The sequence below is a fragment of the Babylonia areolata genome, chromosome 3 (genome assembly GCF_041734735.1).
Source record: "Babylonia areolata isolate BAREFJ2019XMU chromosome 3, ASM4173473v1, whole genome shotgun sequence".
In the NCBI taxonomy this organism is placed as follows: domain Eukaryota; kingdom Metazoa; phylum Mollusca; class Gastropoda; order Neogastropoda; family Buccinidae; genus Babylonia; species Babylonia areolata.
In genome coordinates this window covers 47652087-47796265 of record NC_134878.1, presented here as the reverse complement: position 1 = coordinate 47796265, position 144179 = coordinate 47652087, and the positions used below count along the sequence as shown (strand labels likewise).

At 41.5% G+C, this 144179-nt stretch overlaps 5 protein-coding genes and 1 long non-coding RNA gene across 6 annotated transcripts in view; 4 read left to right on the top strand and 2 right to left on the bottom strand.

Moving 5' to 3' along the window:
- LOC143280595 (receptor-type tyrosine-protein phosphatase epsilon-like) overlaps positions 1 to 39128 on the top strand; it is a 56808-nt gene extending 17680 nt beyond the window's left edge. Inside the window, exons 6-26 of the mRNA XM_076585306.1 lie at positions 181 to 324; positions 2945 to 3082; positions 5102 to 5239; positions 6313 to 6424; positions 8008 to 8126; positions 10684 to 10859; positions 14700 to 14787; positions 17395 to 17471; positions 17895 to 17931; positions 20577 to 20674; positions 22713 to 22832; positions 24257 to 24405; positions 26065 to 26200; positions 27253 to 27399; positions 28393 to 28492; positions 29115 to 29188; positions 31069 to 31203; positions 32793 to 32927; positions 33858 to 34009; positions 35602 to 35737; positions 38552 to 39128. Coding sequence (XP_076441421.1) covers positions 181 to 324; positions 2945 to 3082; positions 5102 to 5239; positions 6313 to 6424; positions 8008 to 8126; positions 10684 to 10859; positions 14700 to 14787; positions 17395 to 17471; positions 17895 to 17931; positions 20577 to 20674; positions 22713 to 22832; positions 24257 to 24405; positions 26065 to 26200; positions 27253 to 27399; positions 28393 to 28492; positions 29115 to 29188; positions 31069 to 31203; positions 32793 to 32927; positions 33858 to 34009; positions 35602 to 35737; positions 38552 to 38608 — 2468 coding nt within the window. The 3' untranslated portion in view covers positions 38609 to 39128. The remainder of the gene's footprint in view (positions 1 to 180; positions 325 to 2944; positions 3083 to 5101; positions 5240 to 6312; positions 6425 to 8007; positions 8127 to 10683; positions 10860 to 14699; positions 14788 to 17394; positions 17472 to 17894; positions 17932 to 20576; positions 20675 to 22712; positions 22833 to 24256; positions 24406 to 26064; positions 26201 to 27252; positions 27400 to 28392; positions 28493 to 29114; positions 29189 to 31068; positions 31204 to 32792; positions 32928 to 33857; positions 34010 to 35601; positions 35738 to 38551) is intronic.
- Positions 39129 to 53726: 14598 nt separating this feature from the next.
- Positions 53727 to 72505, bottom strand: LOC143280594 (DEP domain-containing protein 1A-like). Its single transcript, XM_076585305.1, has 13 exons — positions 72378 to 72505; positions 69248 to 69405; positions 67467 to 67583; positions 66693 to 66971; positions 65734 to 65864; positions 64981 to 65028; positions 64249 to 64389; positions 63640 to 63769; positions 62381 to 63237; positions 61866 to 62035; positions 60756 to 60932; positions 60285 to 60458; positions 53727 to 58858 (listed from the first exon to the last, which is right to left on the bottom strand). Exons 1-13 carry the CDS (start codon positions 72465 to 72467, stop codon positions 58718 to 58720), a joined length of 2613 nt encoding a protein of 870 aa, XP_076441420.1. The 5' UTR covers positions 72468 to 72505; the 3' UTR covers positions 53727 to 58717.
- An 8442-nt stretch (positions 72506 to 80947) lies between these two features.
- On the bottom strand, positions 80948 to 86798 carry LOC143280593 (uncharacterized). Its single transcript, XM_076585304.1, has 4 exons — positions 86736 to 86798; positions 86001 to 86224; positions 84711 to 84774; positions 80948 to 81163 (listed from the first exon to the last, which is right to left on the bottom strand). The coding sequence occupies exons 2-4, from the start codon at positions 86167 to 86169 to the stop codon at positions 81025 to 81027; spliced, it is 372 nt and encodes a 123-aa protein (XP_076441419.1). The 5' UTR covers positions 86170 to 86224; positions 86736 to 86798; the 3' UTR covers positions 80948 to 81024.
- A 2452-nt stretch (positions 86799 to 89250) lies between these two features.
- On the top strand, positions 89251 to 110042 carry LOC143280031 (deubiquitinase MYSM1-like). Its single transcript, XM_076584494.1, is given in 17 exon segments — positions 89251 to 89306; positions 93465 to 93558; positions 94162 to 94232; positions 95231 to 95384; positions 96236 to 96334; positions 97663 to 98007; positions 98009 to 98507; positions 99000 to 99183; positions 100079 to 100209; positions 100811 to 100920; positions 101961 to 102038; positions 103239 to 103349; positions 104288 to 104474; positions 105407 to 105534; positions 106015 to 106147; positions 106452 to 106612; positions 106925 to 110042. Coding segments are annotated over 17 exon segments (2751 nt in total). The 5' UTR covers positions 89251 to 89256; the 3' UTR covers positions 107141 to 110042.
- A 22489-nt stretch (positions 110043 to 132531) lies between these two features.
- Positions 132532 to 144179, top strand: part of LOC143280350 (uncharacterized) — a 25557-nt gene continuing 13909 nt past the window's right edge. The window contains exons 1-4 of the mRNA XM_076584984.1: positions 132532 to 132671; positions 134597 to 135817; positions 141359 to 141366; positions 143850 to 144000. Of these exons, the coding sequence (XP_076441099.1) occupies positions 134652 to 135817; positions 141359 to 141366; positions 143850 to 144000 (1325 nt within the window). The 5' untranslated portion in view covers positions 132532 to 132671; positions 134597 to 134651. The remainder of the gene's footprint in view (positions 132672 to 134596; positions 135818 to 141358; positions 141367 to 143849; positions 144001 to 144179) is intronic.
- Positions 138268 to 139849, top strand: LOC143280030 (uncharacterized). The gene is made up of 2 exons (XR_013054985.1): positions 138268 to 138718; positions 139666 to 139849. It is a non-coding gene; the product is annotated as an uncharacterized LOC143280030 (long non-coding RNA).

Genomic DNA, 144179 nt, shown 5'->3' with positions numbered 1-144179 from the left:
AGTGAGTGGTCTTGGAAAACATATATGAAATTTCTGAAAACCATTTAGTTTTGTTGTTTTCGGGTTTGATGGTTTCCGAGAGAACAGTAGAAGAATTGTTGAGCTCCAAGCTTTGCCAGACTTTCCATCACACAGCTTGCTGCATGCAGGGTGGGTCTCACTGTGGTGATGGGTTTTCAGAGTGCAAGCCTCGGAGGTTCGGTCGGAACTGTGCCTTTTTCTGTGGGAAGTGTAAGTTCGGCGACACTTGCGACCCCGTCTCTGGCAAGTGTCTGCGTGGCTGTGCTGCAGGCTACGACTCCTCCGATCCCACCTGTAAAACAAGTGAGTCGCGATGTGTGTGGGGTGCGGATGGGTGATCGGGGAGTGCGGGGGGGTGGGGGGGGAGTTGGGGTGGGGGCTGGTGTGTGTGTGTGTGGGGGGGGAGGAGTGTCATGTGTATGTGTGTGTATGTTTAATTGTGTGGGGGTGGGGGGAGGAGGGGTGCAAGTGTGTGTGTTTGTGTGTGGGCGGGAGGTTGCAAGTGTGTTTGTGTGTGTGTGTGTGCGTGTGTGTGTTTGTATGTGGGGAGGGGCGTGTGTGGGTACTTTTGTTTGTGTGTGTGTTTGTCTGTCTGTGTGTCCGCACATGTGTGTGTTTGAATAAGTGTGTGTGTGTGTGTTACTGTGTACATGTGTGTTACTGTGTATGCATCGTGCATGTGTGTATATTACTGTGTTTGATGTGTGTTATTGTGCATGTGTGTGTTTTCGTGTGTGTGTTTGCGTGTGTTTGAATGTGTGTGTGTGTGTGTGTGCATTGTCTAATGAACTATTACAATGGGTTATCATTGTTGTCTAACAAGCCATTACAGTAGGGAATCACTGTATAATGAGACGCTATAGTAGGGAATGGTTGACCATTGAACCATTACAATATAGGGAATCATTGTTGTCCAGTGAACCATTACAGTAGACAATCATTGTTGTCTAATAACCATTATGGTTGGGAATCATTATCATCTGATAAACCATTTCAATAGGGAATCCTTGTTGTCTAACAAGCCATTACTACAGTGGGGAATCATTGTTGTCCAATGAGCCATTACAATGGGAAACAGTTGTTGCCTAGTGAACTGTTACATTGGGGAATCATTGTTGTCTAATGGAGCAATCACCATGTTGTCTAATGGAGCAATCACCATATTTAATGGAGCAATCACCATGGGGAATCATTGTCTAATGGAGCAATCACCTTGGGGAATCATTGTTGTCTAATGGAGCAGTCACCATGGGGAATCATTGTTGTCTAATGAGCAGTCAGCATGGGGAATCGTTCTCTAATGGATTGATCACCATGGGGAATCATTGTCTAATGGAGCAATCACCTTGGGGAACCATTGTTCTCTAATCAAGTGATCACCATGGGAAATCATTGTTCTCTAATCGAGTGATCACCATGGGGAATCATTGTGTGTATGTATGTATGTTGCAGAGTGCGACATAATAAAGTTTTGAACAGTTGTCTAATGAACATTACATTGGGGAATCATTGTCTGATGGAGCGATCACCATGGGGAATCATTGTTGTCTAATGGAGCAATCACCATGGGGAATCATTGTTGTCTAATGGAGCAATCACCATGTTGTCTGATGGAGCGATCACCATGGGGAATCATTGTTGTCTAATGGAGCAATCACCATGGGGAATCATTGTTGTCTAATGAGTGATCACCATGGGGAATCATTTTTATCTAATGGAGCAATCACCATGTTGTCTAATGGAGCAATCACCCATGGGGAATCATTGTCTGATGGAGCAAACACCATGGGGAATCATTGTCTGATGGAGCAATCACCATGGGGAATCATTGTTATCTAATGGAGCAATCACCATGTTGTCTAATGGAGCAATCACCATGGGGAATCATAGTTGTCTAATGGAGCAATCACCATGGGGAATCATTGTTGTCTAATGGAGCAATCACCATGGGGAATCGTTGTCTAATGGAGCAATCACCATGGGGAATCATTGTTGTCTAATGGAGCAATCACCATGGGGAATCATTGTTCTCTAATCAAGTGATTACCATGGGGAATCATTGTTGTATGTGTGTGTGTTGCAGAGTGCGACAGAATGAGGTTTTGAACAGTTGTCTAATCAACATTACATTGGGGAATCATTGTCTGATGGAGCGATCACCATGGGGAATCATTGTCTGATGGAGCAATCACCATGGGGAATCATTGTGTGATGGAGCGATCACCATGGGGAATCATTGTGTGATGGAGCGATCACCATGGGGAATGGGGAATCATTGTCTGATGGAGCGATCACCATGGGGAATCATTGTTGTATGTGTGTTGTAGAGTGAGACAGAATGAAGTTTTGAACAGTTGTCAAATGAACATTACATTGGGGAATCATTGTCTGATGGAGCAATCACCATGGGGAATCATTGTCTGATGGAGCGATCACCATGGGGAATCATTGTCTGATGGAGTTATCACCATGGGGAATCATTGTGTGATGGAGTGATCACCATGGGGAATCATTGTCTGATGGAGTGATCACCCATGGGGAATCATTGTCTGATGGAGTGATCACCATGGGGAATCATTGTCTGATAGAGCAATCACCATGGGGAATCATTGTCTGATGGAGTGATCACCATGGGGAATCATTGTCTGATAGAGCAATCACCATGGGGAATCATTGTCTGATGGAGTGATCACCATGGGGAATCATTGTCTGATGGAGCGATCACCATGGGGAATCATTGTGTGATGGAGCGATCACCATGGGGAATCATTGTGTGATAGAGCAGTCACCATGGGGAGTCATTTTCTGATGGAGTGATCACCATGGGGAATCATTTTCTGATGGAGTGATCACCATGGGGAATCATTTTCTGATGGAGTGATGACCATGGGGAATCATTGCTGTGTGTGTGTGTGTGTTGCAGAGTGCGACAGAATGAGGTTTGGACTGCACTGTTCTGGGCGCTGCGGTTACTGTAAGGATGGGGAAAGTTGTCATCATGAGACCGGCGTCTGTGACAGCGGCTGTAAAGCTGGTTACTATGGCGATGGTTGTGATAAATGTAAGTCAGCTGATTGGAAGGGATCGTTTTTTGTTTTGTTTTTGTTTTTTTTCTCAAGTATCTGTTAAGAAAGTGTTCAATAGTTTTGACATGAAATGAATACAGTTGATTTTTTTTTTCTTTGAAAATGTTGATTTTTAAATATTGCAATTAGAAACAAGAGAGGCAAGGCCTTCAAGACTCACTTGTGATAAATTACGTCCCCTAGCATTAATTACAGAGTAATTTCCCTTTTTTACTATCTGCACCAAAACGCTTGCAAAATTTTAAAAAATTCCATGCTTAGCAAAAGAAGTTCCTGTTTGAACAAAAGATGATAATAATGACTCCTCTTGTTGTTGTGTCAGAATAAGAGGTCAAAGTGCCAAGTGTAGAGAATACAAAAAATATAAATATAACAGTAAATGCAGTTTGCATATAATTAGGCTTCTTTTTTATTTTTTTGTGCCCATTCCAAAGGTGCAATATTGTTTTAAATAAGATGACTGGAAAGAACTGAATTTTTCCTATTTTTATGCCAAATTTAGTGTCAACTGACAAAGTATTTGCAGAGAAAATGTCAATGTTAAAGTTTACCACACACACACACACACACACACAGACATCCGAACACCGGGTTAAAACATAGACTCTGTTTACAAAAAGGAAAGAAAGAAGACAAGTATCTTGTGCTTAACAGTGTGTACTTAAAGCGTGTTTGAAAATGTTATAATCTGGTGTTCATGATGCTTACTTGAAAGACAAAAAAAATATTCTTATTTTGAAATAGAACATGAACCAGAAATAGAATACAAGATGGTATTCATTATATTAAAAAATAAAATTGAAAGAGGCAAAGCATTCATCGTTTGTATATGATTCCTGCTGATTAAAAAAACAAAAACAAAAAAGTAAAACTGAAATGCAGGAAGGAGAGGGGGGTCATATATAACCAGACAGGTATCATAAAATAAATCTGCTATCTACTGTACTGTTACACCACTGCTGCAGCATTTTCAGCTGTGAGCTGTATGGTTGTTTTTTTTGGTTTTTTTTGTTTTGTTTTCTGCTGCCCTGTCATCTTGCTTCATTTCAATGGCATTACCCCCACAACGCTCAATCTAAAATCGGAGTCCCCCATACTTAGCTACACCTGGCGTCGTCTGTCAAAATCCCAGCAGGGAACCATGTTAGCAGTCCACAGGGAACCATGTTAGATTGCCTGGAGGCCACACACCAGAGGAAACCCTGCACTGCTGCTGAGTCACTTCGGTGGCATTCAGTTGGGCCTCTTCTGATTTAAACATACGTGGGACACCACATACTAAGCCCCCCTACTGAGGACAATAATCACTTTGTCATTAAGCTAGTCTTAGTGAGGCCCCCCCACCCCCACCCCCCGTCACCCTTTCCCCCCTCCCACACAACCCCACCTTCCAGAGTGGAGACTTCTTCTTCTTCTGCGTTCGTGGGCTGCAACTCCCACGTTCACTCGTATGCATACGAGTGGGCTTTTACATGTATGACCGTTTTTACCCCGCCATGTAGGCAGCCATACTCCGTTTTCGGGAGTGTGCATCCTGGGTATGTTCTTGTTTCCATAACCCACCGAACGCTGACATGGATTACAGGATCTTTAACGTGCGTATTTGATCTTCTGCTTGCGTATACACACGAAGGGGGTTCAGGCACTAGCAGGTCTGCACATATGTTGACCTGGGAGATCGTAAAAATCTCCACCCTTCACCCACCAGGCGCCGTCACTGTGATTCGAACCCGGGACCCACAGATTGACAGTCCAACGCTTTAACCACTCGGCTATTGCGCCCGAGTGGAGACCACCACTCCATCCCTCCAGTGACAGTCCCCCATGAATGTGCTGACAGTGAAGACTGACCGCACTCACACCCCAGGGACTGAGGTGGAAGTGGATTGAAACTGAGGTCACCATGAGAGCAGGGCATGAAAGAAAGGACCTCAGAGCCTGTCACAGGGTTCTTGTTTTTTGTGAGCATCAGCATTTGATGGGGACTTTTGCAGCGTGTCCTGATCAGTTCTACGGGAAGGGGTGTACCCAGAAGTGTGGGGCCTGCAGAGACAACACCACCTGTGACAAGGCGTACGGCTACTGTCTGTACGGCTGTGCTGATGGCTACACCGGACACACCTGTCGCACAGGTCAGTCTCCACCCCCTTGCTTTCCTTCCTGTTGCTGGCTGATAATGAATCATGATAATGAGAAGAAGAAGAATCTTTATTGATTATTTACAATGATAGTGATAATGCATTTATATGATGTTTTCAAGCCTCTCAAAGCGCCTTACAATAACATGTCAGAGAGACACAAAGCACACAAGAATGCATGCACATGCTCACACACGCCTATATAAGAATACACATGTGCACACACACACGCAAATGCACACATTTTTTTGTATGATAGTCAGTCGTGTCAGTCTCTGATATAATCCACTGCATACAGGCTGGATATTCAGGCTAGATATCTCCATCAAAACTGCTATGAATAAAATGTTCATTGTTACAATTTTGCAAGCAAACAGCAGTCTCTTTCGCTTATTTATGAACTGAACAAAACAGACTTCACAAGTGAACTTTTCTGTATTTATGAATTGAATAAAAAATTCTTTACACAACAATCTCTGCAATCACTCACTTGAGACAGAAACAGTTGATTAAACATGTGGAACTCTTTCTTCTGTTCCACTCAAACACCCACTTACTCCCAGGTGTTCTGCCGTCAAACTCAGCAGCTGCTGATTACTGTTTGAAGGCTATTCTAGGCCCTAAAGCAATTTCCTCATGAAATTAACATATGTGCACAGGCATGTATGCTCAGAAAACTTCTCACACATACACACTAAATATCTATCTATCTATCTATATGTGGAGTGATGGCCTAGAGGTAACGCATCCACCTAGGAAGCGAGAGAATCAGAGCGCGCTGGTTCAAATCACGGCTCAGCCGCTGATATTTTCTCCCCCTCCACTAGACCTTGAGTGGTGGTCTGGACGCTTGTCATTCGGATGAGACGATAAACCGAGGTCCCTTGTGCAGCATGCACTTAGCACACGTAAAAGAACCCACGGCAACAAAAGAGGTTGTCCCTGGCAAAATTCTGTAGAAAAAATCCACTTCAATAGGAAAAACAAATAAAACTGCACACAGGAAAAATTACACAAAAAAAATGGGTGGCGCTGTATTATAGCGACACGCTCTCCCTGTGTTGCAGCAATGATCAGGACTACTGAGGCATCAACAACCTGGACTGTTGGCATTGCAGCAGCCATTGGAGCGTTTTTGGTCATCTTGATCATCGTTGTCATCATCATTGTTGTCCAGAGGTACTCAAAAGGGACTGTCATCAGTTCAGCTTTTTTCTTTTTTCATTTTTTGGTAATGGAAATCCAAGTAGTCAGTGCTGCGGTGCACAGTGAACATGTTTTTTTTCCCTGTCACTGTTGTCAGATGAAAGAGTTAACTGGTACATAAGCGAATTAACAAACCTCCCACAGAGGGCCAAGATATTGTTGTTGATTTTTTGTAAAAAAAAATTCAAAAAGTGATGAATTGTACTGCCCGCCTTGTCTGCAAGGCACACACATCTCTCCCTTCCTTGCAGAACTGTACTGGCTTCCTGTTTCTTTCAGAATTCAATACAAGATTGTCACTGTTTGTTATAATGTCATCTCAGGCTCTGCTCCTCCTTATCTTCAGGAACTCCTCCAGATCTATATTGTCTTGGTCTCTGTGTTCCTCCTGTGACACTCGCATTTTTGGCATACCAAGCAGGCGAAAGAAACTCCATGGGGAACGTGCTTTCTCTTTCATTGGACCTGTCATCTAGAACAAACTCCCTTATTCTGTCCTTTGCCCTCAGTCTTTGTCCTCATTGAAATCAGCTCTCAAAACTCACCTTTTCCACAGTTGTTATGATTAGTTTTCCCGCCCTGTGTGTCTGTCTGCGATTGTTGGTGGGTGGAGAGAGGAATGGGGCTGTATCAGTATGAATGCCTGGTGTGTGTGTGTGTGTGTGTGTGTGTGTGACCTGTTTATTTTGTGATGCATAAAGGCAAATGAATGTTGTGAAGTGTATCTGCATCAATGCATGTATGTGTAATTGTATTTGTAAACACTCTGGGCTCTCCAGAGATAGGGCGTCTAAATATTCATTATTATTATTAAAAAGAAATATGATAATCAAAAGAAATAGATTTTAAAAAGGACAGTGCAGAGAGTTAAGCATATATCTTTTTAAGATAAACTTTCAGGGCAGAAAAGATGATAACAATGAAAATAACTTTTGCTACGTCTGTGGCTTTGCACCATATTGTCTTAATCACAGCATCATTTCTGCTTGTTGGAAGCATTCTTTTGAACTGCTTACTAAGGTATACAGGCTTTTCCTTCATTCAGTAAAGCATTATTTCTGCTTACCTTCAAACACACAGTTCAAAACAGCAAAATGACAAAGCCCTCAGATTTAAAGGCTCGATCAAAGAATTGCGTGGATGTGGAAAGTTGTATCTCACAAACAACCCCAGATTTCATTCGTCAGTCGATTTTTATATATTTTTTACCTTAATTTTTTTTTCTTCCGGTGTTTGTCTTTTGTTCTGCTTCGACTATGATTACCTCCCCCTTCCCTCCTTCACCCTCATCCCCTCCCGCACCCCTTTACCCCTCTTAAAGGTTTTTTTCATTCAAAGGTTTACACATACAAATATAATTTGTACTTTGGAAAGTTACAGTATTATATTGCTCTGAATATGAATCATTCCTCATCAAAATGATTCAGGCAGAACAATAAATATTGATCACGGATTGATTCCTTGTAATATTATAATGCTTATTCTACATCAAATTAATATATAGGCAGAACTTTTTTTTGTTTAAAAAAATATTTTTGTTGTCCATTTTGATTCAGACGGCGGTGTAGCAGCAAGAAGATGAACAACAGCAAGAGTTTTCTGGACGAGACCAAAGAGGACGGGTGCAGCAGTGTGGAAAACGAGCGCTGCATGCTGCTGGGAGACTCCAGATTCGGTCGGTAGCTTTTGTCATCTGTACTGTTTCATGTCTGTCCTGAGTGTGTATGTGTCCGTGCCTGAAACCTGATTGAATGACACAGGAAACGAATGATGAGCACCCAATGGCAGCCATTAGTCGGCTCTACCCAGGTAGGCAGCCTGCTGTACAAATGACCCCTGAGTTTGTAAAGCACTTAGCTTGGTCTCTGAATGAGGACTGGCATCATATATCCATGTCATCATTGTCATAATCACTGTTTTGGACACTCTGGAAAACTGCCTTTTGGTTCTTTTCTTCATAGATGATGATATTATATGAGATGTTGTGGCAGATACAGGTTAGGCGTTGGACCTGTGACCCAGTGTACACCAGTGGTCAGGGTTCAAGGCCCCCTTTGTGCATAGTGTCGTGTGTTTGGGGAAAGGTACTTTACTCTGATTTTCCTCACTCCACCCAGGTGTGATGGGTACCTGACTGGGGAAGGTTGAAAGCAGTGGAAGGAGAGGAATGTGGTCCCGCTTTCCTATGCTGAGCCCCATTCACAGTGGGTATGAAATCACTGCCCTGGTGACTGAAAAAGGCTATGGGATCTTGAGCCTTAACTCTCTCCGGACGACAGAATGCGTGAGCATTCCTACATAAAATGTATTCAGATTCAGATGAAGGAATGGAATAGCATTTTCCAAAAATAAAAATCCATCACGCGCTGTTCACGTGATTTTCTGATTAGCCGAGCAGGGTGCGTTATTCTGGGTCACTCCACAACTGAATGGTATAATTGTCCAGCCTGTAATGTTTGGCCTGTCTCGCACACACGCTGACAAAGTCACCGTGTGCAAGCCGGCAAAGTGGCGTCTGAAACGGGCTCTTCTCAAAATGTTGCAGAGTGAACAAGGCAGTGACGACAATGTTTTAGTGTTGCCGAAGTACTTGAAATGCTACAAACTGAAGGGTCAGACATTGAAGAGGTGGATGATGATGAAGAAGAAAGTGAATTAAGTGCAGAAAGCGAGCGTGGGTATGGTGATTCGGGGTGAAAAACTGGCATTATTTTCTACGTAATGGCAAAACTGTAAAAATAAGATGAGAGTAGTTACATTCAGTTGTGTGACTTTCATTTGTGACTGAGTGCATTGCAGTTGAAAACATATACATATGTAAAATGGACTAAGAACGTATCATTTTCTTTTTCTTTGTGCTTTGTTTTTGTGCTTCAGAAAATGAAAGAAATTACAATACATCTTTATTCATCCATTTGGTAATTACATTGTGCATCCACAGGCTCGTCACTCACCCTTCACAATATCTCAGCCAACAGCCAAGTCCTAACACACTCGCAGCATGACAAATGTTGGACAGAAGATACGAAAAAAAGCAATGCATAAAGCTGAATACACACAAACAAGTAACACAACATAGCGGGTACATTTCCCACACACATCCCAAATCCCCTTACCCTCCACACACACACACACACACACACACACACACTTTTTAAAATAAAATGAATATTAAGAAGCACAATATCAGAACAAGAAATGCTTCTATAAAATCATTATGAATTGTTAGATGGCAGGTTCAACCTTTGACTGGCAGATGGCAGGTTCAACCTATTATACATGCATTTGTTTTATCATTTGTCACTCTATTGATTTTTTTTTTTTTATATAATGGTGGTGGTGTTTTTTTGTGTTGTTTTTTGTTTTGTTTGGTTTTGTTTTGGGGAGGGGGGGGGGGGGGGCAGGGGACAGTAATTTCATTGTAATTTGACTTATATATGAGTGTACTGTAAGGTTTTACATGAATTTTGTTTTTAGTTAGTGGATGCACTCTGTATGCAGGAGTGCCTTACAGACTAAAAATTTTGGTAATGTCTTTTTTTGGGGGGGCAATATTATCATCAGAGAAGTACATCATGATTGTTTAATTCTCTCTTTCCCTGTTTTCTGTCTGTTGCTTCTTTCATTTCATCGATAACCACCTCGACAAACAGCTGTTTATGTACATTTGTTATTTTTTTGTATCATTATTAGTATTATTATTATTATTGATACTTATATAGTGCCTGTCTTCAGTCAGAACTAAGCTCTATTTGCACAACATTCTGTCGACCTGGGTAGAACTGACTGACAGCAGCTTTTAGGCACCACAGGCTGTCGACCTGGGTAGAACTGACTGACAGCAGCTTTTAGGCACCACAGGCTGTCGACCTGGGTAGAACTGACTGACAGCAGCTTTTAGGCACCACAGGCTGTCGACCTGGGTAGAACTGACTGACAGCAGCTTTTAGGCACCACAGGCTGTCGACCTGGGTAGAACTGACTGACAGCAGCTTTTAGGCACCACAGGCTGTCGACCTGGGTAGAACTGACAGACAGCTGCTTTTAGGCACAACAGGCTGTCGACCTGGGTAGAACTGACTGACAGCAGCTTTTAGGCACAACAGGCTGTCGACCTGGGTAGAACTGACAGACAGCTGCTTTTAGGCACCCGTCATTCACATCCTGTGTCTGTCTGTCAGGCCTGGATTCCGCATACACACATTCACAACATAATGATCCTGTCCTGACAGAGCAAACAGAGCTGAGGGAGATTGAGGAGAACAGCAGGAATGAGGAACTGTCGGAGCCCATCTACGTCAACGTCAACGGCCGGAAGCGCACCGCCGCTGTGAAACTGGAAGATCTCCACGCCTACATCCTGAAAAACAAAGACAACAACTGTGACGGATTTCGCAAAGAGTTTGAGGTCAGTCTGGTGGTGTTCGCTGCAGTTACCCCACCACCACCCCACTTTTTTTTCTTTCCTTTTTTTTTTTTTTGCATTTTTCTTTTCTCTTCTTTCTTTCTGTCTTTTTCATTTGCCAGTCTTTGAGGTGAGTCTGGTGTTAGTCACAGCAATTTCCCCCCCCCCTTTTTTTTTTCTTCTTGTCTTTTTACATTTCTTTTCTTTTCTTTCTTTCATTCTTTTCACTTGCCAGTCTCTCTGATTAAGCATGATGGATTATGCTGCTGGTCAGGCATCTGCCTAGCAGATGTGGTATAGCGTATATGGATTTGTCCGAACGCAGTGATGCCTCCTTGAGAAACTGAAACTGAAAGATAAAACTTTATGTACATGTAAGTAGAAAGCTACAGAAACTCTAAACTGGGAAGAGGGTGGGGATGGCGGGTGTCTGTTTTGGAAAGAGGTGTGTTTCAAAGGCCAGACTTTAAAGAGGTGAGTGCAGAGGTTTGATGAAGTGAAAGAGGGAAGTCATTGCAGGTGTTCAACTCCATAAACAGAGGAAGGGTGGCAGCTGACTGCAGATTAGTGTTAGAATCTGAGAATGCAGAAACCAAGTGGATCCAAAGCTGATCAAAGAGAGTGAGATTTGGTGTAGAGGTGAAGGCAGTCACAGATATAGGAAGGGGCAGATTTGTTTATACATTTAACACATAGAGTACTTTATTCTGTGTGAGAGAGGGACCTGAAGAAATTGTGGTTTCATTCTGAATTCAGCCAGCAGTGTGGTAAGGAAAGACCATCCAGCAATCAAAGTGTGGAAATCTGTTCTGAAGTTTCAGTTTCAAGAAGGTGTCAAAGTACATGGACGGATCCATATGATGATGATGATGGAGTCTCCCGTCGGACCGACGGATGAGTAGGCAGGCAGGCTTATCTGTTGGCGTGTGTCCTCATATGGGAGAAGAGGCCAATTCTGGATGCGCAGCACTTCCCACAGGTGTTGCAAGGGAAAATGTCTCCAGAAGTTGAGCCCTGCTTCCTTTGCTCACGCTTCTCCTTAATGGCCAGCGTTCTCTTGTTTTCAAACATCTTTATGCCGTCTTTATGTAAACACACGTTTTGAATAGAAAGAGATGAGGGAAGCTCCCAGATGTCAAAGGAGAAGAGGTCCTCTAGGACCAGACAACAGTACCTGAAAGGGAGTTTGTAGATTCATACTTCCTGTGCGTTGGCAGATATTAAGTAGCCTCTAAACATGGGATGTCTGAGAAACACAAGAGAGGTTTAGGTGTTTCTCCTTTCAGTCTATATCACTGCATGTATGTTTAAAATTATAACTCAGTGTTTAAAACTTCTGACGGCCATGCTCAAGTGACTGCCAGTTGGGAAAGATAACAGAGAACAAGAGAGGCAAGGCCTTCAAGACTCACTTGTGATAAATTAAGTCCCCTAGCATTAATTACAGAGTAATTTCCCTTTTTTACTATCTGCACCAAAACGTTTGCAAAATAAATAAAATTTCCATGCTTAGCAAAAGAAGTTCCTGTTTGAACAAAAAATGATAATAATGACTCCTCTTGTTGTTGTGTCAGAATAAGAGGTCAAAGTGCCAAGTTTAGAGAATACAAAAAATGTAAATATAACAGTAAATGCAGTTTGCATATAATTAGGCTTCTTTTTTTATTTTTTCATGCCCATCCCAGAGGTGCAATATTATTTTAAACAAGATGACTGGAAAGAACTGAATTTTTCCTATTTTTATGCCAAATTTGGTGTCAACTGACAAAGTATTTGCAGAGAAAATGTCAATGTTAAAGTTTACCACGGACACACAGACACACGGACACACACACACACACACAGACAACCGAACGCCGGGTTAAAACATAGACTCACTTTGTTTACACAAGTGAGTCAAAAATGTTTTCTTCAAGCGATGACATCTCTTTATTTCAACATGCTGAAGTGAGGCAGATTGTCAGCTTTACCTCAACACCAGAAGCCATCATTCCATGTGTGGTACCTGTGCCAGCAACTGGAAAATGTCACTTGAACCTGTGACGACTCGGCTTGTCAACCTGTTCTGCTGTCTGTGACAACCATACCTTGTAATAATGATAATGAAGTATTGATATAGCACTGCTTCTTGTGCAGAGACAAATCAGACTGCTTACACACCTTGCACAGCTTTGATTCAGAAGGGTGAAAGAGGATACGGGGAAGGTGGCTAAAGACGCTCACATGCCAACACAGAGTCTGTGAGGGTCTGGGTTCCAATCCTGCTCTCACCCTCTCTCCCAAGTGTGGCTGGAAAATCAAACTGAGCGTCTAGTCGTTAGGATGAGACAATAAATGGAGATCCCATATGCAGCACGCCCCTCATGCACTGAAAAAGAACCCATGGCAACAAGAGTACTGTGCTCCGGCAAAATTCCGTTAAAAAAATCCACTTTGCTAGGTACACAAATATACATGCATGCACTCCAGGCCTGATTAAGCACGATGGATTATGCTGCTGGTCAGGCATCTGCCTAGCAGATGTGGTATAGCGTATATGGATTTGTCTGAACGCAGTGATGCCTCCTTGAGAAACTGAAACTGAAAGATAAAACTTTATGTACATGTAAGTAGAAAGCTACAGAAACTCTAAACTGGGAAGAGGGTGGGGAGGGTGGGTGTCTGTTTTGGAAAGAGGTGTGTTTCAAAGGCCAGACTTGAAAGAGGTGAGTGCAGAGGTTTGATGAAGCGAAAAAGGGAAGTCATTGCAGGTGTTGGGCCAGAAACAGAGAAAGGGTGGCAGCTGACTGCAGATTAGTGTTAGAATCTGAGAATGCAGAAACCAAGTGGATCCAAAGCTGATCAAAGAGAGCGAGATTTGGTGTAGAGGTGAAGGCAGTCACAGACATAGGAAGGGGCAGATTTGTTTATACATATAACACTAGAGTACTTTATTCTGTGTGAGAGAGGGACCTGATGAAGAAATTGTGGTTTCATTCTGAATTCAGCCAGCAGTGTGGTAAGGAAAGACCATCCAGCAATCAAAGTGTGGAAATCTGTTCTGAAGTTTCAGTTTCAAGAAGGTGTCAAAGCACATGGACGGATCCATATGATGATGATAATGGAGTCTCCCGTCGGACCGACAGATGAGTAGGCAGGCAGGCTTATCTGTTGGTGTGTGTCCTCATACGGGAGAAGCGGCCAATTCTGGATGTGCAGCACTTCCCACAGGTGTTGCAAGGGAAAATGTCTCCAGAAGTTGAGCCCTGCTTCCTTTGCTCACGCTTCTCCTTAATGGCCAGCGTTCTCTTGTTTTCAAACATCTTTATGTCGTCTTTATGTAAACAGCACTGTTTTGAATAGACAAGAGTTTGAGGGAAGCTCCCCATAGATGTTCAAATGGAGACAGAGGTCCTCCAGGACCAGACAGCAGTCCTGAAAAGGAGATGCTTGTAGGATTCATACTTCCTTGTGCGTTGCAGATATTAATGTAGGCTCCAAACATGGGTCGTCTGAGAAACACAAGAAGAGGTTTAAGTGTTTCTCTCTCAAGAATACCGTATATCATACTGATATGAAAATATTTTAAAAATATTTATTATACTTGCATTGTGTTTAAAATAAGTAAACATTATGTATAATGTTAACTCACATGAGTAATTTGAATTGCTTGGAACAGGTACTTTAAAATCATACAATGGTTGAGACTGTTTTGGGACATAAACCTGCAGTTTTAACACATGCATGTCTGTGTGTATGTGTGTGTGTGAGTGTGTGTGTGTGTGTGTTTGAATAAATAAATAGATAAATGAAGAGATAAACATGTATATATACACATGATTATGTATTATTTTGATGTTGCAGGAGCTACCTATGGGACTGCTTGCCCTGTGTGAGGTTGCTCGCAGACCAGAGAACAAGGCCAAGAACAGATACGGCAACATTGTTGCTTGTGAGTGGTGTGAGGGAGGGAGGGGAGAATGCAGGTGTGCGTGGCTGTGACTTTTTCAGCCCTTTTGCTCAGAATTTAACTCACTCAGTACGGCCAGTCCTCTCTTCTCCTCTATACAGACCCCTCGGATGTCCAGTGGGTGTCTGAATGACCCAACCTTTAGCTTCCGTCATCAGAATTGTGGTATTCTTTGTCAACATTCACCTCTTCTGTATTATAAGAGCCTTCCACTTGCAATATTTTGACGATGGTAATTGGGGTGAAACGCTGTTAACGTCGTCTCTTTCGCCGTTCGTATGGAGAGAGTTAAAGTTGCAGTTTTCCAGCTCCTTGAGAATAACAGTGTGTTGTTCCTGATCTTTTACCAGTACCTCTTATCCCCAACAACTTTTTAGGTTTGGTGAGTTGTTAGTGTTGTTATTTTGTGGTGGTGCTTTTTTTTCCCTTTTTTTTTTAATACTTTCTACACTTTTATTTAACATGTATGTCACTCTGTGTGTGTGTGGTTTGTTTTTTTTGGGTTTTTTTTTGCATGTGTATGTGCATGTCTTGGTTTTCGTTCCTTGTAGTCTGAAGTATTTACATGGAGTTTAGTGGTTCTTTTTCAGTCTTTAAGATGATGCGCTTGCATGATGTGCCTGCCTGCAAACATGCTAAAGTCTGACTAGGCATATTAGAGAACTTGTAGTCCGTGTCAGCGTTCATTTGGTTTTTCTTTCTTCTTCATCTGTGACTGTGTGAAGTCATAGGGGTGCTGCACAGAAGTGCTGTTCACCAGCTTTCTCAGCGTCTGTCAGACGTGTGTCAAAGCCGGGGTCTCTGCACATGGTTCTCCTGTCAGTTCTGCAAAATGATGTTGGTCCGGCGGGCGCATTAGCCGAGTGGTTAAAGCATTGGACTGTCAATCGGAGGGTCCCGGGTTCGAATCATGGTGATGGCGCCTGGTGGGTAAAGGGTGGAGGTTTTTACGATCTCCCAGGTCAACATATGTGCAGACCTGCTAGTGCCTGAACCCCCTTCGTGTGTATATGCAAGCAGATCAAATACGCACGTTAAAGATCCTGTAATCCATGTCAGCGTTCGGTGGGTTATGGAAACAAGAACATACCCAGCATGCACACCCCCGAAAATGGAGTATGGCTGCCTACATGGCGGGGTAAAAACGGTCATACATGTAAAAGCCCACTCGCGTGCATACGAGTGAACGTGGGGGTTGTAGCCCACGAACGCAGAAGAAGAAGACGACGATGGTCCATAGTTTTTTTCCCATCTTCCCCTCTGTCTTCCTCTCTCAACAGTTCATTGGAGGATTGTTTTAGCAAGGCCACTGGATCTTGTTTTGTGGCCGTACCAACATCGTTTCCTTTTCTTAACTTGTGTCAGCAGATCTTCAACACGGTGCAATGTGCAACTTCACAGCTTGGTGCACTTGTTCATCAGTGATGTGATGAGTGTGTCTTGTTTAGTCTCTTGCGATAACACCACATGTCCATGGCTTGAACTCTTCTTTCCACATCTGCTGTGAGAGTCCATGTCTGGCATGCAGTCACTGGGTTATGGGATTCCAAACGTAAACTACCCCAGGCTGCTTTAATGGTGGGCTAAAAATAGTCCTACAAGTAGTGGCTATGGGTGAATATGGGCACTGCAGTCCACAAACTGAGGAAGAAAAGAACAGTGTGTGCTTTCTTCTTTGTGATAGATTATATTCATCACACATATCAGGGTTTGTTTTTCTTTAATATGTGAACGAATATTGGTGTTTTATTATGGGGAAAGATGGAATGTTATAAATGGGTGACAAGTGTGACAGAACAATTGACAGGAATAGAACCTTGACCAGTGTGGATTTTGTCTGTTGTTTCAGATGACCATTCCCATTTTTGACTCACTTGTGTAAACAAAGTGAGTCTGTGTTTTAACCCGGTGTTCGGTTGTCTGTGTGTGTGTCTGTGTGTCCATGGTAAACTTTAACATTGACATTTTCTCTGCAAATACTTTGTCAGTTGACACCAAATTAGGCATAAAAATAGGAAAACTTCAGTTCTTTCCAGTCATCTTGTTTAAAACAATATTGCACCTCTGGGATGGGCACAAAAAAATAAAGCCTAATTATATGCAAACTGCATTTACTGTTATATTTATATCTTTTGTATTCTCTAAACTTGGCACTTTGATCTGATATTCTGACCCAACAACAAGAGCAGTCATTATTATCATTTCCTGTTCAAACAGGAACTTCTTTGGCTAAGCATGGAAGTTTTATTTATTTTGCAAACGTTTTTGGTGCAGATAATAAAAAAGGGAAATTACTCTGTAATTAATGCTAGGGGACTTAATTTGCTTTAAACTGATCTTTCTCATCTTAAACATTACATTTTGAAATTATACTCAATACATAAAAAGCTTGGATTTTTTTTTTAAGTGTATCACAAGTGAGTCTTGAAGGCCTTGCCTCTCTTGTTGTCTGTTGTTTCAGATGACCATTCCCGTTTCTGTCTGTTGTTTCAGATGACCATTCCTGTTTTTGTCTGTTGTTTCAGATGACCATTCCCGTTTCTGTCTGTTGTTTCAGATGACCATTCCCGTTTCTGTCTGTTGTTTCAGATGACCATTCCCGTGTTGTTCTGGAGCCCTTAACCAATGAGCCCCATTCAGACTATGTCAACGCCAGCTTCATGGATGTGAGTACTGATCAGTTTGATTGACATACACATTGTTTTAACTGATGTATGCATACATGCGCTGATAAAAAAAAAAAAATGCAGCAGCAATTGCAGGTACATAAATACACTGGTATTCATCTACATTCTTTTGTGCACACACGTGCACACGCGTATGCGCATGCACACGCACGCTTACGCGCGTGCGCGCACACACACACACACACACACACATTCTCTCTCTGTGGCTCCCTCACTCTCACATAATCGCACACACAGTTGCTTGCCCACCCATTCACACACACTTTTTTATGCACACATGTACTGTGCGCACTCACTCACACGCACGCACGCACATGCACACACTCAAACACTCAAACACTTAGTTACAGTATTTCAAGATATCACAGACATTTTATTTGGATGTTTTATTTCTTATTTCAGGGTTACAATCGACCAAAGGCCTTCATAGCTTCACAAGGTAAGTTAATGATCATTTCAACATTTACATCCTGTAAGTCAATAATTTTTATGAATTACATAAACAGACTCACAAGTTTTTCAGAAATCGGGCAGGCACGAACTTGATAAAAACTATTGTTCTTTGTGTGGTGAAGAAGAAAATGGATCTTTCTATGGCAGCCTTGGTTACTGGCAATTGCTTCAACATTGTATCTGTGTGATTTGACAGGTCCAGTTCTCAGTATCCAGTATAAGAACAGAGCATAAACTTGAGCACAAAATATGGCAGTGTTAAAAGCTGCTTTGTATGATTCTGAGCAGTCTGTGTTATGAATTGGTGAAGCTATCCTGTAACCGGTAACTTTTTATAGTTTCTCTCACATTGGCAATATGACCACACAAAAAAAAGAGAGGCAAGGCCTTCAAGACTCACTTGTGATACACTTTAAAAAAATCCAAGCTTTTTATGTATTGAGTATAATTTCAAAATGTAATGTTTAAGATGAGAAAGATCAGTTTAAAGCAAATTAAGTCCCCTAGCATTAATTACAGAGTAATTTCCCTTTTTTACTATCTGCACCAAAATGTTTGCAAAATAAATAAAACTTCCATGCTTAGCAAAAGAAGTTCCTGTTCGAACAAAAAATGATAATAATGACTGCTCTTGTTGTTGGGTCAGAATATCAGATCAAAGTGCCAAGTTTAGAGAATACAAAAAATATAAATATGAAATTAAATGCAGTTTGCATATAATTAGGCTTCATTTTTTTTTTTTATGCCCATCCTAGAGGTGCAGTATTGTTTTAAACAAGATGACTGAAAAGAACTGAATTTTTCCTATTTTTATGCCTAATTTGGTGTCAACTGACAAAGTATTTGTAGAGAAAATGTCAATGTTAAAGTTTACCACGGACACACAGACACACACACACACACACACACACACACACACAGAGACAACCGAACACCAGGTTAAAACATAGACTCACTGTGTTTACACAAGTGAGTCAAAAAAGACTCCTCCACCCAGCACCCCACCACTCGACCATCAGCTTTCTTTTTGTTTGTTTTTTCCCCCCCCTCAGTACTTTCCCCCTTGCTGGTCCAGCCCCTTACCCAGTCTCCACACCCATGGCATGAGTGTGAGTGTGAGTGTGTGTGCTGAAATGAATGAATTGGTACTGTCTTTGTGTGGACCATGGAGAATGGAGCGCTTTGACTGCCTCATGTATTTGTATTTGCATTTCTTTTTATCACAACAGATTTCTCTGTGTGAAATTCGGGCTGCTCTCCCCAGGGAGAGCGCGTCGCCATACTACAGCGCCACCCATTTTTTTGTATTTTTTCCTGTGTGCAGTTTTATTTGTTTTTCCTATTGAAGTGGATTTTTCTACAGAATTTTGCCAGGAACAACCCTTTTGTTGCCGTGGGTTCTTTTACGTGCGCTAAGTGCATGCTGCACACGGGACCTCGGCTTATCATCTCATCCGAATGACTAGCGTCCAGACCACCACTCAAGGTCTAGTGGAGGGGGAAAAAATTTCGGGGGCTGTGCCGTGATTCGAACCAGCGCAGACAGATTCTCTCGCTTCCTAGGCAGGACGCGTTACCTCTAGGCCATCACTCCACCAGCAACATGGGAGCATTTACTCATTCTGCTCCAGGTGTGAGTTAACTCATACCATGATTACTTCCCTTGTGGACCAGATACAAGTATTCTTGTACCAGCACACTGTTCTAGTTTGTTTCATTCCTGCTTGGTACAGTTGGCATTCAGAACTGATCCATTTACGGATTCTGGAAGCATGAAAACATTGCTTCGTTTGAAGGATTAAATCAGCAACTGTTTTAGTGAACCACCCGGTTTATACTGCAGTGGTCTCGTGTCGTGCTGGTCCAGGGGAGCTGTAGCAGGCACGTAGCTGTGGAGTAGAATGGGTTAAAGTCTTAACTCTCTCAGGACGAAGGAATGCGTGAGCATTCCTACATAAAATGTATTCGGTTTCAGACGACGGAATGGAATAGCATTTTCAAGAAATAAAAATCCATCACGCGCTGTACATGTGATTTTGTGATTAGCCAAGCAGAGTGCGCTATTCTGGGTCACTCCACAATCGAACAGTATGATTGGTCAGCCTGGGATGTGTGGCCCGTCTCGCACACACGCTGACAAAGTCACTGACCGGTCGTCTGCTTGCGTGCCAGCCTGTTAGCAAAGCGGGCTCTTCTCAAAATGTTGTGGAGCGAACAAGGCAGCGATGGCAACGTTTTAGTGTTGCTGAAGTACTTGAAATGCTACAAACTGAAGGGTCGGACATTGAAGAGGTGGATGATGACGAAGAAGAAAGCGAATTTAATGCAGAAAGTGAGCATGGGTATGGTGATTCGGGGTGAAAAATTGGCAGTATTTTCTACATATGGCAAAACTGTAAAAATAAGATGAGAAATTTGTTGGGTTTTTTTTTATATGTAATAGCCCAACACGTAATAAACCAGTTCTGAAAGTTTCATTTTCTTACACAGTATTTTGTATTTTTTGTAATTTTTTTCCAAACCCTTACAAATGGGCCGTCTGTGGGGAAAAGCAAGGGAGAAAACTTGTCGTCCCGAGTGAGTTAAGTCTGTGTTTCAGTGATGAGTGTGTGCCCATGTTGCCCGTGGCAGGTCCCAACAAGACAATGATTCGGGACTTCTGGCGCATGGTGTGGCAGCACCGAGTCAGCAAGATCGTCATGCTGACCAACCTGGTGGAGGCCTGTAAAGTGAGTTGTCTCCCCTTGTTGTTGCTCTTTTTTTTTACCACTTGTCTTCTTGTTGCCATCCTTAGTGACATCTTGTCTTCTTGTTGCCATCCTTTGTGACTTCTTGTTGCCATCCTTTGTGACTTCTTGTTGCCATCCTTAGTGACATCTTGTCTTCTTGTTGCCATCCTTTGTGACTTCTTGTTGCCATCCTTTGTAACCTCTTGTCTTCTTGTTGCCATCCTTTGTGACTTCTTGTTGCCATCCTTTGTGACTTCTTGTTGCCATCCTTTGTGACATCTTGTCTTCTTGTTGCCATCCTTTGTGACTTCTTGTTGCCATCCTTTGTGACATCTTGTCTTCTTGTTGCCATCCTTTGTGACTTCTTGTTGCCATCCTTTGTGACATCTTGTCTTCTTGTTGCCATCCTTTGTGACTTCTTGTTGCCATTCTTTGTGACATCTTGTCTTCTTGTTGCCATCCTTTGTGACTTCTTGTTGCCATCCTTTGTAACCTCTTGTCTTCTTGTTGCCATCCTTTGTGACTTCTTGTTGCCATCCTTTGTGACATCTTGTCTTCTTGTTGCCATCCTTTGTAACCTCTTGTTGCCATCCTTTGTAACTTCGTGTTGCCATCCTTTGTGACTTCTTGTTGCCATCCTTTGTGACCTCTTGTCTTCTTGTTGCCATCCTTTGTGACCTCTTGTCTTCTTGTTGCCATCCTTTGCGACCTCTTGTCTTCTTGTTGCCATCCTTTGTGACCTCTTGTCTTCTTGTTGCCATCCTTTGTAACCTCTTGTTGCCATCCTTTGTGACTTCTTGTTGCCATCCTTTGTGACCTCTTGTCTTCTTGTTGCCATCCTTTGTGACCTCTTGTCTTCTTGTTGCCGTTCTTTGTGACCTCTTGTCTTCTTGTTGCCATCCTTTGTGACCTCTTGTCTTCTTGTTACCATTCTTTGTATTGCTGTTCTTTGTGACCTCTTGTCTTCTTGTTGCCATTCTTTGTGACCTCTTGTCTTCTTGTTGCCATCCTTTGTGACCTCTTGTCTTCTTGTTGCCATCCTTTGTGACCTCTTGTCTTCTTGTTGCCATTCTTTGTGACCTCTTGTCTTCTTGTTGCTGTTCTTTTTTACCTCTTGTCTTCTTGTTGCCATTCTTTGTGACCTCTTGTCTTCTTGTTGCCATCCTTTGTGACCTCTTGTCTTCTTGTTGCTGTTCTTTGTGACCTCTTGTCTTCTTGTTGCCATTCTTTGTGACCTCTTGTCTTCTTGTTGCCATCCTTTGTGACCTCTTGTCTTCTTGTTGCCGCTCTTTGTGACCTCTTGTCTTCTTGTTGCCTTCCTTTGTGACATCTTGTCTTCTTGTTGCCATTCTTTGTGACCTCTTGTCTTCTTGTTGCCGTTGTTTGTGACCTCTTGTCTTCTTGTTGCCATCCTTTGTGACCTCTTGTCTTCTTGTTGCCGTTCTTTGTGACCTCTTGTCTTCTTGTTGCCATCCTTTGTGACCTCTTGTCTTCTTGTTGCCGTTCTTTGTGACCTCTTGTCTTCTTGTTGCCATCCTTTGTGACGTCTTCTTGTTGCCGTTCTTTGTGACCTCTTGTCTTCTTGTTGCCATCCTTTGTGACATCTGTTTGTGGATGTGTGTGCTGCTTGTTTTCAGTGTGGAATAAAATGACCAACATGTGATTGTGCAAGAAAGGGATGCAGTTAGTGTGAACATACAAGTCCTAGAAATTTTGCAAAAGACCATAACAAATGAATGACAACATAATATCCAGCCTATATAGAGTCTGTCTGCCTGTCTGTCATCTTGTCTGTCAGTTTGTTTATCTATGTTCTTAAGAATGTGTTGTTTTTGGTTGTTGTTTTTTTCTTTCCTGTTTCCTTTTCTTACACATTTAGGAATCAAACTCAGATATAACGAGGAGCGATTTTGGATGTTTTCTAATCTTTTCAAGTTCATTGCTCAGTAACGTCGACCTGTTAAAACTGATCAAAAATGTTTAGAGAAAGGAAAAAAAAAAAAAAAAGATTGATGCGATGCTGTGCTGTGCCTGACAGAAAAAGTGTGAGCAGTACTGGCCGGATGAGGGCACGATGAAATACGGCGATGTTAGCGTGCGGATTGTGGACACTGCAAAGTACACCGACTTCATCATCAGGACCTTTGAGATCTCCAAAGTAAGTTTCACTTTCAGTTTTAACTTCTGAAGGTGGCGTCACTGCATTTAGACAAATCCATACACGCTTCACGACACCACATTTGCTAAGCAGATGCCTGACCAACAGCATAATCCAAAATGCTTAGTCAGGCCTTGAGTGCACACATATATATTTGTGAGTGGATTTCTTTTTCAGAATTTTGCCAGAGTACAACACTTTATGTTGCCAAGTTGTTGTTCTTCTAGTGCGCAAATGTGTGCTGCGTAAGGGACCTTGTTTATCATCTCATCCAAATGACTAATCGCTCAGTTTGATTTTCTGGTCAGACTTGGAAGAAATGCTGAGACCAGGATTTGAACCCAGACCCTCGCCTTGCAGATCCATTCAGCTTTGTTATTTGTTTGTTTTTAGTGCGCCTTGAATATTCTTTTTCTTTTTTTTTCTGGACTTGATAGTTGGCCACTCTTACTTTGTTGTACCTTTTTCCTGTTGGCAATTTTTGGGGTTTTTTTGCATGCCAAGAAAACCTGGAATTTATGCCTTGAACACACACATGTACGTGTTCGTGCGCATGCACTCTGAACATGCACATGCGTGCATACACACACAGTTAACACCAACCCACAAGCACAGATACCGCACAAAGACTACAATGGGAAGGGGGGAGGGGGGAGGAAAAAAAAGGAAACACAAGAGGGTTGCAGAAGGTGATGATGATATGGATATTTATATTGTGCCTATCTGCAGTCGGAGACCAAGCTCTAAACGCTTTACAAACTCAGGGTCATTTGCACAGCAGGCTGTCTACCTGGGTAGAGCTGACTGATGGCTGCCATTGGGCACTCATCATTCGTTTCCAGTGTCATTCGATCAGATTTCAGACACACACACATACACACTCAGACAGACGTGTAGCATTTATGTGTATGACCATTTTGTTTATTTACCCCGCCATGTTGGCAGCCATACTCCCAATTTCAGGGGTGTGCATGCTGGGTATGTTTTTATTTCCATTACCCACTAAACACTGACATGGTTTTCAGGATCTTTAACGTGCACATTTGATCTTCTGCATGTGTATGTACATGAAGGAGGTTCAGGCACTAGCAGGTCTACACATATGTTGACCTGGGAGATCAGAAAAATCTCCACCCTTTACCCACCAGACACCATTATTGATATTCAAAGTCGGGACCTTCAGGTTGAAAGTCCAACGCTTTAACCACTTGGCTGTTGCACCTGTCACAGACTAACAATTACGCCCACGGAAGGAGACAGACTGACAACTATGTTTCGTCACATCTGCTTCTTGTTGTTCGATTGTGAGATGGAAAGCCCAGTCTCCGTGATGAAGGTAGCTGTAGGCTGCAGGTCCTGCACACAGCCACAGAGCCTCCTGGTGTTTACGTCACATCTGAACGCCTGTCCTTGTTGCTGTGCAGGACGAGAACAGCCGCATCGTCAAGCAGTTCCACTTCTGCACGTGGTCAGACCACGGGGCCCCAACCTACCCCACCACCCTGCTGGCCTTCCGCCGCAAAGTGCAGAGCTTCAGCCCTGACAACACCGCGCCCATCCTGTGCCACTGCAGGTACGGGGGTCAAACCCTGCTGTCCATGCCAGCCAGTTCCTATCCCACCACCTCCTGGGTCTGTTGTTACCCCCGGGGACACAGCTGTCTGGTAGAGATTAACACCAAGGTCTATGTGTCTATGTATGATAGTCAGTCGTGTTCGACTAAGACCATCAGAACAACAGAGGAGGTAACTGCTGTCAAGTTACATTGCCTACTCTCTCAGCCAAGAGGGTTTTAGGACAGTCCGCTTTGGGAATGGTTCCCAAAGGCCAACTAGCCCCCAAGGATGCAGCACTAAGAGCCAGTGCAATTTTGCCTCCTATGTAGACCAACCTGGAATGACCACCCTGGGGTGAGCTTACAGTGTGTCAGAACTGATCCCCCCCCCCCCTCCTCCCATTCCCCCCAGACCTCCCACGCTCAGAGCAATAGGCATCATTCTAGGCTACGTTGAAATAACCTGACCACTTGGGGTAAATTTAGCCAAGTCAGAATCGGTATAGACTATTAAAGTTGAATTCTCTTTGTTTGCTTCCATCAAGTTGTAATGGAAAGAGAAGTTGGGGAGGAGTTTGTAAAGGCCAGTTCAAAATGACCCCCTTTTTTATGATGACAATGCAGGAATAGGAGGGACAGGGTTATCGCTATATAAATAATGTAATGATTCTGTATAATACAAGTAACGTAATGTGTTGTTATGACGATGATGATGACAGTGCAGGAATAGGAGGGAGAGGGTTATTGCTGTATAGAAACTGTAATGAATCTGTATGATACAAGTAATGTATAATGTATTATTATTATTATAATGATGACAGTGCAGGAATGGGAAGGACAAGGTTATCGTTACTGTTGTGATGATTACAGTGCTGGAATAGGACAAAGTTACTAGTGTATAAATAGTGTAATGATTCTGTTATGATACAAGTAATATAATGTGTTGTTATGATGATGATGAATACAGTGCAGGGATTGGGGCAGACTGGGTTGTCGTTACATAAATAATGTATTGGTTATACATAACAGGGATAGCATGGAGAAGGTTATCACTATACAAATATTGTAATGATTCTATATAATGCAATTAATATAATGTGTTATCATGATGATGATGATTACAGTACAGGGACAGGGTTATCACTATATAAATAGTGTAATGATTCTGTATGATACAAGTAATATATTATTATCATACTGATTACAGTTCAGGGATAGGAGGCACAAGGTTATCACTATATAAATGATGTAATAAGTCTGTATGATACAAGTAATATATTATTATCATAATGATTACAGTTCAGGGATAGGAGGGGCAGGGTTATCGCTATATATATATATAGTGTAATGATTCTGTATAATACAAGTAATATATTAATATCATAATGATTAGTCAGGGATAGGAGGGACAAGAGGGACTATACAAATAGTGTAATGATTCTGTGTGATACAGGTAATATAATGTGTTACTATGACAATGATTATAGTGCAGGGATAGGGCAGACAGGGTTATTGCTGTATGAATAATGAAATGATTCTGTATAATACAAGTAATATATTGTGTTATTGTTGTGATGATTACAGTGCACGGATAGTAGGGACAAGGTTATCGCTATATATTGTAATTATTATATATAATATAAGTAAAACAATGTGTTACGACGACGATGATTACAGTGCAGGGATCGGGCGGACGGGGACCTACATCGGCCTTCACTACCTGCTGGACCAGGCCAACAACGAGGGCCAGGTGGACGTGCTTCAGGCGGCTCACAACATGCGCGGCAATCGCGTCAACATGATCCAGACCTGCGTGAGTGTCCCCTCCCTCTCTTCTCCCTTCACCGCACTGCAGGGATGATGGAATGTGGTTCTGTTGTGTCGTAATGATTGCAGTACAGGGATAGGAGGAACAGGGTTATCGCTATAGAAACAGTGTAATGATTCTGTGTGATACAGGTAATATAATGTGTTACTGTGACGATGATTATAGTGCAGGGATAGGGCAGACAGGGTTAGTGCTATACGAATAATGAGTCTCTGAAACTGAAATCTGTCTGAGTTTCCAAAGTGAAAAGACGTTAAACTAAAGAACGAACAATGTCGTTGGAAGCCTTTTTCGACTCCTGGAAAGATTTGTAATTGTTTGTCTCCCAAAAAGTCACCAATCTCACCCAAAAAACCAAAAACAAAAAAAATCACAAAAATTCAAATAATGTTCAACAGTATGAAAGAGTACATGTTTTAATGAAGGAAAATGAATGGAGAGTATGATTGTTATATTGTCATTGTAGACAGGATAGCTTACAATCATGGGAAGATAACCAAGATTTTCTGAAAAAAAAAATACACAAAATATTTTGAAGAAAAATAGAAGAAAATTTATGTCTGTGGAAATGGTACTGAAATATTTGCAAATGTATTGGACATTACTACCGAGTGCATTGATGTTCTTTCACACACACACACACACACACACACACACACACACATTACTACCAAGTGCATTTTTGTTCTTTCACACAACACATTCACACACACACACACACACACACACACACACACACACTATCACCCGATGTTGCAAAACATGCATTCACTATGTACAATAAGCAAAGTGAAAAAGCAGACAAAAACACTTCGAGAAATCACTTTAGAGTGCGACGAGTCAAAGTTAGCAAATGATACTGTATCCAGACTATATTGTGGGCCATTACTATACAGTCTATTTTAGAGTGCCTCTCAGTCAAAAAAGTTAGTTTATTATACAGTACCCAGACCATATTGTGGACCATTTCCTGCACATCCTTTTTGCATATATTTTGGCGTGTATTTACACAGTGTGGTTTTTTTGTCTGTCCACAGGAGCAGTACATGTTTGTGTATGACGCCCTGCTGGAAGCAGTAATTGCCGGAGACACCACCATCCCCAAGTCATCCTTCAGGGCCACCTTTGAGGAGATGAGTCAGAATGAGAACGGCTCGGAAAATCCTTTGGAAAAACAGTATGATGTGAGTGGGGGTTTTTTTGGGGTGGGGGGTGTGGAACTGTCTTGATTGAAAGTCTACGGTCAGAATACAGGCAGTGTAAATTTCATGTTGGAACAAGCAGAAAAACAAGAACAAAACACACACAGACACACACACACACACACACACACACACACACACACGACAGAAATAGAAACATTCAATTTTTTTTTATATACTATAGACCTTTTTCAAGGATGAGGTGAATGTCAGAATGTGAGAAAGACTTACGAAGTATGACATGTTTTTATGTGATGTACACCTATCTTCTCTCTCTCTGTCTGTCTCTCTCTCTCTCTCTGTCTCTCTCTCTCTGTCTCTCTGTCTCTGTTTCTATCTGTCTCTCTGTCTCTGTCTGTCTCTCTGTCTCTGTCTCTCTCTCTCAGTGCTTTTGGCCACATGTTTGCATGTGTGTATATATATATATATATCTTGCACACCCACAGTGCAAGCTCCACACACTCAGCTAAGTGCAGAAATGAGACATCAAGGCACCATCCCATGTTTAAATCAAATACATTCCATGATATAAAGATTAATGAACTTTCAGTGATAGTGTGTTGCAGACACTTTCAGAGTGTAGTGTGTTGCAGACTGTGCAGTTAGTCTTTTTGTAAAGATTGTACCTATTAACGAATGCTCTGTGTGTGTGTATCTCACTGTAGTGTGTGTGTAGATTTCATGTCAAGGTAATGCTTCTATTTGTGTTGCAGACTGTGCAGTTACTCTTTTTGTAAAGATTGTACCTATTAACGAATGCTATCTGTGTGTGTATCTCACTGTAGTGTGTGTGTAGATTTCATGTCAAGGTAATGCTTCTATTTGTGTATGTGGTGTGTTGCAGACTGTGCAGTTACTCTTTTTGTAAAGATTGTACCTATTAACGAATGCTATCTGTGTGTGTATCTCACTGTAGTGTGCGTGTAGATTTCATGTCAAGGTAATGCTTCTATTTGTGTATGTGTTGTGTTGCAGACTGTGCAGTTACTGTCACCCACCATTGATCGCTCAGAGTGCACGGCAGCCTTGTCCGAAGACAACATGGCCAAGAACAGGTTCAAGAACGTGCTGCCTGGTAAGCTTGACTGATGTTTTGTATTGTATGGTACATTGTCTTGTATACTGTACTGTATTGCTCTTTTGTCACAACAGATTTCTCTGTGTGAAATACTGGCTGCTCTCACCATGGAGAGCACTTCATTACAGCAAGAGCGCCACCCTTTTCTTTTCTTTTCTTTTTTTTCTCTCTGCCCACAAGTGGGTTTTTTTTTCCCTATCAGAGTGGGTTTATCTACAGAATATTGCCAATTTTGTTGCTGTGGGTTCTTTTACGTGTGCATGCTGCACACTGGACCTGGTAAATACACAAAAAGTAGCGACTGCCTTTCAAACTCATTTCACCAAGATTCAGCAGTCAAGGAATTAATGTGCCAGGTTTGTATTGACTGTGGGATTTGAAAATGGATATGTTTGGAGCACTGTTCATGAAAATCATTTATTGAGTCTCTGAAACTGAAATCTGTCTGAGTTTCCAACATGAAAGTAGCCATAACATTTGTCTGGAATGGATAAGCATGATGTTCATTTTGTCATGATAATTCAAAAGTTTGATTATAAAGCTTTAATCATGATGGCCAGTTTATGAAGATAGTTATAAACATTAGGATCTAATCTCTCTGTCACTGTCTTGCTTCCAGCCAATCGAAGTCGGCCGTTTCTGTACACTCCTATTGACGGCTGCAATGACTACATCAATGCAATATTCCTGTCGGTGAGTCAGACACTTGGTGTTTAGTCAGTTTGCTCGTGTGAAAGTTGTTTTTTTTCTGAGAGGTAGGAAAAGTTTAGAGTTTGTGTGAAAAGAGTTCTGAAGAACTTCAGGGTTTAAGTGTTTGAGATAACCCACGGAATAACAGAAAGGGATATTATTATAATCATTCTTATCATTTGCTCTCCTATCGTTTTGTACATTAATCCTGTGTTAAGCACTTTTTTTTGTACTGTGCAGTTATTGTTTTTGTATGTGATGAATATGAAATAATAGTAAATTAGTTTGGCTTTATGGATAGTAATAAATAAATTTGGCTTTTTTGTCGCTTGCAACAGATTTTATGTAATAGTAATTCTGTGGAGCTGTGATTCTAATCAAAATGTCTTGTTGGATAAAGATTTGGCAAAGACAGGAAGATAAGCATCGACTGATACAGAATATCAAACTTTGTGCAGAAAATGTCAGGACAAGGATCTAACCTTTATGTCAGTTTAATGCCATACCAGTTTTAAAGTCTGACCAGCAGAAAAGATGAAATTTTTGTGGTTTTTGTTCTTGTTTTTGATTGTGTGTAACATTAGAGGCTTCAGTCAGATCGTTGCAATACAACGTCAGCGAAAAAAAGGCCAACGATTGTTTAATTTTTCTTGTTGGAAGAGGCTTTCTGTGTAATTTATTTCATGCAGCCAAGACAGTTTGGTTAAACTTAAGTACTGTTGCAAAGATGAGCAACGTGGTCTGATCTATCCTGAGGTTTGATACCAGAAAAATACTATCATCATGTATGTTGTGTTTCATATGGTTTGTATTCTGTTTCTGATTATGTTAATTTAATTTTTTATGTTTAATTTTGGTATAAAATACTGTTGCTGTTACATAATATCCTCCATGCCCCAGAAGGGGCGGTATAAAATACTGTTGCTGTTACATAATATCCTCTATGCCCCAAAAGGGGTGAAAAGATTAAATATCCTTGATTCTTGATTCTTGCTTGCTCTCAGTGATAAAACCGTGAAGCGGTAATGCATCAAGGCAGTTAGGGTGGTGTTCTGAATGACTGCCTGGGTGTAGAGAAAGCTGTGCTGGTGGTAAGGGAAGAACCTGGGGTGATCCCTCCACAGAGGGGGCATGCAGACTGTTCTTGTCACTGTTAGATTTGTCTCCGGTGGTCTTACCACCTTTGTTGTTGAACGTCAAGATTTAACTTCTTGATTACTGTTTACGAGTATACTTGTTAGTGAGGGGCTGCCAGCTCACTGGGAGAAGACTAAGCTTTACAGGTCAAGGTGTCAGTCACCATTCTGTATCTGGTCTATTTCCTCATAGGATTATGTTGCCTTTGTTAATCAAAATCAGTTACTTCATCAAATAACTACACAAAAAAGTAACTGCACTTCAAACTGGCACTATACTAATGCCATATCACCTAGGTTCTGCAGTAAGGGATTAAAGCAGTGTGAACCCCGCGTGGAATTGGTGGACGTAGCAAAAGTGAACAAAGCTCCAGATCCACATTTGTATTTTGTGTGAGTATCTTGTCATAAAAATCATTTGAGCAAACTGAATAGGGTATTGTATTTGTATGTTAACTGATTGTGTTTTGTCAGTGACAAACTGAACAGGGTGTTGTATTTTTTACATTAACCAATTGTTTGGTCAGTGACAAACTGAACGGGGTGCTCTATTTGTACAGTAACCGATTGTGTTCTGTTAGTAACTGAAGATCCTCGGTAAATCATCAGTGAGCTAGAATTTACTTCACAGAAAGTCCGTGTGGAAGTGTTGATCAGAAACCATCTGTCACAACCATTTCTGTGATTGTACCCAGTGGTGTGTTTGGAGAGTCCCTGTTGGAGGCTTACAGAATGCTTCTGTTTCAGGGCTACACGCAGAAGGATCGCTTCCTTGTGACGCAGATGCCACTCCCAAACACTGTGGCCGATTTCTGGCGCATGCTGTATGATTACAACTCTGACGCCATTGTCATGCTTAACGAATTTGACAGAAATGATAAGGTAATGCATCATGTCCATGTGTGTGTGTGTACAGGTCTGTTGATCGTTGTCTGCTCTTCAATTACCAAATTGTTGATTGTCTATTTTAGGTGGAAATTTGTAATTTTCAGAGAGATAGATCCTGCAAAATTATGAAAGAGAAAAAGATGTGTTGACATAATGACCAGTAGCCTATGTGTAGAAATGTGCTGCATGGTTGGGGGAACAAAACCCAGTGTTGTTTAGCTATGAGTATGATACCAATTCTTTGATCAGACTGACAGTTTATATTTTAAGACCTTTTTTGTAAGAACCAGTTCTGCTGACCTTGGGAGCAGTCTTGAAATAAGTCTTACTTTATGGTATGATAGTCAGTCATGTCCGACTATGACCATCAGAACAGCAGAGGAGGCAACTGCTGTTCTGACTATCTGGGCTAGAATTTGATTATAGTGGAGAGTGCCCAAGTTAATCCCCACTCTCTCGGCCAAGAGGGCTTTAGGACAGTCAGCACTGGGATAGTTCCCAAAGGCCAGCTAGCTCCCAAGGCTTCATCTCCAAGAGCCAGTGCAATCTTGCCTCCTAGTTTGAGAGTCACACTCCTTCACAAAAGACTAAGCTGTGAATGAATTCCCATTTCAGTGGAGAAACCATTGATCATACAGCTCTCGATTTGCTGTTGGTCAACTGTAAGCTAATGTCAGTTTCTAAAATATGCAGAGCGTTGAGCCTTGCTTTATGGTGGAAGGCCAGTAACAACAGCGACAGTGTATAGGAAATTGGCACTGCTCTTCGGAAGTCGTGGCACTGTGTTGTGAAACTCAAGGAAGGAGATTTCTTTCATATGGAAGCATGTGTCAAAGGACTCTGTATGGACTGTCTGACTGTCTGTTATGAGTAGTCAATACATTTCTGTTATTCTTCACTTTTCAAAAAGCACAAGACAGTATTATTTTGTGTCATGAATTTGACACGACTTTTTAATGAAAATTAACCAAAATCAGAATGGTATGTCTTTATTATGAAGTGTACCAACGTTGCAAGGAATCTATTGAAAGTCATAATGTTATCCTCTTTTTTTATGAAATAAGTATTTATTTACACCTACTTAACCATGACCCACTGGTGCAGACTCCGGTAAGTGTCTGATAGTACTGTCCTGTGCAAAACTACTACTCCCCACTTATGCAGAGAAATAATAATAATGATGATAGTATTTATTTAGCGCTGAATCTTCTGCAGTACCAATAAAAGTGCTTTCACACCATTTATTTTTACGCATGCATGACTCTAAAACTGAAGACAAAGAAGAGATCAAGGGAGGGAGGCTGTCTTGGGAAGAGGTGGGTTTTAAGGCCAGACGTGAAAGAGCTGAGTGCGGAGACCTGATGATTTGAAAGAGGAAGTTCATTCCAAATGCAAGGTCCAGAGACAGAGAAAGAACGGTGGAGTGTTTGAATCTGGATATGCCTAAACAGAGTGGATCCGAAGTTGATCATAGAGAGCGAGATGGAGTGTAGAGGTGAATCAAAAGGAGATGTGGCTAGTGACCTCCCTTATAAAGCGTGTCCGATTTGTGGATCAGTGACTGTTGGTGTGCCATGTTGCAGTCGTGTGCGCTGTACTGGCCCGAGGAGTATGGGTACACGGAGGAGCACGGCCCCCTCAGTGTGGAGCTGCTGTCATCCTCAGACGTGGACCCCGACGTCACCCTGCGTATCTTCAAGCTCAGTCACCACGGCAGGGTGAGCGCACTGTTTGCTGTCATCTGTCTGAAAACAGCTCCTCTGGAATTCACTGCCTGTTGGGCACCAACCAGCAGCACTCCCTCTGTTCAAATCCCAGCCAAAAACCCATCTGCTCTGCTCCCTCTGTTCCCAGCCAAAAACCCATCTGCTCTGCTCCCTCTGTTCCCAGCCAAAAACCCATCTGTTTTGCTCCCTCTGTTCAAATCCCAGCCAAAAACCCATCTGTTCCGTCTGTTCAAATCCTAGCCCCAAAACCCATCTGCTCTGCTCCCTCTGTTCAAATCCCAGCCCCAAAACCCATCTGCTCTGCTCCCTCTGTTCAAATCCCAGCCAAAAACCCATCTGTTCTGCTCCCTCTGTTCAAATCCCAGCCAAAAACCCATCTGCTCTGTTCCCAGCCAAAAACCCATCTGCTCTGCTCCCTCTGTTCCCAGCCAAAAACCCATCTGTTCTGCTCCCTCTGTTCAAATCCCAGCCAAAAACCCATCTGCTCTGCTCCCTCTGTTCCCAGCCAAAAACCCATCTGTTTTGCTCCCTCTGTTCACAGCCAAAAACCCATCTGCTCTGTAAGGCGTTTTTGTGTTGTTTTTTCTCCATTGTTGATTTGAGCTGTTTTCTGCTCATAGGTGTGTGTGTGTGTGTTGTGTATGGTTGAGTATTGTTGGTCATTTTCAGGCGTTGCTGCGTGTGAATGGATGATTGCCAGCGCATTAAGTCTGAATTTACTGAGAGAAATGCGCTGTACGAATGCTGTTTATCATCATCATCATCATCATCTGTAACAGCAAGGCGTCTGTCTCTCTTCATCAACTCCAGAGTAAACCAGTTGCAGAACTCTTTAGCTTTTGTAGTTCGTTCTTTCTTTCTTTCTTTCTTTCTTTCGCTCTTTCTGAAAAACCCAGCACACCGTGTTGCCTGTGTGTGCAGGGGGAGGAGCGGGCGGTGAAGCAGTTCATGTTCAAGCCCTGGCCCGACTACCAGTCTCTGCCCAACGCGGTCACCTCCCTGCTGCGACTGCACCGCATGGTCAACGACTGGTACAAGCAGAACGGCAAGGGGCCCGTCACCATCCACTGCATGTCAGTGCTGATTGTTGTGTGGTTTCATGACGGGTGCCATAGCCGAATGGTTAAAGCGTTGGACTTTCGATCTGAGGGTCCCGGGTTCGAATCACGGTGACGGCGCCTGGTGGGTAAAGGGTGGAGATTTTTATGATCTCCCTCCCAGGTCAACATATGTGCAGACCTGCCAGTGCCTGAACCCCCTTCGTGTGTATACGCAAGCATAAGATCAAATACGCACGTTAAAGATCCTGTAATCCATGTCATCGTTCGGTGGATTATGGAAACAAGAACATACCCAGCATGCACACCCCTGAAAGCGGAGTATGGCTGCCTACATGGCGGGGTAAAAACGGTCATACACGTAAAAAGCCCACTCGCATATACGAGTGAACGTGGGAGTTGAAGCCCACGAACGCAGAAGAAGAAGAAGAAGAAGGTCGTTTCATGTCCTCTTTTCATACAGACCTACAGACATGCATACGTGCATGCATATATACATGCATACATATGGACATACATATATAATTGCATGCATATATACATATGAACATATATAGGTACATACTAACAGACAGACAGACAGACATACATACATGCATGCATACATGCATGTGTACATACATACGAAGATATATACATTCAAACATACATACATGTGTACATAAATACATAAAATAAACTATACTTAAATATACATACATTTATAGAGATGGACATGCAACCTGCATACTAGAATGCTGTGTTATTTTGTTTGGGTCGTTTTTCTTGAGTACCAAACCTGCCATTTAACAATTTGCAATGATTTTACAGAAGTGTTTCTCATTCTGAAATTGTGTTTCTTAAAATACATGTTATTTTATATTTTTCTTTTTTAGTGTTTGTGTGTATGTTTGGGGGAGAACATGAAGTGGAGAGGGGTTCGAGGGGGTGTGGCAAATCAAGCCACTGTGTTGTAATTCTTGTTTGTTTTTTATATGTGTTGGGTTTTTTGATTGTTTGGTCCAACCTTTGGTCATGTTTTGTGTGCTTTGAATTCCGCTGTGGGCTGAGATGGTGCTGATAGTGTGTGGTGTGAGCGACAAGCCCGTGGATGCACAATTTTTGTTAATTTCCAGTTGAACGAGTGAAGATGATGTATTGTTCAGAGATGCAAACTATTACGATTTTTGCTGTATTTTGCTCAGTCGCACTTTGTTCCAATGTTAGCCAACATCAAAACTGTTCCAACAAGTTCATTTTCGACTGTATAGCATGATCACATGCTTTCCTGTCATGACATTACCCATATACTCTGGACCCATCGATCATGAGGCCAGGGCAGTCACTTGGTGTCTCATGATAATGCTTAGCTAATTGTGTGCGTGTTTACATTGAAACAGCATTGAGTGGACCAATCAGCTTAACCGTAGCAGTTCAGAGTTACACCATGTTGCAGGTAGCCCCAAGTGTTTGTATGCATTGTAGATAAATTGTACGTTTACTGATGTGGTGCAGAGTCTGAGTGTTCCTACCATACTCAAAATGTTTCTACCAAATTTCCTGATTGTTCCTACAAACATTTGACAGGGCTTGGTATCTCTGATTGTGTTGTGTTGGTACTGTATCAGGAACGGTGCCAGTAAAAGCGGTATCCTGGTGGCCGTGTCTCTGATCTTGGAGCGACTGGAGCTGGATCTGGAGGTGGACGTCTACCAGACCCTGAAACAGATCCGCGTCCACCGACCTCAGTTCATCGAAAGCTTTGTCAGTGTCGCTCATGTCTTTGTATATTTTCTTTCTTCAGTTTGACATCTTTTCACTGTTGAAATTAATATTTGAAAGTGAAAGTAATATTAGACGGTGGGGGTGGGGGGGGGGGGGGGGGGGGGGGGGAGGAAAAAAAATGTTTGTGCACTTGGGAGATGGGGAGGGGGATGAACAGTAAGAGGTGGGTGGGGGGTGACGTCTTTGTATCTGTATGTCATTTTGTGTGACCTCAGTTCATCGAAAGCTTTGTTAGTGTCTCTCACGTCTTTGTGTCAGTGTTTGTGTGTCATTCTGTATAACCTCAGTTCATCGAAAGCTTTGTTAGTGTCTCTCACGTCTTTGTGTCAGTGTTTGTGTGTCATTCTGTATAACCTCAGTTCATCAAAAGCTTTGTTAGTTTCGCTCACGTCTCTGTGTCAGTGTTTGTGTGTCATTCTGTATAACCTCAGTTCATCAAGAGCTTTGATAGTTTCGCTCACGTCTTTGTGTCAGTGTTTGTGTGTCATTCTTTTAGACCACAGTTCATCGAAAGCTTTGTTAGTGTCACTCACATCTCTGTGTCAGTGTTTGTGCATCATTCTGTATAACCTTAGTTCATCAAAAGCTTTGTTAGTTTCGCTCACATCTCTGTGTCACTGTTTATGTGTCATTGTGACCTCAGTTCATCGAGAGCTTTGTTAGTGTCACTCACGTCTTTGTGTCAGTGTTTGTGTGTCATTGTTTGTGACCTCAGTTCATCGAAAGCTTTGCTAGTGTTGCTCACGTCTCTGTGTCAGTGTTTGTGTGTCATTGTTTGTGACCTCAGTTCATCGAAAGCTTTGCTAGTGTTGCTCACGTCTTTGTGTCAATATTTGTGTGTCATTGTTTGTGACCTCAGTTCATCGAAAGCTTTGCTAGTGTTGCTCACGTCTTTGTGTCAGTGTTTGTGTGTCATTGTTTGTGACCTCAGTTCATCGAAAGCTTTGCTAGTGTTGCTCACGTCTTTGTGTCAGTGTTTGTGTGTCATTGTTTGTGACCTCAGTTTATTGAAAGCTTTGTTTTGCTAACATTTTGTTTTAGTGTCATCATTCAGTCAGGAACTTCGGTGTTGTCCTTGACAATACACTGTCCATGCAAAAATTTATCAGTCAGACATGTCAGTCCTGCTACTGTCAACTGCGACGCATCAGTGCCGTCCGGAAATATCTATCCACTGACGCAACATCTAGACTTGTCGTTTCTCTCATTCTCTCTCGCCTTGACTACTGTAACTCTTTATTGTCTGGTCTGCCTGCTTCATCCATTCAGCCCCTTCAGCGCATACAAAACTCTGCTGCCCGACTCGTCCTCAGAAAGAAAAGATCTGAGCACATCACTCCTCTTTTGCAACATCTCCACTGGCTCCCTGTCTCACACTGAATAAAGTACAAGATCAGCACTCTATGTTATAGATGCATTCACAAAACTGCCCCTTCCTATCTCTGCGGCTGCCTTCACCTCTACACTCCATCTCGCTCACTACGATCGGCCTCGGATCCACTCTGTTTACGCATACCCAGATTCAAACACTCGACTATTGGCCGCTGTTCTTTCTCTGTTTCTGGACCTTGCGATTGGAATGAACTTCCTTTTTCGCTTCGTCAAGTCTCCACACTCAGCTCTTTCAAGTCTGGCCTTAAAACCCACCTCTTCCCAAAATAGCCTCCCTTGCCTGCCCTTCCTTGTCTTTAGTTTCTGCAGTATTAGAGTTATGCGTGCGTGTGAATGACTGGTGCGAAAGCGCTTTGATTTGTCTCTGCACAAGATCCAGCGCTATATAAATACCATTATTATTATTATTATTATTATTATTATGAATTTTTGTTGCTTTTTTTGTCTTTTGTGCCACTTTTTCTTTTTGTTTGTTTTTCACCTTGCACTTTTTGGGGGGAGGGTGTGTGTGAGGGGGGTGTTGATGTGAAGGAATGATACTACAGGGTTCACAAAAAATTAAGGACCACGTAAGGAGAACTTGCATAGTTTCCTTCTAGGGGGCATGGTGAAATGATGCTTAATTTTCAACAAACCATGGCGTATGCAGTCTTGGATGTACTACAGTGATAGCAGGAATGATTCCATTTCTGTTCTCCATGTATTTGTGTGTATGTGTGTGGATTTAGTATAGCGATAACAGCAATTATTCCATTTCTGTTCTCCATGTATTTGTGTGTATGTTTGTGGATATTTGGGCATGATGGGATTACAGTGATGACAGGAATAATTTCATTAAGTCATACTGTTGAAAAAATGTGTTTTGGGGTTTTGTGGAAGCCAAAATAAGATTGCTTTAGGAAGATACAGTATGTACGAAAAAGAAAAAGGATTGAAATTACATTAAATCAAACTTTGTGTTTAAAATCGGTTGTTGTTTTTATCAGTTTCAAGGAGGTGTCTGTCTGATCCATATACACTACACCACATCTGCTTTGAAAAAAAAAATAAATAAATAAACACACAAATGAACAAACAAAAAACCCTCTTTGTTAACCACATACAAAATAATTATTATAATGTGAACAGTTAGCACACTATCCTGAAGCTCATCCAAAAATTCATGGACAGAAATCATGATTTTGGTGAGTTGAAGGGCAGCTAAGAATAGACGAGAACGTGACACTCCCGCGGCTTATAGACCGAACTTTACGGTAGCTATAATTGAGTGACATGAAATGGATGTACAGACTTTTTTGATGGATTATTTTTTTTCAGGCAATGGTTAATTTTGTTTCAAAAACAAAAAATGGATATAAAGAAAGAAAAACAGCTGACTGGTGCATGCTGACATTTGAACAGGAGCAGTACCAGTTCTTGTACCAGGCGGTTCTGGAGTACCTGGACAGCCTGGAGTGACGCAGGCAGGGTGACGTGAAGATGCACGTCCAGAGGCATCGGCACCGTCGTCCACTGACAAGAACAATGTCTTCAGGTGGTGTCATCTACTGCTAGGAACAGTGTCTTCAGGTGACGTCACTCAGACATGAACATCATTATTTTGGAGAGATGAACTTTGTCATCAAGTAACATCGTTCAGAGAGATGAAGATATATCATTCACATTCATCAACATCATCCAGTGACAGCATTCACATATGTGAACATCATCCAGTGCTGGCATTCAGAAATGTGAACATCATCGTTCAGAGATATGAACATCATCTGGTGACTGCGTTCAGAAATATGAACATCGACATTCAGAGATATGAACACCACCCATTGACTGCATTCAGAGACAAGGACAGTATCATTTAGATACATAAATATCTTCCAGTGATGACATTCAGAGATACAAACATCATCCAGTGATGACATTCAGAGATACAAACATCATCCAGTGATGACATTCAGAGATACAAACATCATCCATTGACAACATTCAGAGATACAAACATCATCCACTGATGACATTCAGAGATACAAACATCATCCACTGATGACATTCAGAGATACAAACATCATCCACTGATGACATTCAGAGATACAAACATCATCCACTGATGACATTCAGAGATACAAACATCATCCACTGATGACATTGAGAGATACAAACATCATCCAGTGATGACATTCAGAGATACAAACATCATCCAGTGATGACATTCAGATTCATGATCAGTCATCCAGTGAAGGAGAGTGGGGGGACGTGACATAAGCGTGTTAGTTGTGTCGGCTGGATCAGACACACACACATCAGTGGGTGTCTTAAAACACGGCACTGAAGGCCCCCTTTAGCAGTCAGTGTAATGAGCTGTGGTCAGTGGGCCTGTCAACAGCAGCTCACATCTTCAGGAACATTGATTGGATGCATCGTCAGCTTGCTACAGGCCTGATGTTGAGTCAGCTGAATGTGCAGGGTATTTTTGTGAGTGTTGATGTGTAGATCCAAAAACAAATTTGGATTCAGTAAGTTAAAGGCTGTTATTAATGTGTTATTATCTCTGGGTTACAGTTTGAAAGTACGGAAGTTGTGTGGATCAGATTGAAGGGTTTCCCATGTAGCTTTTGATTTGTTTAGAATGTATGAAATGATTCAGCATTGGTCACAGTTGGGGAGAGTGGTGGTGTGTTGACAGAACCAGTGATGATCAGAATTATTTGAGAGAATTTGTTACTGGGTGTTGATGTCAGATTGGATTTTGATCAAGCTCAAAATGTTGAAAAGAACAAAAGATGAATTGGAGGTGGGGAGGGGGGGGGAGCAGGATTATGTTGCCAGATTGTGTCAGACACTGATGTGCAGAATGTCCTCCAGTCAGTCTCGCCAGCTGTCCTCTGCACACCAGGAATTATAATTCTGGGACAGATACTGCAGGAGATGAGGTCATTTTTCTTTTCTTTTTTTTCTTTTTTTAATGAACACTTTGTTTCGTTTTCAAGTTTACATTCCATTCTGATTCCAGAGTGACTGGAGATGAAATATATTTCCAGCTCAATGTTCTTTAGACGTGAGAGCAGGATCTTGTGTTCAAGTTGTGTGGGAAACACTAGTGACAGGTCACACAGTGCAGTCTTTGTTCAGGTGACCTGAACTTAACATCAGCTTTACTTGATTGCTCTTTTTTCTGTTTTTTAGCTTGAGTCTGCGGCAAGAGGTTTTGTCTTTCATTATGCTGATTTGATTTGTTTGCATGTGACGTGCATGGTGGTTGATGTTCTGGTCAGAGTGTCAGACTTCCATGCTGGTGACAGAATGCACAGCATCAGAACCCTGGTTAGGTATCTGTCAGTAAGAGGTAGACTAAAATAATCGTGGTTAAAGTCGACTCACATGAGATAAAAGAGGCAACATGTCGAGCCACAGGCTCTTCTTCAATCAAATGAGTGAGTGACAGACAGAAGATACAGAGAGAGAGAGAGAGAGAGTACAGGTAAGGAAAGGAGTGAGAAGAAGGTATCCGTCAGTCTTGGGGAAACTGTGGAATCGTGCTGTGGGTGGGTGGTGATTGCTGCAGCGTTTGGACGTGGCTGGGACAGGCGCAATAGCCGAGTGGTTAAAGCGTTGGACTGTCAATCTGAGGGTCCCGGGTTCGAATCACGGTGACGGCGCCTGGTGGGTAAAGGGTGGAGATTTTTACGATCTCCCAGGTCAACATATGTGCAGACCTGCTAGTGCCTGAACCCCCTTCGTGTGTATATGCAAGCAGAAGATCAAATACGCACGTTAAAGATCCTGTAATCCATGTCCGCATTCGGTGGGTTATGGAAACAAGAACATACCCAGCATGCACACCCTCGAAAACGGAGTATGGCTGCCTACATGGCGGGGTAAAGAACGGTCATACACGTAAAAGCCCACTCGTGTACATACGAGTGAACACAGAAGAAGAAAAGGACGTGGCTGGACCGGCCAGTACAGGAGAGACAGTCCTCCCCACACTGCACACAGGTCAAGTCTGTCACTGGTCTGTCTGTCTGTCTGGCTTTGGGCCTTTCTCCTCAGTCTCTCTGCTGTGGAACGTCAGCACCAGAGCTCAGAATATCAGCAATTAAGTCAGTTTACTTCTTTTTTGTTCTTGTTGTTTTTCAACTTTTACAAATGTCCGGACACCTGTAGATGTTGTTGTTTTTGAAATTTCATTCTTGCAGTGAAATGTCTGACAATTCAGCTGTGTAGTTGAATCATTGGGAGAAGAGTGTATTTTTTCCTCGTTTCCCCCACCATGTCATAGCGGGCATACTTGTTGATCTTGTGCAACTGTTGTAAAGAAGTAGTTTTTGTTAGTGAAGTTGACCTCTGCGGTTGTTGATGAAAGGAGTGGTCAGTTTGTTGTGTTGTGGGTTCTTGCTGTGTTGTGTTGCACGCCATGCAGCATTAAGGATGTGGGATGACGGCCAGCTTGCTGGCCAACTGCTGCCATGACCAGCGTGTCGACAGACATCCCTGTGCTAGTTGGTTCCTTTGTCTGTGTGTCTGTCTGTGTGGGTGTGTGTTTATGTATCTGGGAACGTGTGTGTTGTTGGTGGGACTGTGTGCACGTTTCTGTTGATGGGAATGTGTGTTATATGTTGATGGGAATGTGTGTTATATGTTGGTGGGAATGTGTGTTATATGTTGATGGGAATGTGTGTTATGTGTTATATGTTGGTGGGAGTGTGTGTTATATGTTGGTGGGAATGTGTGTTATGTGTTATATGTTGGTGGGAATGTGTGTTATATGTTGGTGGGAATGCGCACATTTCAGGTATGTTCTGTTGTTGAGAAGAATGTGGAATTATGTTTCCCCAACTCTGCCAGATAGAAATAAGAGAATGTGTTCAGACTTTTTTGCTGAATCTCACAGGTTGTTAACTCCATCTTGGTGTTTTTCTTATCCACAGTTCTTTGAGTCCTGTCCTAGCAATGACTCTCATAACTTGTCATCAGAAAACCCATGGTTTTGGCCTTGATTGTACACACATGCGCACACACACACACACACACACACACACACACACAGAGTTGCCAGTTGCCAACTCCACAATTAATTTTCGAACACCAATGGTTCACTTTCTTGACTAAAAGTGAACAGTAATGAAGGAGCATGAGGAACCCTCATTATTCTGATATCATCCTTTATGAAGGGTCTTGAAAGATGCTGTCTGTCCTAACTGAAGATCATTTGGCTTCAGCTTTTCATTTAAACAAACAAAAGTTCATAAAACATGTTTTTAGCTCAGCTCCACCAATAATTTAGAACTCGCTTCCATCCAGTTTGCATAATTCTCCAACTGAGTGAATTTGAAATCAATCTCAAGATGCTTTTATTTTACCAAGCATTTCCTTCGCTTTGTATAGGTTGTGTGTGTGGATGGCTGTTTTTGAGTGTGGGTGGTAGAAATGCATTGTGTCCTACCACTCCTGGAGGAATGCTGTAGACTCTTCCACCCCACCACCGTATATAGGATCACTACCTTATATGGGATCGTGGATAAATTCCAGCCTTATCACCAGAAATTTTCCTGACACCAGCAAATCAAGTAAGACCAGCAGAAGATCCAAATGAACAATATACAGGGATTATGAATCTGAGAAAGCAGAAAGAACAGTCAAGAACAGCAAAGGCTTTGTGATTCCCTTCAGCAAACAGAACTTTTTGTAAAAAACAGTAAGAGAATGGAACCAGCTCAAAGAAGTCATCAGTGCCAGAACCACTGCAGCATTTAGGGTGGCCGTCATCAGTTCCCTGGCTGTGTGTTGTTTCCCACCACTAGCAAAAAAAAAAAAGAAAAAAAGTTTTCAAGGGATGCTGAGACTGTCCCCATTTGCAAAACTTACAAGTGTCCTCTGATTTCTCCTTAAAAGGAAAAAAAATCCATTTACATGCAGTCTCCCAAGTTCATTGCTACCATTGCCACAGCAGTGTATTTAATCCCAATCCTGATCCACCTCTATGTGTGTGTGTGTGTGTGTGTGTGTGTGTGTACTGTGCATTGACGTGTGTTACATAAGAACATGCACTGTATAGAAATGATTCATTGTTGTTATTATTATTTATCATGTTCATTCCGCGGCCTGAACTGGCTTCAGAAACGACCAGCTGACTGCGAGACCTGGCACAACAGACTGCACAGGAGAATTGATTTGATGTTCTCCTGTTTTTTTGCTGCGTGATTGTTGATTTTGCTGGCTTGTTTCTTTGTTCTTTGTGCTTTCATGTGGGTTCTTTTGTGTGCTTTCATGAAATGCTTTTATACAAATCTACTCGCTTATACGCTTGTAGAATAGACATGTGATAATCGCTGTATAGTGTACTGACTACTTAGAAATATAATTATTTTGAATTGTTTTATTTTTGTACAGTCTCTTTGTTTTCTCTGCGTCTTTGACCTAACCTGTACATCTTTTTATAAGCGTGTCATGGGGGTTCAGCTTTGAATGTGGTGAAAGTTTTATTCTTGTAGAAGCACTGTGGGAGAGTGGGTTGGTGCTGGACTTGAGATCCAGGGTTCACCAGTGATCCAGGGTTCACCAGTGATCCAGGGTTCAGGGTTCACCAGTGATCCAGGGTTCAGGGTTCACCAGTGATCCAGGGTTCACCAGTGATCCAGGGTTCACCAGTGATCAGTGATCCAGTGTTCACCTGTGATCCAGTGTTCACCAGTGATCAGGGTTCACCTGTGACCCAGTGTTCATCCGTGATCAGGGTTCACCAGTGGATCCAGGGCTCACCAGTGATCCAGGGCTCACCTGTAATTCAGGGTTCACCTGTGATCCAGGGTTCACCTGTGACCCAGTGTTCACCAGTGACCCAGTGTTTACCTGTGATCAGGGTTCACCAGTGATCCAGGGTTCACCAGTTATCCAGGGTTCACCAGTGATCCAGGGTTCACCAGTGATCCAGGGTTTAAGGCTGAAATACAAGGCCTCATTTCAGCGTGGTGTTGTGTCCTTGGGAAAGGCGCTTCACTCTGATTTCCCACACTCCACTGACCCAGGTGTGAATGGATACCTGACTTTGGTTGGGGGGAGGTTAAAATGGCGTGAGGAGACAATCTGGGCCCCATCTTCCTATGCCGATCCCTAGACACAGTGGGTGTGAATTCACTGCCTTGATGGCCATGAACGGTTATGGGACTTGTTTTTTGTTTTGTATACGAATAAGTAAAAACCAATGCAGTCACAGGCAGGGGTGTTCTAGTAATCACTGCCTCTGGGACTGGAAAGTTGACTCTACACTTTGTGAACAAGGATGAACAAGTAATCTGTATCTCCTTCATCTGCATTTTCTCATTCATCAGATGTTTTTGACAACAACTCATTCACCTTTCATTTTCTTGTTCCAGTCTGATGTCTGTAATTGCTGCTCTGCATGATGAGTTTTCCAGTTATCAGTGATTGTCAGTGTGTCTGTCAGAAGCTATTTATTCGTCTGTACGTTTTTCTGTATCTTCTATCAGTACTGTCATTATTCTTCATTCCTTCTTTATGTCTATTTCTCCATTCCTCTTCTGTCTCCCTGTATATCATCTGTGCAAAGTCTTTCTTCTTTCTCGTCTTTGAAAATCATCACTCCTCCTCATTATCTGTGTAACATCTCATATTCTTGACTCTCTTCGATCTCTTTATGTTGTTGTCCGTGTACAGTCTCATATTCCTAACACCTCTTTTGTCTCTGTATCATCATATTTGCAAAGTTCATATCATAAACTCTTTCAGTTTCTGCATATTGTATTCTGTGCAAAGTCTTGATTCCTTCTCGTATTTGTTTATCATCATCAGTACAAAGTCTTAATCTCAAATTCCTCTTATGTCTGTGTCATCATCTGTGCAAAGTCTGTCATCTCAAACTCCTCTTCTGTCTATCTCATCATCTGTGTAAAGTCTCACATCTCAAACTCCTCTTCTGTCTATGTCATCATCTGTGTAAAGTCTCACATCTCAGACTCCTCTTCTGTCTATCTCATCATCTGTGTAAAGTCTCACATCTCAGACTCCTCTTCTGTCTATCTCATCATCTGTGTAAAGTCTCACATCTCAAACTTCTCTTCTGTCAATATCATCATCTGTGTAAAGTCTCACATCTCAGACTCCTCTTCTGTCTATATTATCATCTGTGTAAAGTCTCACATCTCAGACTCCTCTTCTGTCAATATCATCATCTGTGTAAAGTCTCACATCTCAGACTCCTCTTCTGTCTATATTATCATCTGTGTAAAGTCTCACATCTCAGACTCCTCTTCTGTCTATATCATCTGTGCAAAGTCTCACATCTCAGACTCCTCTTCTGTCTATATTATCATCTGTGTAAAGTCTCACATCTCAGACTCCTCTTCTGTCAATATCATCATCTGTGTAAAGTCTCACATCTCAGACTCCTCTTCTGTATATATTATCATCTGTGTAAAGTCTCACATCTCAGACTCCTCTTCTGTCAATATCATCATCTGTGTAAAGTCTCACATCTCAGACTCCTCTTCTGTCAATATCATCATCTGTGTAAAGTCTCACATCTCAGACTCCTCTTCTGTCTATATTATCATCTGTGTAAAGTCTCACATCTCAAACTTCTCTTCTCATCTGTGTAAAGTCTTGTATCCCTGACTGCTCTTCAATGTCTCTATATAGTTACCTTGCTTCACTGCTTGCCATATGTCATACTGTGGGTGTGATGCTGAATACATGTTTTCTCTGTGTGGACATGCCGGCATACTCTTGGTAGAATGGGTGTGATCGAGTGATTGAAAGGAATTTGGTTGGGGGTAGGGGATGGTGGATATCTGCTCATTGTGTTTTATCATTTTTTTTCATGACCAAGATGATCTGTATGCCTCATACCCATCTCCACCCCTTAAAGAAAAGGACATACGTTGTCAAGGTCTGACGGGCGCAATAGCTGAGTGGTTAAAGCGTTGGACTTTCACTCGGTAATGGCGCCTGGTGGGTAAAGGGTGGAGATTTTTACGATCTCCCAGGTCAACATATGTGCAGACCTGCTAGTGCCTGAACCCCCTTCGTGTGTATACACAAGCAGAAGATCAAATACGCACTTTAAAAATCCTGTAATCCATGTCAGCATTTGTTGGGTTATGGAAACAAGAACATACCCAGCATGCACACTCCCGAAAACGGAGTATGGCTGCCTACATGGCGGAGTAAAAACGGTCATACACGTAAAAGCCTACTTGTGTACATACGAGTGAACGTGGGAGTTGCAGCCCATGAACACAGAAGAAGAAGAAGAAGTTGTCAAGGTCTACAAAGTAAGGTACACCCTAAATAGGAGTAGAGATCAGCAGAGCAATGTCATGTAAATTTTTGATGAGGGGGGGGGGGGGGGGGGGGAAGAAACAGAAAATTATCCTCTCATTTCTATTTCTTTCTGTACATTCTGGTTTAGAACAAAGTGAGTTTTTTGTACAAATAGAAACCATGATGATGGCAAACAAACCTTTTTCATGGCCAGTTATTGTTATTATGAGTATTATTATCAATATTAATGTGATAGCTGGCCAGCAGCAGAAAGGTCTACAACAGTGTCACACCTGTTCAAAAATAAAAGATAAAAAATTGCCCTCATATTGTAACGAAATGTAAACGTTACATGAGAGAGAAATTCAAGACAGCCAGAAGAGTGATTCTGTCATTCTTGCAGACTGTTCAAAATCCTCCTTATTCTTTGTTTTGGGTAGCTGTATGTAAATTAAGTGCCAAGTGGCATTTAGATTAGGATGGACATATGTAAAAGGTTACTTTCTGTCGTATCAGAAAGGTCGTATACCTTATGGACCACCAGTTTTAAGTAATTGTTGTTACAGCTGCATTTGCTTTTGAGCAAAATATCCACATGATTAAGGTCAGATACTTAAACAGTTTCCTTTTTACATCAAATTTCAAGGTTTCTAAAGAAATGTATGTGACTCGGTTGTGAAATCATGACAGATTCAGTTTTTTGCTTTTCAGGCATATTTTTTCTCATTATAGAGACTGGCATAGATGATGATGCATTTTCAAGATATTTAAAAATAATATTCAGGTCGAGTGTGACTACACACACACACACATATATAGCGAGAAAGAGAGAGATGTAATATACATATAATGTGTGTGTGTGTGTGTGTGTGTGTGTGCTATAGCATACACATATAATATATCCCACCAGGAGACACAGATGGCTGTAGAAAAGAACCATACAATAAGTGGACTGGTATAAAGAGAAGAATGAACATTGAGGTTCACCATCTTGATGTTGTCTGAGATGCCAGGCCTGTGAACAGCAGTGTTTTGCATGGTCAGTGAGAAACTGTTCCCTGTCAGACACCCTGTGTCGCTGAACAAAGTGTGCTGATAGATTCACATGCTGTTGACACAACTGGAAACTGCCCGTTCATCATCTCTTCTGGGATTTTCTCATCCTTTTGAAAATGTACAGTTTTATGAAGCTCTAGTATTACTGGTGACCTTTTTTGTGGAAAATACAGTGTAGATATTTTGGCGACCTTTTTTTTTTTAAATCCATTTCTTGTGTTCCTTTTTTTTTCTTTTTTTTTTGTGTATATTAATTTGTACTTACTACTTACTTCATCCATCCACTCACACCATCTAGGGTGTCATGGGTTATATCTGTGGCTTATAAACCACTGCATCTTGTGTGTGAATAAATTTATCATTTTTCAAACATAAATTAAGTGACACGGCTGATGCACTTGACTAACAAAACTGAATATTGCAGTGAACATTTTGTAATTGTTTGAAACATGCTGATCTTTAGGCGTGGTGTGTTTTCTGACCTTGACCTACTTGCCATGTCATGTTAGGCATGGTATATATTCTGACCTTGACCTACTTGCCATGTCATGTTGCAGCTGTATAAACTGCTGGTCTGTTGGTAGTTGTACATGTGCAGAGTGGTGAGTGTGTGGAGTGTTCGTTGACGGGTAAGGTGTGCATCTGTCTTTGTGACCGGGAGCGTTTGAAGGACTAACACTGCAGTCCCTACGAACAAAAAAAATCACATTTAAAAATTTTCTTTCAGTTGGGAATAATGTTTTGATACAATTTACCATTTCTTTACACTTGTAATATATTGTAGTTATTATGAATGTTTCATGATGTGTTTATAGGGCATTGATTGTTCAAAGTTTGATTATATTTGCGTAAGGTTGTTGACAGCTGTTTTGAATGTTTAGTGTTATTTATTGTCGTGCTTTGCTATCTCTGAGTCTTGCTCTTATCTTGAAGTTTATCCATTGTGTTTTTTGGCAACATTCACTCCACATAGATCATCATTAATTGGCATGTAACAAGCAGTATTACTCCACTGAGTGCAGTGCACAATACGTTCTCTAGTTGTTTTTACCCTGCAAAAATGATCAACCATTGCAATGTAAGCTTCACTCTTTTTGTGGTTGTGATAGAAAAACAAGTTTATAATTGTCTGCAGGTCTTTATAATTCTTGATGAAATCTCTTTTTCTTCTATTTCTTGCTTGTCCACAAATAACATGCAGTCTTTTTTCCTTTTCTTTTTTTTTTCTTTCAGAGATAAGCATCTAAATGTCAACCTTTTTTCTGCTGCAGAACATTTGTGCCTTCCTTTTCATCTAGTCTTACCTCATGTATCAGGTAATAACACAATGTTTTCAAGTGGTCAGTATCTGTTAACATTTGAATCGTTCTGAAGATATTTTTCTTTTGCCATTGTTGTTACCCAATTGCTGTTTATTTGGGAAATCCATTTGATAATTTGGAATTAACAAGCACCATTGTCAGTTATTAATGATACTGGCTTATTTGAAATATATGCAAAGCATGGGGTAGCATGACTAGGAGGCAGAACGACAACATCTCATGAACCACACCTCTCCAGCTGTGAAGGTTTTGATCTGAGCATCAGTTGGTAGATTAATTCAAGAGTGGGTAAATTATGTCAGCTCAAGATTGATCATGACTTTGTATACCTGGCATCTGTTGTTGGTAAAGACCTTTGCAATGTTGGTCATAGCTTGGTTTACACAGCATCTGTCATTGGTAAAGACCTCTCCACTGTTGGTCACAGCTTGGTTTACCCAGCATGTTGTTGGTAAGGACCTTGGCTGGTGGTCATAGCTAGGTTTACCTGGCATCTGTCATTGGTAAAGACCTCTCCACTGTTGGTCATGGCTTGGTTTACCCAGCATGTTGTTGGTAAGAACCTTGGCTGGTGGTCATAGCTAGGTTTACCTGGCATCTGTCATTGGTAAAGACCTCTCCACTGTTGGTCACAGTTTGGTTTTACCTAGCATCTGATTTTAGTAAAAATATCTCCACTGTTGGTTATAGAGCTCTTCACTGTTGGTCATAGTATGGTTTACCGAGCTTCTGTTGTTAATAAAGACCTATCCACTGTTGGTCATAGGTTGGTTTACCTGTCATCTGTCACTGGTAAAGACATCTCCACTGTTGGTCATGGGCTGGCGTTCCTGGCATCTGCCATCAAACGTGTTCAGAGATATGAATGCACAAGGACTATTTAGTCTCAAAAGTGTCTGGACAAGGGAAGTTTTGCAGGAAGCGTGGGAAGTTTTGTTTCTTTTGTTTTTTCCCCAACAAACCTCTTCGGAAGTTTGAGGTGTTATAAAGATCAAACACACACACACACACACACAAACATGGGCCTGTACTCTTAACTGGACTGTGTGTTGTCGACAGACATAAAATGTGAAGCAGCATATTCCTGCTGTCTTTCTGGGTTGATAGATACCAGACTGACTGGATTTCTGTGTCACTGTTGTATTTGTAGGTGTCATTATAGATCCCCACACAGCCTTTTTTGTTATTATGTCAAAAGTTAGATTCGGCCATACACGTTTTCATTTGATGAAAAGGATGGAAGGAATTTTGAAAATGTTTCGGGGGAGCTGGAGGGAAGTTTTGAGCTGCAGTGTGATTCAAGAATGCAAGTGCAATCATTTGTGTACAGGTCTGAACAGGGTTGACTTGTTCCTGTTTTGTATTTTTGGCACTGTCATTTTCAGCTGGATTTGTTTGAATCTCAAGTTTCATTTTTTGCTTTTGAAAATCATTCCATTTGCCATATAAATTATATTCTGAGAACACTTCAGATCATTCCATTCCATTGGTAATAAATGATTTAAGGGGACCACAAAATTTTAAGCAATACGTTTCCATGCAAAATAATTATATGCTTTAGATTATTTATTCACTCACTCTGAATAGTGTGAACAGAAAATCTTCAACGCAGTAGTTAAGTTTGTCACATATGCAGTGTTCAGATGAGTTATGGTCCGGGGAAAACTGATAGGATTTTGTCATCTTACCGTGAATTGATTTATCTAAACTACAGTACAATGCTTACTGGAGTCTTGTTTTAGATTTTGTTCTGCTCAGAAGAATACAGCATATAAGAATATCAATAATTTGAACAACAAAGATTTTTCACCAATAAAAGTGTTTGGGTTTTTTTTTCCTCTCATGTAGGTTTTGGCTTTTGTACTATGCACAAATTTGAATTCCTCTGTTTTCTTCATTGAAATCAAACCTTGTCCGTAAAGGATTCTCAGATGTGCCAACTAATACTTTGTTCTGCACTGTATCCTTGTCTCCACCCCACCCACATTTTTAACATATATTTTTTATATACATTTCATTGGTGTCAGCTGTCTTTGAAGTATTTGCTAACAGTGTACATTTTTTTGTGCTTAAATATATATTTGATTTTTGTACAAGAGCTTTGGCTGTTCAGCCTTTCTGTTCATTGGTCAGTATCGTCTCAGAATTTGGTTTTGTTGTTGGTTCAGACTGTGGTGGCTGTGATATAAATGCTTAGAAAATTGCATGTGCATTTGCATGAATTGTAATGATAGAATTAGCACTGGGATCTTTATCTCATCAAGTATTGTATATACTACAGATAAGATGTTTTGATTGTGAAGTGAATGCTTCTGACTGAATTTGTGATTTTTTTTTTTTTTTTTTGATTTATTATTTTTTTTGCTGAAGTTTCAAGTTCATCCAGCTATTTACAGTTAACCTGATATGATACCTGACTTCATAAGTTTGGGTACATCACCTTGTTTGGGTTTACCATGTTTTCATTTGCATTAATGCAGACAATATTTGATTTTGAACTTTGACAAAAAGAGCAACACTGCGGTGAAGCATCAAAGGTCCTTAGTGAGCACCAGACTGATATGGAAAAGAAATGTACAGGTCAAGAAAAAGGCGATTTTGCACACAAAATTGTATAGACAAGATTAGCACACCAGCCTTAGTTTTCATTCTTGCTGGTTCATCCCAGTCTATTCTAGTGTGTGTATATGGTATCGTTATAATCACAAAATACATGCCATACATATTACGGTTTTGCCACACACATCATTTTATTATTTTGAATTTTTGTATGATGCATCAAGTTTAGATTTTCATTGTCACAAAGAACAGACTGATTGGGAGGTTGATCAAAGATTGTTATTACCATATATATCCATAATTGAGAAATATATACTTTGTGTCAGCATATTGTCTTGAAAAAAATTACCTTTCTTCTGATGTTAAAAAAATGTAGACATACTTTCAGTTTCTACGCATCCATTGAAAAGGAGGATTCATTTTTGGATTATGAACTTTGTATTGCCTTAATTCTTATGTTTTATTTATGAAGTGATCAGTTGATGAATCGCTTAGTAATACTAACTTAATCTTGATTCTTATGTTATTTATGAAGTGATCAGTTGATGAATTGCTTAGTAATATTAACTTAAACCTTGATTCTTATGTTATTTATCAAGCGATAAGTTGATGAATGTGAAGCAAGTCCACTGGCTCTGTCAGGTATAAGTCTTGGGTATTTAACATGGTGCTGGCTGGACTGAGGTGCTCAACTTCTATAGAAAAAAATAAGAGTTCACAGTGCAGTCTAACTTAAGGTGCTTTTTCTTTTTTTTTTTTTTTTATATTATATATAGCAGCGGTTGCCATAAATGAATCCATATCCATTTTGCTTTGTCTTTTTTTTCCAAGCATGATGCATTCCAGGATTGCTAAAATTGCAAGATAAGTTGAAACAGTTGTCTGCTGGGTGTCAGATTCACTGCTCATTCTCTTGTGTTTTGGGTTGATTCATGTACCGATAGTCTGTTCAAGTTGATTTCAGACTCCGAATAAATAAATGAAATAATCATGGTTTTCTTCCTAATGAAACCACTCCCTTTCACATTGCCTTTTCAGTTGTTTTTTTTTTTTTTATTCTTTAACTTCAGCTGGTTGGTATGACAGAGATGTGGCGGTGATAATCAAAAAGGATTATTGTAATATACTCTAAAAGGTCGTCTTTTTATTTTATTTTTATCGATCATTTTCTTCTAGGCTGGTTTATCAAATTAGAATTCTAGTTTTAGGTAGAATAGATTATTAGTTTGGGCACATAGTGCAACTGTAAGTATCCGTTTTTCTCAACAACCTAATTGTTAAAGAATGTACTTTGATTCAGTTACTATAACAATGTCTTTTGATTGTTCAGGAACTGGACTTGTCATTTCTATATTTTGGCAACTTACATGATACCTGCAGATTTTTTGGTGGTATATGTGATCATTTTGTTGCTATCATCTCTTCTTGACACAAGTTTTATGAAAGCACTCATTGGTTGAATGGTGTAACTGACTGACTTGTGTACATGAACCATTGAAACAGAACTGCACATGCGCTTGCTCTTTTGTGTTCAAATAATTAATTTCTGTGACAAAGCCATTGTTTTTACTTCACTTTTTTTGAAAAATAAACCATTTTGCTTGTTGAATGTGGGTGTGTGTGTGTGTCTTGATAGCATGTTTATGAGCATCTTTTCTTAGTTTCCATTAGAGAGAAACAAAAACAAAACCACTTCAATCTTGCTTGTGAAAAAAAAAGTTCAGTTCCGACTGCTTACAACCGAGACCACTGCAAAGAGTTGTAGCAAGACTGGTGACGTGACCACAAACCAACCACCCAAATAAAACCACATAAAAATAAAATGATAAATAACTAGAAGGAAAAATGGAAGAGAAAATTGGGTACAAAGTCCTCTTACAGCAGCTAAATCCACAGTATACCTCTGGTGTAGGTTATCTGTCGCACATTTCTTACCAGAGAATTACAAAAGCAAACCTGAACAGAATTAAAGAATTATTATTTAAGCAGCAAAAAAAAAAAAAAAAAAAAAAAAAAAAAAATCTCTATATATTTAAAAAAAAAAAATATTGTAATTGGCAAAATAAAGCAAATGCACAACACACCTTATGAAATATCAAAAAAAGTATCTACTCAAGTGTGGAGAGACAAAAGAAAGGACTAACAGAATAAAATAAAAACCATTAATTTAGACAGATGCGTCAGAAAAGTGAAAAGATGGAAACAAAGAGAACAGTGGAAAAGAGGAAATTTCCAGCACCAAAAATCCAGAAGATGGGGATAATATTCATAAAGAAGGAGCCCCCAACAGCCCCTTGGACAGTCATGTGTTGAAAACATCCAACTAAACCAGCACAAGACTTTAGTAAAAGCAGTTCAGCTGCGATTTGTATGTGAATCGAACAAGACATTTGTTCCCATAATTGATGTCATTCCAGTTTCCAGACCTTCCCTTTATAAAGAATGATCTTTTCCCCACAACGAACATGTACACAGTTTTTGCAAGTAAAAAGAATTCCAAAGCACTGGACATGTTTATTTCAGATGCAGAGACTAGATGTAATGATTTCTACATGAAGCCAAGGAGTGGACACAAATTCAAGTAACAGTTACATACTTGGTACTGTCATACAGCAAGTCACTTGTGAAATATGTATGATTGAAAAGTATCATATACACACCCATATATGTCAACATGGTCATCAGTGGGTGTCAGCACCCATTCAATTTACACTGATGGTACTCAGACTTGAGTGTTTCTCTCTCCCCGTATACACAGAATTACTTTCACATACATGGAAAGAGAGGTTGCCCAAAGAGCAACAATTCCATTTACATTAAAAGTAAATAGACTATGCACATGCTCAGTCACCTTCTGTCTATCAGGAATGGTTTGGAAGCTGTGCAAAGCTTGAAATCAGCAGTGCTGATGGCACTAATGACTGCCTGCAACAGGTGGAACATGATACCATCAGGTTTTCAACACAAAATCCAAACTATTCATAAGAATCCATGCAATAAAATTGTAGAAATGTTCCAACATAAAACACATAAAATTTGGCAAACCTAAATGATGTTAATCACAATGTAAAATCTTGTGACGGATGAATTATTAAAATCTTGACTTGGTGTGAATCACAATGCCAAATCTTGTCATCGATAAATTGTTAAAATCTCAACTTGGGTATTTCAAGCTGAGCTTAATGATTTTAGGGGACTGTACAGAACATACATTAACAGGAAGTTATATAATCACATGATTATACACATACAGCAGACACAAAAAATGAATGCACATAACATCCAAAAGCCATCATTCTTTTTGAGCTAACAACTGAATAACTGCAAATTATTTTTATACCCAACAGTCAAGACAGATTTCATACAGGGACGGAAACTGTACATGTTTTTCTCGTGAAACACAGGAACAGAAGTATACAGGAATGTATAAAGAAGGGGGAAGGAAAGGTAGCTAAAAGGAATGCAAGTATAAAGTATGAAGCACATACCTTGAAGCAATAAGCAGATTTGAGTATTATGGTTCAACACAATGCTATGCTCACACTGAATGTCATTGATGGGTTTGAGGTAAAATAATAATTAAATTAAAAAAAGAATTCCATATCAACTTCACACCGCAAATTCCCTTGTAGGGCTGTGAATCCCTAAATGTTAAATATTTTCTGCCTGCATTCAGCCATGTATACCAGTCAAGCACACACCTGCAACATGAAAGGCTGTTAATTTTTACCAATGAAACATGAATTCCTTGGCTCACAGGTTTTCTTATTCCCTAACATTTTTTTCCTGTGGTTTCATGGAATATTGCTGTCCATAATGATCTCGTTTTCCCCTTCTTTGATGGGAAATCATGCATTCAAGAGGGTTTGTATGTATTTCTATTACTGGCAATTATCACACTGCTGTCAATACAGTATACTATACATACTGTGCAGAGCAGTGACCTAATGTGCCTGACCAGCAAGCAAGTGTGCATGGGATTTTTACTCATCCTTCCACTAGACCTTGAATGGTGTCTGGGTGATAGTCATTTGGATAAGACAATAAACCAAGGTCGTGAATGAAGCATGCACTCAGTGCACATAAAACAACCCATGGCAACATAAGGGTTGTCAGTAGCTAATTCTGTAGCAAAACTCTGATAGTAAAATGAATACACTTGCAGACAGAAAAAAAGGGGTGCTGCACAGTGTTGCTGTTTGATCCCCAGGGAGCGCAGCCTGAATTTCACACAGAAACTTATTGTGACAAAATGTAATATATAATACATTACATTACAAAATAAAACAAGATCGACATTTTTCCTCTGATCAGAAATCTTTTATCTCCCTTCCACTTGATTCTGACATACATAACATCTTAAATTTATATAAAATCATGTAAAACAAAAACAAGAACATATGCCAAATTCATATTCATTCAATGACCAATAAAAAAAAAAAAAGTAAATAAAAGAGTACATATGCAAACAGATATTCATCCAACAACAATGAATTGACAAAAAAACAACAACTGAAATTGACATATTCGCTTGATCACCACCACCATCATCCAATGCACAAGCACACCACACACAAACACAAGACATGCCCAGGCTCCTATCTGTGCCTCAGCAGCATGTATCACTGATTTTGAGCAGCAAAGTGGATAACTATTGTCAAAACACTAGCACCTGGCATTTCTAAAACTGATCAAGTGTTCCACTCAAACCTTCTTTCAAAACTTTCTGTGGTAGTTCTGGTTCACAGATTGTGCATTTCTGGCTGCCCAAAGAGAATCTTTGCTTTCAGTCATCAGTCAATACGATAAGACAGAGGAAACAGTGGCATCAAACAACTTGCTGAATCCGTTTCCTTCAATAAACAGAAAAAGAATAGCCCAAAGCATGCATCCTCTGCTATTTCATACTGAAACTTTTGACATTATCATACTGAAACTTTTGACATTACAATGAAATATGTATCACTATCAGTGCTTCAACACACTTTCCATAACAGAATAAACTGATGTGAAACAGTTGTTGAAGTGGACAAATCACTGTGAAACAGATTTACCTCTTTCCATACGAACGGCGAAAGAGACGACGTTAACAGCGTTTCACCCCAATTTACCACCATCAAAATATTGCAAGTGGAAGGCTCTTATACTGAAGAGGTGAATGTTGACAAAGAATACCACAATTTTGACGACGGAAGCTAAAGGTTGGGTCATTGAGACACCCACTGGACATCCGAGGTGTAGAGGAGAAGAGAGGACTGGCCGTACTGAGTGAGTTAAAACTCTTCTTCCCTGATAAAGCTGTCTGCAGACATGCCTATCCCAATTTTCTATTTTTGGAAATCCCTGTCATTAAAATCAGGAACACACCACCATTCAGGAACACAGAAGATAGATATTGCAACAACAACACACACACACACACAAAAAAAAGCATTTATGACAAAGGTTACTGGAGAACAAATGTGATTAGCATTATATTAGATAAAACTGAGCAATTCAAATTTCAGTACTACATGCTTTTTTCCTTTTTCTTATGCATACACAATTCCAACCAGCAGTTCTGGAACTCACTGTCTGTTTCACTGATTTTCAGGAGCATGTACTGATCTTCAGAAAAAGCAGACATGCCTGCACCTGTGGGACTTGACATTTCATGCATATGACCAGAATTTTGAACTGCTGCATAGCTGATGTAAGACAGCACAAGACAGGCAGTATTGGAGATCTCTGGTGGCAGTTCAACAGGGCACGCAAAGCTATAAGTCAGTCACAATAAGAATAACTAATATACTTTTTAAAAAGTGAATGCTGTCTATAAAAGTGTACCATGCAAGCGTGTCCCAAGCCTAAACTTCATAAGAACTGGACAGGACACCATCTTCCAGTTCAACAACACATTGCATTCTCATTTTCAACACAGTACAAGATAGCAGACAAACAATACACTCTCATTCCAACAGGTCACTATCTAAGACGGAATAAGCAAGGGGTGCCGACTTGGTGGGCCCCAAGCCTGCAGTGAACGGAGGGAAGAAATGGCACAGATCAGAGCTACACAATCATCAAACACTTGTCGCAGCTGTCCAAACAGCAACACACATACTTACATGCTGTCCTTCATACGGCTAAGCCAGCAGCATAAACAGGACAACCATGATAATAAATGGCTTTTGAAATATATTAATTCTCTCTCTCTCTCTCCCTCTCACTTACATATGTTGCACATTAATTACACCGCCAATGAAATGCAGTACACCAAGTTACACTTCCACCTTCAGCTGGACAGTATAAATGTGTAACCATGCCCAACATTTCACTGGAAGTGAAGTCAGCAGCTGAAATTAACCATTGTAAACCTCAATAAAATTGTTTGACACATGATTAAAACCAACTTTCTTTTATTAAATCTTCTGTTCTAGATTAAGAACATCTAACAAACTCACCTAAAAGGCAGAATATTGAATAAGGGACTTAAAACAGTACAGGTGAACACATAAAAGAACCTCTCAGTTTTGAAAGGTTAACACAGGACTGAGGGCTTTTCAATAAATACCTCCTCTCAACCTCTTAAATGAGTTTTGAAGAATACATCTCACCTCTTCAAGTACAAGCACTGACTAACATATGTGTCCGGCTAGTGACTTGTGTGAACAGTAAATTAGAAACAATAAAAAGAAAGCTTAATACCAGGTGGAAATAGTTCAGTACGATCTACAGCCCTCCCAGCCAGACACAAACCTTTGACTGACGAAACACAAAATACACTCAAAGGCTACTTTATAGGAGCCGCAGAGAGTACCAAACTATTACACACACAACTTTAAAATAAAGGAAAATAAAAGGACTGAAAATCAGAATATGCACATAATTATTTTAGCATATATGCATGTCACTGAATCACATACTGTCAACTGTAACATTTTAAAATTATCATTTTCCTGAAAACTGCCCAAGTAAGGGAGAGACAGTTTAGTTTTCCAAGGAAGTTCCCCCAGTTCCAGCACTTGCTGGCACAGATCAATCCATGATGATAAAAAATAAAACAAAACAAAAACACTGCCAGGGTATACAAAAGCAAGCCAAATGGACTAGTGAGTGATAGACAGAGCCATAATGGTTCAAACTTCTGTACACTATTCAGAAAAAAATTTTTTTTAAAGGAAAAAAAAAAAGAATCCCAACAATCTTGTCCTTGAAAAGAATTTCAGTTTATAGAAATCTATGGCATCCTTTGTGAAAAAAAAGAAAAGAAAAGAAAAAAGAAAAGAAAAGATGCAGTGGAAGTGGGGAAAACATGAAATACCATGTCATGGAGAAACATTCCAACACTACAGAACAAAGCAACATGAAGGGCCCGTCACACACGCAGTCCTCTCAGCCTCTGCAGGGGTCGGACAAACAGTGGAGGTTTGCCTCGGGACCGAAGGTCGGCCTGAAGGGGGTCAGTGGCCGTGTCAGGGAATCGCTGCTTGTACAGCTGGGGGTAGGTTTTCTGGAACTGAACACACAAAAAATCATCTACAGTGAAAGCCATGACCACAACCACTCACATTTCTACCACTTCTAGTGCCACCAGTAAAAACTGGTATGGGTCAATACTATCATTTCAAAAACAATCTGAGCTGTTCTGATCAAATCAAAGGAAATGATGAAAAAGCAAACTGTTCCAAGCTGGAATTCTTTACAGTACATACTGTAGATTATCATTATCATTTTGAATGGACAATTTATGTTTAGATAATAACTATAATAATTCATGAACAATTCCAAGTTTATCACATATTCTGTGGACCAGCTCTGTAACAGTATAAGAACTCCTGGGGTAAGATAAAGAATGTTTCTAAAAACCACTTGTTTATTCTGGAAAGGTTTATCCAGCCAGATGAGGGCATCTTCATGTTTTCGCTGTTCAGCTCAGAAAGCAAATTTTACAAAGTGAGAAAAAACAAACTTGAAACAGTGCTATGGTACATTACCCTGATTTACAAGTAAAGGTGGTGTTATCCCACACCTGGAGTTTAATGGGTTAAAGAGTGCAGGGGTGCAAACCCCATGCAGAACAAAGGATTCCTGGATTTGGAAATCAACAATTCACCCACAAGGACAGTCTGATCTAATCTTTTCTTGTTTGCAGCCAAGCTGACAACATAAGGCTATAATTATCTGGGCTGAATACTGTAAATATTGGTCTCAATGAATAAATAAATAATAATAAAAAAATAAAAATAAAAAAAACACCTGGGAAGAAAATTTGGCGCCTAAAGCATGCCTCTGACTTTGGCCATTCTGTCAACAAACATCAAGATAATAATAAACAAAATTATGTGGTAATGCCATGGGCATACAAAACCAAAAATTGACAATGGGCACTTCACATGTGCAAGGAGCTAAAAAAAGAACACAACACAGCATGAGTGCCCAATTATCTAGTCCAGAAAACATATAGGCAAATGGACCAGCAAGGCAGAAAATGACAAAGAGACAATGGAAAGAAAAGGGAAAAGCCAGAAACAAAGAGAAAGATAGAAATGTGGAAATTTCTAGCACAGAATTTCCTGAAGGTGGGAATACTATTTATACTGAAAGAACCCCAAGAGATTATCAGTTGGTGCCTACATACATTAAGTCAGAACTGGCAGTACTGAACACCACTGAAGTGACTCAGTAGCAGTGCAGGATTTCCTCTGGTGTGTGTCATCCTGGCGACCTAACATTAAATAGTTCCCTGTGGATAGGCGACACTGGGACTACAAAAGACAAACCCAGGTGCGGCTGTGTATAGGGGGAATGTGGGAGTAATGACACAGAAAAGGTCCAGATGATGGGGCGGCAATAAACAAAAACAAAACCCTAGAATTCCCACCAGGGGAGACCGACACAGACAAACTGAAGGACAAAGCTGACAGACAACCAGGAAACGTTACCTGTTTCAACCGTCGCCTCTTCTCTCGATCAGCCATGTTCTCATCACGGACGATGCTATCCAGCAGCTCCAGCAGAGCTGTGTGGGAATGGCGTATCTTCTCTTTCTCATACTGCTCCATGGACACTGGCTTTGCAAAGCGCAGCGTGCTTCGGTCCTGCGGTGAATACACGATCTAGACGAAAATGAAAGACTAAACATTTTCACATCATTATGAGAATGATCTCTTGTGGTTGACACACGAAGAACAGAAAATTAGAGATAATTTCCTTTTAATGTTTTGCAATAAGTATTGTTGCATTAATGACCAACACTTGTAAGCTGGCAGCATCAAAGAAACATTAGCAAATCTAATGGAACTGTAATTTGGAGGGGAAAACACACACACACGTACAGGAATAAAAAGAAACAGATGTGCACACACACAAAAATTCAAACCATAATAAAATAAGAAAATGAAGAGGTAGAAGACCTGAGGTTTCTCAAGGTCCCTGAGCCTGTCCTCCACAACATCCTTCATGTCGGTGGGCACAGCCATGATGTCCATGTGGTGGTCCACCAGAAAGGACACCAGCTGGAAGACCAACACCGCGTCCAGATCAGTCTCCTCTGGTGCCCGCAGCACTGCGTGTTGGAACGTTCCCAAAACCTGACACACCACCATCACAACATCCATGGTTTAAACGAATTTGACCACTTTTTGGGGCATGCAGGATTTCACACCACCATCACAACATCAAACGAATTTGACCACTTTTTGGGGCATGCGGGATTTCACACCACCATCACAACATCCATGGTTTAAAAGAATTTGACCACTTTTTAGGGCATGCAGGATTCACACCACCATCACAACATCCAAGGTTTAAACCAATTTGACCACTTTTGGGGGCATGCAGGATTTCACACTACCACAACATCCAAGGTTTAAACAAATCTGACCACTTTTGGGGATATGCAGGTTTTCACACCACTATCACAACATCCATGGTTTAAACAAATCTGACTACTTTTGGGGGCATGCAGGTTTTCACACCACTGTCACAACATCCAAATCCGACCACTTTTGGGGGCATGCAGGTTTTCACACCACTGTCACAACATCCAAATCTGACCACTTTTGGGGGCATGCAGGTTTTCACACCACCATCCAAGCAGCACAGAAATAGTACTTCTTGACGATGATAGTATTATAATGCTCATCTACAACTGAATGCACCGGACTGATGTATTTTCTTTTGATAACAGAATCTTCCACCAAACTGTGGTGTTCTCTTCAGATGGCTTCAATGAACTTTTGTATAACAAAGGCAGTTTAACTCCCACATTATGCTGGTCCTGCTTCATCAAATATAGCAACTGTTTTGGTTTTTTGGGGGGAGGTTTGTTGTTGTTGTTTGCTGGTGCTTCTTCAAACAGTGGGCTGTGTGTGAGAGCACTGCCCCCATTTTTGATACGGAAAACAGTATTTTCAATCAACCTATGACAGAGTATTGAAGTTTACATCAAACTTTGTCATGGATTAATTTCCACTGGCATATGACGAGCATTGAAGTTCACATGACACTTTGAAAGGACTCACCAGACTGCGAGTAGACTGGTTTGGATCAAAGGTGAGAAAGGGGTTGGCAGCCATCTTGCTCATCAGTTTGAGGAGAAAATGCAGCTTGCGTCGTGAGGCCGGTGGCAGGAAGAGGCAGACCACCTGCAGAGCTTTCGTGGCTCTCTCTTCGTGAAGTCCTGACTGAGGGACTGACACAACAAACAGCTTAATTATCTTTAGAACACTTCTAGAAACATGGAGTCACATTTTTTACTTAAAACAAAAACAGTGAACAGCAACTGAACATATTTGATCACTGAAAAATGATAAAAAGTTCAAAGATCAACAGGAAAATAAGCATTTGCTATTAAAAACATTTGTCAAAACATTTGTCAAAATAAATTAAACTTACAAATCAGAGTACATTTGGAAAAAGAATAACCTATTATCATCATCAATAATGAATATGTAGTGAACATTTAAATGTTGACACACTTGCATTGGAACAAATGAATCCAGACTCTAGAATGACAGAAAAGTGTCAATGAACTCACAATTCAGGTACAGTGAAGACGGCCGCTTTGCCCCTCGTCCAGAGGAAAGCCCCAGGCTCCTGGCAGTCCTCTGTCTGGAGGCAGCCTCTGATATGCTGGCTGGCTGGCTGTCTGCCCCCACAGGTTTCAGGCCGGGCAGATGAGATATTGAAGCCGACATCTGCCTGTCCCAGTCGTCCAGAACCCCTCTCTCCATCTCACGGCCCATCCCAAACTGTGATCCTGAAAATGTGTGGTGGCGCTCTGCTCGAGTGCGGCGATAGGGGGGTGGCTTTCTCCCCTTGTCCCATGATGGAGATGGAGGCTTTTTGTCTGCTGGTTCAGGTTCCTGTCTTGGCTCAGACAATGATGCAAAGGTGGCTGAATCATGAGCACCCAACTTTTTCTGTTGCCGCTGATAAGAGTTGTAACTGCGAGACTGACCAACAGAATTTTTCAAAGATTCTTCATCAAGGTCTGACGGTTTGTTCCTACTGAGGCTGGAGGACCTGCTCACACGATCAAAACTGATGTGTGTAGACTGGCGCTGTGAATTGTCTGTGACCACATCAAAGTGGGTCTCCACTGGGGACAGCGCTTCCTGTTCCTCAACAGAGTTGTGATGGAAGTCAGTGGCCAAACCATTGCAGAAGTACACACGGGTCACAGTCTGGTTTTCAGGACCAAACGCTGTCTCATAGCGTGACACTTGCAGGTCTGGGTTGGAGCGAAACTGCTTGCTGGCCGTTAAGCTGGACAAGTCTGAAAGTTGCCCCAGAGTGGACTGTGAGTTTGCCCGAACAGACGGGGCCAAGTGCTGTGAACTGTGAGAAGCATGCAGGTTAGAGGCAGGACGCCCAGCAAGCAGATTGCCTGTGCTCGCCCCCATCTCCCGCAGATCACCCTGACTGTTGACCACGCATGGCCCACCTCGACTGAACAAGTCCATGTGACTTCTGGACTGAGGCATAGTGTGTGTCTGACCTCTTGTCCTAGGCTGCAAGTCCCCATGACTGTGTGCCGTGCTGTGCAAGTCTCTGTGACTGTGTGCCGTGCTGTGCAAGTCTCTGTGACTGTGTGCCATGCTGTGCAAGTCTCTGTGACTGTGTGCCATGCTGTGCAAGTCTCTGTGACTTTGAGCCAGTTGACTGTAGCTGCTGGCCCCACTGAACAAGTTGGAATGGCTGAAGTAGCTAGACAATCCATCTGTGGTGCCAAACAGGTCTGGCCGGCTGTCAGCCAGGCTCAACAGGTCGGTCTTACTGTCTGTCATGCAGTACTTGCGTGTCAGGTTGAGAATCACATTCTCCAGAGAAGAGTCAGACCACAGACTGTAGCCAAAGCGCTTCTCATCCCGTGCAGCATGTGAGAACGGAGAGGAGTGACGAGGGAGTTGATTGCATGCTTGCACTGCACAAAGTAAAGATCAAAATTTGGAACCCTTTCAAGTATGATATTCATGACCGAAAGTCAACTTCTTCAAAACAGACAACTGACTTCTCATTCTTGCCATTTTGAAGCTTCAAACCAACTTCACTCAAATCACAAAGCAGTGAGTCAAAGGCAGATTCACAACATGCTGAGAGATCCATGCAAGCACACAGCAAAGACAGTTCATATGTTAAATTCCCTTTTTTTCTGGAAAGCATTTCAAGTTTGTACAACTTTAGGAGATCCATGCTTGCAACAAACATGCTTTGTTCTTTCTTTACGTACTGTTGCCACTGACCCAGACTGACATTTGTTTCCCTTTCTTTGTCTTCTCTTTGAAACCAATATTACAAAAAAGAAAGTTTTCAAGTTGCAAGTTTTTACTTAACACTGAAATAATTATTTATGATAAACTTTCAATACTTTTGCTTGTTGAGTGTGGGATGTACTGTGCTCACCAAACACGTTGATGATGATGTCATACAACTCATAGGTGATGAGGGGCTCCTGAAGGCCAATGAAGTAGTCCCTGACAACGCCAAACACATCCTTCTCAAAACCGGGGTAGCTGGGCAAGTCGCCTTCCGCCTTCTCTGGCCCTGAAGTACATTTCATTTCTTATCTTTTTTGTTTTTGTTTTAAACAAAAGCACATAAAATGAAAATACAGATATTCAAATACATCTTCCTTAGTGGAGATCCATATTACTAGAGTGGCAATGCCAACAACAGTTTTGGTAGGCTTCACTATCAAATTAAGCCTTCAAGAACACTGGACGAAGAAATGTTGCATGCTGAAACCAGATTGAAAAAAAAACAAAAAAAAAAAAAAAAACCAGAGTAATTTCTGAAATTGCATTAAAAATGAGAAAAGAAAGAAAATATTAACAATCTGCTTTTATGATACCTACATTGTTAAAGTGCAGAGAGAGGGATGGAATAAGAAAAAAAAAATTCCAACACACCAATTCTATAACTGGTACACATGACATCCATCAATGATACTCTACTATATTTGGGATAATTAATAATAGTTATTAATACATTCTTATATCTGTATTAATGTAAACTGGATAAAATGAAAATGATAAGATCGTTATGCCAAATGAGTCTAAACTAAGAATTATCAAAGATGCTTGTATATATTAAATTACAATAAAGAAATAAGAAAAAGCCATGTACCATACTCACATCGAGCAAGGCACTTCATTGCTGAAAGAACCCAGTGTGGCAGTTGATCTGCAAGTTAACAACAACAACAAAAAGTCACAATAACACTATTGGCAAGATCAATAATACAAATTTTTTTTTTTAATTCATTTGGGTTTTTTTTTCCACATCATAATAAAATGATAAATATTAAATAATATTAACTGATGAGAAGCCTTCCCATACATAGTGCACTCTTGATGCTGATGGTTTAACACAGCTATGAACAGTTTGAAAACTTTACTGCAGAATTCTACAGCAGAGAACAGAAACAGTATATATATATATATATTTTTTTTTTTTTATTTTTTTTTTAATATTACTACTACTTTAATAGTAAAGATGTAGACAAAACTGAAAAATGTTGTGAAAAGCCTTTGTAAAGAGTCAAACAGTAGCAAAATGGCATTTGTTTTCTGTTTACATTCTTTGAAAAACAGACTAGATTAACAACAGGGCTTTTCAGCCTATTTGAGTGAAAATCATGGTTTCTAAGCATGAATACACCAAACACAATTTGTCATTCTATCTGTTTCAAGCATTCAGTTTGCAATCAAGTGATGTCTCAAAACACTGAACTACCGGTAAGTTTCTTGATAACATGTTCATGTATTGTTGGTTTTTGTTACATGATGGCTTTTCTTGAATAAATCATTAAGAACAGGGGGTGTCCGTCTGAAGAAGAAGAAGAAGAAATCATTATTTGTATCTGTTTTGCATTCCTCCAAGACCCACCTTGTGGCTGAATGTTAGTGACGATGCCACTCTTGTTGAGGAAGATACAGTTGTGTCGGACGTGGGCCCCCTCCACAGTGTAGTCTTGCAGAATATCCTCCAGGCTCCCCACACCCAACACCTTCTTCAGTCTGCACATGCACACCACAGTCCTCAATCTATCGCTCTACAGTGTCATGTCTGACTATGACCATCAGAACAGCAGTGAAGGCAACTGCTGTCCTGACTGTCTAAGCTAGAATTAGATTATAGTGAAGGGTGTCTTGCCCAAGTCACATCCCCATTATCTCGACCAGGAGGGTTTTAGGATGTTTCCAAAGGCCAACTAGCCCAAGGCTGCAGCACCAGCAGCCAGTGTAATCTTTGCCTCCTAGTTTGAGAGTCACAGTCCTTCACAAAAGACAAAGCTGTAAATAAATTCTCATTGCTGAGGAGAGATCATTGACCATAAAAGTACAACTCTCACTTTGCTGCTGGTCCAAATGTAAGCTATGTCAATTGATCTCTGATATAAGTTAGGCATTGAGCCTTTAGTCACACAGTCCAGTCAGTCTAATACTCTGCAGTTATCAGTATCATTTACCAGAGAATATACTGAGAAAATTCCAGATCATCTGTTTCGAGTAAGAAAATCATGAAGATGTGCATAATTCATAATCTTTTGCAAAACCAACCGCAGTTTAATTTCAGACCTGCATTATTTTTTAACTTATTTTTAGCAAGAAAACTTTTAGCTACCTGCAACACTGAGCTAATTCTCTCATTCCCTATGTTTGCATGTAAATACTTCCATCAATATTCATTTGGAATATTTAATCCTCTGGGCTTCTTTCTTCCACTTGTTTTTCAAACAGAACACAGTCTGTTATCACCCTTATAAATGACTGTATCAAATGGTAAACATTTATAACATACAGAGAAAGGACAAAATGCAAAACCATGACACAGCCAGATCTAACCTGCTAAGTGCAGCAGTCTTCCAGATTTCACCAATCTGTGACCCCGTCAGAAATCGTCCCATCAAGTGGCACTGCGGTAGGCGATCAATGGCAAGAGCAGGGTCAGCTGCTGTCACTGCCGTTTCCTCTTTTCTGACAGATGTTCTCTCCTTTTCCTCTTCTTTGTCTGGCTGACTACGCTTCTCATCCTTGCTAATTTTTAAGGGCTGGGGAGTGATGTTACTTGTGCGAACAGCTAAGGGCACCCGTGTACCTTTGCTTGGAGACACTGGTAAAAGCCTGCAATACAGACAGCCGCAAAACATGTCCACTCACTAACTTGGACAAACAAATCACAGCTAGAATGCATTTCAAACAAACACTAGAAAGAATGTCTTAGTGCTCTTACACATCATTGCTTTCATAATTACATGCATCTATTTCACCACCACATCCCACACACCTAAAAACGGTACTCAACATCATTCAAAACTGATAATACATGCCAGCCATATCATGTAGTTACAGCAATTGCCCTGTACTTTCTCCAGACAAAATGAATGCAGAAGAGGTACCAGGTTCCATTATTAACTCACTGCTATAAAATGATTTTTTTTTTTTTTTTAATACTGGTGATGTACCACCATTAACTGTTCATGGATTACAAGTCACCAAGGATTTGATCTAAAAACAAATACTGTTTCTATGCAATTTAAGAAATGAATTTTTCATCATAACTTCCCATATATCATATGAACCACGAATCAGATTTCTATCTCCAAGGATTTTATTCACCTGTAAAGACGATTGCTATCACTGAAGTCTGCTTTGTTGCGACCTCTTCTTGACACCTGAATTTCTTCAAAGATACCAGCCCTGTAAAACTTGTTGAGCAAATGTGTCGTCTGCTGTCTGTGGAAAACAAATGGTGAAAAATGTTAGAATTCTTGATTCAGTATTTGGTGAAGTGATGGTACAGTAAAAGAAATTGATGAGTTAGATATTCATAAAACTCTTCCTCAAAACACAGATCTATGAGGAAAATGGAAAAGGAAATGAAAGAGAAAATATAACAATGATTTACTATCCTATTTCACTTTTCAGTGAAATGAAATAAACACATAAAGGGGACAGGTCAGTCCAAAAGGCTGACTCAAATGCCTACCAAAATTCAAATGCATGTCATTGTGTTTAATTTCAACTAAAGTCTGTCTTATTCCTGGAACATATCATATCGGATGCATTGGAAGACCATGAGGGCACCATCACCTTCAGAGGCAGAACTGATACAAATCTTCAGTTTGCCGATGACATTGATGGCTTGGCAGGAAATGAGACCAAACTCTCCAACCTGGTAGAAAGACTTGACACCACCTCCTGGGCATATGGAATGGAAATCAGTGCAGAAAAAACAAAGACCATGACGAATAACACCAACAGCTTTAGCACTGATATCAAAGTCAACAGGCAGTCACTGGAACCTGTATCTAGGTTCAAGTACCTGGGTGCAATTGCCACAGGTGAAGGCTCCAAACCAGAAGTCATATCCAGGATAGTGCAGACTTTAGCAGCGCTTTTTCAACTGAAGCCCATTTGAAGAGACAAAAACTTCACACTCAGATCGAAAGTGAAAATTATGCACTCATTGGTTCAGTCAGTGCTTCTCTATGCTTGCGAAACATGGACTCTCACTGCCGACCTCCAGAAGAAGATTCAAGCCATGGAAATGAGATGCTTTTGAAAGCTACTGGACATCTCCTACACTAAGCATGTCACGAACACAGAGGTCCAACAGAAGATCACCCAAGCCATTGGACCCCACGATAACCTCCTAACCATCATCATGAGGACTCGAGGAGGAAGCTCAAACGGTATGGACAAATCACAAGATCTGATGCTGGACAGGCTTGAAAAGACCATTCTGCAGGGCACCATACCAGGAAGGAAGAGAAGAAGGCTAAAGAAAATGTGGCAGGACAACATAAAAAAAAAGGACAAACCTGAATTTCCCAGATTCACAGAGAGCTGTGAGAGGCAGGAACCAATAGAGAGATGAAAATCTGAAAATCATCTGCGGTGCCCTGATGACCCTCCATTGGATTATGGGATAGGTAAAGATGAAGGTGAAGGTGAAAGGCTGACTTCAACTTCCTTATAGAATTGTCGCTGTGACAAGACCACACATCATCCTTATGAATTTGTATGTGCATATACAGCATGTTTTACAGCGAAGCCAATGCACCTACAAACACACTTAACACTTGTCATTCATTTTCATTGTATACATGTACACACACACACACACACACACACACACACACACACACTAATCTGCGATGTAAAAACAATAAACCACACTGTTTTATGACACAAATATCCAAATAAAACAGCTAGAAATATATCGTATGTTCTGATCACAGTACATATGCACATGTAAGTAGGTAGGTAGGTAGGTAGGTAGCTATGTATATGTATGTATGTTTTATTGTAGGTATGTATGTAAACATGTATACATATATCTCAATGATGCAATATAAACAAATGCAAAATACAGTTTCGTCTCTGCATGTGTTCACCTTGTGACATCTGAACCAAAGTCTTTTTGCTTCTTCAGATATTCCATCAACCAGTCCACTGCTGTAGAACCCAGAAAGCAATCTTCTGCAGTGCGCATGAACCGCCGATGCTTTCCTCTAGGCACGCCTTGTCGGAATGCAGTGACTGCATCATTCCACTGTAAGGAGCAAAAAGGTAACCAACATTCAGTCACATCTCAATGACTATCGCTACATGCATATATAACGCAAACATGTCTAATTCAGTAATTGTCTACGGAGTCTGTCAGTGTCAAGATGACTTTATTTTTCAGGGCACTCTCTGCTCAAATTCACTTCCACTGACATGCATCTTGGTGAATCAACACCAGTTGTACTATGCTGTAATGACTTGTATCTGGAAGCAACAGGCTAAGGCTAAGGCTAAAATGGTGCTGGCATGAAACACTGAAATTACCAACAATTTTATTATACTTCTACAGTTCTATGTCAAACTTATTTACTTAATCCTCTTCACTCCAGCTGGAGCTTATGGTGCCAACAAATCTCCAGTCATTTCAGTCTTGAGTGAGCCAGCTGATTTTGTTCCACGTCTTGCCTGCTGCTTTCAGTTTCATTTCCTCTAGTACAGTTCTCTTTGTGCCTAGTGGTCTGGCTCTCTTTTCTTTTTTTCAGAACATGGCCAAGCCACCTCCAGTTTCTCTGTTTCACTTCATCTATGATTTACTGATCAATCTGATGCCTTTGCATCTGCTCACTTCTTTGTTGGTGACTTGCTGTTTCCAATGAAGTCTCAGGAATCAACAAAAATACTGTCCTTCAAAGCCTTTTACATGGCTTTCATTTCAATTTTCGTTTGTTCTCCAGGTTTCTGGGTCATATAGGACAGAATGTTAACAGACATTTGATTTACACAAACTGTAGATTTTATGATTGGTGTTGGTCCACATGACTGACAATTTCCAGATGTGATGTTCTGCAGTCTTTCAAAATTACATGAAAGTCTGTACCATTCCAGGTCAAGAAGTCTTGATTTTTCTTCATAACCTTTGATCTATCATTTTATGTTAATGCTACAAAAAGTACAGCACATGAGCACTACTAAGTGTTACTGTGTGTGTATGTGTATGCATGTGCATTGTGTTATTGTAGTAGTAGTAGTGGTAGTAGAAGTAATCACCTAAGCCTTGCAGCCTAATAAATATACCTCATTGACATGCTTTGCATTAATCAGGTTTCACATGCCATCAGGATTCCTTATTTTCCAGATCAGTCATAATCATAGAATAACTATGAATTTGGATACATTGTTACGAAGGTTCTTGAAATCAGTTGGTTTTTTTCGTTTGTTTGTTTTGTTTTTTTTGGCAAATATGGAGTGTGTATGTGTGTCCATGCTGGTGTGTGTGTTTCATTTTTCAGCATGGGCATCACCATCTGCTACTGTTCAAGCAAAACCAGAACCATCAGCAGAATTCAATTCAAATTTATATGTGAAAAATTTTGTCAAATTGGTATGAATTTTTTTTCAACCCCACTTTTCTCCTTTGATCCCACTTCCAGACACACACAGTGACACACACACACACACACACACACCAGAAGATTTATTATGCACACTCACATCACACATAATGCATACTTACACATCGCTGGACATAGTTCCCGAACAACAGATGTAACGTTAAATTTTGGGTCAATAAAAGTCTATGTGGACCTTTCTGGATTCTTAAGTTTGCTTTTGCTGCTGTCATGCATGAACTTTTCACTAATGGCTGATAGAATCGCGTACAGAAAAGTCCACCAGGAATAAACTCTTGATCCACAGATTGGTCATGTGATCCTCAACACCTCTTCCTAACTCTATTGCCAAATCTCCCACAAAAATTACCAACAAACTCTCACTATTTTTTTTTTTTTTATATGCCAATGAACTCCCACCAATGTACATTATTATCAATCGATTCAATGTCATTCAACAACATTTTCGTCGGGATCTCCGCTAAGCACTGAGCTTCATATCAATCGAGGATAGATGCCCAGCTACTTCCCATAAAAATACAGGTATATGATTATGATAGGGATACTTATTATCATTATAACTTATATAGTGCCTATCCTTGGTCAGAGATTAAGCTCTAAACAAGTGCTTAATGAACATCGAGTCATTTGCACAACAGGCTGCCTACCTGGGTAGAGCCAACAGACAACTGCCATTGGGTGTTCATCATTTGTTTCCTGTGTCATTCAATCAGATTCAGTCACACACACACACACATTCATGCAGACATGTAACATTTTACGTGTAGGACTGTTTTGTTTATTTACCCCACCATATAGGCAGCCATACTCCTTTTCGGGGGTGTGCATGCCGAGTATGTTCGTGTTTACATAACCCACCAATCACTGACATGGATTACAGAATCTTCAATGTAGGTATCTGATCTTCTGCATGAGTATACACACAAAGGGGGTTCAGGCACTAGCAGGTCTGCACAAACGTTGACCTGGGAGATCAGAAAAATCTCCATCCTTTACCCACCTGGCACTGTTATCAAGATATGAACCTAGGACCCTCAGATTGAAAGTCCTACACTTTAACCACTCATGCATGGTAATCTACAACAGTACAAGTGCTTGACAAATCAAAATTGCAGTGTCCATGATGCAGCAGCATTGATCCATGTTATTGTTATAGAACTGATCCCATGCCACAATTTTTTGACTGATTTTTGTTTGTTTCTGGATGAACACTGCATACAAGTAATATTCTACTGTACACTGACACTAATATCTAGTGTCCGTATGTAGTGTACTATCAGTAAACTTAAGTGTTATATGCATACTACACACTACAACTATACACGTACAGTCATTGGTTAGGGCATTGTAGTCGGCTCTACAGTCATCAGAACGATGGTACTCAGTTATTAGTATTCAACTGAAAAGAAAACACGAGAAAGAATGTGGGAAACGTTGAGTTTATAGTAAATGTATTGTATCATGTATCATACTTTCATACATCATAATATCATTATATGTATGCCAGCTCATCCGTGTTCACAGCGACGGAGCCTCTGTTTCCAAGTTTAATTTTAAGCGATGTTGAAAGCAACAAATACGAAATGTTGGTAGTAATCGCTTTCCTTACCAGTTTGGTTGCCTTGTATGGCCCAAGACCAGATGTTTCTGGGCAGCTTAATCTTTTCCTCGTCTCCATTTTGTGGACATCGTTCCACATGGAACAAGGCCCTAAACAGAATATCCGTCCAACATGGTTGCGTCCTAAACAAAAACGCCTTCAAATCACCCTCTGCTCTGCGATTGGCCAAAAACACAAATAGTGCAGCAATTTGTAGAGGGGAGTTAACTCCCATCATGTGACTGCGATTGGCTCATCTTCAGCACGTCAATCTTGTGAGCCATCGAAGCGTGATGCAGCTTTCGATGTTTCTGTCCATATTAATCTTTTCACTAATTACGTCTTTGTTATTGGATGTTCGAAACACGACTGACGTCATTTTGGTTTGCGCCACTCACAAGAATGATTATTATAATCATTGCGAATTTCATTAATCATTTCTTTGTTTATGCACCCATGTGCTATTCATGCTTATTGTTTGCTGGTGTTTTGTTGTTGTTTTTGTTTGTGTTAGTTGTTTCTTTGTTGTTATTTTTTGGGGAGGGTGTTGTTCGTGAGTTCTACACAGAGACTGAAATTATTGCCATCTAATTTTATCTTCTATGGTCGAGTTTTGCGTGCCGGTCGCATGTTTAGCAGGTCTTTCTCTCGAAGGCTGTCCGGCGTTGCTGTTAGGGTCATAAACCTAGCTTACCAAAGGTCAAAATCCGTGTAAGTTGGATGCACTGTTACCCAAGTGCTCAAAGTGGCCCACAACGTACACGTACATATCATCACTGATCCCACGAACCTGCATACAAACCTGTGCTCCATCCACCCATGGCTGATAACAGTGGGACGATTGCCTGCACGCCTATCTGATAAGAAATGGCAATAAAGCTAACTTGTTCGACAACATGCAGGATGATGGGTGTTATGTTGGCATATGGTTCACCTGAGTGAAACTGAGAGCATCGGTACAGCACCGCCCTCTGATCCCACCGTCAACAATTTTTTTCAACTAATTGTTGTGCCTGATTCCACCGGTGAATCGCCCATGATATTCTTTTGTTCCGTACAAAGGCAAGCGCGCGCGCGCACACACACACACACACACACACACACACACACACACACACACACACACACACACACACACACACACACACACACACACACACACACACACGAAAATGAAAACAAATGGGGCACCTGAATACAAAATAACGAATCATGGTAAGCGAAAATGATATTCAAATATTTTTTTTCTTAGTCCAGCGTCGTTTTCTTAAAGTGTGTCAAACATTATTTCTGTTTAACCTCCAAGAAATCTCCAGAATATCACACTAGATTGGTTTTCTTCTTGTCATTGGTGCAAAGGTTACGAATGTTGTTTTTTGTTTCAGGTTTGTTTCAAGGTTCTTGTTGTTGTTGTTTTGTGGTTTTTTTGTTTGTTTGTTGTTGTTGTGTTGTTGTTGTTTTTGTTTTGTTTTGTATTTTTAGAAGGACTGTGCAGCTAAAACAAGAGATGTTTACAGAGCAAGAAAATCAAGAAACATCACACACACACACACACACACACACACACACACACACACACACACACACACACACACACGTCACACACACACACGTCACACACACACACACACACACACACACACACACACACACACACACACACACACAATAAAACTAAATAAAAACTTTAAAAAGCACAGAAACATCATCATAATTTTTTCTCCCTCCCCCCCCCCCCCCCCCCCCCCCCCCCCCCCCCCTCGGTCAGCTTATGTACCTGCACGACTGACCACGCACATCAGTTAAATGAAGACGACGCTTCCGCAGTTGCTGCTGTGTGTATAATTATTATGTCAGTGAGCTGCCGAAAGGTTCATAACGGGCCGCGACGACCGTTCTTGGGGAACCTCCTGGATTTGTTGTTCATCCACCTTGTACATGATTTCTTCTCCATAACGCAAACTGCTAGGAAGCGCTAAGCAACGCGCGAACTAAGCGAAGTGGTTGGTGGTGTCGACGGATCGTGTTTTGTTGTTGTTGCTTTTGTTGTTGTTGTTGCTGCTGCTGCTGCTGCTGCTGTTATAGTTCTTGTTGCTTTTGTTTTTGTTGTTGCTGTTATTGTTGTTGTTGCTGCTGCTGTTATTGCCCGTGCTGTTGCTTTTGTTGTTGTTGTTGTTGCTGCTGTTGTTGTTATTGTTGTTGTTGCTGTGCAGTGTTGTTTTCATGGAGCGCGTTTCAATGTAGACAATTTAACAGCCGGTGAAATATAGATTCCGACAATATATTTTTTTCTTAATTTCTTTTTTCTCGTGAAGACCCGCGTTTCAATACAGAGTTTTTTTAAGGTCGGTTAAAACACACACACACACACACACACACACACACACACACACACACACACACACACATATATATATATATATATATATATCTTCACAAAGTACGTTTCAGTACAGACGTTTTTCAATAGGAAAAATAATATATTCCGTCAATATCTCATTCTTTAAGAAGCGGGTTTAAAAGCGGCTTGTTTAGTTTTTCAGTGGGCAATATCGCGCATCTATACTGGCTGCAAGAAAGGCTTGATTAGTTGCGATAATTTTCAATAGTCATCACTTTTAACTCTCTCCATACGAACGGTGAAAGAGACGACGTTAACAGCGTTTCACCCCAATTACCATCATCAAAATATTGCAATCGGAAGGCACTTATACTGAAGAGGTAAATGTTGACAAAGAAAACCACAATTCTGACGACGGAAGCTAAAGGTTGGGTCATTCAGACACCCACTGAACATCCGAGGGGTCTGTGTAGAGGAGAAGAGAGGACTGGTCGTACTGAGTGAGTTAATAAAACCAGTCAAGTAGGGCAAAATCATGGTATACGATTTCTCGTGGAATTGAGATGAAGCTAACATATTGGAATACTCAACCCAGACAGTTGATTTACTCCAAATGAAATGCAGCTTTGATATTCCTTTGTTTTAATCACTTTTCATTAACCTGTATCATCAACTGTCAACATGCAAATGGAATTTTACAATAGCAAGAAATCCCTGTCATCCATACTATTATCCAATATTTTTTTGTATTCTAAAAAATGTTTATCGAGACGAAAATTGGAATATTCTGCCTTTGCAGTGAGTACCATGAAAATAACGCTAATAATCAGTCTCTGTATAGCACAAACTCTTATGCAGAAACAGATAAAAGTGCTTTCACGCGCATGCACAGCTCTGAAAGAAAGGGATGAACACCACCACTTATGAACACATGAAGACAGAATGCCTGAGAAACTACACACGAGAAAGGGGGCAGCAGAACGGATGAGTCAGTGATCTGGAAAGGCCAGACCTCAAAGAGCTGCGTGCAGGGAAACGACGAGGCGAAAGAGGGAGAGCTCATTTCAAGGATACGGTTCAGAGACAAACAGAGGCGGCTGATTGTGGAGAGTTTGAACCTGGGAACAAGGAGGAAGGTGGCAGGGTGGTTGTCGCTCTGTCTGCCAATACAGAGAATCCGTCAGGGTCTGGGTTCGAATCCCGCTCTCGCCCTTTCTTCCCAAGATTGACTGGAAAATCAAACTGAGCGACTTGTCATTCGGATGAGACGAAAAACCGAGGTCCCGTGTGCAGCACGCAATTGACGCACTGAAAAAGAACCTTTGGTAACGAGAGTGTTATCATGTGGCAAAATTATCTGGTTGGAGTGAGAAAAACCGGACTGAAGTGCCTTCCCCAAGGACATAAACACCATGCCGAAAATGGGCCTCGAATTCTGATGACCGTTGAACACAGAATCAGAAGTTCAACGCCTAAAATAATAACAACAACAATAATAATAATGGTATTTATATAGCGCTGAATCTTGTGCAGAGACAAATCTAAGCACTTTCACACCAGTCATTCACACGCATGCATAACTCTAAAACTGAAAGAAACTGAAGACAAGGAAGAGGTAGGGGAGGGAATAGAATAAACTATTCTGCACCGATGCCTCCTATGTCCTACAAATTCGTAAAGACAGGGGTCAGGCGAACAATGTTCCACTCCTGTCAACTGGGAAGGCAGGACAAGACACGAGAGAAGAGCATGCCACCTTTTGTCTCCCACCTGTCACAATGGTGTATCGTCTTGCTGAGGAAGGCAGCTCAAATGCAGAATCCAAAAGAGTGTACAGACTGCTGGGAACAGGTGCGTGGACTATATTTCAACATCTCTGAATGCAAAGCAACACACACTAGCTAAAACACACACACACACACACACACACACACACACACACACACACACACACACACACACACGCACGCACGCACGCACGCACACAAACGCACATAATGAATTCTTGCTAATTTAAAAAAAATAAATAAATAAAAGGAAAGAAATATTGCTGTGTCATTTGATGATATTGGCAGTTATTTGATCCACGTGTATAAAAAGGAAAGAAATATTACTGTGTCATTTGATGATATTGGCAGTTATTTGATCCACGTGCATACAAAATGTACTACATATCGCCAGTCACGTGATTGGACTTATCAGCAGAACATTCACCCACATGGATAAAAAGATATTTCTAAAAGAAAACAAAGCCTTAATAGATTAGACCTCACTCAGTTATAATATGCCAACTTTGTTTAGCATCCATATCGTCAAAGACAGTATGCCAACTTTGTTTAGCATCCATATCGTCAAAGACAATATGCCCGGCCAACTTTGTTTAGCATCCATATCGTCAAAGACAATATGCAAACTTTGTTTAGCATCCATATCGTCAAAGACAAATATGCCAACTTTGTTTAGCATCCATATCGTCAAAGACGCTATGCCAACTTTGTTTAGCATCCATATCGTCAAAGACACTATGCCAACTTTGTTTAGTATCCATATCGTCAAAACAATATGCCAACTTTGTTTAGCATCCATATTGCCAAAGACAGTATGCCAACTTTGTTTAGCTTCCATATCGTCAAAGACAATATGCCAACTTTGTTTAGTATCCATATCGTCAAAGACCTGTGCCAACTTTGTAGTATCCATATCGTCAAAGACGAGTATCCATATCGTCAAAGACACTATGCCAACTTTGTTTAGCATCCATATCGTCAAAGACACTATGCCAACTTTGTTTAGCATCCATATCGTCAAAGACAGTATGCCAACTTTGTTTAGTATCTATACCGTCAAAGACGGTATGCCAACTTTGTTTAGTATCCATATCGTCAAAAACACTGTGCCAATTTTGTTTAGCATCCATATTGCCAAAGACAGTATGCCAACTTTGTTTAGTATCCATACCGTCAAAGACAGTATGCCAACTTGTTTAGTATCCATGCCGTGAAAGACAGTATGTCAACTTTGTTTAGCATCCATATCGTCAAAGACAGTATGTCAACTTTGTTTAGCATCCATATCGTCAAAGACACTATGCCAACTTTGTTTAGTATCCATATCGTCAAAAACACTATGCCAACTTTGTTTAGCATCCATATTGCCAAAGACAGTATGTCAACTTTGTTTAGCATCCATATCGTCAAAGACACTATGCCAACTTTGTTTAGTATCCATATCGTCAAAGACACTATGCCAACTTTGTTTAGTATCCATATCGTCAAAAACACTATGCCAACTTTGTTTAGCATCCATATTGCCAAAGACAGTATGCCAACTTTGTTTAGCATCCATATCGTCAAAGACAGTATGCCAACTTTGTTTAGTATCCATATCGTCAAAGACACTGTGCCAACTTTGTTTAGTATCTGTAACGTCAAAGACAGTATGCCAACTTTGTTTAGCATCCATATCGTCAAAGACAATATGCAAACTTTGTTTTGTATCCATTCCGTCAAAGACACTATGCCAACTTTGTTTAGTATCCATATCGTCAAAGACAGTATGCCAACTTTGTTTACCATCCATACCGTCAAAGACAGTATACCAACTTTGTTTAGCATCCATATCTTGAAAGACAGTATGCCAACTTTGTTTAGTATCCATACCGTCAAAGACAGTATACCAACTTTGTTTAGTATCCATATCGTCAAAGACAGTATGCCAACTTGGTTTAGTATCCATGCCGCCAAAGACAGTATGCCAACTTTGTTTAGTATCCATACCGTCAAAGACAGTATGCCAACTTTGTTTAGTATCCATAATTGTCGTCAAAGACAGTATGCTAACTTTGTTTAGTATCCATATCGTCAAAGACAGTATGCCAACTTTGTTTAGTATCCATACCGTCAAAGACAGTCTATGGCTATCAAGAGAGAACAAACAGGCGCAACGCGACTGATAAAAAAAAAAAAAAAAAAAAAAAAAAAACAAGAGAGGCAAAGCCTTCAAGACTCACTTGTGATACACTGAAAAAAAATCCAAGCTTTTTATGTATTGTGTATAATTTCAAAATGTAATGTTTAAGATGAGAAAGATCAGTTTAAAGCGAATTAAGTCCCCTAGCATTAATTACAGAGTAATTTCCCTTTTTTACTATCTGCACCAAAACGTTTGCAAAATAAATAAAACTTCCATGCTTAGCAAAAGAAGTTCCTGTTTGAACAAAAAATGATAATAATGACTGCTCTTGTTGTAGGGTCAGAATATCAGATCAAAGTGCCAAGTTTAGAGAATACAAAAAATATAAATATAACAGTAAATGCAGTTTGCATATAATTAGGCTTCATTTTTTATTTTTTTGTGCCCATCCCAGAGGTGCAATATTGTTTTAAACAAGATGACTGGAAAGAACTGAATTTTTCCTATTTTTATGCCTAATTTGGTGTCAACTGACAAAGTATTTGCAGAGAAAATGTCAATGTTAAAGTTTACCACACACACACACACACACACACACCCGAACACCGGGTTAAAACATAGACTCACTTTGTTTACACAAGTGAGTCAAAAACGAGTGAAGCCTCACGACACTTTCAAGTCTGGCCTTTAAACCCACCTCTTCCCCAACTTAATAGCCTCCCTTCCTTGCCTCTTCCTTGTCTTTTTTTTTTTTTTTTTCCAGTTTTAGAGTTATGCATGCGTTTGAATGACTGGTGCGAAAGCGCTTGATTTGTCTGTGCACAAGATTCAGCGCTATACAAATATAATAATGATCATAATTATTGTTACTAGTTATATTTGGAAGGGGACAATATAATCATAATCGCCAAGGCCTGAACAACAAAGTGAACGTATGCCCCCAAACCCACGTAACTAACTGTAAGATATACGTCCGTGCCCCCAATTACCACTTCTGCCTGCCGGTGCCCATGGTGGAAGTGAAGAGAGGCAACTCGGCTATGCGACACATACACTACCAGTGAAATCCAGTCATTAGTCTCCCTTGACAAGAACTTGCGTGCGTGCACGAACATGGATGCAAAAAAAAAATAATAATAAAATAAAATAAAATAAAATAAAAATTTAAAAAACTTGTGGTCAGGTCAGACGGCTTTTTGTCCTGCAGCTGTCGATGTCTTCACATCATCCGTCATAACACATGTAATAAAACGAGGTACTCCAGTCCATACCTGTTTGTAGTATGGGTCCACATCTCGGTATTTCTTCCGTGACCCGTTTCTGTGTGCGTGCATCAGTGCGCGCCCGCGCGTGTGTGAGTGTCACAGAGAGAGAGAGAGAGAAGTGTATGTATGTGTGTGTGTTTGTGTGTGTGTGTGTGTGTGTGTGTGTGTGTGTGTGTGTACACTGATATGCATAATAAATCATATAGACATAATGTGTGTGTGTGAGAGAGAGAGAGAGAGAGAGAGAGAAACAGACAGACCAATATCGAGTATGCACTTCAGTATACCTTAAATTTTAGTCACTGTTGCTTGGATTATTTATCCGTTTATTATTACTATTCAAATTCTGTGTGTGAGTGTGCCGGTGTGTGTGTGTGTGTGTGTTTGACAGAGAGAGAGAGAGAGAGAGAGAGAGAGGGTGTGTGTGTGGGGGGGGGGGGGGGGGTGCGTGGGCCGATCAGTACAAGCAATCCTTTTTGTTCTGTAAAATATCTACATTGTTTTATGCTAAGTTTTTTTTTTCTTGTAGATTATGATGGCGTTTCTTTCAGGCCTGTAAGTGTAACGTTTTAAAAATATTTTATCATAACTGCAGCGTAGGTGACCGAACACGAAAGTGTTATGGATTCTAAAATGGATAGGAAACATTGTTGAAATATATCTCAGATAATCAGTTATCGATGAAATCAATTCATCCTACACACATACAACCCCCTTCCTCATTTCCCCTCCTCTCAGTCTCGGCCACAAACACTAATCTACGCACACACGTATACACAAATGCAAGCGCACGCACACGATACACAAAGCGCGTACAAGCGTAAAGACAATGCCCTGTTTACACAAGTCATTCAGATACGCATCGTTTATTATTTTCAGACAATCATTACTACACTGAAGTTTCTGTCAACATTTCAAAAATCAAGACTTTTAGACCTGAACGCTACACGTTATCAGTGAAGAACAACATACAGGGTGGTCTCTTACTGATCAAGGCGTCCCATGTTAGTCCATCTCCATCGGAAAACCAAAACACTGGTTGATGGACAGAATGAACACACACACACACACACACACACAGTTCCCGGGAGGGGTGTGGCCCGGGTGGGGTGGCAAACAGAGCGGGCCTTGTCCAGAATCAAATTTGGAAATAATCGGCCACCTCAAACACTGCTAACGCGTGTTGCGCGGTGACCTGCATGTCTCCGACATTGCCCGTGTCGATGCAACGCGTCTTGAACATCAGGAAGGTGCACATGATCCACAATGCGTACGATCTGCAACCCAAACAATAAGCGTCTTTGGTTAGATTGTCTAGGTCCCATTGCCTTTTTTTTTTTTTGTTTTTTTTTTTTTTTCGGCTGTGATTTCATGTCCGTTGTTTCTTAGGCTCACAGCATTGGAGGATGGGGCCCAATCCTGTGCTTCCTTAGGTTAACTCTCTCCATACGAACGGCGAAAGAGACGACGTTTCACCCCAATTATCATCATCAAAATATTGCAAGCGGAAGGCTCTTATACTGAAGGTGAATATTGACAAAGAATACCACAATTCTGACGACGGAAGCTAAAGGTTGGGTCATTCAGACACCCACTGGACATCCGAGGGGTCTGTGTAGAGGAGAAGAGAGGACTGGCCGTACTGAGTGTGTTAAGCCTTCCCCACACAAAGTAGCCATTCACACCTGGGTGGAGTGAGGAAAACGATAGTAAAGTGCCCAATTTTCCCAATGACACAACACCATGCCGAAACGGGACCTCGAACCCCGTTCACTGGAGAACACTGGATCAAAAGTCCATCGCCTAAGGCCCATCGCCCACGGGGCGTCAGCGTCGACCACGCAGTCAGTCAGTTTTTGATGCCTCGTTACATTTTTCCACCTGTCTGTGTTCTCACGATCCAGGTAGCGAATGTGATGGTGATATTTCTACGGATAGTCTGTGGTTTTCTCCCAGTGGCATATTTTTCGCATCCATCCTGGTGGAGATAGGACGGCGCAGTCATTGTTAACCCGGGCTGCGACCTGTTTGGTATGGTCTCCTTTTGATCGACAAATCAGACTTTCCGCCAAAGGATTCGTCGTGGACTGTGAAACACGCACGCACGCACGCACACGCGCGCGCGCGCACACACACACACACACACACACTGCATGACAATGGTACATCAGTCTCCGCACTAACAGTACATGATTATGGCATTCCTCAGGGGTCTGTTTTAGGCCCGTTTCTATTCTGAATATACACATATAACCTATTTCTCCATATCAAATGTGTGCGAACTCTTTGTGGATGATATAACACATGATCCTCACATCTCACACTGACATTGACGCTCTTGCAAAAGGAAAGTATTGATGAACTCGTGAAACTGACCGAACTTTACCACATGTTTCTCCACCTACAGACACAAAAAAGCATGTTGATCACAACCAGACAACAGAGGCAAAATACTTCAGTCAAATGTCCAACTCAAAAGCGAACCTATTGAACAAGTCAGCGATCACAAAGTTCTGGGAATCACAATCGACAACAGCCTCACTTGGAATTCTCACACAAATTCCCCGTGCAACCCATCAGCTATCCAAAATCAAACATTTCCTAGACCTCAACTCACGGAAATGTTTTTCAAGCACACAGTCAGTCTACAATAGATCACGCGTCAAACACAGACTCCGCCACTGTGGACACCTTGATACCATTACTGAATCTTCAAAAACGGGGGATCAAACTGTTCTTAAAGATTTCTCTTGTAGACTCAGACTATGAAAAAAGCAAATATGTCCCCACTAATACGCAGATTAGAGTACAACAAAGGAATCACAGTGCACAAGATTATGACGGGAAATGCACCACCAGTGTTAATAAACAAATTTTCTGTTAAATCATTAATAACCCCCAAAAAGTCCATATGCCAATCCGACGAAGAGATTTGCTGTAAATCTAGTTTGGCTTACTCAGGAGCCACCCTATGGAACTCACTCCCAGAACAAATTAACACCACCATTACCCAACCACATTAAAAAAAATTTTAAAAAACACTATCTATCCCACCTTATGCCATAATTTTATGTATTGCTCATCTTGTTGATATTGTTGTTACTACCTTTGTACGGTTGCTTAAGAACCCCCTCCCACCTACAAAAAAACAACAACAACAAAAAAACCCATTTCCCGTACCTCCTGTTTTTTTCGGTCGCCTGTCTGTGTGCCTCTCTCTCTCTTTCTCTCTCCCGCAATATGCATGTAGGTATACATGCGCGCGCGCGCGCGCGCGTGCGTGTGTGTGTGTGTGTGTGTGTGTGTGTGTGTGTGTGTGTGTGTGTGTGTGTGTGTTATGTCTTAATTCGATTGGTACAATGCATCCCACTTTCGTTCAAATTACCTTAACCTACTGTTCTATATGTCAGGTCAATGAAGGCAAGGTAGAGTGGTTGATTTTGCTCACGGCATTTTTCCTGCAGTCGATGAAGGCCGCATCCCTAAAGATCTGCTGTACGGCGAACTATCAGAGGGATCTTGGCCCCAAGGCCGCCGCCTCCCGACTAAGACTCAATGACGCTTGCAAACGGGGCCTGAAAAGTATAGGTATTGATGTGCCGTCATGAGAAAGCCTTGTGGACTCAGCTAGACCCTGGAAATCTGCCATTCAGAGAGGGGTGAAACAAGCAGAGAGAAGCTGCATTGACTCGCTGAGGAGAAAAAGAGCCACACGTAAGTCAAATTCCGTAAACCAAGCAGCATCTACCTATATCTGTCCCACATGCAGTAGAGACTGCCACTCCAGCATCGGTCTACACAGCCACAGCAGGAAGTGCAATGCCCGGCAGTGACTACATTTCTGGTGCAGCCATCGTCTCTCGAGACGGAAGGAGGCCGACGACAACGACTGTTCTGTGTGATATGAGGCTGTCTGTGCGCTAGTTTTCAAACAATGCAATTTCTCCCCCCACTCCCCCCGCCCCCCTCCCCCGCCCCCCGCCACCCCCTCCCCTCTCTCTCTCTCTCTCTCTCTCCCTCGTCCACCTGCGACAGTGATTTTATCCTTATATTTTATTTCATTTACCTGTATAATCAGGTTTACTTTGGTAAAGAACATTTTCTCCCATCATTGCCATGTGTATCTCTGCCGGTAGTAGCCTATAATAGTGTATTCATATTTGCAGTAGTATGTTATTTGATATGATACAATACATATGCAACGATATATATATATATATATATATATATATATATATATATAAGAGAGAGAGAGATGTTTTAGTAGTATTGTGTCGTGTAGACACTGTTCATGGCGGGGACTGGATGTAAAAAGCACACTGGTGCTTATCTATTATCTGCGAAATAAAGAAATTTCTTGTCTCTCGCTCTCTCAGCTCCCGCTCCACTGGGTGTCCCTCGCCGGCTCTCTCCCCCCTCCCCCCCCACGACCACCCCCTCGCCCCCCCCCCCCCAGTCTCTCTCTCTCTCTCTCTCTCAACGAGCGCGCCTTATCTCAGCCAGAGCTCGAGTACGTCCATGCACATGGAATGTTCAAATCCAGAAATAATACCAATGAAACATTTAAAAAAACAACAACAATTATTTATCAAACCTTGGACAAAAGCAAACTGCACCACTTGAAATAATCACATAAAAATGACAACTATGATACTACTACTACTAAGAAGAAGAACAATGACAACAAGAACGAAATAAATAAGAGCATGAAGAACAAGAAGAAGAAGAAGACATAAAAACAGCATGAAGATATAAATACAGGAAGGTGTAGGAGAGGACAAAAACAGCAAGGTGGTAATAAGTAAAGGAAGGGATGCTACTCACGAAAACGTTTTGCATTTCAGTTCTTCCGGCTTATCCGACCTGCTTGGCGTCTCCCTTTGTCCGTCTATGGCCGGCGAGTAAAAAGAAATAAAATGATAGAAATAATAATAAATTAAATAATGATAATATACAATTGTAGTGATAATACTATAATAATATAACAGGTAAATGCGCTGTACGCCGGCACAAACAAACCTTGTTATTTGATGAACATGTAAGTTGTACTATATAGTTTTATTCCCCCATCCCAGCCCATCTCTCCTTCTGTGTGTGTGTGTGTGTGTGTGTGTGTGTGAGCATGGCCCTATTCTTCAGTGGGGAACTGAGTGCACTGACATGAATAAAACAACTGCAGCAGATCGGCTAAACAACATCATCAAAGTTTATGTCGGAATGAGATCACCACGTACACTGTTCTACCCTTAAAAAAAGAAAAGAAAAGAAAAAAAAAGGTAATAAATGATAATCCACAGATAATTATCGATCGATTGTCTGGACAGTTTTCCATTTGAACAAGCTTTTTCCGTTCAGTTCATCGCGTATCGTTGTAGGCTACCTTCTCGATGCATTGCCCTGATCAGCCGGTGCGTCGGGTTTAGATTTGACCTACTACGCAACTGTCAGGCATCCCTTTTAAAAACAAAATTTGTTTTATTTGATATTCATTTTTTTTTTTTACTTACTTACAACTTTTTTTTGTGCTTATCTACCTCCTTACTCATTTATTCATTTATCTATGTTTATTTCAAACTGGCAGATCTGTTGTAGCTTCATCAGTTTCTTTTATCAGTATGTACACTGAGCTTTGAGTGAAACTGAACTGAAAGAACTGAAAGACTCAGTGCAACAGTAAGCACTGACTTAAGGGGGGAAGGAGTGGGGAAGGGGGACGGGGCGCTGCCATTCGGGGAGAGCAGCCCGACGAAGATGACACGAGAAATTTCGGTGATAAAGAGTAATACTAGTACGATACGACACGATATAATGCAACAGGCCTACAATGTACTGAATAAAATACGGCACTATACAATGCAGTAGAATACAACAATGCCATACAACTTATATAATACCCATCAGTGTATTTGCATGACAGTTGTGTTCGACTATGACCATCCGCAGAACAGGTAACTGACTACTGTCCCGACTATCTGGGCTAGAATTTGAGTGAAGAGTCACTGAGTGTTTTGCCCACGTTAGATGTATACTCTCTCAGCTAAGAGGGTTTTAGGACAGTCCGGCTTTCCGGATCGTAATACGTGACATAATATATCATAGCACAGCAAGACATACCGGGTTTATATGGTTCTGGAACGTCGATCATGTTCTGGATAACCTGGGAGTGTCGGCAGAACTTTTTGTGGATGATGAGCTCATGGTCGTCGCTGCTGATGAACTTGATGTAGTCATTTGCACAGATGGACCCCGGCGGTCGGTTGTCCACTTCCATGGCCTCGTCCATCACTACTGAATGCGGTGCAGCGCCGGAAGGAGATCGTCAGCGTACTTTGAACTGACTGAGGACGTGAGTGACAGAACTTTTTGTCAAGCAGCATGTAATCTGTCTCTCAGTTTCTGTCTGTCTCAGTGTCTGTCTGTCTGTCTGTCTCTCAGGCTCGCGGGGATGTGGGAGTGACTGTTGCGTGTGTAGTGCGTGTGTGCCGTGAGTGCGTGCGTGAGTGTGCGTCAGTGTGTACAGAACGTTCTGAAGACAAGGAAAGATTTCAAACTGCGGAAAAAAAATCATAGTTTGGCGCCTCTCGTCCCCCCAGTTTTCAAGTTCCTGAACTGAGTTTCACCCAGCGGAGAAAGGTCCCGCCGATTTCAAGTTCCAGCACGACTGACTCAGTCCGGTCGAGAGCTGCCATGCATAGAACGCGTACATGAAATTTCACATACGTTCACCACTGACTGACAAGCTTCATTATTATAACCGAAAGAAAACCTGGGCTATAGTGAAAGAGAACGCAAAAATTCAGTTTGAAACTCAGTGCCGGCCGGCGCCGGATACACAAAATAAACACTTACTTATAGACTCATTAACGATCGTCCACTCCTTTGTTGCTTGTTTTCCCCTTCCGGAACGGTGTGAGTTATGGAGTCCGAAACACTGGCTTTGAAAACAAGTGCCACGGCACGGTATTTGAGAGTGCAGCTCACAAAATTAGGCACGAAACGCACGTGCATTGATCAATATCAGTCGCACGGTAGCCCGGTCTGTGACAGTGCACTCCAGTCAGTGCCAGTGAAAAGAAATTTGATGGCTTGCGTTTCCTTTCACTGTCAAAATGAAAATCGCACACTTTGTTTTTTTCATTCTGTTTGTTTTGGACATGACTTAGTTGAAAGTGACTGAGAGGAAACCAGGAGAAGAGTGGGAAACACATCAGTTGCTTTTTGATCCACTTTCTGTTTTGGAAAAGATTGAAAAGAAAGACTTTCAGATGGTATAAGAAGTACAGGACGACTGAAAATTATAATGCTTACGCACGTGCGTCGGAATCAGGTTAAGAGGGCATTACGAAAGGCTACCAAGGAAAAAGAGATGTCTACTGATTGCAAATAACATTAAAAGTGACCCAAACAGATTGTTTAATTATACTGCATCACAAACTAAACCAAAGGAGATTATTCCGAACTTAAGCACACCTGGTGGAACTTTAACTAACAATGGCAAAGAAAAGGCTTAGGTCCTAAATTTGTTTTTCTCTAGTGTTTTCACAGTGGAAGATGTCACCAATATTCCTTCTTTTGAGTCAGAATGCAAGGCTTCAACAGATTATGTTGAAGTTTCAGAAAAGATTATTAGTGACGAACTTCCACAGTTAAAGATGAATAAAGCCATTGGTCCTGATGGAATACACCCTTATTTGCTTTAAAAAAAAAAAAAAATTCATAACAGTTTAGCTATTCCCTTAAAGATTCTGTTTGTTAAAACTGTATCACATGGTAAGATCCCATAAGCATGGAAAGTAGCAAAAGTAAAACCAGTATTTAAGAAAGGTAACAAACAAGACCCTGGAAACTATCGACCAGTAAGTTTGACATCGGTTGTATGTAAAGTTTTTGAAGGTTTCATACGTGATACTTTGAATAAACATTTGATTGATAACGACTTACTGTCTGATTATCAGTTTGGCTTTACCAGTGGTAGATCCTGTGTGACTCAGTTGCTGAATACTTTACATGACTGGATGCAGTCACTTGAAAACAATAAGCCAATGGATGCAATTTATCTGGACTTAAATAAGGCGTTCGATAAAGTTCCACATAATAGGTTAATTGTTAAATTGCAAGGGTACGGTATTTGTGGTAAATTGTTGGAATGGATTAAAGACTTCTTATATGAGAGAACACAGTATGTATCAGTAGGGACTGAGTCATCGTGTCCTGTTAAGGTGAGTAGTGGTGTTCCTCAAGGCATTGTCTTGGGGCCCACACTCTTTGTATATTATATAAATGACATGCCTGACATACTAGACTGTTTTGTGAAAATCTTTGCAGATGATACAAAGATCTATGAGGAAGTACATTCTGATGTTGGTGGATTGAAGTTACAAGTTAGTATTGATAATTTAGTACACTGGACTGATAGATGGCAAATTAAATTTAAAAGCAATAAATGTAAAGTTTTACACGTAGGCAGAAATAATCCACATTATAAGTATTATATGGATGGTACGGACTTGCAGGAGACTTCATCGGAGAGAGATCTTGGAGTCATTGTTGACTCTGGTCTCTCTTTTGATGTTCATGTTAATGAAACCACTAAAAAAAAAAAAAGCCAATAGATTGATTGGAATGTTAGTTGGGAATATACAGTGTAAAAGTAAAGACATAATGGTGCCATTATTTAAGTCATTAGTCAGGCCAGTCTTAGAATATGGGAATGTTGTTTGGAATACGGGCTTAGTGAAACATAAATACAGTATTGAAAATGTTCAACGAAGATTTACTAAAGGAATCATTGGCTTTGCTGATATGGACTATGAAAATAGGTTGCAAGCACTTCAGTTACCTAGTTTGGAATATAGAAGACTGTGTGGTGATGTATAAAATGACTCATGGATTATATGACAGCAGAACTATAAACTCTTTGTTTACATTGAATGAGAACAGTGCTACAAGACTGAGGCCATTCGGCCTACAAACTATTAAAAGTTTCAGTAAAAACTTCCAGATTTGCACATTTCTTTACTAACAGAGTAACAAATGTTTGGAATAATTTGTCACAAGACGTTGTTTCCGCAGGAACAGTGAATACATTTAAAAATTATCTTGATATTTTTAAAAATTCAAATACAAAACTCGTTTACATATTTATTGATTTTTCAAGCATTGCGCACTCAGTGTTGAAAAATGCACCAGACATATGTGGGGACTCTCTTTTTCTTCCCCACTTCAAGCGGGCAAAAGGCCTTGTCAGGCCTGCACGCCTTGATATTGATATGATATGATATGATTGCCGCTGCCGTTTGCACAGCAGGATACTTGTGAGGCCGTACGGTAAATAGACAGTTCTTTCAGTTCTCCGCATCAAGGTTTCAAAATGGCAGACGACGATATTGATGTTGAAGGCGATTTCAATTTTAAGCTAGAGTAAGTATTTATTTCGGCAGTTTTAGCACTTATTTGTTTTCGTTATATTATATTTTAACAACAGAAATGTAGAGTTGTGAGCACGAAGCTGAGACATGTTCTTTTGTTTTGTTTTTCACTTCGTCAACCAGAGAATCAGAATGATCTCGCAAACTTCAGCTGAGTGTTGTCGTCCCATCATCTCTCTTTCCCACAGCTAGCACGAAAATCGTAGCACCATCACAGGGGCATACAGTAGTGAGTAATATCCTATTTTGATATTCTAAATTCTGGGACCTATCTAAACGAAAAAAAATCGTGTCTTGCAGTGCAGGCATATATGAAATGACGTGAAATCAGGATCAGGATCCGGTTTTGGGGCGTTGTTTTATACAACTTAGCCATTTTTGGCTTTTTAATTTTATGCCTCTTAAGATTACTCCTTTACATTGTTGGTCAGGTCGTTGACTAGCTCAGCCATTTTATCCATCAAAGTCATATTTCGTTTTTGTCAATAACTCTTGTTTATCTATGAGGTTCTTAAAAGTATTTATACTAGGTGCACGTTTAATATTGTTTGTTAATTTGTTCCAATAATTTGTTACTCTGTTACTAAATGTAAACTTTCTGAGATTTGTTCTGGAATACTGTTTAAATATTTTGTCTGTACTGTTTCTTGTAGTGTCTACCTTTGGAGTACAAAAAAAAGCATGCTTTGTTTACATCGTCAAACCCATTTGTTTTGTATGTCTGTATCAAGTCCCCTCTTACTCTTCTTGCTTTAAGTGATGGTAGTTGTAAGTACTTTAACATTTCTTGATATGAATAATCTTTTATGCTATAGATCAGCTTTGTTGCTCTTCTTTGAGCCCTTTCTATGGCTTGTGACTGCTTTATTTGCGTTGGGTACCATACAGTGTTTCCATATTCTAGGATAGGTCTAACTAATGTTTTATATTACCGTAAGAAAGTAACCTTATCTATAGATGTAAATGCTCTTTTATTCCAATCATTCTGTTCACTTTGTTTATACTATTATATGTTTGTCAAATGATAAATTTTTGTCAAATGTGACACCTATGCCTTTTTCCTCATCACATTTTGATACTTTTATTTCTTTGTCTCTGATTTTCATTATGTATTCTTTCTCTGGGTTTGATTTCCCAATATGAAGTACTTTACATTTTTTAGCATTAACATATATAGATTCTCCAATGGACTTTGATGGTATGACTCGAAACGACCCATATCATGAACACAAGCCGATAAGTTGTTGCGAGATTTTTTTTCTTTCTAATTTTATCGTAGCATTTAGCTTTGTTCGTTAGGCTACTGACTAATTTGCGGACTTGTACTTGAACTCAACTTGACAAAATCAGTCTGTAGGCCTTCTGGCCTTTACATGGTCCATAGTGATACGCACCTACTCTTACTGTGGCATGCATGGGTAGTATAATGCCTACAGACTAACAAACTGGACTGTAGACAGTTGAACTGCCTTTCCAAAAAGCGTTGAGCCTACTTTGAATGCTGTACTGAATGAATGCGTCATTGCAGACCATTTTTCGGACCCAGCAGCACCTTTTGTTTGTTGTTGTTTTCGTGGGGTCTGCATCCTCCTCTTTTCCCCACTGCAAAATTTCGTTGATTTTTTTTTTTAATTGGGCCTCCATCATCTTCTTCCCAGCAATTTTTTTTTTTCTTTTCTCTCAGTTTTTTGTTGTTGCTGATTTCCCTCAGTAATCTACCAACCAAAGCCTTCACTCACACACACTGTGTGTGACTAATGATAGCTTTCAAAAGTTTCATTCATTTTTTTACCTGTTTTCTGGTGCAACAAATGCCTCAGGGTGTCTTGCAGGTCTGGGAATGTTTGATGACAGCTTGTTATTGTTACTGTTTTACTTTTAATTACTGTTATACCCGACTTTTAGAAAATAATATTGTCAAAGACAAAGGGCACACTCAGCAGTTTTCTACTGTCCACTGCCATACTGAATACCAGAGAAATGCATTTTTCCCGCAGACCATCGAGGACTGGAACACACTGCCTGAGGAAGCAGTCTCTGCCCCCTGTTCCAGTTTTCCATTAGAACATTCTAAACTTCATTTTTTTTTCTCTCTCTCTTTTTTTTTTTTAGCCTGAGGGATTCCTGCTGACTCAGCATCATGTTGGTCCCTCTGAATCAGTGAATGTGTCTTAACTGGCTGGGTCAAGTGTAGTTTTGAAAAACTTTTCTTTTCTCTTTTTTCTTTTTAAAAGTGATTTTTGTGGGGGTTTTAATCCATCCAACCATCAGACCTAGACCATAACAGTTTTCGAAATCAAACTGATGATTGTGGATACTCTTCTATTGGCTCTTATTAGTCTAAAGTCACTAGTGTACCCTAATACTATGGAATCGGCTGTCAAAGTGATTGGGGGCCAACTAAACTCCACTACAGTTGATTAGGCAAGATGGTAGCTGTGAAAGTGATGGACGGTCATTTAGATATTTTTAATCTCTGATCAACCCTTTGACTGTCACCCCGAGGGGGTTAGGGATATTGTTAGGGTATAGATGGTTTAAATGTTTGACACATTGCTCCCAAAAAGCTTTGAAATCAGTATAAAATTCAATATAGCTAATAAATCTGGCTTGTTCAGTCACAATGAGCTCATCTTAACGATGCTTCTGCTTTGAATGTATATTCATGATATTGAAATGCTTTGAGTGTGTGTGTGTGTGTGTGTGTGTTCTGGGAGGTGGGGTATGTAGGATTGTGAATCATATGCTTGCGTGGATAGTGAGGGGTCTGGGTACATTGGTTTGTCACAGTTGGTCCCCCATGTTGATGAGGCTGCAAATTGTTGTATATAAGTCCCATGTCCCGCCTGACCCCCATTTTCAATCTCTTTGTCTAGTGTCTGTCTCTCTTTCTCACATACACACAGAGAGTTGCGTTGAACACACACACACACACACACACACATGAGACAAGATTTTGAAAATCATGTCCCCAAGGCTGACTTTTACAGGTTTGAAAGCAAAAACACTTCAGTTTAGGAAGAGTTGGACTGATTTTTTGTATTCTCTGGGTTGGAATACCTCAGCAGCATTGGCGGCCCGAAAATGCAGATTTTATGGTTTGAAATTGAGAAAAACCTTAAGCTTTAGGGGGCTTCGCCCCCAGACTCCGACCAGGGGCGTTGCCCCATGGACCCCCACCAGGGGTCTTTCCCAATCTCATGCCTGATATATGCGTTGTGCATCTGTGTGTGTGTGTGTTTGCATGCTTGTGTAGGTTGGGGCATGTATGGGAGTGCACGGATTCAGTGTGTATGGCCCCATTTTCTTTCAGTTACTTCCACGTTTTTTATTTCAGTCTTTTGCTTCCTGTGTATCCTTCCCAGCACTACATCAGTATATTTCATTTTATTTGACCTTATTGATATATATTTTTTCAAGTTTTTTTTAATTTTAATTTTTATTGATTTATCTATTTTTGATAAGCATGTTGGGTTTTGCGAAGATAGGCATCTGCTGTTGCTTTTTCCCCCAGCAGATGTGTTGCCACATGCTCAACAAGACACCTCCTTGAAACAGAAACTGAAACTTGAAATGAATGCTGAATCCTGCTCTGTGATTGGCAAACTGAAACATGCTGAGTGATGATTCGCTTAGAGAGCCATCGGGGGGTGAGGGGTGGGCGGGAATGGAGTTTTGCAGTAGAAGTTAATTAACTTGACTATCAGTGGAAAAGCCACTGCCTTTTAGAATAGCACTTAGCGGAAAAGAGGGGGAAGGTTTAGAGAGAGAAAGAAGAAATACTTTTTTCCACAGGCATTTTGTTTTTGGAGAATGGGTCTTTTTGCTGACTCATCATGGCCCTGGTTATGTCGAAGACCATGGACTGATAGAGGCTGACAAATTCCTGTATGGGTCACAGTCCACAGTAATCTGCTTCTTTGGATTATTTATATATACAAAAGTATAATTGTATACATTTAAATACGCCTGTTTGACATTTTGAAAACTGACTTGGCAGAGGATAATGGTATGAAACATTGAGATGTTATCCTCTGTGTTCCATTCTGATTTAGTATATAAGTTGTCTGTTGTTGTGTGTGTTTTGTTTTGGTTTTGTTTGTTTTGTTTTGTTTTGTTGATTCACATATCTGTTTTAAAACTTCTGAAGGAGTGGTGGTGGCCTGTATGATGCAAATGAGCTCCCATCCAAAAGTGCCAATCTGCTTCCAGAATTCACCAATCCACCTTGGATGCTTGAGCAGGTTTGCATTTTCTTTTTGGAAATTTTGCAAAGCAACATATTCTTTTTGTTAAAGTAATTGATTTTTGTGGTTATTTAGGTGAAGTAACATTTCACACCAATTTAACCAAAACAAAATCTCAGTTTCATCCTTTTGACTATGACTAGTATGAGCTATTTATGCCTGTGTTAATGAATAGTGGGATAGATATATAGAATTAAAAACATGTTTTTAACACTGTTTTGAAATAATATATCAGAAGTAAAGTTGACTGTTTTATTAAGCCAGTTAACAAAGTGACAGGAATTAAAAATGACGCTTGCATTAGTTGCAAATGGTAACTCACTGTTCATAGAAAATCTGAGATTTTACCTAACTTTAGCTGTGTTTTGTAAATTGCTGGAATTATGATGGTTTAAATTTCGAAGCTGACTTAACATTTTTGAAAATGACATTCACATATTCAAAATATGACCTTTTATGGACTGATACTATTGTTTTCAGTGCATGCCTTGAATTTTATGTTATGATTGTATTAGGGATCATATAATTGAAAATTTATGTCTGATTCGAATAAAAGAAAATGTATGATAATGTGTTAATCTGTTATGTCATTAATTACAGGGTTGGGTTCTGGACAATGGAATGGATGAGAAGTCAAAAGCTACCATTGAAAAAATGCTTCTGGAAGAGCAGTATCCTTTGAATATTGATGATTTGTTGAACACCGAACACTCATTTTGTTCCAATATTTGCATGTGAGGTCAGCCATTTAGCATATGATTTTGTGGGTTTTAGTATTTCTGCTTTGTTCTTTTGATTTGGCATTAAGTGATTTTGTTGAACACCGAACACTCATTTTGTTCCAATATTTGCATGTGAGGTCAGCCATTTAGCATATGATTTTGTGGGTTTTAGTATTTCTGGTTTGTTCTTTTGATTTGGCATTAAGTGATTAACTCTTTGACTACCAAGCAAAAAAAAAAAAAAAAATGCAGCAGAAAGTGGTGTTTCAGGTCAAGTCAGTATCCAAAACAGTCAGCCAGAAAGTGAGAAAATGGCGTGGAGATATACCACTCTTCATCAATTGTGTGAATTTTCAGCCTTCCACATTTATTTCCTTTCTTTTGTTGTCATCAGTGATGTCACCATAACCCTGAGTTCAACGGGCACAGCAGTCAAGGAGTTAAGAAAATTAATGTGCTTCTTGTGAATTTGGGGGTGAGCAGTCAGGAGGAAGCAAGCATTAACATTCTTCACAACACCGGCAAGAGCATAAAATCCACCAACCTTATTCATTTTGCTTCATGCTGATGAAAATGTTAACATTGACTGGTTAAGAAATCAAACAAATTTGGAATTTCAGACATTTGCACTGCACATGTTAATTATATTTTCATGTCAGTTGCTAGTTCGTGAAATTAAAGAGACCAGTTTTCTTGTTCCGTAGTCAGTTATGATCTGTTAAGATGGATTCCTGACCTTGTGTGTGTGTGATCTGTTAAGTTTAATCCCTGACTTTGTGTGTGTGAGCGTGTGTGTGAATGTGTTAAAAAGAATGAGAAGGCATCAGTGGTATATTCATTGTTCAAATTCATGAATACCTTTATTTTGCAAAGGAATACAAAACGTGAACTAGTCTTTTGGCAGTGGTAATTGCCAAGATTTTGAGTTGCTCCTTAACCTGCGCAAGGCAGTATATAAATGGGCGCAAGAAGGGCAAGTATTTGGGGATCAACAAATCTGTGCTGCTTATTACTGCCCCCTCACAACCACAGAAACGCCAGGAGACCAGCAGCAAACAACAGTGGACTGAAGAGGAAAAAGAACTCTTTGTTGAAGGACTGGTAGGTTTTTCATTGTTAAGTTCTGATGTATGTCACTGGGTGAATAAAAGGATGAACAATGAAATAAATGAATGAATGAATACATGATTATTTTGAAGGAGTTGCAAACGAACAAAACGTGATATGAAAATGTAGGAATACAACCAAAAATTCAAACAGGAAGCAAATAAAATGTTAAGAAAACACATAGAATTCTCTGTCAGTGATCATTCTGTTTCAAGGTATCTCCCCATTTCTCTCACTCTCCAGTTTTTGTCTCGTCTCAGATATCTGTCATCCATATGCCTCCTCACCACACCTTCGAATAAAAAACAAAACAAATCAAGTACTTTCTTGTATTTAAAACAGACATTTGGTAACTTATTTTCACCAACAACATGATTGTGAATGTGTATCATCTATTTGGCAGAAGTCTGGTTAATTTATGGACATTTCAGCTAGCAGTCAATTTCCTTTAGCATGAACATTTTTCCAAAATGTGAAAGATGAATTTTTACACTGAATTTGACATGAAGAAAATGGTGTATTTACAGTATATTGTAAAATTTGTAGTGTCAGACATTTTGAATACACTATACACTAAAATTATGAACCTTGGTTTTTTTTGTTTTTTTATGTTAAATAACTATACTATTTTCTGACACATCAGGCAGGGATTTTTATTTTGATTTTTTTTTATAGATTTTGTGTATAATTATAAACTTATTAAAAACAGTTCAACTTCAAGTCATAGAAGATAGCGTAATATTAGTTAGATGGATGTTAAGAGCTATGCTGATAAAAGTGATTTTTTTTTTTAATTTTTTGTTTTCTTTCTTATTTAATTTTTCATTGTTTCTGTTTTGATGCAGGAGAAGTTTGGTCACAGCTGGAGCAAGATATCTCAACTCATTCCCTCACGGACCAGTGTACAAGTGAAAAACTATGCCAAACAGTTCTTTAAAACCAAGGTGAGGCATGAATAATGCACAGTAGCAATTATCATTTATCTCTTATTTTTGCTTATTGAAAATAATCTCTGAAAATAAGAGCTGAAAATGAGCAGACAACGCACTAAGAACTGAAAATGTGGTATGGATTTATTTGTTAAAATATTCAACTCGTAGGTGAGGAACAATGTCATCCTGTTTATTAACTGAAAATTATTGAACACTGAAATGAGTTGAGAATGCACATTACATGATATTTTCTTGAAGAATGATTGGATAGCCGTGACAGAGTGACATGCTCAGGAAAGCAGTTATTCTGTAACTACCGTAAAGTTCAGTCTGTAAGCCACAACTTTTTACCCCAGCTTCAGCCTCTGCGGCTTATACAATGATAGGCTTATTTGCGGATTTTAACGATCCCGGGAGTGTCACGTTCTCGTCTATTCTTAGTTGCCCTTCAACTCACCAAAATCATGATTTCTGTCCATGAATTTTTGGATGAGCTTCAGGATAGTGTGCTAACTGTTCACATTTTATAAATCAAATCTGCACACATTAAAGCCTTCAGATCAGCATTCAGTTCTACTCTGCTCAAGCGTACACCCTCATCATGCCGAAAACGCGACAATATGCCTATGATGCAGTCTTCAAATTGAAGGCAATCAACCTAGCAGACGACAGTGCAAGCGACGAACCAGCAGCGACCTCCACCTTCATGTTCATGAAGTGAAAGCGAGGCTGAAGTCAGTGACAAGATGGCGGAGGAAGCTGTGCTGGTTCTCTTCAACTCGGACACTGAAGACGAAGATTTTAGTGGATTCAGTGAGCAGGATGACGTTGAATAAATGTGACAATCCATAAATTATGGATCTTATTTTCGTTGTGTTTATTTATTTATTTTTTTTATGGCACTAGCAGTATTTTCGCTTGCTTTTCTTTGTGTTGTTCCCGCTTGTGTTTATTTCATAACCAACAGTATCGACAGTTTTTCTGTAGTATCAGTATGTGTTCCGGTACCGGAAATAAGTGCGGCTTATAAACTGGTGCGGCTTATATATGTATAAAGTTAAATTTTTTCCAAAATTTAGTGGGTGCGGCTTATATACCAGTGTGCTCAATAGACCGAACTTTACTGTATTCTTTCAGTAGAGAATATTTTTTCGTTCAACCAGTTGTAAAAGCAATATCGTAACTGTGTATCTTTTCTTCAAGTGGAAAAGGTAGATTGTAATTTTTTATTCGGTAGATTGTGTAATTTTGCAACATCAACTTGATCAAACGCATGCACTTTTTCATTTTAGATTAATGATACAGGGTGACAGTGGTACAAATATGTATTTGTTTCACAGGCAAAGGGGGTGACACAAGCTGTCTCTGATCCCAACCTTCCCGCACCGGTGTCACCTGTGTCCCCCTCAGACGATGTGTTTGCATCAGCAGCCACAGTGATGCCATCAACAAGCTGTTTTACGGACGTAGAGTATGCTGTGTCTACTGCCCGTCCAACGATCATTGCTCGCTCCCACCCCCCTGTTAAAGGCAGGCCAAAGTCTGGCAAAAAGAAAGCTGTGAGTGCTGGTAAATCCAGGAAGCGAGCTGTTACCTGTGCAACAGTAGGGGCAAGGTCTTTGTTGGACCCAACTCATCTGACTTCTGCTCCACCTTCCATCAATGGCTTTGAATCAACACAGATTAGTGCAAGCATCATTGAAGGAGGAGAAGAGAGGACCTCTGTTCAGACTTCTGCCTAGCCAAGCTTCCACAAGTGCTTTGCAGACCTCCACTGTGATAGAATGCACCGGCGATTCAGAAAGCGAGGTCGACATCGATATAGAGAACGATGATGAGGGCGAGAACACCATCCTACAGAGTCGTTCCACCTCTCCCAGCTCTGTCTACAACCGGTTACTGGCACAGGCCAAAGGTGCTGTGCGGGACAAACCCTCACATGAACAAGATGTGTTTGAAGACGAGGACGACTGCCCCGATCAGCCAGTTCCCGACAGCAGAGAGAGAAACCGTGGGGAGGAGCATTCGGCAGAGCAGTCTGGCTGTGCTGGCAGTTCCTGGGGCAGCAGCAGTGTGCAGCAGGAGAGGGAGGGGGAGTGGGTGACTGGTGGAGGGGTGGTGGAGGAGGAGCCAGGAGCACTGATGGAGCAGCAGGTTGCAGAGGGTCAGGAAGTGAAACACATAGGTGAGTGTCTGCTGTACAGGTGTATGGTTAAAAGGTTTACCCAGGTATGAGACACATAAGTAAGTCTGCTGTACAGATGTGTGGTTAAAAGGTTTAACCAGGAAGTGAAACATATAGGTAAGAGTCTGTCATACATGTGTGGTTAAAAGGTTTAAGCAGGTGTGAAGCTATTTATTTGTGGTAAACAGTATACACATATCACTGTCATTCAATATGAATACACAAAAGACCTAGTATGCTTAATTGTATTGATAGGTAATTTGATAGAAACCTTACATAAAATAATCACAGATAAACATGCACTGAAGTAGGAATGATATATCATATTCCAGATAAATGTAGTCATATGTGTAACAGTATGTTATTCAACAGTATTGTAAATTAATGCGGAGCACATAATACTTCATTACCTCCCATACAGGAGAAATCCTTTTTTTTCTTTTGTGTGTGTGTGTTCACAGATATATATGGTTTTGTCAATGTATGTGGCAGTGAACGGTGTAACAGCATCTGGTGGAGAGATCTTTGAGTTCCCTATCCCCATTGAGGACAGGGAGCTTCACACTGACAGTATTACGGACGAGGAGAAGATGGTGCATACAGAATTCTTCGATGGACGCCCTCTCAAAACACCGGAAAGATACTTGAAGATCAGAAACTACATTCTGGATTGTTGGTATGTGCCTGTGCCCGTTGTAACCATTTCTGACCTTGATTAGGCTTGCGTAGAATTTGAATAGACCATGAATGCAGGATTTGCTGTTCTATGAGCACATGAAATCAGAATGGTTTCAATAGAAGAAAATGATAATAAAGGATATTTGGAGCACTCGTGCACTTACGGAATATATCAGACAAAAACACTGGCGCAACACAGAGGAGTAAGCATACACAGTATTGAATTGTATCTGAGTTAAACCGAGTCTTTTAACCTCTTGACTGCTGAACTTTAATCAAATTAAATCCATGTGGCATGAATCTCAAGTCTGTTAGTGCACTTTGTTTAATATTAAGTGGCATTACTGGTTTTGCTGAACAAAATTAATGCTGTCCCAGAAGGAAGAAGCTGAGATTTAAAAAGAAAAAAAGAAAAAAAAAAGGTGACTGACATCCGGACGTGTTAAATGTTAATTCAGTCTTGTCTCAGCGAGGTGACAACCCGTCACTGAGTGAGCAGGATACTCATCAGCAGTAGGCAAGGGGTTAACACTCAATCATCAATATGAAATGACATAATACAATAGTGACCACTTCATGGACAACCTTTTATGAAATTTTATTAAAATGTAAAAAGACAAGCATAACATCTGTTTCAAAACTAAGTCTTTGTTCTTTGTTACTGAAAGGACACACAACTTGAGCGATCACTACATGATGTGTCTGGACAACCTTTTGATTTTATTAAAATGATAAAAAGACAAGCATAGTGTCTGTTTCAAACCTAAGTCTTTGTTCACAGCCATGTCAGTTTTTTCTGGTCTGTTGTTTTTCGTCTGTTGTGTATGAAAAAACAAAAACAAACAAAAAACGACCAAAAAAGCATTGTATAAAAGTGGAGTGGCGTGTTTCAGGAAGAAGTCGCGACCCAGCTATCTGAACAAGACATCGGTGCGGCCGGGCCTGAAGAACTGTGGGGATGTCAACTGTATAGGGAGGATACATGCCTACCTGGAGTGTATTGGGGCCATCAACTTTGGTTGTGGTAAATTGGTTTGTTTGTTTTGTTTTGATTTCTTTTTTTATAAAGCACACAATGGTGTGATATCAACTATATTGTTAGAATCCATGCTTACCTGGAGAAAATTGGGGTCATCAGCTTGTGGTAATTTGTTGTTGTTGGTTTTTTTAATTTCTTTTTGGAAAATATACAGTGGTGTATGTTTGAGTGTGCAGATGTGTGGTGGTTTGGGTGGTAGTCCTTTGTATAACACGACAAACCAAGGTCCTGTGAGCAGCATGCCCTAAGTACTTGTTAAAGAACCATCAGCAACGAAAGATGTTCCTTGCATGATTTCTGTAGAAGAATCTGCTTTGATAGAAAAACAAATATACATGCACACAGAAAAAGGCTGGGAAAAATGGGGCGACACTGCACTGTGGGGATGCACTCTCCCTGGGGAGAGCCGCTAGAATTTCAGACAGAGAAATCTGTTTGGACAAAAATACAAGACAAAACAGTGCAATACAATACAGTACTATACAATAAAATGCAATACAACACAATGCAGTCCAATCCAATCCATTAAAATGGTGTATGGATCAGCAGCAATTTTCCACGCAGTTCATATGTATGTGTGTTACAGAACAAGCGTCGTACAACAACCCAGGCAGAGGCATGACTACGTTGCCCAAACTGCGACACTTGGGCAAAGCACAACACACAGTCCTGTCTGTTGCTAAACTGGATGCCATGGTATGATGATTTGGAAAGAAAAAAAATGAGAATTGATAATAATGATGATAATGATTTTATTTATGTAGTGTCTTTTCATGTAAAATGTGGTCGTTAGCTCCATGCTGTGTAAAAAGTAATGTGTGGACAGAAATGAAAATGTTCATGCATAACCCTGCACAGGCATCCAGCCAAACACTCAAACACCAGTTTATATTCATGGTAATGCTACACACGCAGTTATCACACACAACACAACACTTAATATGCAAATCATACATCACAATAGCTAAATAAAGCACTTACCATATCACGATACTTAAACAATCCCAGTACTCTCCTCATATTCTTTGTTCTTCAAGTGAAAAATTCTTAAAAGTAATAAACCTTCAGAAATGTGGAATGAAAATGGTTGGGAAACATGGTGTTAGTTTCACAGCCCCCCTGAAATTTGAAATTCTGCCATTCAGTCTGTGTAACACTCCAATACTGGGTGAGTTTAAGATTAGTATCAAGACTTTTTTATTCTGTTTTTTATACCAAGCATACTATTCTGTTGTGTGTCTGTGGATGGCTGTTGATGAGTATGCAGTAGTTGATTTGTGTGAGTGGTGTGTACAACGCATTGAATTAGAGCATGCAGTAGTTGATTTGTGTGAGTGGAGTGTGCAACACATTGAATTTGAGCATGCAGTAGTTGATTGGTGTGAGTGGAGTGTACAACACATTGAATTGAATTATACAAGATTGTGTTCTATATAAAAATGTTGCATTATTATTGTTGTTATGTTATTATAACAATAGAGGGTTGTCTTCTGGCAAAATTCTGTCAAAGAAATATGCTATGGTAGGTACATGTACATACGTATAGCCTGCAGTCAAGGCCTGGCTACGAGTGTTGGGTTATGCTGCTGGTCAGGCATTTTTCTAGCAGGTATAGTGTAGTGTTATGGATTTTTCTGAATGCAGTGAGGCCTCGTTGAGAAACGAACTCTTCCATTGCAGTTGTTTTTGTCCAGGATGAGTTGTCATTGAAGTGTGTGATGCCTTGGATGTTTCAGAGGCCGCGGAAGAGACGGATTCGTGATGCCAGCGGTCTATGGGTGGACGAGAAGGAACTGGAGGGCAAAACGATAGAGGTGAGCTCACAGCATGTCTGATCGTATCCAGCTATGTTGCTTACAGCCCAGCCGACTGCAAAGGGGCTATTTCAGGGCTGAATACCTGTCACTTCTTAAAACCAGTTGTGAAGGGAACCCAAAAGAATGTTAAGAGGTCAGCTAAAACATTAATTTAAAGATACTAATTCACCCAGGTCCAGCTCAGTCAACAAATGTCACAGGTATTGAAATGCCCATGAGCAGAGGGAGGTTCAAACATCAAACAATAAAACAAATAACTACAAAATTTACAATATAGTCTTTGGATGAGACTATAAACTGAGGTCCCGTATCATGGCAACAAAGGGGTTGTCCCTGATGAAAATCCAACAGAAAAGGCCACTTTAGTTCTAACAAAAGTGAAACAAGTACACTTGCAGCCCCCAAAAAAGGGGGGGGTGAGGGGGGGGGGGAAGAGTGATACTGCCCTGTGGTGACACTCTGTTCCCTGTAAGAGCAGCCCGAATTTCGCACAGAGAAATCTGTTGTGACAAAAAAAGTCAGACATTTCAATTCAGGCTTGTAACTTTTAAATAAATTTTATTTATTTATTTTTTTTAAATGAATTTTGCTCAGAGGTGAATGTCGGTTTTACTTCCTTGAATAAAATGGCAGTGAATTTCTGTCAGAAATAATGTGGTTGCTGTGTGGTTTAGTTCTTAGTCTGTGGAGTGAAAATGGTACTGTCTAAAGAATTCAGTCTGAAAGAAGGTAAAGTTGCTTGTTTGATTTAATTGTTTTAATATTTGTTCAGAAATGAATGTCAGTTTCACTTCCTTGAAAAAGATGGCAGCGAGATTCTGTCAGAAATAATTTGGTTGCTGTGTGGTTTAGTTGTAAGTCTGTGGAATGAAAATGGTGCGGCTTGAAGAATTGTCTCAGTGATGGTAAGGTTGCTCGTTTGATTTAATTGTTTTGATTTTTGTTCAGAGATGAATGTCTTCTTTCACTTTCTTGAATAGAATGGGAGTGAATTTCTGTCAGAAATAATGTGGTTGTTATGTGGTTGAGTTGTGGAGTGAAAATGGTACAGCTTTAAGAATTCTGTCACAGAGATGTTAAGGTTGCTTGTATGATTTAAGTTTTTTATTTTGTTGTTGTTTGTTTTTGTACGTGTGTTGTGTGTGTGTGTGTGTCAGTGGTGCTTTGATAAAGTGACAGGGAATGCACTGTTTTCAGCACAAGCCAGAGGAGGAAGACCCCAGCAGACTCAAGAGTGGCAGGAACCGCAAAGTCGTGTACGACCCCTTCAAACTAGTGCCTTGTCAGCTGTTCTCACAAGACAAACAGGTTGGCTGCTCTGCGTGTCGTGTGTGAATCACTTGACTCGTGTTTCAAACTGGGCTTTCGTGTGAGAGAGAGGGAGTTTATGTTTGTATATGTGTATATATGTAGGTGTGTGTGTGTTTTGAGAGGAGGTTATTTTTTTTGTTTTTTTTGTATTTTTGTTGTTGAGATTTTATTATGTTGAATTTTCTTTTTCCAGATATTCAGATTCCCCATCAGATTTCCCTTCACCCCTTCCCTTCTCCTTCATGCCTATCAGAAATCATTTATAATTATTGATATTATGATCATTAGTATCATAGATATAATGATTAAATTGTTTAATGATCTGTGTTTCCCTTCACCCCTTCCCTTCTCCTCCATGTCTGTTAGAAATCATATGTAAAAATCGATACTATGATAATGATTTTTATCATTATAGATATAATGATTCTGATTATTGAATAATCTGTATATTCTTTTCACCTAGCTCTGTTCCTGCTGGAAGAAAAGTCGTGTGTAAATAATTATTCTAGAAAAATCATGTTTGGTACTAATAATTATTGTTATGAATACAATGATGATCTTTTTCATTCATGGGCTGCAACTCCCACGTTCACTCGTATGCACACGAGTGGGCTTTTACATGTATGACCATTTTTACCACGCCATGTAGGCAGCCACACTCCATTTTTCAGGGGTGTGCATGCTGGGTATGTTCTCGTTTCCATAACTCATCGAATGCTGACATGGATTACAGGATCTTATCGTGTGTATTTGATGTTCTACTTGTGTTTTCACATGAAAGGGGTTCAGGCACAAGCAGGTCTGCACATATGATTACCTGTAAGATCGGATAAATCTCCACCCTTTACCCACCAGGCTGTATGACCGAGATTCGAACCTAGGACCCTCAGGTTATGGATACAGTGATGATAATTATTCAATGTCCTGTGTCAAAGGCACCATTCCAGCTGGAGGTGATGAGCACGGCAATGGCGGTGATGGACATCCATGCCCACATCTCCCGCACGGAGGTGATTGGCATGCTGGGCGGGCGCTACGATGAGGGGACCTCCTGTCTGACCATCAGCATGGCCATCCCCTGCAAGAGCATCAGCACCGGCATGCAGTGCGAGATGGACCCAGGTAATCAGGACACACTCGCACACACCTGTTGATGATGATGGTTCTTCTTCATCTGCATTTCTTGAGCTGCCACTCCCACATTGACAATTCCTTGTCTGTTTGCTTGTGTATTAACTCAGGACAGCTAGCCTTCTTCCTTTCTTCCGTCCCCTAGCTCACCCCCCACCCCCCCCCTGCCTCCCCAAAGTCTGATGACTAGTGGGCATCTTCAGTGGCCCAGCCTGTAGCTTCCGTCATTAGAAATGCGATGTTCTTTGTCTCCATCCACCCCTTCACCACGAGAACCGTCTGGTTGTATTAGGATAATGTCAGCAGTGGCAGAATGCTGGCATCGATCACTTTTTTGTTGTTCGTATAGAGAGAGTTAATGGACATTGTCTTTATTTGGAAGATTTTAGTGTAAAATGTTTGTCTGCTGTTGTTGTTTTTTGTTTTTGTTCAGTGTATTTTCTTTCTGTTTGCCTGTCTGTCTCTCCCACTTCCTTGTCATCATTTATATTATTGACTGCTGTACAGACAAGTGCACATACATGAATTGTTTGGTACTCATTTGCAATTTTGCAGACTCATGTTGATGTGAAAAAACGTATATCTACAGACTGACTGGTTATCATTTGCAGTTTAGCAGACTCATGTCTGTGTGAAGAGACGTACATGTACGGACTGTTCGATTATCATGTACAGTGTGCTAATTCATGTCTGTGTGAAAAGACGTACATGTGTGGACTGATTATCATTCGCAATGTTCAAACTCGTATCTGTTTGCAGACGTACATGTAGGGACTATTTGATTATCATTTGCAGTGTCGCAAACTCCTGTCTACAGGAAGAGACATACATGTACAGACTGTTTAGTTATCATTTACAATGTTGCAAACTCATGTCTTTGTGAAGAGACATACATGTGTGGACTGTTTGATTACTATGTGCAGTGTCGCAGACCCATGCCAGTGAGCAGATAGAGGATGTGGGGATGCGGGTGGTGGGGTGGTACCACTCCCACCCCACCTTTGCTCCCAGCCCCTCTGTGCGTGACATAGAGACACAGCAAAAGTTCCAGGTAAGCTTTATTCTGTTACATGATTCTACTCTCAATATCTCTTTGCAGTGCTTTTGGTTTGGAGGTGTATCTCATTGGTGTGAGAGGAATGTTTTTGTCAATCTTTTACAGCAAGACATGCTTCTTTTTTTTTTGTTTTTACTTTTACTTACCCAGACAGAGGCATGGAGAACATCAAATGAAATACAAGAGCAGTCAGATAAGGATCATCATAATGTATAGAGTTCAATAAAAGACATTGGCAGTCATGTGGTTGTCGAGGAGCCTGTCCTCCGAGATGCGAACAACTTATATCTGAAATTATATCTGGGTAATTAGTTTCTGTGCAAGTCGGAAGACCATTTGTAATTTTGATGATGGTGGTTTTGATTTTCTTTCTCTTTATACATATATCTAATATCATTCTCTTTGTTGTGTTGTTAATTGAGTATATGTTTTCAACATGGGAATGACGTGGACGTGGTATTGGTGTGCTTTCAGTACTGGTTTGCCAAAGGGGGAAACCACTTTGTGGGTCTGATCATCAGTCCCTACAGTCCTCACAACAACAGTGTCGTGTCAGACATCCGCTGCCTCACCATCAGTGATGAGGTGGCAAAGGAATACCTCTGTAGTAAGTTTGTCTGTCTATCTGTATCTTTTTTTCTATCTGTCTATTTGTCTGTCAGTCTGTCTGCCTTCTGGAGCAGTGATTCTGTGTTTTAACAGTAAGAATATACCATTATTAACCAGTTTAAATTCAGAAAATATTCCTTTGTTATCTCTGCTGCAGTTATATCAGAATTTATCTACAAACATCGCTTTTTTAAGAAGAGACATCTTTACATTCCACAGGATGAAATTCAGTCAGTAACATTAAGATATTTTTTGAAATGTACATTGTTATTGTTATCACGTGGGGTTGTGGCATGTTTCAGACACACCCTACCAGTTCAGCTACAGCATGGTGTACAGGGACAACATGCGAGAGATCCTGGGCCCAGCCAGTGAATTGGCCGAGAAGTACGCCACATACAGCAGCCGTGTGGGACTGTCCTGTGTGTACAAGTCCTCCCTCGGCATCACCTGCCTCTCCAAGGTAATCATAGTAATAATGATTATATGGATAATGATTAAGTATTTAAATATTTAAAAGCTGAATCTTGTGCAGAGATAAAACTCTCTGCTGTACTGTGGACATGATGTCAACATTTTATATGCCACCTTTTTATCAGCAAGTGTGTCAATTTTTTTTTTCTTTTAGAGATCATAAAGTATTCTTGTATTTTAATGTACACACTCAGCTTAAGTTTATGATAACTTTTATTTTAATTTTGCACTTGACGAATTGTGAATTTCTGTAAGATACCTGCATATGGACAGTAAACCAGTCTTGAATCTCTGCGGCCAGATGTTGCAGTCGGTCAAACATCGCCTGGAGCCCCCAGAGGAGAAGACAATCCACGACCATCGTCGCAAAGTGGATGACGTGCTTCACTGGCTGGAGCAGATCTTTATCGACAAGTTCTCCTCCTCCTCCTCCTCTTCCTCAGCATCCACTGCCGACATCAAGATCACCCCCACCACATCGGCTATACCCCCCTCCGATGAAGACGTTCAGGTTTGACAAAGTGAATGCTGACAGGTTGATGTATGTATGCATACCAATACTCAAAAGGCTCGGTGAGAGAAACTCTGATGTTGATCCTTTCATAGTTGTGACGGTGTGGTTAGCAGACGGTGGTGTGCAAGGCAGTGTGAGGGTGAAAAAAATAATTGGGCAATAAATCCTTGACGCACAGCTAGAACAGTGACCAAAAAAGTTCCAGATTGTAAAACCTGCTGGGTTGTGCAAAGATCTTTCATTGTCATTTTGTTTGTTTGTTTTATTTGTAATATGTATTGTTCAGTAATGCAGGGATGTGTCATACAAACATTCAGGGTGTGAAAGTGTAAGCAGGGTTCGTTTTATGGATTGTGCTCGTTCAGGCAGCATTGAGTGAGATTGTGACTTCATGAAGGGGGGACTGGGCATTTCCTATATAATACTTGTTTGCCAGTGTGGGTTTCTGTGTGTGTGTGTGTGTGTATGTGTGTGTGTGAATATATGCTCGTTAGTTGTTTGTGTGTATGCGTTGTGTGACCACTTGTGGTTTGTTGTTGTGTGGAGGAATGTCTCCTGTCCAGTGGCATTTGATTATGAGGTAAATTCAGATCTTTTGATCTTCGAGTCACTGATCAGTCAGTCATGGCAATGGATTGTACTGTCAGAACAATTGTAGATGCCTTGGGGACATACAGTGAAAAAAGAAAATTGAAATTGTGGATTGAATTCTTTGTAGTCTGGGCACTTTTTAACTCTCTGACTGCCAGCAGAATTGAAGGAAAGAGGACTCGACTCTGCCAAGAAGATTTTGTCAGAACAGCATAACAGCATAATGATGAACAGAAAATTCTGAATACTAAAACCAGTGATAGGTAATTGAATTAAAACTAAAATGTGTATAACTTGTGTGGGAATGTGGAGAAGGAAGCTGAAAATGCTCATTGAATGGGTTAATTTACCTTGAATCTGAGACTCAGAGCAAGGGGAGGGTGCACGCGTGTGGGCGTGTGTGTCCTCTAGTGGTTCATCTTCCTCCCTACCAAGAGGGAGGGCATCCCTACCCGAAACAGTCGCTGTCAGACGCGAGACAGTCGGGGCATGCTGCACGAGGGGCATGTGGTTTGTGGCCACAGCCACCATCACAGACATATGAGATGTAGGAGCAGACTGAGTGTGCGAAGTGGAGGACTAAGTCCGTGTTGGATTCCCTGAGAGGGAGCACACTCGTTCGTTGAAATTGTGGGCATAGGGAAAGGGATAGAGTGGGGATGGGGAAAGGGATAAAGGAGGGCGACTTGTGCACTGCTGACTAGCAGGGCTGAGAAAACGCAGAGCACGTTGAGACTGATCATGGATAGATTGAATTAACCCTCTTGTGCATGCACCAATTTGCACTTACTTATCTGAAAACATACCATATTTTTATCTGAAAACATACCGTAAGGGAGATAACTCCGTAATTTTAACACAGTCATGTTATTTAAAATTCATTTTAAATTAGAAGAAAGGAAACATTTTAAATTAGAAGAAAGGAAACTGTTCAATAAAAAAAATGTTTTTTTGTTGCATGAATACTGATCTTGCTATATGACAAGTTTAAAGTAGCCCCCTTAAACCGGGTAGGGAGAAAACCGATGAATGAAACAATTCAAGTTTCATCTCATTATCAAAATAAAACAAGAAAAAAGAAAAAGAAAAAAAGAACTTGTGGTTCACTGGAGGAGCTGTGCATGGAACTGCGCAAAGCAAAGGCCTTTGCACAGGTGGACACACAGCCATACACAGTTTGTACACCTCTTCCACTGGGGGCACATCTGCCTTCCTTTTGGCAGTGGACACCATGTTTTTTTTCTGCCTATCATTCTGTTCACTGCATGCTCTGCTGGATCTGAAATGGCTCTTCCAGCGAAAGACATGGGCTGCTGAACTTGTCACTTGGTCACCACGTTCCCCTTTACCAAACTGTCAAAAAGGCCAAGACGAAAATACAAAGGGTCATGGAATTTGCTGCTCCTTGGTTTTGGCTGTGTGCTGTTCTTGAAAATGATGAAGGCATTCAAAAATGCTGCTTCCATGAAAAACCAGAAGAGATACCTCCACCATTTTCTACACTGCCTTCCCAGACATTTAAGTATCCCCGCATCTGGTCGAACAAGTCAGCACCACCCATGTTGTGGTTATATGTCAGGATTGGCTGTGGGATGGCTTTCTCAATTCTGGGTCCTGCAGAACACACACACACACACACACACACACACACACACACACACACACAGACACACACACAAAAGCAAACAATCTTTTTGAGTATATGTGTATGCACACATGCATGTATGTGTGTATGTGTGAATATGTTATTGCTAAACTGAATTGAAATAAAGTGTGATCTGAAAAGAAATGAATGTTGTATGCACTGCAAAAATAAACTGCATAGACCTACCTCTTCCTGATTTGCACATGGCAGTTCCTATCTCGGGCTGAATTTCTGACAGTGACAGTGTGCTTGTCCTGCCACGCAGTTGCAACCAGATGCCCATCCTGTCGCATCCACACTTCACCTGGCTTCATCCTCTGGCTCTTCTTTGTTTTTTGGGTGAAGACGAGGCCCTTGGGCCAGCCCTTGCAGTTCACCCTACAGGTCCCACAGGAGTAGGTCCTCTTCTGCAGCAACTCCTTCAGAAGGGTTGGGGAGGTGAAGAAATTGTCGAAAAAAAAAATGGTGATTCTTTTCCAGGTAATTTTTTCTGACTGTCATCACATGATGACCAAGCCCCCCCTGTGGAAGGATTAGAAATAATAAATAACTGAGTCAGTACACATAGACGCTTGTGCACTGACACTTCTCTTCACACACACAAAGTTCACTTACACAAGCAATTACACACACACATCCACACACACACACACACACACACACACACACACACACTTTTATTTTACACATACACACAAGCAATTACACACACACACACACACACACACACTAAAAAAAAAAGAAAAAAAAAGAGAGAACTTGTCTTTGGCAGTGTGGCCAGTCTTGCCAGTGTAGATGTCAAAGTCAAGAAGATAGCCATTCCTTGGCTCACAGCAGCACCAAACCTTGATTCTCCATGGTGTTGGCTTTTGACGTATGTATTGTTTGAAGTGGAGTCTCCCATTGAACTTCACCATTGCCTCATCAATGCTTATTTCTCTGCCTGGCTTGTAGTGTTCAGGGAATGATGTTTTCACAATTTCCAGCAGTGGGCGAATTTTGAAGAGGGGGTCATACCCTGGTTGACCACGAGGAATGAATTTTGTGTAGTCGTTCAGATGTAAATATTGTCCGATTTTTGCATGGCGATTTTCGCTCATCAAGGTTGAAACTGATGACATGTGCACTATTATCGTCTGTGGACCAGTACATTCGCTGCCTGGAAAGTTTGAGGATCCCCGTCATGACAGCAATCGCAGTGTAAAGTCTTATTTCACTAGCATTCGTTGGGCGCCATGTGTGTCAACTTTCCCTTTCGCTTCCTGGATTTGTTCTGCATACAGGTTCGTTTTATCCACCAAAGTCTGAAAGAACGACTCTGGCACAAGAACATGAAAATAGTCCAGTGGTTGTGAATCAACTGGAAGTGTGTGTTCTGGCCTCACATCTTCACAAAATTCGTTGACATCGTTGTTTTGGAAAGCATCAGACCACGTTCCATTAGGCTGTTCCTGGAAATCTTCTTCTTCTTCCGAACTTTCGGACATTTCGTTCATCATCTCAATGATTTCATCCCAGTCCATATCCAGGTCACTCTCGGCATCAGTTGGCTGCACTTTTATGAAGTCTTCTGCAGTAAATCCTTCAAAATCCAATACTTCTTCATCACTGTTTCCCATAACAGAATGCCAGAAATCAAGGCCAGCCATTTTTTGGATGCTGTTTCAAGTGGAAATTTTTGGAGCAAACAAGATCACGACAGTGGCTTTTACTGCTGCTGAAATGATTGAAATGCTTCAGACTGAAAATTTCAACATCGACGAGGATGATGAAGACATTGAATAAAGTATCTGCAGTGAAGAAAACTACCAGCAAGAAGATGAGATAGTGACAGCTTCTGAGAGCAGTGAAGAGGGAGGAGGGTGGGCATTCACACAACGTGTGGAGAGGGGTCAGTGGGTCAAGTACAGTGAGTTTCATTCAGTTTATGTTTTTTATTTTTTGTGATTTTGTTTTTTTTCCTAACTCTAACAAATGGGTTGTCTGCAGGGAAAAGCAAGGGAGAGAACTATTTGTCCGGAGTGAGTTGAGATCTTGACTGGTTTGAAGAACTGATGGGTGGGTGATCAGCCCTTAGATGGCTCTTTTGTGGTCGGCTGGGCTATAAACAGCATGATTTGATGTGATTTGATTTGATTTTGACACAGCTTATATCATAGTCTTATAACCTGCATATGCCCATGAAGACACCGCACCCAGATGGTGGCATTCAGGCGCTCATTTGTGATCAAGGTACCTTGTAACCTGCACCCAAGTAGGGTCTCATCAGACATGCGTCAGTAGAGGAGAATCAGTTTGTGGGCCATTGTTGTAGAGAGGAAAGTGTGAGAGGTGTGTTGACTGGCTAGGAGGCCCCTCACCACGAGCAAGGGCCCTCTGGTAGAAGCAGCGACTGTCCTCACCTCTTGGACACTGTCAGTGATGGGGCTGCTGATCTGTGGACATTGAACGGTACAGTGCAGACCACACCGCATCTTGTCAGTGTTTGGGATATTGTCCAGTATCGCACCTCTGTGAAAGTTCTGCAAACTTTTGCACTTCTGCTCAGTGAGACATCCAGCACAAAATGAAATTGTACAGTGTAGACCACACAGCACACCGCATCTTGTCAATGTTTGGGATATACTTCTCTCTTTGCAGGTCCTTGAAGATGCTGTGAGATGAATGATATTGTTTCAGACAGTGAGCTAAGCTTCAAGTCTCCCAGAATCAACTTGCATTCATTTATTCATCTACATCCTGTTCATCACCAGAAAACTTTCTAAAGAGTCTTTTCTCTTCTCATGTACACAACATTATCCCACCTTTCTGAAACTTCTAATATTGGTCTCTCCAATTCTCTCTTTTACCCTCATGTAGGGGGACGAGGTGTGAAGGGTTGTGTCATGCACCCATGTAGACTCGTACCACACTCGCGTCCAAGTCTCCTTTCAATTCTTTCATTCAGTTCCAAACCAAAACAAAAACCTCAGGACAAAGATGTTTCAACACTGGAACAGGCGTTCTTGTCCGCTGCCTGTCAGCCTCACACACACACATTCAGCCTGTGCACTCATTTTGCATACGAACAATGATTGAACATGTCCAGAGCCTCCTGGATAGTGACAGCCCCAGTAGCAATGTCTCATGTCACATTCCTCTTCACTGCCCCACCACACCACTCTTTCTTGCCATAGCGTGCACCAAAAAAACACCCTTTCAATTGATGCACCTTTTGAGTGTGGCAATGTGAAGTGAGCCAGGAAAACAGTTTTGATTTGAATTGTGCAGCACAGCCGTCACTAATCGGTAGAACTTTATTCATGTTTCTGAGCTTAGAAACATATTTCAAGATCTTATCAATAAAAACCTGTTATACAGGCATCATGATGAAGATCATCTGTCAGAAAGATGAGATTGTCTCACCCCCAGCTCTCCACACAAGTATCTACTGTGACCCACAGCAGGAAACACTGTGACCTGTGTGGGCACCCTGGGGTTCGTCCTGGAATTTGCGAAGAAAATTCTCTGCAAAATCCAGTACAACAAAAACCAAATCTTCTGGCAGGTTTCTTTTCAAATGGTAGAGCTACCACACACATGGGCAGGTTGCACTGTTTACAGCGCCATTTTGTCTGGCACCTCTTCCACCCCTCATTACTCCTGCAAACAGTACAGTCAGGATTTCCTTTGTTTTCCTTGATTGGAAAATGCCGCTCAGTCAACCACATGGGTTTTAATGTGGTATTTTGCACTCGACTGACAGCTGGAATAAACCCTTCTAGTCTTCTTTCTCTGCCACTCTGCATTGAACTTGTGTCTATACTGAGGTCCAAGCTCTTTCATCAGCTCTCTCAGACACTCATTCACACTGCCACTTTTGCTCACTTTTCTCCATTCTTGAAGAAGTGCCCATTTTCACCAGTTCCCACCTCTCACCATTTCACCTGTTCTGTTAACAGATTACCCACCTCTCTTTCAAGTCTGGCTTGCACTTTGTCAATCCCACAGTGTAAACACTGCCTATCTAAACAATAATTCATTGGAAATTTACCCTGAAACACACACACATACACTTTCCTTTAACATTGAGTATACACTCTCACACTTGTTCATCAAGAAAAGGTGAAGTTTTTTTTGTTTTGTTTTTTTAAGTTGGTTTTTCTTTTGGATTGTGACAGTTCACAAAGACATTGGTGAAACTTTGATTTTGTCACTGACTGTATGCTTTTTGGTTTCAAACGATGGAAAGTTCTCAGTGAAATCTTCATTTCCTCACTCTTTGCTTTTAACTCTTGATGGAGTTCACTGACAGGCTTTGCCAGCTGTTTGTTATACCTGGCAGACTTGCAAGGAACCTCAGCTGCATGAGTGTCATAGAATTCCTCAACTGCTTGAAATTTGCTTCCTGGGGATATATGACACAAATTCCTTTCTTGTGAGTTTTTCAAATACTTGTTTGAACATCCAGTGTCACTTGCATAAGAAGTATTCTGAAAGATCTTTCTTAGATATCTTTTGTGTGACAGACTCTCCTTGTCTCGGTTCTGTGAAATGTTCTCTACATGTGTATGTAGAATGGAAGTTGGAGAACTGTCGTGGGTTGAGTGCTCTACCTGTGGAGTAGAACTGGACTGTTCTTCTTGTTCCACTTGAGAGGACCTCTATACTGGCCTTTAAAGCCTACTCTTTTTCTGCCTTTTTTCTGTAATGATATTCACGCTTTTTCTCTCACATGTCTTCACTTGTTTGGATGCTGAGCTGCACAATGCTTCTTAGATTTTAGGGTTTGCTGGACTATATTGTCTCCATTGTCTCTTTGGGCATTTTTCAACATTGTTTCAAAGTAAAACTAATACAGCGTAAATGGATATGATTTTATTGATATTGAAAATACACAGCCGTTGTTTTGCCCACCTTTTGGCAGTGAGTCATATATATATATATATATATGTATAATTTTTTTTTGTTTTTTGAGAGAGAGAGAGAGAATATTACATTCAGAGACAAGAATATTCACATACCTGAACAGGTTCGCTTCACACGCGCAACAACTCACTCTGACATAGTCAGATGCTGTGTATCAGCAGGAAGAATGTTTTCCATCTGGAAGACAGGATCTTATTTTCCTGTATACACCTGAAATCTATATATGTACCCACTTGATTCACATTACTGGTGCATCTTGATATGTGGGATATATTTGCAGAACATCAACTGTCCTTTCCAAGGAGGAGGGATTCATCCACTGCAATGTATTGATCTGGTTTGTACAGTATACACTGGAATTTCCCTGAAGATTGGATAGGACAGGTCTCGCTTTGTACAAGTGTTCTCTCTGTGGGTCATTTCTGCCTGGTTCTTGACTATTGTCACTGCAGTGCCAATACTTTTTGAGTGAAAAGATTGTAGCACTGATACATTTTTATCATACTTTTAACCCTTGACTTAAAGTAGATGCTAACGTGGCGATAACCTTGAGATGGCCTTACTGGTTGGCGAGGCTCTAAGCACCATAGTTTGCATTGATTTGATAGGAGTGCAGAATATTGATACATGTGCTCTGGTGTGGTCTCATGTCTGACAATCGTACGAAGTATAGGCAACAATGGCATATGCTTTTTGGCAATGTCATGGGTCTAACTTCAGGAGTGCAGAATATTGGTACATCTTGTGTTGTATAGTCTCGTGTCTGACAATCGTACGAAGTATAGGCAACAGTGGCAAATGTTCTTTGGCATTGTGATGGGTCTGATGACCCACATGTGTCACAATGCCCAGTGTAAAAACTTCTCTTTTTTTAAGTGAGTGGAGTGAGGTACCGCAGGTAGTCAGCTTGGGTTCTCATTTCATCCAGCGTTTGGATGCCATGCACATTGGATGGTTCAAACCACAGAAATGGAAGGTTATGTTTTTGCTTTAAATTATGGCCTTCGTGGTCGGCTGGGCTATAAACAATATGATTTGATTTGCTTTAAATTGCATTCTGGATAGGGTTCCATACACAGAGTGCAGGTGAATCTGTTCTGTGCCTAGACTTTGCCAGTCACCTTGGTTGGTTTGACTGGAAAGACTGCTGGGATCTGCATGATATCAGACACATTTTACAAGTAGGTCCATGAAGATCCTGTTTTGGGATGTCCCCCCCCCCCCCGACATCATTTTTCCAGTTCCTGAGGGAAATCAGTGTTTTTGACTTGTGTTTTTAACTTTGATTTGCTTTTTAAATTTTCTTTTCTTTCTTTTTTCTTTTGTTTTGTTGTGGTATTTGTTTTGTGGTTATGGTGGGGTGTGTTATCAGCCCAGTGATGGCCTCCAGGGTTGATTGGGCTGTACACAACGTAGAACAGGAAGGTATAATCATATATTCAGTGATAATGTGAGTCTGGTCCTTCTTGTCTGCACCTGGCATGGTCTTTATTGTGCAGCTTGCACATGCATGGACAACACTTTTGACGCGATAATGCAAGGATACGTTTCTGTGTTTGAAGGCTTTAATGGTGTTGCTGCTTGGCACTGTGGAAGGATATAGTTCTGTTTTATGCAGATAGAACAAAAAAGTTGTACTGTTTTGATTTTTTATGCTTTCAGGACATACTTCTGCTTATGAAGACAAGAAGTATTGCTATGATGTAAGCATACATGTATATGTTTGAAAGGCCTTAGTGGTTGGCGAGGCTCTAAGCACCATAATTTGATTTGATTTGATATGTGTGAAAAATAAAAACATGTTGTTTGATACTTTTGATCCAATAATGTACGGATACGTTTCTATTTCTAAAAAGGTGTTCAAGTTCGGTTTCAAGGAGGCGTAAGAGCATGTGGACCGATTGATGTATGCCACACCACATCTGCTGTAGATTAAAAAAAAAAAAGATTAAAAGGTGTTGGTACTTGACACTTTGGATGCGATAATGTCCGGATGCGTTTCTGTGTATAAGTTTGTAACCGTAAAACACTGCTGTTTTGAAAAAAAATTTTAGTTGAATTGCTGTTGGGCAGTTGGCTGACAAGACATGGAGCACACCATTACACTATTCATAATGTTAATGTAACATTTGCAATGATGTTGAATCCGTAAGAACACTTCACATTGTTCCCCTTCCATGAAATGTGTGGGACAGTGTGAAGTCTGCTGACAATGGAGCAGAGAATGTCACAGTCACATCTGCTCCATGCCTGACGTTAGATGGCCTTAGTGGTCGGCGAGGCTCTAAACACTATAATTTGGTTTGATTTACTAGCGACATTTATTTGATGTTGATTTTGAAATTACTACAGTGACGTGATACACGAGAATTATCAGTTGACATATCACAGTGCACTGCTTGAAGAACTCAGCACCATCCACTGGCAGTGTGTCTGTGTCAGCACAATACAGCATATTTGTAATGAAAACCATGGTACATCAGGTATATCTTTTTGTGCACATCACCCCCACTGGGAGGTATGTGCATCACTCTTCAGTTTGTTCCGTCAGGGTGCTTTACTTTGGCCCAGTCCTGATTTGATGTTACGTACGATCACAGTGTGCCCTTTCTGTAACATTTATGGTACAGTGTGAAGTCTGCTGACAATGGAGCAGAGAATGTCACAGTCACATCTGTTCCATGCCTGATGCTGGTCTCCCCTGAACTTATAGGGGCTGGCACCCTTTCTGCCTTTTGGTTTTTTCCAGAGTTACACTGGTGCATATTTCCTCCATCTTTTCCTGGTTTTTACCAGCAGATGGATATTCAACGCTGAAATGGCCCCTCTGTGTTCAGCTGGGCTGTAAGCAGCAGCACTTGATTTGAAGAGTGGTTGGGCATCAAACCAGCGTAAACTGCTGGGATCTGCATGACGTTAGACCCAGATATTACAAGGCGCATTCTCTGAAGACTTTGTTTTGTGATGTCCCTCTGTGGACGCTGATGGACTTCTTGACAGAAGTGAACATTTTTAATCAGATTTGAAGGTTTTAAAACTCTGGAAGGTTTTTAAACTTGAGTGGAAAGGTTGAAGCGGTGACTAGTTTTTATTGTACCTTTTTTACCCTTGACTTTTAAGTAGATGCTAATGTAGTGATAGCCTTGAGATGGCCTTAATGGTTGGTGAGGCTCTAAGCACCGTAATTTGATTTGGTTAGACCACCGTAGACGACCCCAGTGCAAAAGCTCTTGCTGGCTAGTGGTGCAGGGTCAATCAATTCAGGTTGTGACAACAAGTTTATTTTATTTTTTATTTTATTTTTGACTTAAAATCATCCTCCTGGTTGTATGAATGAGTGAAAAAAATGTTGTTACCCATTCTTGTCAGCATGGCAACGTGTACAGTGGGACCTGATTTTTTTCTTAAAGTGAGACAGTACAATGCAATACAACACAATATTTTGTGATTATCCATGATTACTCACCAGTTAAGAAACACCAGCATGAGCCAGTAAGACAATCTGTCACAAGGTGTGTGTTTTTTGGTGGTGTTTTTTTTTCCCCATTTATGTTGTGTTTTAATTATACCTGCTTTTATATACTATTCATTTCTAAGTGTTTGTTTTGACTTGTGCAAGAGCTGTTCTCAGTTTGATGACAGATTGGTGCTGTGTGTCCAATCACGTTTGAATTTTTTTTCTTTTTTCTTGAAGTTCTCTATGCGTGTATTCTCTGCCCTCAGTTACTTACCTTCCTGTACTAATATTTGTGAGCCCTGAAATGTACCCATTCTGTGTTTGTCATCTTGATTCAATGGTTTGTATGTTCTGCAGCCCCCAGGTGGTTCTTGCGGTCAGCAGTGCTTTAAATGATGTGAAATGAATTGGATGTATTCGTGAAAGTTTGTCTGTGTACTGTAGTTGCTGATGATATTACCACTTGATTTGCTATGTTTGAATTATGAGTAAATGAATGATTGTTATATTTTGTAAATTATTTTTTGGTGGATGAATGATAATTTTATAAACTATTTTTCTTTGGACATGTGTTGTGGAAGGTGTGGGTGGGTGTGTGTGGAGGTGGGGGGTAGATTGTCTACTGTAGTTGCTGATAATGTTATCACTTGATTTGCTATGTTCAAAACATGAATAAATGAATGATAATGATTTAAACAAATTTTCTGTGGAAGTGTGTTTCTGTATGTGTGTTTGATGCTGACAGATTATACAGATCTTGATCTGTCACCCACTGCAGTTCTGTAGCTGTTGGAATGTGTGCTTGTGACTGCATGCCCCCAGGCCCTTCTCCCGGTATAATGTCTCCTTTATAGTTAGTATTATTACTCTGTTCAAAGTCTTTTTATCTTAAATTTAAAACAAACATACAAAATAAATCGGTGAGGTTATGAATGTCTCTGGACCTCATTTTAGGTTCCCATAACATTTTTCTTATATCTTTCACACACACACACACACACACACAACTGGGAGCCAAATAGCCACAGTGAGTGAACCAAGTGAAAATGGAACGGTGTCACCCACGACGTTGCTGATCCTCCAAATCCACTGTCAGCACATGCAGGTGTTGATCATTCACGAGGGAGGAGTGGAGGGCCAAGCATGTCCGTGCCCTCCAGCCGTGGGCAGATAGCGATCAGCCCCAACTGAGTTTAGATCAGTGATCGGACCCTAACACCGCTGATCACAGTGTCATCACCCTGATTATCACCACCCCATGTAGCAGGCTGTGCTTACCCCCATTGGTTTTTTTACCCCTGGGGTGAAATCGGGCTGGCCAAGATTAACTCCAGGATCTGTTTCGACTAGCCTGGACCCCTGAAAATGGAGTATGGTTGCCTACATGTTGGGTAAAAAACTGTCCCTCTTTCCTTTTGTAATGGCTGTTCAATGACGCGTACTATGCCTTTTGTAATGTTTTGAACCCGTACAAAGGCGGTGATTTACTACTATTGAGAGGGTCACATGTGACCCAGGGGGGTAGTCCAGAATGGCCACAGGGTAAAATCTGGCGAGGTGGTAGTTTGAGGTTGATACACCGGCTCACCGTGGGAGGCCTTGCGAGTCTATCACGATAATACTGATCATAATCATTTTCACACATGGTGTTTTTCAGACGCTGAGCGCTCTTCATATTAGAGGTCAAACACTTTATCAGCTGCTGTATCCAAAATTTGAGCTGTATAAAGTGTACAGAGGCATATAAAGGGGATGATGATAGTGTAACGAACAAAAGAAAAGAACAGCAAGCAAGCACACACACACACAGAAACACACACACACACACACACACACAAACATACACACACACACACACACACACACAGTGCTCCAACCGCTGAATCGTTACAAATATTTCTATCTGACCTTAAGTTTTCTGTTCGCCAACTTCATCCCTTTGAATGAATGAAGCGAGGAAGAGGATGGGTTGTGTGTGAGAGAAAGAGCAATTGATAGACTGATGGAAACATTTGTCTACTGATGGAGAAAAAGAAACGAGAGAGAGAGAGAGAGAGTGCGTGTGTGTGAAGTCATACTGTGTCTGTGAGCACGTGCATGCGTGTGTGTGTGTGCAGTAAATACATGTGTGTGTGTGTCTGTGTGCAGTTCGTACGTGTGTGTGTGTGTGTGTGTGTGTGTGTTTAGTCATTGTGTGTGTCCCCTGGTGTGTCAGTGTGTACCTTGGCTGTAACAACAGTTTGCGAAACGACCTGGACAATGGCAGGGAGGGAGGGGTTGGAGGCGGGACTGAGGACTTGCAAACCATCATTGTTAGTCGTCACAGGAGTCACAGGCACTGATCGTTAGTTTCAGTTCCAAGGTGTCAAAGCATGCTAACTAATCCATACGCTACAGCACACGCGCTGAGAAAAATTACTTCTTTCACGCGGCGCCTTTCGCACTACATGTCATCGTTGATCGTTAGCTTCTGTTTTCCTCTGACACCAAATGACAGACCTCACGATTTGTGTCTTAACTCTGGAGAATCAACGAGGCCCTTTGTTGAAAGGGGGATTGGGGAATAAATACGTTAGAAAACACTGTTTAGATTACTTTTTAAAACTTTTTTGGGACAACTGTTTTGTAGATATAGAAAAGAGAAAAAAAATTCCGCAGGAAACACTTCTTATAGGTAGCCAGTTTCAAGACGTCAGACAAGTTACAGGAGCCTCAGATGAAACAAATCTTTCCGCTGACACAAGTATGTTGTGGATATTCCATTAGAAAGTGAAACACACACACACACACACACACGCACACGCACGTACACATTCCATTAGAAAGTGAAACACACACACAAGCAAGCAAGCGCGCGCACACACACACACACACACACAAAGCGAAGGGACGAGACAGGTGGGGAGGTTAGGCTGGGAGAAGGATGGACGGCGAAAATCAATGGAAACAAAAGAAGCATTGTTCAATGACCCGCTAACGGGACAGCGAGTTTTCCTTGTCAACACCGACTGCCCCTCCCCAACCCCCTTCACTCCAGCCCATCCTCACCCCATCTCCTCCCTCTCTCCTATTTCCCTCCCTTACCCCCCACCCCCACCCTCCCTCCCGCCCACCCAACCCCCTTTCCCCCTCCAGAGGTGTGTCAGTTCTGAACTGACTGGCCGCTACCTCCTTATAACTCGTTCACCGTCAGGTTTCACACCGTGGGTGAGGGTGTCTGGCCACAGAAGTATGGCAGGTCACTAGCAACAAAAGCTGTATATTCTGTACATTTTAATTTCTTTTTAATTTTAACTGCTGCGCCTTTCCCAAGTAAAATATGTTCAGCTGCGCTGTACATTGTAAGATCTGTATGCATACTCTGTAAACTATATCCCGTTTGGTTTCGTTTAGATCAAACTATTTCTTTTTACATCAGTTATGTGTTTTTGTCACGACATTATAGAAGATTCCTCTACTGAGCGTATCTGTTGTTTTTTGTTTGTTTGTTTTTTTCTATCAAAGGAGGTTCTCTTTAGACTTTTGCTATGGACAACCCTTTTGGTACATAAGGTTCTTGTTTGTGCGACAAGTGCATGAAGCACACGTGACTTGGGATTGACTATTACCCAGACGGTCACTCAGTATCAGTATCAGTAGCTCACATCAATTTGAAGTCGCACACAGTCTAGCTAGGTCCTCCGACTTTAATGCTATTTATCTTAATCAGTTTAGCCGATCCTGATGCCAGTCGTCCACCATAGACAACAGCAGTTCCTACTCAGTCACGGCGCTTCAGGAACGTTTGGGTCACACCACGCAGTGCTTTATTGCTTGCCTGACCGGCGGCTGTAGTGTTTGAGAGGCAGATGCCTGACCTACGCTTAAACCCAACGACACGAGAGGTCACTTCACAGGTTCCGCATAGCACAGAGAGCCTGACTCGGCCTGCCTGCTTGCCCGCCTGTCGGCTTAGCGCTGTGGCAGCAGTGTGTGTGTAAAACAGGACAGCACTCCACTCAGGTGTGTGGAGCTGTCAAACTGCGAAAGAGGTGAACGTGAAGGAGTGTCTTGTCCCTCAAACAACGCAGGCCGCGTGGGAAGGTGTTCGTTAATGAGTGAACGAACAGAAGTCAGGATGCCTTCATTATTATTCGACACGCGGGCTGCTGTGTGTGTGATGAGTCTTAAAGAAAAAAAGGTGAGGAGGAAACGTTTCTGTCGCTGTTGTGTGTAAAAAGGAATAATAACAATAATATCAATAATGATAATCATAGTAATAATAGAATTTTTTTTTTTAAAGAGAAGAAAAAAGATGCGGTAGATCTTCCAATTTTAATCTGAAAATGGCAGGGTTTTTTGTTTTGTTTTTAATTATAATTCTTTTTTTTTTTATCTTCCTCATTCTTACACTGAACCGTTTATCGCAGTCCTGAGGTCTTGGCTGCTGTTTGTGTGCTTTAAGGAGTCTGTGATAGTGGTTACTGGAAAGACCTTATCGAAAAACGAAAGCAAGCCAAATCGGTACCCACAGATTGGTAGTTTCCCGATGAAATGGCAGTGTTATAAGTTTACCACGGATACATTTTCATGCAAACACATCGTGGGCCCCTATGGAAAGACAACCGACAAAGTTTTGAATTAAAAAAAAAAAAGAAAAAAAAAGTCTGTTGTATTTATGGTGAACAGACGATACAAGGCCATGTTGTATTTCAGTGTCAGTTTCCTCCAAGCTCACAATGCAAGGTTAACAATTGTTCAAAACTGTAAAGAAATAATGTCCAACCAGTTACGTTTATTCGAAATTGCTCTCACGCAGTCCAATTGAATGTTACTGCAATGTGACCTGTATATCCTACATAGTTGCTTTTTTTTTCTTTCTTATTTGTTATTGTTAGTTGATGATCATAATTATTTAAATATCTAAGGACTATTGGTTGCACTGTTGCAATCACTAATCACACACACACACACACACAAACACACACACACACACACACACACACACACACACACACGAATTCGAAGCTGTTTCACAGTCTCGTTCTCACTCGGTTTTGCTCCAACAGAAAGACACAAAGACAGAGAAAGGCGAAGGCGAAAAGTGAACTTGAAAGTTATGAACTTTTATACTGAGAGTGTGAAATAAGCTGATGAAAAATAACTGACGACCTGTGGCACAACAACAACAACAGAGAACAACTGACAAGAACCATCAAGAAATCGATGCCAGTCGAGGAATAGAAGAACAACATCGAGAAAACAAACTGCAAAGAGGGAAATGAAGTTGAAGATAAAAACAGATGAACCGTTTTCGTCTCTTTTTGATGGCCCTATTAGGCTTTGGGGAGGGGCGGGGCACTCAGCACGACCTGTTCAATGTGGGGGAAGGCACCATCAGTTCTGAAGTTTTATTGCAGAACTTCACGCTGAGCCGTAAGGTTACCGCCCTTAGCTACCCTGCCTCACCTCGCTTCGATGAAGTGCGTGCAGATGCGCCTGAATACTTCGTTAAAGAAAGTGAGACTATTCCACCCCTCCCCTCTCTCTCTCTCTGTGTCTCTCTAACGTGCATTTGCGCTCACACACGCATACATGTATAAATCGCAGGCGCGCGTCCACACACACACACACGCGCGCGCGCGCGCACACACACACTGAGCCACGTGACCTACATACAAGCAGCAACGCACTGTTTGTGTTTTGTTTGTGTTCTTCCTCCCTCCCATGTCCAAGGAAGGATGACAGGTCCCATGGGTTTGTTGTTGCTGCTGATGTCATTTTCTTGCCGTGTACACATTTTGCATGGTTACTCTTTATCTGAAATATTTACTGTGCGTTATGCTGTGTTGTTACTTTACTGTCCGTGTTAAATCATGGCATATATCATACACTTAGTGTATGCGTGTGTGTGCACGCGGTCGTTCGCGCATGTGTGTGTGTGTGTGTGTGTGTGTGTGTGTCTGTGAAAGACAAACTGAGAAAAAGAGAGAGAGAGAGAGCCAGAGAGAGATAAAAAGCACAAGTGCATGTGTTTTACCATAACACCAGCTGAATATGCGAACGTCCGAAACCGTTCCATTGAAATGCTGATTGTAATTTGCGTGTGTGCATGTGTGCCGTGCAGGTTTTTTTTTTTTTTTTTTTTTTTTTTCATCCCTGGGGTTCCACGGTGTTTATATGGTGGAAATCACGATGTGGTCATGATCGCGCAGTGGTGCGCACTCGATTGTGCACATCGTGTGACATTTTTACCTTCTCGTTTTTCGCTCATTTTTCTTTCATTCCTTCTTTCTTCTTCTTTTTTTTCCCCCCTCTCTTCTTTTCTGTATTTTTCTCTTTTTCCCCTTGTGTCTCCTTGTACCCAAATAGGATTTCTCGCATCAAAATGATTTTGAACCTTTGAACAAGCAGTCGAAATAATTAGTACTTGTACATGTTAATATAAAGCCACAAAGTCATTCTTATTTATGGTAACAATAGGCGTCGTCCTTTGAATCATTCTTATTTATGGTAACAACAGGCGTCGGCCTTTGAACTATCAATTAACGCCATAACATCGCAAACACTTGTGGAAGTGAAATCTGTTCAGACCAGAAAGATGAAAAGAAAAAAAAAGATCCTGAGGTATAGACACCCATGCCGCAACTAAAATCCAGGTGTGAAGTTTATTGCAAGGTGGTTTCAATCCACACCCTGTTAACTTCAAAACTGTTCACGCTCCACGGCTCTTTATCGGACTCTCTGGTTGGAAGTCATCTTGTTTGAACCCCCACCCCCTCACAATCCGCCACCCCCCACTACACACACACACACACACACACACACACACCTTATCTCGCTGCCAGCAGCCATAAACTGGAGCTAGTTGGATCTGATTCTTCTCACAACGTCCCTTCATACATCACCTGAGATCCCCTCAAAGCTTACAACACACCGTAAAATCATGCAGCTGCATGATGGTTTCTGTCAAGGCTGACATGGAGACTTTTGTGGATTTTTTGGTGTTTTTCTTAAGTACGAGTGAACGCATTAATCCTATTTGTGTGCGCGCGTGTGTATGTGTGTGCGTGCGCGCGCGCGTGCGTATGTTTGTGTGTGAAACTGATTTTCTCTTATTGGCAGTACTCAGGCGAACTATGCAAAACATTACTTTTCAGAGGGAGAGAAAGAGAGACAGAGAGACGTTTATTTTGAATTCGCACAAGGACATAGCCAATGCTACTAGTAAATGAATCATGAACATAATATGTTCACGTTGGAGGTGTAAACTATACACCACATCTGTGTAAAAAAAACCCCCAAAACAACAAACAAACAAACAAAAATAATAATCCAAAGGGAGAAGCCTGACCCACATATAAACCAAACGCGGTGCTCAGGCCTTGAAAGCCTACCCTGGGTGTGCAAAACATCAACGTGAGACGAAATAAAGAATATAATTAAACTAAAATCAAAAGAGTAAATACTTTAAAATGCAATCAAATGAAAGGCACGCTGAAAGCAAATGGTTAAAATAAGATTTAAAACAAAAATGGCCACCTTCAGCTCCGAATGAAAGCAGAGAGCTCGCTCGATGATCAGACCGAGACCACGAACAGTCAAGTGTCACCCACTTCAGAGTGAAACGCAGCTCTTGAAAGAGTACATGTCTGACCAACACCGCAGGTGTCTTTATCTCTCGGGCCTACTGACACCGCGCCATGCATCGTGATTGTGTTTGGTGTCCTCACAATTAAGTGGATCACCGAAGCCCTCGTCAACCTTCGTCAAAAGTAAAGAAGTGTCTTTTAAAAAAACTATGTGGCTTGTCGTGCCACGCTCTTTTTCGGTGACTTCGGTTTTCAGTGGCCCCTCCCCTACCACCTAAACCCCGGCGGCACACCCATTCGCTCGAACATCTACTTGCTTCTGTTGTTTATTCGATTTGTTTTTTAACTGTTTACTTTAGTGTCGGCGTGGATCCCAACGACCTGCTTATTGCTGGGTCCCATTTAGGCATTCTGTTTTGTCCTTGGTAAAGGTACATTAATCCGACTTCCTGTGCCGAGCCCTAATCTGACTATGAATTCCCTGCTCTTACGACCGTAAAAGACCACGGGTCCTTAACTTTTTTGTGTGTTTTTGTTGTTGTTGTTGTTGTTATTGTTGTTGTTAAAGTATTGGCATGATCATGAGGTTGTCGCTGAAACTGAGAACTGTCTTGAGGTCTCCACTTCTGGGAGAACTAAGTTCATTCAGTCCGGCTTTGTGAATAAGCAAGCATGTGTTGAGTACAAACTTAACAGCTGAATAAGTAGAGTTCCGTGTGTGTTGGATCATATCCCAATGATCAGTGCTATAGATGTGGTGAGGATGTTTATCGCTGGGTGGTCGGGAGTGGGGATGCGGCAGGGGCTTGAGGTGAACGAGAGAATGGGGGCGTGGGGGGAGGAGATATCTAACAAATAATATTCTGTTTCGATTCGATTGGTTCAATCGCAGATTGCGAGCACGCAATACTCCCCACAACAGCGCAGACGTTTTTGGGCTGCATGTGTGTTTTGGTACGGTAGGATTTGTTTCAATTTGAACTCGGCCAGAGGCTGTTGAGGCAAAATGCTGTTCTTTCGGCTTCACATGAAAGATGACGTGGAACGAATACAAAACGATAGATCTTGTAGCTTTTTTGTGCACGATCGGAAAGTTTGAGATATAATCGCATTAGGATGTGGGCAGGGCGGTGGGGGGAGGGGGGTGGGTGGGCAGTGCTGGGAATAGAGAGAGAATGAATGAATGAATCTTTATTTTTTCCAACGGTGAAGATTATTTTGAATTCGCGCAAGGACAAAGCCAGTGCTACTAGTAAATGAATCATGAACATAATATGTTCACGTTGGAGGCGTAAACTATACACCACATCTATGTAAAAAAAAAAAAAAATCAAAAGGCAGAAGCCTGACCCACATATAAACCAAACGCGGTGCTCAGGCCTTGTAAGCCTACCCTGGGTGTGCAAAACATCAACGTGAGACGAAATAATGCTGTCACAACCATCATAAAAATTCACACTAAAACCAAGGTAACCCCCCCCCACCCCCTCTCTCTCTCTCTCTCTCCTGTCTCATTCTCTCCTATCTCTCTGTCACACACACACACACACACACACACACACACACACACACACAATTTGTTTTCCTTGTTGTTCTCCTCGGTCGCCTTGCCAGCACGGAGACTCCACATGTTCAGACTTCTAACTCTCAAGTCCTCTCCGTGTTTATACGTCTTTATTTTAAGGACATGCATTCGTTCTTGCTTTTTCCTTATGTCAATTACTCAATACCTTCCCTTCTTTCAAACAATGGCAGCGGGACGCTAAATGTTTTGCTTTCCATCAGCAACTGTATTTTCTTCAGAAAATGAATCTAAGCAAATCGATCTATCGATCGTTCACTCGATCAATCACCCACCCATACCAATCTTTCTATTAGTCTACCAGTAGTAGGTATACGTGGAAATATGTGGAATGCACGGAACAGATTGTATGTCACATATGAGCATGACTCACAGCTCGTGCTTGTAAGAACTGATACTACCATTTCCTTTGCCCGAGGGTGTTCTCTTTTGACGGCATGGAAATACAGTGAAGTCTTATCTGAATTCACTGATGAATGACCAACAGAGAAAGTGAGAGTGAGTGTGTGTGTGTATGAGAGAGAGAGGCAGACAGACACACAGACACAGACACAGACACATACTATGAAACAGTCACTCAACCAGTCATCTAATTCGGAACGTGAAAGAGGTGTCGTACCCTCTGATATGGAAGCAAAGATTAAAAATGAACCAGCCAGTTATTAATCGATCAAAGACTTGAAAAGGTTGCGCCACCATAGATTATATACATAACTAAACAATAAAATGAATCAATTAAACAAGGTAAATAAGCGTCCTTGTTGAATTTAACGACGCAAGGAATCAATTAGAAGTAAGACAAGCAACTTATTCTCTTATTCTCCCTGAAGTCTGTGAAATATTATCAGGGCGCCGCATGGAGCTGATTTCTCCATGTCTATCGCGTGTGTCAAAGCCTTGATCTCTGCAGATACTCTAGACGACTGAGCAATGCGAAGGCGAAACAGAGCAACCCTTTTAAATTAATAAGCTCCCCTCCACCCCCAAATATCGATCAGAAACTAGGGTTGGCAGCTCAGCGGTATTCTGAACACAATCACCACAGAGCAGGGGTCTTCATTCAGGGGAAGTGAACCCTCCAGCTTATCTCACAGGCCCATCTCAAGGGAAGCAACCGGCGAGGTCTGGGTCAGGCGTCAGCCCGGAAAACAGCGTTATCGATGGAAGAGTTTGTGGCCCAACAGGCAGGCCTTTGTCCACCCTTCTCCTTCAGCTGGACACTGGTCAACAGCCCTTTGAAGGGGGGTCCCGGAGACGCCATAATTGCGGGGTGGCCACCCTCTAATTTGACTTTTTGTGGGTGGGAAGGGCCGGGGGTCCAGTGAAGTGGAATATGCTGTCCCATTCATTGTCCCTATCTCTGCCCTGTATCGGGGGTGAAAGGGGCAAGGGTTACGACGTGTGATAATTCCCGTGGGGAGTCTGGGTTGGTCCCAAGTATATGCGGTGTGTGTGTGTGTGTGTGTGTGTGTGTGTGTGGTTGTGAAGGGGAAGAGTGGAGCAGGATCGGATGGGACAACAACAGACCGGATAGATACCATCTCCGTCTCCATAGTGGACAGTTATGTGCCTGGAGGGTGAGGGTGATGAGTTGATGGAGCACATTCACAAGACATACGGTAACGTTCACAGATAGAAGAGTCACACAGACAAAGATATATATATATATATAAATATAAAGAGAGAGATAGATAGATAGAATGTGTGTGTGTGTGTGTGTGTGTGTCTGTGTGTGTGTGTGTGTGTGTGTGTGTGTGTGTGTGGCTGAGGTTCACAGTATTTCACTGATCTCACTCCTACTTTGTCTAACATTCTCCTTCAGTGAATTACAATTGTTCTGTTCGTTTTCATTGAAAGTAAAAGGTGTTAATGAGCCGATGATGATGATAATGATGATATCGTGCATATATGTTGTAAGTAATCAGCTCTCATCAGCTTTTAGTTCATTTCACCTCTTGAATTGACTCTGAAATCTGACTCAAAATCAGAACAGATAGCTGGTATGACAATGACAACGCAAAGAGTCATTTTTTTCCTGTCCTGTGTTTAGTTGAGTTGGGAAGAAGTGTCCTTTTTTTTTTTTTTTTTTTTTTTTTTAAACACTAAACTAATACTGCATCAGCAACTTGTCACTGTACGAACATAATCAAAATCTCCCCACTGACCTAGGACGTTACAACAGATAGTGCAACCAAATGTTCGTAAACCATTGGGAAACGCACGAACGCACGCATGAATGTCCTATTTCAGCGTCTCAAATTATTGCACCTATTGGTTACACGCACGCACGCTCGCGGAAAGTCCTATCTTATACGCTATTTTAGCGTCCTAAATCATTTATTGCACCTATTGGTTACACGCACGCAACCACACACAACTCCACATATCACAACTGCAAAAGTTGGCTCACATTTTTGAATGTGAAACGATGACTGGTACTGTGAAGAAACGACAAAATACATCTTCCACTGCTACGTAGCGTTTTCAAATATTAGCTTTTGACAGAGAAATATGTTGGTCACCGTTGTCATCTGTCATGCTGCGCCCCATCAGTCAAAATTGTCGATTTCCTGTCGTCTGCGAAACAAAGCAGCATAGTGCTCTCCCTTGATATCATGACTCGTCTGCAATGTTTGATGTTTGCAACTTGGCTGATTTGCTTGGACAGCTGACTGATCAGCTTACTGAAGGCGAGAAATCTCGTGGTCGGCTGTTTATTCTAGTGAGTTGGTAACTCGGTTGATTTTTTTTGAAGAAGTGAAACGAGTGTGCGATGAAAAATTACTGGAAGAGTACATTTTGCTCGGGGATGTGGAAGTTTGACATTTTTTCCTCTTGAAGTTGTTGATAGTGCATCGCCAGTTCAAAACATCATTTGATTTTTTTTTCCTACTCAAAGCAGTCTGTTTCAAACTTAGTGTCCTAAATTATTGAACTTATTGGTTAAATTTCCACGGTTTGTAGGACGAAAGACGGAAAAGGCAAGATGCTGGCACGTTAGTTTAGTGACTGAATCCGCATAAAAAATGAGTAAAATAACGTACAAAATGAGTCGAAATCCACCAAAAATGGGTTACAACATCTACTGATGGTAATATCGTTTCATAAATGCACATAATTTGCCGGAATTATGTCCAGCATTTCAGAATGCTAAAATTGGACTTTACCAAACATTGCTTTTGATAGTGTGCCCCCAATTTCCTCCTCCATCTCTGTCTGTCTGTCTGTCTCTCTCTCTCTCTCTATATATATATATTTCATTGTTCCCCATGTCATTTCTGTTTTTTTTTTGTTTTTTTGTTTTTTTGTTTTGAGCTGTTAAAGTCAGTACGGCAATTGTTAATCAATCTGCTCTCACTCTTTTCGTCTTTGTTTATAGATTTTCTTTTCGTTCATGAATGAATGATGAAGGATATGGATACTTACAATTTATATAGAGAGTGTAAAATCATCAGTCTGCACGAAGGGACAACAAAATACACTTTCCTGATATCGGGTCATATCTATCTATGTGGGTGGGGCCGGGGTGGAAGGTATGGGGAGCGGTGAGGTGTGTGTGTGTGTGTGTGTAACTGAGGAGAAAAGGGGAGGTTGGGTGGTGGTAGGAGCGGAGTAAATGACACTGGCTCATGCCATGCCACGAGGGAGTGACATGGAAGGACGCACTGGGACAGGGTACAGGGGTAGGTAGTTTCGGTGACTTGACACCCGTCGTTATGTTACGGGTGGGGAGCGTAAGAAGTGGACCGTAAGTCCTATTGCCCCCCCCACACCCACACCCAGTACAATACCCGACACAATACCAAGGCAGTCGTGCACACTGGATTCATTGTGATCACCGTGCGTGTTTTTGTTTTCGGTCAGGGGAGGGAATCGCTGTTGTCAAAACTACAGGGACGTTTTCGGGTTTTCGTTCTGTGTTGTGTTGTGTGTGGGGGGCTAGGGGGGGGGGGGAGAAGGGGCTGAGGAGTAGGGGCGGGTGCGCGCGTGTGTTCGCACGTGTGTGTCATCGGTGAAACAAAATTTGAAGAGAGAGAGGGGGGACAGGACGAGTAAAGAAATAAAAAACAACATATGCATATACATAGACTCTGCCTGTCTGTCTGCTTCTCTCAGTGTGTGTGTGTGTGTCTCTGTTTCCCTCCCTCTATCTCACTCTCTCCCCCTCCCCTCTTTCTCTGTCTCTCTGTATCTGTTTCTGCCTGTTCCCTCCATCTCTTTCTTTCTTTTCTTTCTGTCTAGAAGCGTACGAGTGGACCGGTGTAAAAAGACTGATTCTGGATCTGGAAGATGGCTTTGAATGGTGACCACTGATCAGCTGTGTTCGATCGTGACAGTTGTTGACTCGTTTCACATTAGGATATATATATATATATATATATATATATATATATATATATATATATATATATATATATACACGTGTGTGTGTGTGTGTGTGTGTGTGTGTGTGTGTGTGTGTGTGTGTGTGTGTTATGGGACCGGAGGCAGGGAGTGTTCGTTTGCTGACAATATCACGGCCTGCGTCTGTCTTGATCCTGTGTACGTGGCACTCTTAAACTAAAGGCATTAGCCGTTCGTATAGTATGGCAGTCTTCCTCTTTTTTCTTTCTTCCTGATCCTCCTCCTCCTTCTTCTTTTGTCCCGTAGTCTCTGACCGAAGGAGCACCATTGATGAACTAGCAACCAGTTCTCTCCATCTCTTCCCGTTCATCGTCTCTCTCAGGGTATCGTTCAGTGCCAGGCCTGTCTGTTGCTAGGATTTTGTCCTCTCATGATTGTCTTTGTTTTTCTGTCTGCCTCTCCTTCTTCCTCCTTGCACTGTGCCTGGCAGGGTTGTCGTTGCAGGCCCCGCTGATCGCGAGACGTACTCGTAGCAAATCGGTTTGCGTCTCTTCACTGTGAGATCTTTTTTTTTTTCTTTTTTTGTTGTTGTAATATTATTATTATTAGTTGTAATATTTTTATGTATTTATCTCTTTTTTTTTTCTTTTTTTTTAAATTTATTTCTCGAAACCTGACTAAGCGCGTTGGGTTACGCTGCTGATCAGGCATCTGTTTGGCAGATGTGGTGTAGCGTATATGGATTTGACCGAACGCAGTGACGCCTCCTTGAGCTACTGATACTGATATAACAGTCCATAGTATATCCAAAAAAACAACAACAAAAGTTGATTATTTGTGTTTCCAGACATACAGATACAGATGACAGTTTGTCTCTCCAGACATATCGACAGATGACTGTTTGTCTCTCCAGACATACCAATACAGAAGACTGTCTGTTTCTCCAGACATACTGATACAGAAGACTGTCTGTTTCTCCAGACATGCGGATACAGATTACTGTCTCTCCAGACATACCGATACAGATGACTGTCTCTCCAGACATACCGACACAGATGACTGCCTCTCCAGACATACCGATAAAGATGATTGTCTGTCTCTCCAGATGTAGCGACACAGATGACAGTCTCTTCAGACATACCGATACAGATGACCGTCTCTCCAGACACAGATGACTGTTTGTCTCTCCAGACATACGGACATAGATGACCGTTTCTCTCTCCAGACATACCGACACAGGTGACAGTCAGTATCTGCAGACATACTGATATATATTATCCCGTCGATCTGTCAGTCAGCCAGCCTGGACCACTCGACTGACTGACCATCGCCGTAGACCAGACCGAGAAGGTCGTAAACCAGTCGGGGAGAGTCACTGGAGTGAAACAGAGATTGGCTCCAGTCGAGGAGGTCAAGCGAAGACGGTCTTCTCCCTGGTAAGGTTTGGTTTGATTTTTCCGTCCTGCTTCCTAATACTCCGTGCTCTCGCCCCACCCCCATCATCTGTATCCACCCCCCACCCCCAACTATGCCACTTTTTCATACCGTCTGACCCGCTCTGTCTTGGTATGTACTGCGTTTTCTTTGTCGCCTCCGTTGCGCTCACTCTGTGTGTGTGTGTGTGTGTGTGTGTGTAATTACTCGTATTTCTTCCCTGGTATCTTCTATCCATCCCCTCTCCATCTCGCTCTTAATCTCCCTTTCTCTATCTCTCCCCTCCCCCTCTCCCTCTCTCATTCCGTTTCGCCCTTGTCCTCCCCTCCCACCCCCTCAGTCTCCACCCATTTTCTCTCTTTTTCTCTCCCCTCGTCCCCCTCCCTGTCTTTGTTATCCCTCTTCAGGAGGGGCCTTTACCTAAACTGAATAATTATCGTTTCGTTTCTCCGCCCTCCCCCCCCCCCTCCCACACACACACACACACTCGTATTCTTTGTACCTTGGACAAATAAATCTTGTTCTTGTTTTCCCTCTCTCAAACCCTCTGTCTCTCTCCCTCCCCCCCCCGTCTCTCTCACTCTAATTCAATCCCTCCCTCCTTCCCTCCTCTCTCTCTCCGTCCCCTCCCTTCCCGCTCTCTTTCTCTCTTGTCTTTCTTTCTCTCCCCTCAATTCCCTGTCGTATAATAGTACATTGTCATTGTTGTACAGGCCCCGCTTTCCCAGAGCTATGATCAGTCGTGGTGGCAGATATACAGACAGTGCCAGCCCCAAAACAGACGGGTAGGATCGCATTGTAGGTGTCTGTGTCAGTAAGGGGTTGTGTTTTTCCCCCTACCCTCCAAAACCCACAGAGGGACATACAGACACACGGGACAAGAATCTCCTCCTTCTCATTCATAGTCGACACGCAAACGAGTGATTTCCGTGTTGAATGTAGGCCTACTGTTGTAGGACTGGGGGCTGTGGTTGTTGGTCAGAACCAGGTGGACGTGACAAGGAAGGGGTAGTCAGTCACAGAGCCAGTGTTCAGTGGATTGTGAAAGCTCTGGAGGTAAAATACACTATAACACCCGAACGTTATGGAATTAATATTTGCGTTTATGAATAGAGAATGGATCAATGACATGAATCATTTCGTTTATCGAGAATGATCGATAGTATGAATCATTTCGTTTATCGAGAATGATCGATAGTATGAATCATTTCGTTTATCGAGAATGGATCAATAATATGATTCATTTCATATTTATCGAGAATGATCGATGATATGAATCGTTTCTTTTATAAAGAATGGTTCATTTCTTTTTATTTAAAGACTAGCAGTCAGCATCCTGATCGACACTGTAAACAATTTGTGTTGGGGGGGGGGGGGGGTGCAGGAGGTGGAGTGGTGGTCATTAATCGTGAATGTGTCTTCGGCTGATATATTCGTGGCATTTTGGTTTTTAAATTATCATTGTTGAGAATGTAATGCGAGTCAATAGATAATAATAATTTCAATGTTGGCCGATATATTCGTAGCATCTTTGTTTAATAATAATAAAAAAGAGTGAATGTCATAGTTCAGTATGTAATACGAGTCAGAACATCACCGTAAGTACATAATGAGGTTGTTGTTTGTTTTTTTGTTGTTGTTTTGTTTTTTCCTGAATTCTACAATAATTTTTTTTTTTTTTCACCTTTTTTCTTCAATGAATGATACACGAACAATATAAGTCAGTGTGTTTGACTTTTGTTAAGGAGCAAGGTAACGCGAATGCATGGAGCCCAACGGAATGTGAACGTAGTAAATAATCACCTGTTGACAGAGGATTATACTTGGTGATATGAACCAGTCTATTTTTTAATTCATGTTTAGCATAAGATTATATTAGGAAAATGTGCGTCTGTTTTCAAAGCCTACTTCCCTTTCTCACCCACAGCTATGAAGAAGCCGGCTCTCCATACAACAGACCTACAGCCTCGCAGACGACGACGATGACGATGACGACGACGACGATGACGACCGTTTCGCTTCAGGGAGCCGTGAGGAGGGGGCGGCACATGACCACCACCCTCTCCCTGACCCTGCACGTGCTCCTCTCCCTGCTGACCCACCTGGCGGAGTTGACCTTGACGTCGCTGTTGGCCATCACCGTGTACCGTGACCCCGCCCGCCGCGACCTCTTCTTCGCTCTGACTGCTGGCTTGACCATACTTCCGTTGGTCACTTTACAACTCCTCTCTGCCATATTTCTTCTTCGGAGTCACGGCGACTCGATGACAGGGAGGGAGTCGGCGACGGGGGCCGGGGTTCACGTGCTTCAGCTGGGCTTCATCTGGAGGCACGTCGCCCTGCTCCTTCCCCTCAAGCCCCAACGGGACGCGTCCCACAAACGCCGCGACCTCAAGGAGCTGCTTCTCCTCAGGCTGGTGTTCGCTCTGACCGGAGGCTTCCCGCTGCTGCTGCTGCAGACCTACCTGCTGCTGCTGGATACCCAGGTGGAGGAGGAGGAGGGGGAGTCGTTGTGGTGCTGGTCCTGGCTGCTCCCAGCTTCGCTTTCGGTCGGGGGGTTCTCCTGTGCCTGGTCCGTGGCCAGTTTTCACTCCTCGGCAGGTCAAGAATGTGGAATAGGAGGAAAGGGAGGACGGAGAGGAGGAGAAGAACGTGGAGGAGGAGGGGGACGAGGAGGAGGAGGAGCAGGAGGGAGAGGAGGAGAAGAACAAGAACGTGGAGGAGGAGCAGCAGGAGGAGGAGGAGGACTATTGTCGTGGTGGTGGTGGAGGAGTTTGGTTGTGGCCGTCGTGTGGCGAGGCGGGGAGGCGGTGTCCAGGGTGAGTTCTCTGACGCTGTTCGCCTGTCTGTACGGGCAGTGGATCTTTGGAGTCCTGGGCCTGCACTGGGTCCTTGTCATCCTGTGCTTCCTCCTCCCCAAGTCCTCCCCCCTCACCACCACCACCACCACCTCCTCCTCTCGGGTCGGGAAGGTGTTGTCGGGGCTGTTGAGGTCATACTCCTTCCTGTGGTGTTTCTTCTTCGTCTCGGCGTGTGGCGTGAGCGGGGCGGTGTGGTGCGCGTTATATTACGTCATGGTGTTCCTGGAGAACGGGGCGCTGTGTGTGCTGTGGCTGATGCAGGCTGAGGCGGAAGGCTTCGTGTACAGGTGGGTGGGTGGTGGTTTTGGTTGTCTTCTGTTCTTGGTCCTGCTGGTCATTGATCTGTTGAAGTTAGTCTCACTGTTCTCCCTTGCCTTAACTTTCCCCAACCACCTATCTCTCTGTTCTGTCTGTCTGTCTGTCTGTCTCTGTCTGTCTATTTCTGTCTCTTAGTGTGTGTGTGTGTGTGTGTGTGTGTGTGTGTGTGTGTGTGTGTGTGTGTGTGTGTGTGTGTCCGTCCCTCTGTCTCTCTCAGTCTCTCTCTGTGTCTCTGTGTTTCTGTCTCTGTCTGCCTGTCTCTCTCTCCATGATTCTGTTGTAATTAACTGCTACCCTCGAACCAGCCTAAAGTGTATGAAAGAGAATGCAGTCAGCTCTCTCTATCTCTCATTCGTTGGGTTACGCTGCTGGTCAGGCAGCTTAGCAGATGTGGTGTAGCGTATATGGATTTGTCCGAACCCAGTGAAGCCTCCTTGAGTAACTGAACTGAATAACTCTCTCTCTCTCTCTCTCTCTCTCTCATGGTTCTGCAGGTTGTAATTATAAATGTTACCCTCGAACCAGCCCAAGTTGTGTTGGAAAGGAGAACCGTGCAATCAGCAACTATTTCACTGTAGATCTAGTCACCATTCTCGTCCGGGTGTTGTGTGTAATATGTGGCGAAACTGAAACATCTGTCAGCTGGAACAACACTCTGTGTTATCAGAAAAAAGAATATATATATATATATATATACATACATATATATATACATATATATATACATATATATATATATATATATAATCACACACACATATTTTATATCTATCTATCTATCTATCTATATATCTATATATTCTTTTCTTTTTTCTGATAACACAGAGTGTTCCAGCTGACAGATGTTTCTGGTTCGCCACATATTACACACACCTGGACGAGAATGTGTGTGTGTGTGTGTGTGTGTGTGTGTGTGTGTGTGATTATATATATATATATATATATATATATATATATATATATATATATATATATCTGTGTGTGTGATTATATATATATATATATATATATATATTTGTATAATGTGTGTGTGTGTGTGTGTGTGTGTAATAGGTATACGAGTATATGTCAGGCGTGTGACCGACTTTGTCATTTTGTCAGTGACTGCAGAATCATTGCCAAAAGGTCACACACACACACACACACACACACACGTACAGCCAGAGACCTTGGCCAGAGCGGAGACATGGGGCACCGTTCAGTAGAATAATTCTGTGACAAGCCGTCGGATTTTTTACAGTTCGAACGACTGTGCAATGAATCCCGCACGGATTTCCGACCTTGACTCCACATAGAAAATACGTTCATTTTTAATGATTATCGACACTTGCATAAAACTAATCTCCCCTTCACAACCGTCACTTTGTACAAGTTAAATCAACCCTTACTGGGGGTTGGTTATGGAATCATATTCCTGAACTCGCATAATATTAATCTCCCCTTCGCAACGTAAATTATGACTTGATGTAATCAAGCCGTACATATTCTGGGGGCTGGTTAATGGAATCATACTCCTGAACTCGCATAAGATTAATCTCCCCTTCATAACCATGCCTTAATCAGTTAATGTAAGTTAAATCAAGTCTTACATATTCTGGGGTTGGTTGTGGAATCATAATTATTCCTGATTTTTTTTTTTTTTTTTTTAACAAGTGAACTGAACTTTAAAAGATCTCAAGTGAACTTTCATTGTTCTCTTTTGAATCTTTCAGATTTGACACCTATTCATCCAAAGATGTACTGATTATCATTCAGTATGCTCTCTCTCTCCTCACATTTCACTCTCTCTCTCTCTCTCTCTGTGTCTCTCTCTCTCTGGGATAAGACCTGTGGATGACTATTTTCATGTTGTTTTTTTCTTCTGATCTTTGTGTGCTTTTGTTTATTTTGTTTTTTTTCCCAGAGTGCTCGATGCCAAAAAAATAAACAACAAAAATAATTTAAGAAAATAAAAAATGTATATATATATATAAAGTAAAGCTTATTCCACTAACCTCTTGAAATGAAAATCGTTTTGTTTCATTTTTTGGACAAAGGTACAAACGCTTTCTACGTTCTGGAAGCAGGGTGTGACGTCAAATAGTTGGTTACGAAACACAAGAACACGTCAGACAGTACAGATTTAGAACTTTTCATGCTTTGGAATGCATAGATCTGTCTGTCTGTCTGTCTGCCTAGCCTATATTATGTTCATCAATAGTCTCAAGACTCTGAGACTGGTTCATTGTCAAACCACTGATGCAGAAATGCACAGTACAACACGTGCAAACAATAAAGTGTACAATGTAAATGATCTAAAGATGGGCTAGTTACGAGTGAGTTTAGAAAAAAGAAGAAAGTACTGAGGTCTAGGGGCTAATATTAGTTCAGTTTAGTTCAGTTCATTTACTCAAGGAGGCGACACTGCATTCGGACAAATCCACGCAGGTAAAAACCTACGCAACACTACATCTGCCAAGCAGATGCCTGACCAGCAGCGTAACCCAATCCGTTCAGTCAAGCCTTGAGGGGGAAAAGTAAACTGAAATGAAATTGAATAAACAAACAAACAAAAATAATATGATGTAATATAATGAGTAAATAACATGGTAGAAAATATAATGAAAATAACAAAATAGAAATAGATGGCCTATAAAGTCTTATTACTTAAAATCTTCCTTTCGCACCACACTGACAGACACGACACTTTTGCCATGGCCAGGTACCTACCGGTGGTCGTTTCGGGGCTATCTTTCCTGGTGGCCATGCTGTTTCTGGTTCTGCACCGCAAGCATCTCCACACGGACCCCTCTCCTACAAGGGAACAAGGCAGCACAGCAGGTCGCAGGGAAACAGAGTTTCCGGGCCTGGGGCGACTGTCAGGAGTGCAGGTATGGCGGAGCAGGTTCAACTGGCCTATTTCCGTATCGCCTTCTCTTTGATAGTGTCACTGCCGTAAGTGGCTTCTTGGGGAATTTGACTCTGTGCTGTTTCGTTTTGAGTACAAAACACGTCATCGCAGCTACCACTAACATCACCATTACCACTGCTACCACTACCACAATCACCTCCACCACCACAACTTCCATAGTCGTCATCATCAGCAGCAGCATCAGTGTTCTCTTGAAAAGAAAATGTGTGTGTTTGTTTAATTACCAGCTATGGGGGTATCCGTCACATGTTCAAATGTGCTTAAGGCTGTTTTTCACATTTCTTCCCCTGCACTCATCTGTGTAACTGGTGGAAGTGAGCGTCCACGCGCGCATTGCTGTGAACACTACTACTAACTCCGTCTTGAGGGAAACAATTAATTGTGGATATTGCCGTACTTAAATCAGGACAGGACGATGTATACGATTTTCTTGTCCTGTTCATCTATAACTGTGTTGCAATATGACATGTTTGAAATGCGCGTGCGCGCGCGCGCGTGTGTGTGTGTGTAAAAAAATGGAGAAAAATTATACGTGCAGTATTTTACATGCTTGAATTTTTTTTTTTTTTTTTTAAAGGCAATATCCACATTTCTTCCCCTGTACTTTTCCGTTTATAAGACGGAAAAACTTGTAAGTTGGTTAATAACATTTTAATAATATATACTCTACATTTCTTCCCCTCCACTCTTTGACTCTTTACGTCTCTTGACAGGGGAAGAAATGTGGAGTATATATTACAATGTCATTTAAACAAATTTACGAATTTTCCGTCTGAGGAACGAAACTGAATGGAAAAAACACAGGGAAAGAAATGTGGATATTGCAAGCAAAGAAAAACCCCCCAAAAAAACTGTTAAAAAAAAAAGAAGTTATACACGGGCTTTCATGGACTTCAACTACCGCAGTTCCTGTGGGAAGCATCAGGCAGACCCCCCTAGACAGAACCTGCTTTACTTTACGTGCGGGATGACTGACGGGGGACACGCGGGCAGCAGGGGGCAGGGTGAGGTCCTGGCTGTTGGACTCCTCCGCCTCGGACTGTGTGTCTGTCACCACGGCCTCCACAGCTGCCAGACCCCCCCTGAGGATTGCCGGTATGTGTGGGTGGGAGGTGGTGTTGGGTGGAGTGGGGTGGGATGGTGTGGTGTACTGGGCAGGGTGTGGGGTTGGAGGGGGTTTGGGGGTTCAGGGTTATGTCCTCTCTTCTTACTCTTCAGACTGTATGTCCGTCAACACGGCCTTCGCTTCTGCCAGACCCCCTCTGAAGACTGCCGGATGGGGGGTGTTGTGGGGAGGAGTGGGGTGGAGTGAGGGGCCGGGAGGGTGAGGGTACAGAGTTACGTCCCGGCTGATGGATTCTTAGTCTTCAAACTGTGTGTCCGTCACTACGGCCTCCACTGCTGCCAGATACCCCCTGAGGAACTGCCGGTATGTGTGGGTGGGGGGCGGTGTCGGAAGGAGTGGTGTGGGATGGTGTGGTGTACAGGGCGGGGTGCGAGGGGTGGGGGAAGTTGTGGGGGGTTCAGGGCTAGGCCCTGTCTTCTTCCTCTTCAGACTGTATGTCCGTCACCACGGCCTCCACTACTGCAATGGGTGGTGTGTATGTGGTGTGTGGCAGTGTGGGGTTGGTGGTGAGTTGTGAGATGGACTGGACAGAGTGTCTGATGGGTGGGGTGGGTGGTGGGGTATGAGACAGGCCTCCTAGTAGGTGGGGTCGGTGGTGGAGTGTGAGATTGACTGGACGAGGTGTCTGATAGGTGTGGTGGGTGGTAGGGTATGAGAGGAGACTGGACAGGGTGTCTGATAGGTGGGGTGGGTGGTGGGGTATGAGAGGAGACTGGACAGGGTGTCTGATAGGTGGGGTGGGTGGTGGGGTATGAGATGGACTGGACGAGGTGTCTGTTAGGTGGGGTGTGTAGTGGGGTATGAGATGGACTGGACAGAGTGTCTGATAGGTGGGGTGGGTGGTGGGGTATGAGAAGAGACTGAACAGGGTGCCTGATAGGTGGGGTGGGTGGTGGGGTATGGGATGGACTGGACAGGGTGTCTGATAGGTGTGGTGGGTGGTGGGGTATGAGATGGACTGGACAGGGTGTCTGATAGGTGGGGTGGGTAGTGGGGTGTGAGATGGACTGGACAGGGTGTCTGTCAGTTGGGGTGGGTGGTGGGGTGTGAGATGGACTGGACGAGGTGTCTGATAGGTGGGGTGGGTGGTGGGGTATGAGATGGACTGGACAGGGTGTCTGTTAGGTGGGGTGGGTGGTGGGGTATGAGATGGACTGGACAGGGTGTCTGTTAGGTGGGGTGGGTGGTGGGGTATGAGATGGACTGGACAGGGTGTCTGATAGGTGGGGTGGGTGGTGGGGTATGGGATGGACTGGACGAGGTGTCTGATAGGTGTGGTGGGTGGTGGGGTAATAGATGGGCGTCTGGTAGGTGGGGTGGGTGGTGGGGTATGAGATGGACTGGACATACCTCTTAGTAGGTGGGGTGGGGTTGGATTGGGTTGGGTGAGTGATGGGATGTGAGGACTGGACAGGACCTGTAGTGAGTGGGATGAGGTGTGATGTGTGGTGGGGTATGAGATGGACTGGACAGGCCTCCTGGTAGGTGGGCTGGGGTGTGGGATGGGAGTCGGCTGGGATGATGGTGTGGGATGCGAAGGTGTCGGGTCGTATGTTCCGGGTGGGGTGAGAACGTCTTGGTGCAGGTGGACTGGTGTGTGATGAAGTTAGTGAGATGACGCGGGGAGGGGGTGGGGGAGGGGCAGTCCGTGCGGTGAAATAGTGTGGGATGGGGTATCATTCGCGGGGTAGAATCGGTGTGGGGTCGGGTGGAACGGTGTGGGATTGGAATGGTGTGGGTAAGGGTGGTGTGGCATTGGAAAGGTGCGGTGTTGTGATGTTTGCAGTGATGTGGTGTGGGGGGTGGGGTGGAATAATGTGGTGTAAGGTGCAGTGCAGTGTTTGTGTTGTGTTCATGCTGTGTTGCGTTGTGTGGTGTCACAACATCGTGGTGATTTTAGACATCCAGTTAAAGTATGATTGTTAACATTTGAGAGTTGCCATCTGAAAATAATTGAACAAACAGGTGGGGGATTTGTGTAGTGAGCTGGGTGAGCAGTGTAGATGGAAGGTGGAAAAAAAGATGAAAATTTAAAATGATTAGAAATGCAATCTTTTTCTTCTTCTTCTGCGTTCACTCGTATGCACACGAGTGGGCTTTTACGTGTATGACTGTTTTTACCCCGCCATGTAGGCAGCCATACTCCGTTTTCGGGGGTGTGCATGCTGGGTATGTTCTTGTTTCCATAACCCACCGAACGTTGACATGGATTACAGGATCTTTAACGTGCGTATTTGATCTTCTGCTTGCATATACACACGAAGGGGGTTCAGGCACTAGCAGGTCTGCACATATGTTGACCTGGGAGATCGTAAAAATCTCCACCCTTTACCCACCAGGCGCCGTCACCGTGATTCGAATCCGGGACCCTCAGATTGAAAGTCCAACGCTTTAACCATTCGGCTATTGCGCCCGTCGAGAAATGCAATCAAATTATATTACTTTACGGGCTTGCAGGGGAGTTGTTAATTCAACGAGAAAAATGACTGATAATGAATGTAAAAAGTATATTTCTTTTAAAAGTCAACGTTCCCATTGATTGCGAATGACACACTTTCATGTATGTAATGCTTTGTTAACTCACATTCAAAAGATGATATACTTAACTGTAACATCACTCAAACAGACGTACTTTATCTTAGGGCAATATTCATTCTGTAATGACTTGGATAGCGTCTGAAAATTAAACTATAAAAATCATACAGTTTTGCGAAGTGGACCAAAGTGTGAGGGAATCCACTAACGAGGTTTTAAAGTTGAATTGAAGCATCTAGGAAAAAAATTTTCAACTGCATTACTCGTTTATTTGTGTGACAATGGGCAGTGTGCTTTTTACACCGTTGTAAAATATCTTTGTTCCCATTTTTGCCGAGGCCATGACTCGAGTTTCATCGGGTGCGTGTGCGTGACGTGTCATTGTCAAGCCATGGAACCTACCGAGACACCTGTGTGTGTGTGTGTGTGTGTGTGTGTGTGTGTGTGTGTGTGTGTGTGTGTGTGTTACTCTGTGTGTGTGTGTGTGTGTGTTACTCTGTGTGTGTCACTGTGTGTGTGTGTATGTGTGTGTGTTCGTCTTCAGTTTAACGTCTTTCCACTTGAAGTGATAATAGAATGTGTGTGTGTGTGTGTGTGTGTGTGTGTGTGTGTGTGTGTGTGTGTGTGTGACTCTGTGTGTGTGTGTGTGTGTGTGTGTGTGTGTGTGTACACATTTGTGTGTGTGTGTGTGTGTGTGTGTGTGTGTGTGTGTGTGTTACTCTGTGTGTGTATCACTGTGTGTGTGTGTGTGTGTGTGTGTGTGTGTGTGTACACGTGTGTGTGTTACTCTGTGTGTGTGTTACTCTGTGTGTGTGTGTGTGTTACTCTGTGTGTGTCACTGTGTGTGTGTGTGTATGTGTGTGTGTGTGTGTGTCACTCTGTGTGTGTGTGTGTGTGTCACTCTGTGCGTGTGTGTGTGTGTGTGTGTTTCTTTGTGTGTGTATCACTATGTGTGTGCGTGTGTGTGTGTGTGTGCGTGCGTGTACACGTGTGTGTGTGTGTTACTCTGTGTGAGTGTGTATGTGTGTGTCACTCTGTGCGTGCGTGCGTGCGTGGGTGCGTGCGTGTGTGTGTGTGTGTGTGTGTGTGTGTGTGTGTTCTTCATTTATAAATTATATCATTTTACATTTTACTTTGCTGATTCGTTCGTGGTGAAGTTGTTTATTCCAGAATAAACTATTAGACTTATGATGTATGAAAAAGTGGCTTACCTTTGTAATTTATAGTCTTTTACATATCATTGCTCTTGGAAATTGAGATCTGTTGATGCCTGTTGATATTAGAACGTTGAATGTGTAGCTATAAAGAGAACAGGGATTTAATGTGTGTGCGTGCGTGTGTGTGTGTGTGTGTGTGTGTGTGTGTGTGTGTGTGTGTGTGCGTGAGTGCGTGCGTGCGTGCGTGCGCGTTCCCCCTCTCCACCCCTCAGGTGAGGAGAGCGGCAGTGACGCACGTAGTCCCAGGTACCGGTCACCTGCTGGCGCCAGCTGTGTTCTCCCTGGCTGTATGGACCTCGGTCACCCTTCCCGCTCCCCCTCCATCTGCACCCTCACCACCAACACCACCACTCTCCGCCCAGGGTAAGTTTCATCATCTGCTCCCCCCCCCCCCAACGCCCCCCCCCCTCCCCTTACCCCACGTGGACCCATCTCCCACACCCTCGTGGGGATGCAGGGAGCTCTTTCAGTATAAATAGTATCCCGAACTTCTAGGCCGAACGCTCGGCATATATCACAGATTGACATAAGCTTACAGTTAG

Bases quoted from the DNA above. Each gene is read 5' to 3' on its own strand.
- LOC143280594 (XM_076585305.1), bottom strand. From the start codon at position 72,467: ATGTGGAACGATGTCCACAAAATGGAGACGAGGAAAAGATTAAGCTGC. The intron at 63,238-63,639 runs GTACTGCATGAC...GATGGGGGCGAG, and splicing joins ATTCTCAACCTGACACGCAA to CACAGGCAATCTGCTTGCTG. The intron at 60,933-61,865 runs GTGAGTCCTTTC...GTGGTGTGTCAG, and splicing joins ACCAGTCTACTCGCAGTCTG to GTTTTGGGAACGTTCCAACA.
- LOC143280593 (XM_076585304.1), bottom strand. From the start codon at position 86,169: ATGGACGAGGCCATGGAAGTGGACAACCGACCGCCGGGGTCCATCTGT. The intron at 84,775-86,000 runs GTATGTCTTGCT...CGCCGGCCATAG, and splicing joins TCCAGAACCATATAAACCCG to ACGGACAAAGGGAGACGCCA. The intron at 81,164-84,710 runs GTGAGTAGCATC...TTTGGGTTGCAG, and splicing joins CTGAAATGCAAAACGTTTTC to ATCGTACGCATTGTGGATCA.